The following is a 144179-nucleotide window of genomic DNA, read 5'->3' on the forward strand; positions in this document are numbered from 1 at the left end:
TTATAGGCTGCGTGTTAAATATGACAAGACTTGTCTTATTTAATTCTCACCAAATAACTCAACCAGGGTAATACTTGATTGCAGCTACTACTCTTGCATCAGTGTACACTAAGGCAGCCATGAATGGCTTCTTGAGAGCCACATCTAAGTCTTCCTTTTCCCATCAAATCACAGCCTCTGGCACATGAGCCTTGGATCTGTGATATTTCAAAGCCTGAAGCTGTTCTGTACGACCCAAAGACCAGTCTGGGGCCTGCATGCCGCTCATTTCCAAGTGAAATGAAGAATTAGAGATGCGTTTTCTTCTGCTGGGATTAATCCTTGATGGGAAGACGGAAGCATGGCTGTGTGGATACCTCTGGGTAGACAGGTCCACTACGGCCGCATGCGCCTGTATTTATGACAACATTTGCCACACTTCTAAGCGCTTAATGTGTATCAAGTTAGTTTAATCCTCCAGACACCCTTGTGAGCTACTGCTGTCACTACCCATTTCCTAGATGAGGGGACGGAAACATGAAGACACTATATGACTGTCCCGACATCACACAATTAGCAATGTAACAACTGTAACAAGAAGGCTGGATATCTTCGTGGTTACGAGGGTATTTCTCTTGCAGAGGGCCTGGGTTCTGTTCCCAGCACCCACAGCTGCCTGTAACTCCAGTTCCAAAGACCCCATGGCCCTGTTATTACCTTGGAGGCACCTCCATGCACGTGGGTACATGCAGACACACACACACATAAACAGATCAAAATAACTTTAAAAGATTTTAAAAGAAGAAAAAAAGAAAGAGTGAAGGGGACTGGGGAAAGAGTTCAGTGACGGATTATCCTTGTTTGATTGATTGATGGATTGATTTAGGGTGTAGAACCTAGTACTCACTAGGCAAGCGCTCTAACTCCGAGTTAAATCCCTAACCCCAGAGCAAGAGCACTTGCCCAGCATGTGCAAGCCCCGGTTTCTATCCTGAGTATTTAAACATAAAAGAAAGAGAGGGGAAAGAGGAAAAGAAAAGCTGACCCAAGCAGCCTGGGGCCGTATTCCTCGACAGTACTTGTGCCATTTCCCATCAGTGACTGGAAAAGAGACACGGCTCTGTGGAAACTAAGTCGAATGGACACAAGGAAACAGAAGCATTTAATATGTGAACAAAGGACTTACAGTTTGATAAGATTACGGTTAAAGAAATTTAACCAGCCAGACACCCCTGGTAACTGCTTTACCTGCTCAGTATCTTGCTGCAGCCCTCTTTGAAGGCTGTGAGACTTAGCGAATGGCTGGAGCAGCTGCCACCCATTAGCTGTCCTAACACCTACATGATGGTGGGTTTTTTTTTTTAACTGTTGTTTGTTTTGTTCTGTTTGAGACAGGCTCTCTCTATGTAGTCCTAGCTGGATTTCCCAAAGTAGACCAGGAAGGACTTGAACTCACAAAGGTCCTCTGTCTCATACAACACGTACAACAAGCGGCGGGCCCTGCTTGACCTCTTGAGTGCTGGGCTAGATGGTGAGTGTCACAGTACTGGACCTAGGATAGCGATTTTGCTTTTGTATTCCTGAGAGAAGTCAGACAAGAAGGAGGAATGCTGCTATAGACGTGTTCTTAGGACTTGCACCCCACTTTCCCCTTCAGCTCCTGAAGCCTGTTTTAGCCTCCATGAAATGGGATGTAGTCTATTTTTAAAAAAAATCTGATTTTTAAAAATGTTTTTAATGTGCATTGGTGTTTTGCCTGCATATATGTCTGTGTGAGGGAGTCAGATCCCCTGGAACTGGAGTTACAGACAGGTGTGAGCTGCCATGTGGGTGCTGGGAACTGAACCTGGATCCTCTGGCAAGAGAAACCAGTGCTCTTAACCGCTGAGCCATCTCTCCAGGATGTGGCCTATTTTAAGGAGACATTGGGAACAATAGGTTCAGCTTGGTGGTGGCAGGATTTGGAGACTCTTGAATGAAGACAACACATAACAACAAGCACCATGGCCTGAGACTGTCTTTCTCTCACCTATTTCCCAAGGCACAGTTTATGATTTGTCTGTCAAAAAAGAACTTCAGATTCTTTGGACAAATATTGGAATATTGGGGGTTTCTGTATTGAGCCTTTATGGTACCATTGCTGCCTCTGTTACACTTTTCACCTGTAACAAAGCTGTCTTATAGCTCCAGAAAAAGTCCTGTCAGGATGAATGTTTAACTAAGAGATGGCAGGTCTATAAGTCCTCAATATTTTTTTTTCCAAATTTCACTTTTATTTAAAAGATTTCGCCGGTCAGTGGTGGCACATGCCTTTAATCCCAGAACTCAGGAGTCAGAAGCAGATGGATCTTTGTGAGTTTAAGGCCAACCTGGTCTATAGAGTTAGTTTTACGACAGCCAGGGCTACACAGAGAAACCCTGTCTCAAAAAACTAAAAACAAAACAAAACAACAACAAAAAGACCAAAACAATTCTCCATGGAAAGTCTTTCAAAAATTCTGTCTCAAATTAATTTCAGAACAAGTGGTCCTTACACACCAAAGAGCGTGACACTGAGTCCAACCTCCCAGGGGAGCTGCTAGGCCACCCACAGCAGCCAGGACACCAAAGAGGGCATCAGAGAGGGCACCTTGGGATAAGCTGGTGAAGAGAGTCTGCACAGGCACCAGCAGACTCTCCCTCTTGCTTGGTGACTAGGGACAGTCACAGTTTCAAAAGCAAACCACATACTAGTGCAATCCTGAGGTTGCTTTTCAACTTGTAGAGATGTTGTCAAGTCTGCATGGGTTCATGACAGTGATTCTGTCAGTAAGGCGTGGGTGTAATGGCTGAAAAGACGCACATTCACCTTCTGCCTGCTACTATGGTGAAAGGGATGCGGGGAAACAAGATGTGCTGGGGCGGGGGTAGGCTTTGGCCCAGCGTTAGGAAAAGCATTCAAAATTTCCTGAAGATGGCCAGCTCCATCCAATGAGATGACTATCACGAATCCACGAGTCTGTTATCATAAACTATCACGACAAGTCTTCATGTTGACTGTATACTCTCAGGCGGGACCATAGGCCACTCACTCCAAATACCAATGTGCTGAATAAACAAGACAAAACAAAATAAAAACATCAGTAGGTTTAGCTGTGCTTTCAACATGTGTCGGACTTGAGAATCATCCTCTGTGTGGCACATTTATTCCGTGACTACTTAGCCCCCCCCCCCCAAGGAGACCTGGAGAGCATCTGGTGGTAGCCACACCTGTCTTGCAGCCCTTCATGTACCATAAGACTATAAATAGATCCAGAATACACCTTTTCATCGTGGATAAAGCCCCTCACAGCATCACACTCCAGATCAAGAATTTCTTTTGTCAAAAACTGATGACACCAATTATTAAAACACCATAACTGTAAATGGGCACAATAAGTGTGTTGGAGTCTACACAGTGTGATGAATTTTTCAAAAACTATCATGTGCATTAAATGCAATGTTTACATAAAGAGATGCATTTCTCTTCCATGCATAGTCTTTTTGCACAAATGAATGAAACAGAAAATGGGTTTGAATATCTCCTTTGGAAAAGCAAGGTGGTGGATGTTGGAGTGACTTAGCTAACTTTCATCACTGATGTGTGTGTGGTGTGTGTGCATGCACACACACATATGCACAAATGTGTAGGACCAGTGGATTAGAGGTCAATGTTGGCTACCCTTTTGACAAAATTTGGCAGTCTCATTGGCCTGGACCTCTCCCACTAGGCTAGGCTGGCTGCGCAGGAGGCCCAAGGATCTTCCTGTCACTGTCTCCTCAGCACTGAGGTTACAAGTGTGCACCACCACACCCAACTCTTTATATGGGTGCTGGGAATTGAACTCAGATCCTCATGCTTGCCTGGCAAGCACCTTATCAACTGAGCTATGGCCTCAGACTCAACTGCCTTTCATTTTGAAACTTTTAAAGCAAGTAGTTCCCACTGCTCACATGTCACATCACACAGAGCAATGCAGACGATAAAAACTTATAAGACATTTCATGCTCTCTACTGTGGAGGTCACTGCAAAACATGACCAACATATCACTAGCATTTACATTTCACATAAAGCACAGCACCGCTTTTCGACGCCGTGTGACAGCGTCTGGTTCTTCGCTACTTGAGGAGGTCAAGTCTGCCAGTAAGTACATCGATGATGGAATATTTGGACCGTCACTCTCATTGAGGCAAATAGAATTAGAGGCCAATTACTTTCCTTTCCCAAGTTCCTGGGGTGTGGAGTTTTACATGTGTGCTTGCAGAGAAGACTGTCCACTGTCCACTGGAGTCATTGTTTAACACTCCCCCCACAAAAAACTGCTAAGTCCTCCCCGGCAAAGATTTTAAAGGCGGCTTTGTTGGCAGCCCTATGCATCCATGGCCCTGCCAACATGGAAGTGAAAACTGTGTTTTTCTTCTTTCTTCTTCTTTTTTGCAACAGTAAATCTACCAATTTTACAGTCAGCTGAACAGCAATAGATTGATTTGTGTAAAGTCTGCGCTCACAAAGGAAACCTGGACTTCAGTCGCTTGAATGCCTGCGTCTGCCACGTGATCCTTGACGGTTAGACAGTCTTACAACTTGCTCTAGAAGGATGCAGGCAGGCCACTGTCACCTGCTTCTCGGCCCAGGTGCTGACCCCTCGGGCGACAAGGGGCCTCCATGCAGGGTGGCAGCAAGGCTGGGCCTTTGTGTGGGACAGAGAGGCCTTTTCCACTGCAGGAGCCAGTTCTCTCCGGCAGCCTCAGGAAGCACAAGAATGGAGAGGTGAAGGTCACCTTCTGGGTCGCAGTGGGTTAAATTTAGTTAACGTCGGAGGTTACAGCTTCTAACAAGGGCTTCAAGAAAACTTATTGGAAGATGCAATTTGTTCCTTCTTTGTCCATCATTTTTTTTTTCTTACTCTATTGAGAGTGACAGCTTAACAAAGTTTTGTGCTTGCTGGGGGTTTTCATCCATAGCGAATAAAGGGCTGTGTTCCTAAAAAGAGACGCAGGTGGAGGGCTGTATAAAGCGTCCATGATTTTCAAATTGCGAGCTTTAAAATAGGCTCCCTGCGTGGCTAAGTCAAAAATAATCTACGAGGGACGTTGAAGAAAATCCTCATTAGAAATGGAGGGACAGTTCAGCTGAGGCAGAAGCTCCATCTTCTAGAAGATTCTTTGTGCTTTTTTTTTTTTTCCCTCAGTCGTCTTAGGATAGAATTTCTAGCTATTTAGAAATTTCCAAGGAGCGTCCTTTACATTTCCATGGGGTTTAGTTCTCTAAACCAAGAGCTTAATCCTGGGCAGGAGGGTTTGTTTCTGTTTTTGAATTTCTATATAGGCCAACAAAGACAGCTATAGATTTGTGAACAGCTCCTCTGTCCCCTCTCTTATAATTTATTTTATTTAATTTTATTTGTATGTGTACGAGTCTTTTGCCTGCTTGTATGTATGTGCTCCGTGTGCGTATCTAATACCTGTGGAGGCCAAAAGAAGGTTTCAGATCACCTAGAACTAGAGTTATGGGTGGCTGTGAGCCACCATGAGGGTGCGGGAGAGAGAACTCATGTATGCTGGGAGAGCAGTCAGTGCCCTGAGCTGCTCAGCGTCTCTCCAGCAATGATTCCACAGTTTCTATTCAACGAAGGAGTGCCGTGGAAACTGTCTGGACATGTCACCGTTCGGTTGGAAATGTAAAATTACCTGCTAACATTGAGGTCCTTCATCATACCCAAGCCTCTGGTACTACCCACACGTTTCTCTCTCACCAGGAGGCTTTCCCGGATGAGAGTCATACACTGGTACAATATTTATGTGGATATTCATTCATATAAATAATGGATATTTTGACACACTGAACTTGGATTCCCAAGCCATGTTTTCTACTCACTGTTCAGCAAAGCGATGTGCATTTGAAAGCCGTTTGTCTCAGGTAGGGCTAGAATTTGTTTAGTTATTGTTTGGGATCTGAGATGTTTTGTGTGAGAGAACCGACTGGACACCTAAGCTTGCCTCTTGAATGAATACAAATTTTTTTATACTTAGCATTTTAAAAGGCTTGTTGTTTTTAATTCTGCATGCACATGTATGTGTATTTGTGTGTGTCTGTGTATGTCTGTATGAGTATTTGTGCATATGTATGTATGTGTCTGTATGTGTGTATATGTATTGTGTGTGTGTGTGTGTGTAGTGTGTGTGTGTGTGTGTGTGTGTGTGTGTGTGTGTGTGTGAGAGAGAGAGAGAGAGAGAGAGAGAGAGAGAGAGAGAGAGAGAATGTGTGTGAAGGTTCCCAAGGAGGACAGAGGCATCAATCCCTCTGGAGTTGGAGTTACAGGCAATTGTGAGACGCCTGCCTGTGTGCTGGGAATTGGGAATTGAACTCTGGTCCTCTGGAAGAGCAGTATGTGTTCTGAGTTACTTCTTCTGCACCTGTACTTACCGTTTTTTATACTTTCTTTTTAAAAATTTATTTGTTTTTCTTTTTTATGCATTGATGTTTTACCTGCATGTATGTCTAGGTGAGGCTGTCAGGTCCCCTGGAACTGGAGTTACAGAAAACTGTGAGCTGCCATGTGGGTGCTGGGAATTGAACCCAGGTCCTCTGGAAGGGCACTCAGTGCTCTTAACTGCTAAGTCGTCTCTCCAGCCCCTCTTGAATACTTTCTATAATATTGTTCTTATTTTCTGTAATATAACATAAAATTTCTGAAGGGCAACATCATTGCAACTATATCATTATAAAGTGGCTTTACAACACCATTACCCCTGAGTTAAATGCTGCTGTGCTAAGTGACTATAGTGTCATGGGTTTTGAACTTGTGATTCTTTTTATGCATTGTTTAACCTTTTCTGCCATTACACCATCAGCTTCCTCTTATTGCTTTTTCTTTTCAAAATTATGTGTGTGTAGAGAGGTGCTTTATGCACAATGGTGGAATGTAGGTGCCCAAGGAGGCAAAGAGTTCAGATTTACAGGTGGTGTGAGCCACCTGGCATGGGTGCTGGGGCTCGAACTTGGGTCCACTGAAAGAACACTAAACTCTCTTAACAAATGAGCTATCTATACAGCCTCCCTCTTCTCATTATTATATCTACCTCGCTAGCTTTGTTAGACACTCCCCTCCCCTGAATTTATGCTCAAAGTCAAGTTCAGTCTCCCCCATCTAAGGCAAGTTCCTGTTCTACTCCAAATCAACCCACACTTTCTGCCGGGACGAGCTCGTCATGGCAAAGCTCCATGCCTGTCATCTCCTTCAGATGACAGTGCAAACCAAAAATGCTTCGGGTGGTCATTCCGTCTAGAGAATGATCTATGGCAGTCACACTTCGGGTTCCAAGAAGTGAGATTATGAAGTACGCAGCAAGCTAGCCGGGCAGTGGTGGCGCTCGCCTTTAATCCCAGCACTCGGGAGGCAGAGGCAGGGGGATCACTGTGAGTTCGGGGCCAGCCTGGTCTACAAGAGCAAGTTCCAGGACAGGCTCCAAAGCTACTGAGAAACCCTGTCCTGGGGACAGAAAAAAAGTATATAGCAAACAAAAGCAAAAGAAGACCAGGTGGAGTCTAGATGACTTCAACTCAGGTGTTCAGGCTGTCAACGGAGCCAGCGACGCTGAGATGCCATCCTGGGTGCCCACCGACAGATTTTCAGTGACAGCCTGGCATTCTCGCCAGGGAGGAGCATCTATTTCTTGTTTCTACCACAAGCGTTTTATACCATGGAGCCAGGAATAGCAACTCCTGTTGGAAATGGTTTGCCTGCAACTGTTCTTAAGCACATAATGTGTTTGATAGCTGTAGCTCCCGGGCGTTTTTCTTTTTCTATTATAGCACCCACAGTTCAGGCTGTTCCAGGCAGGCGAGCCTAGTCTTAGAGACACTGAATGTCATGCTCATAGTTCATGAGACCCAGGAAGCAGTTGGACTTCTGAGCAGTCAATTCACAGCCTGGCAGTTTGCCAGTGTGAGGTGGGAGATCAGTTAAGTGGAGAGGGGGTATTTGTGACAGAAATCCTAGCTGGAAATCTGTCTTTCTCTTTGCCAGGCTTTGACACAGTGCATGCCTGTGTCAGAACCATCTTTCCAGGAAGACATGACCATGTTCCAGTGGAATACAGCAGAGCCTCTGAGCATGGGCGGTCTACCCGCAGCCACACCCCTGATGACAAGCGACACTCCCTCGCCGAGCAGACCTCAACTGCAATGACTCCCCAGAGAGGGGTGGTGCCTCATGAGCCCTCCCCCATCTGTGTCGGAACACCAAGTGATCTTTCGAACTTGACCTTGTGTGTAGGTCTAGTGTAGAGAACTATAGCTTTGGGAATTCCTGAATACAGTGGCCACGCCATGTCTAGAAGAGGGCATCTCATAGTGCTCCTCCTTAGTCTTCAACTCTAACACGCCTTGTGCCTGTCTTCAGTGCTGTCTCTGGAGTCTTGAGAAGGTGTGATACGAATGCCCCATTTAGAGTTGAGCACTCAGCAGTCACTTATTCTCGGCACTTGGCTAGCTATCAGTTTCAGTATCAATCATTGTCCATTGCAAAAGTACGTGTTTCTGACCAAAGCCGAGATGAGAACTAATTGATGTGTGTAGCCATGAGTATTTAGAAGACAGTTTGACAACATGTTCATTTAGCAAAACAGCAGAAGTAGGTTCCTCCCTGGACCTATGACCTCTCCAGCCACGGGTTTTTGACCAGGTTTAGCATACCAGGCATTAATTCCCTTCTGTGGTCTAGTCCTCAAACCCAATCAGAAAGCAATCAGTCACCCCTTGGCATTTATGCCACTGCTGCTCCAGTAACATATACTGTCCAGCAGGTGGGTAGTGTAGCATACCCCGTTCATTACTGGACCAAACCATTAATGGTTTCTCCCTTCCAGCAGCCTAAATAGCACCTTCTGAATGCACAAGGGAGATTTCCTTTCTGGTTTCAACTTGGTTTTCTCCATGTCTCACAGCTATGAGTCACATTCAAGTCATCATTTTGATTGTCTGATGCTTAGCTCTTACAGGAAGGGTTGGCAGGTGCAGAGCTTACCATGGAGACCCTCACACTGAACTCTAGCACAACTGCAGCGGGGGCTGGAATGGGCGAGGCTGAGATGCAGGTGAACTTTGTGTCAGACGTAAGCCTGACATCCCTACGGAGTTACTCATCCTATGCTGTATGTGTGTATATGTATTGTGTGTGTGCACACGTTGTGTGTGTCTGCATGCTCCTTCTCAGCCACGGCTGGCTCTGCTGTCTCTCTGCTCCACACTCTACATGTGGGTAGAATTTTAGGTCAGCACGAGACAGATAGCTTTTGGAGTTTTCTGATTGCATTTTCCCTAGCCGTTGGTAGATTTGCTGTAGTGTTGATGCTAACATTGGCTGCTGGGACCCACATTCCTTCAAGAAGTTCTCAAGCAGGGCTGGAGAGATGGCTCAGAGGTTAAGAGCACTGGCTGCTTTTCCAGAGGTCCTGAGTTCAATTCCCAGCACCCACATGGTGGCTCACAGCCATCTATAATGAGATCTGGTGCTTTCTTCTGGTGTGCAGATATACATGCAGACAGACCACTGTATACATAATAAATAAATAAATTAATTTAAAAAAAGTTCTTAAGTGAGTTCTGGCATGATGGGGCTTACAGGGTACCTTGTTTAATCATCCCTGAGTATCCAGACACTTTCGTTTTGTTGGGAGGCGAGAAGAAGAGAGGAAGCTGGTGGGCAGGAGACATGGATTTGGGGGTGGAGATCAGGCCAGCAGAAGAGAACCACATTCCCAGAGGCTCCTTTGATTCCCATGTGGAGGTCGCAGCCCAGCCCTTGCTGTGCCTTGCAAGGTTTATTTATACATTTTAATCTCTTTTTTAGTGTTCCTCCTCTCTTGGTGACACTCTCTGGCTTTGCTGAAGTAGCATTTAAAAAAAGAAAGCGGTAATTATTAACTGCACACCAGATGCGGGAGTCGGAATGAGCCCAGAACAAAAGTCTTCCTTCTGCATCCCACCCCGCTGCTTCATGGGGATCCGGACTCCTCTCATGCTTAGCGGGCTTCCCGGAATAGAGGGTGTATATGCCATCCAATCCCCCCTGGATTTTGCCTTTGCAGAGTCATGTTCTGACGTTTGCACTCTCTGGGTTTGTTCCTTCCTCTTCACACAGCCCTGGGACTAAGTGGCAAAGGAGGTGTAAGTTGAATGTTTGACCCGAAGACAAATATTTCTTCTCAGGCTCTGAGTTCTCCTCTTCTTTCCATTTCTGCCTGGGAGCACTTTTGTGTGGGAATGCTAAGGGCAGTATCAGAAGTCTGGAGATTCCCCCTGCCCCGCCAAGATAGGATTTCTCTGTGTTGCCCTGGTTTTTTTGGAACTCACTCTGTAGACCTGGTTGGCCTCAAACTCAGAGATCTGCCTTCCTCTGCCTCCTGAGTGCTGGGATTAAAGGTGTGCATCACCGCTGCCCAGTCAGAAGTCTGGAGATTTAACCCCAAGCTCTCAGGACATACCCAGTGGCTCTTTGTGGCAGTTGAATGAGAGACTCAGAGAGTGACTGGCGTGGAACCCATGGTGAGGACGAAGGCCTGACCAACCCTCAGAGACACGAGAATGATATAATGTTTCTTCCAATCCACAAGATAACATGGAGTTTGTTGTTGCAATAAACAAAACAGAATTCTCTTTACTACTCACAGGGAAGCATTCTTTTGGGTAGCAAACTGTGGCCCTTACCAAATTATAGACTGGTGTTTGTATTCTGTATTATCCGAAAAAGCACAAAAAGTGTACACTGTAGTTTTGTCTTTTGAATTCAGCTTCCAAGGATCCATCCATGTATGGGTCTGGGGATCTTTAACATGAGGCAGAGAGAGCCTTTCTGTATAGGACAATGGAAACCAGTGATTAAAAAAATGCATGGTTATTTTAAAAAGGGAAGAGGCCTGGTCTACATCTAGAGAAATGGCTCAGCAGTTAAGAGCCCTGACTGCTCTTGCAGAGGATCTGGGTTCAGTTCCCCGCACCTACGTGGCAGCCTCAACCACCTGTAGCTCCAGTTCCAGGGGATCCAGTTCCCTCTTCTCTGTTGGCACTGCACGCAGTGGTGTGAATGCAAATATGCAGGTTAAAGACTCATGCACATAAAGTAAAAACGAACAAATCTTACACAATAAAGGAGCAGGAGCCGGGCGGTGGTGGCACACGCCTTTAATTCCAGCACTCGGGAGGCAGAGGCAGGCGGATCTTCATGAGTTCGAGGCTAGCCTGATCTACAAGAGCTAGTTCCAGGACAGGCTCCAAAGCTACAGAGAAACCCTGTCTCAAAAAACAAAAATAAAAACAAAAACAACAACAAAAAAAGAACATCATTGGGAGGGTGAGGGGATAAGAGTCGATCTGGGAGGAGTTAAGGAGATGAGTGTATGGGGGTATGACCGAAATACATCGTAGGACTTTCTCAATTACTAAAAATATTTGAAATGCATATTTATTTAATGTTTATTTATCTTTAAAGAATGCAGTTACATTTATCTGACCCCTTCTGCTGTAGGGCCCATTTCTTTTCCTTCTGGAATTCACATTGTCTTTGCACAGTCATACCTATTCATCAGTATGTGGAAGAAATTAAAGGCATTTTTAAAGATTTATTTTTTATTACTTGTGTGTGTGTGTGTGTGTGTGTGTGTGTGTGTCTAGGTATGTGCCCGTGAGTGCAGGTGCTCACAGAGGTCAGAGGAGTTGGGTCCCCTTGGGGCTGGAGCTGGAGTCACAGGTGGTTATGAGCCACCTGATCCGGCTGGTTGGGGACCAAATGAGCCGTAGGTGCTCTTTCCTGCTGAGCCTGTCTGTGCAGCCGCTAAAGATGTGTTTGGAGCAATGAGAATGCAGTGTTCTTCATTACCCACCCCCCAGTCCTCAGTTATCTCACTACAGCTATGGCAGATCTTTATTTTCAGTGATTCATTCTTACTGAGATTGCAGGTTTTAATATTCTTTTTGCGTTCACAGTTTCGTGGTTTATGCATTAAGGTCGCGAATCACTTCACAACGGAAAGACACTCTGAGAATGCGTCCCGGGCTCTCGGTAATGGCACAAACGTTCTAGAATATGCCTATACAAATAGCCAGCTGCACACCTACGAACCACCGTGGTACCCACGGTCAGAGATGGACAAGAGGTAATTTGGCACATGGCTATGTTTAATGGGATGGTGCAATTGTCATATCAGATATGACTTGCTAGAACAGATTTTAGGAAAGTCAGCTTTGGGTCAGAGGGTAGCCCAACAGGTGAGAGCGGAAGTGAGTTCCCTATCCGATGGCGGGCAACACCGGCTGCAGACATCCTGCGTGCTCTCCACAGAGGCTATGAAGACAAGAGGATGCCATGAATGCTGGTCGGGGTAAAGACAGTAAAAAGAGTACCCCACCCATGAACACTGCAAATGGTACAGCGGCCTCTTGCTTAACATCTGGTGAAGGAATACCGAGTGCACATATGGGAAGGTTAAAGCAGTGAGAAGCATAGGCATGTGAAAATTTATCTAAACAACTCAAATCATCAGCCAAGCACGGGCTCTCACGGACGGCCGTGCAAACACACACTCATGTCCCAAGTCTCCCTTTAGTCTCTGTTGAACTCATTCTTGGTTGAGGCCACTAAAGACTAAATTTAAGCAAGTTAGACAAGAGCTTTGCTCACTAAACCTGTCAGAGACATGTTAAAATAAATCATGATGGAGGTGGGAATTACTTCCGGAGTGAGGCTGTGTTGTTGATCACGGCTGTGATGGGATTATTCTCATAACTGTCAGTACTCCGTGGAATGCTGACACTAAATGGCCTTATCTGGTTTATTATATCCGTAACCTGATAACTCTTTAGCAGCCCTTAAATAAGATTTATATCACTTTTTTCTTGTTTGGTTTTGTTTTTTTTTTTTTGTTTTTGTTTTTCAGGACAGAGTTTCTCTGCATAGCCCTGGCTGTTCTGGAACTCGCTTTGCAGACAATGCTGGCCTCAAACTCACAGATCTGCCTGCCTCTGCCTCCTGGGCGCTGGAATTAAAAGTGTGCACCATTATTCCTGGCTTGCTTGTGTACTTTCTGATAGAGAACAGAAATTAATGGGCTTAAAATGATCTGAAAATAAGAGTCAGGGTGAAACTTAAAGTGTGGCTTGGGAAGGTTTTATGTTTCAGTCGGGATTTCTTTGATGTTTGGATAAATTCAACCAATAACAGAAATCAAACAGCTCCATTCAGTTCAGAAGCACCCACAACATTCATATATGACTCTGGCAGCTAGCCATACAGCATAGAATGTCACAGGCCTTGCGCTAAGAGACTTGCCGAATCAGACAAATTTTTATCAGGCTTAGAGGAGGGAGCAGAGGCATTAAAGACGCCATCTTAGTAACATGTCACCTTGGAGGAAAGCTAGTTGGCAAGACAGCATGGAGTGGATTCCAGCTGGGTACCCGGTCTCCTATGGAAGGACTAGCAGTTATCAGTTGTTGAGTGGGGAGAGGAATAGGCAGAGAGCAGGGACACGTCTCTGTGTGATACCATGGTGGGGTCTGCACACCCTGTTGCATTGTTCAAATGCATCAACACTAAGAGGAGGCTTCATGCACACGGTGGGCTTAAGCATCCTTCCTCCTGAACCACCTTGGCCTTACCTGAAACTGCCCCAAGAAGCTGCAGCAACCTCCCTGGGCAGCCTCTATGCCAGCCCATGGGCATCACTTGGGAGCTAGCCAGACATGTGGGCTGTAGTCAGAATGTCCACCCCAGGGGCAGCGTTGCTGGCGGCCCACTCCCGCTAAGGATCCACTTTGAGAGTAAAGTCAGGCTCTGTGTGTGGCAGCTAGAGCAGCCGCCATCTTAGTAGTGCTCCCTTGGGACACCCAGTGAGCAGACTGCTGACCACCATGTGTGCCAGTAGCAACCACTGGCCCTTGGGTAGGTTACACCGTGGGTCTCAACACCAGCTTACAACAATGACTATTTTTTTTTTTTGAAGTAAGCCATATACATCTTCTTGAGTGGCCTTACCGGTGCGGAACCTAAGAGCTGAAACAATCCTGTTCCTCTATTGCTGACTGGGAAGGCACTGATCTTATCAGAGGGCTGTCTGCCCTGAGCTGGGTGGTTTTCTGTTTCTTGTGATAACAAAGGCCCTGACCTATATCTTTTCTCATCCATTTCTCAGATGAGGAAAAGAAGTTAATAGTTTACCCAACGTCACACAAGTAACCAGTGGTTGACTAGGATTTCTAACCACATCTCTGTCTGACTCCTTTCCCTTGTGACAAAAGCCTCCCCCACTTGGAGGCGGGATCAGGCCGAAATAGACAAGCAGAAAATTCATTCTGCAGACAAACGGAGGGTAGAGGGTGGGAGACCTAGAAGAGCTAAAGTTGAGGGCTGTCCAGTGCCCGTCAGTGGTGACCTCCCTGGATCTACGGGTGATACCTGACTCTGTGATTGATGGGTTTGGGGACTGGAATACAGGTGGAAAACTAATTGTGACCCACTTTGGTCACGTGACTCATCCATGGCCACAGAGCATGTGTAACTGGGTTTACCAGTTCACTTCTCTCGGAGGGGTGTGTGAGGACCATCCTGATGTGTGAGGCATAAGCACTCTGGTTCTGGGGTGCAGGGGAGACACACCACGCCTGCCTTTGGCCACTGCTTGGCCATTTGGAAACACAGAGAAGCAGACGTAACTGTCAGAATGAGGAGGGGGATGGGGCTCTGACACCAGAGTCTGTGCAGTCTGTGCTTAATCACAGGGCCTGCACAACACCCGGGCGAGCGCTTGCAGCAGCAGCTGACTGCCCCTTCACCCAATACACAATGCGGATTCCCGCGCACACACACACACACCTATGATTGGGTTTAATCTATAAATTAGACACACTAAGAGATTAGTAACAATATTAACAAAACAGAACAATTCTAATGCACGGTAATAAATGTTGTTTGAAACTTGCAAATATTTTATTTCTAAAATTTTTCATGTGACCTTTTCAGACCACGGGTAACGGAACTAGTGGCTCAGAGGGCGGGATTACCGCATGCTAAAGCCACCATTTCCTCCCCCATCACCACTACAGGTCAACCTTGGAAACATTAATGTGGCAGGCCTTCATCGTTATCCACAAAGTCCAAACCCAGGAGGACAGGACTTGATGCCTGTGGAGGGAGCTTTCTTCTTGGGATGGAGACTCAAAGTGGCCAGAGCAATGATTCTCAGCCTCTGGGTTGTGGCCCCTTCGCGGGGCAGGGGTCGAATGGACCCTTCCACAGGATTTGCCTAAGACCATCGAAAAACACAGATATTTGCCTTGTGATTTACGACAGTAGCAAAATTACAGTAATGAAGTAGAAACGATGATAATTTTGTGGTTGGGGGTCACCACAACATGAGGAACTGTATTAAAGGGTCGCGGAGTCAGCTCTTCCCCAGGTCTGTTGTGGACACTGGGCACCTGGCCAGGACTAGACCCACCACGCCATTCTTACGTTAAATAACTAAAGACTGAACCTGTTTGTGGCAAGCACTGCTCCCAGAGGCTCTGGGGACACTGCTGAGCTCATGACAACAGGAAGTTTTTCGTCCCAGCTCGGACTGGCAGGGACTCACCCCCTGTTGACAGATGACCTTCAACGTTACAAATAGCAAGTCAGTTCTGGAAGGCGGAACTTCCCCCAGGAGGTTCACACTGGAGGTGAGAGAAGGTGAATCAGGCAAGTCCTTAGAGTTCTGCCGGGGAAGGCACACTTCATGTGGCCATTTATTTGTTAATGGTTACTTGGAGTGCTTTAGGATGTCCTTTCAAATATGATCATAGACAGACAGGCACACAGATGGAGCAAGGCTCAGATCTTTACCCTGGTGGACAGCATGTTCTCCCTTTGGGGAACCGCCCCCCTGCTCTTCCTCTGCTTCTGACTGCTGCAGCCCCTGGCAATTCCCTTATCCCTCCACAGCCCAGTCTGGCTGCTCTCCTGTCTCCACCTGCCTGACTCACCACCCGCCCCTGGTCCAACCCAGATGGAACCACCCAGGTCAGGAGTGCGGGTGTCTCTCTTGGGTACCCCTTTGTGTCCATACTCATAGCTCATAGCCATCCCGACACAACTGGATACCTGTGCGACTTAGCATGGTGTTCGATCTCACAGGAATCCTGGCCTCTAAGGGAAGGCAACAGCTGCTCCACAGATTGGAGTGAGGTTAAGAATGAAGGTTGGAGGTGGTTGAGCTGATCCAGAGCCAGGCTGACTCTACATGCGGTTATATTGGTGCCCTAAGCCTGTACTCCTCTGGATGAAGGCGCCGCCGGTCCATGGTGCAGGTACAGGGACTTACAGAGTCAAGCGTCAACAGACTCTTGGCACCCAGCAGATGCTCTGTGAGGCCTCCTCTCTTCTCTCCCCCCACCCCAGATCTACCCGAAAGCTTGCTATGGCTCAGAACACATCTGCTCCCTCAAAGCACTCCAAAGTGTGCTGGCTCACAGATGAGAGAGGGTAGCGGGGACTTCCGGGTCCCTGGTGCCTTCAAAGGTTCAGATACTTCTTCACATGACACAGATGCGCCCTGTCTCTGTCAACAAAGCCAGGGAGTGACCAAGTGAGTTGTTCTCTTTGAGAGAATTTGGCAATGGAACGACTCCCACCAGAAGGAAGGCTCAGCATGACTGTCACGTCCCCAGTGACTGGGACCACTCTTTTCTGTGCAGGTGAACTTAGAGCCAGCCACTGGCCACATCCCTGGTCTCCTAGGAGCACAGGTCTGGGCAGTCACCTTCCGCACAGCAGAGAGGGGGTAAACTCACATGCTGAGTGTTCAATGAGAAACACTGGGATAGGGCCCAGCCAAGACTCCCAGAAAGACAGTTGAGCTGGGGACCCAAAACGGACAAAGGACTGTTGTTATGTAGGACAGCATCTCCCTGGGGACTTCCTCGCTAGCTGTCAGGAGAACTGGTTCCATCTATACAGACCATCCTCGGCATCGATCCCTTTTGTCGTTATATCTCTTGGGTCATCACATGACCAAGTCTCGCCAGCGCCAAACACTTACAGGAATAGCTGTCTGGTTTTGCTGAGGAGGCGGGGCTTTACCCACATCTCCCTGCATGCAGCATCCACACCAAAAGCACTTTATGGTGCCAAAAGAGAATAAACTACTTTGGCATGGTGTCTCATACCTGCAATCCCCTGTCCTTAGGAGGCTCAGGCTGGAGGTTTGGGGCCAGCCTGGGCTACATAGTAAGACCTTGTTTCTAAGAAGAGGGGTAATAATGATAATAATAATAGTAATAATAATAACAATATGATGATGATTCACAAGCTCCAGGGGCTCAGTAGCACCTATGCACACCTACAAGTGTTCTGCTTACCTGTGGCCACCAGAAGCTGGCAGCTCACAGGTATATGGCTCTCAGAAGGCACACTCACTACAGAAGATGCTCCTCCTCACAATGGGGAGCGCTGGGGGAGGCCAAAAAGAAGCCAGGTGCTGTAGATCATAAGCCAGCTCCATGCCACGGCCACAGAGCTGCTCCGATCAGCCTGTGTTCATATCTGTCTCTGGTTCCTCACACGGTCCTCTTTTGCATAAACAGGACCAAATGGGTCACATCTACGTACACTTTCATATTCTGCTTTGAAAACTGACATTGCATTTCGAGCAGTTTCAGTGTTTGTAATCTTAATAGGGCTTTAAACAACCCATCTGATTTGGTTGTCAATTGTCAGGCTTGCTTTACAATCACTGCGGTGTTAAGTCTATGGTTACACCTCTATTATTATATTCTTTCTTCACATGAATTGATAGCGCGCTCAGAACTGTGAGTCCAATATGTCTCTCTCAAAATTCCCTTGTAGCTCTTCTCCAGGTTCAAGAACTCTTGTTTCCCTCCTGGACCTCAGCCTCCAGGTGCTAGCACTGCAGTTTTTACAGAGGCCACAAGGTGTCACTGTTGAAGAATCGTCCTGAAGCCTGCAGCGACCACCCACCCTTCGACTTTAACGTCCTCGGCCATCCATGCCGCTGCAGACATCAGACAAGGCTTGAATCCTGAGGCTTTTCAAAGATGAACCACACACTGTTTGGAGGCCATTCCTCCACCAATTCTTAGGTCTTGGGATATGAGCACCCCTCCCCCCACCCCCGTTTTCCCCATGGACTTACTTCTCCGCTCCTGGATTTAAGCAACGTTTTGTGCCTGACAGATGTTTCCGCTTTTAAACCAAAGGAAACAGTGCTGCTCTATAGGCGCACCCTGGGCATCCTAGGCAGACGTCATCTCTACCCCAGGTGGCTGCTCCACAAGATGAGAGTGGGGCACACTTAGCTAAATTCACCAGATAACGTCTTTTGTACCATCCTTTCTTTGAGAAAAATGGCTGCCTTCCTGCCTTGTGCCACACTTGCTGGAAGGTTCTGTTCGAAATAAAAATTCTACCCTGCTACTATGCATGACTTAATTTTTGTCCCAGATTATAGGAATTTTGTTTGTTTGTTTGTTTGAGACAAGGTCTCACTATATAGCCCTGGCTGACCTGGAACTCACAGAGATCTTACCAGCCTCTGCCTCCTGGGAGCTGGGATTACAGGTGTGAGTCACCACAACCAGCCACTGCTGTCTTGAAAACTATAATTATGATGTTAGTCTTTGACTTCAAGCTGGCAAATTGTCATATGTTTATTATTAGAGGAACAGAACTTATGGAATACAAATACATACATACATATATATGTGCACATATATATATGTATACACACACGCGTGCCCATGAGTTCACATGTGTGCGCGTGCACACACGCACACACACACACACACACACACACACACGAATACACACACGGATGGGGGTATCAGAACGGCTTATGGGCTGTGGTCAAGCTCGTCCAGCAATGGTTATCTACCAAAGGAAGTTCCAAGAATCCAGTAGTTGCTCAGTCCGTGAGGCTGGATGTCTCAGTCGGTCTTCAGTAGGCACCAGAATCCTGAAGAAATCGCCTCTAATACCGGTGAAGGAATGGTTTGCTAGCAAGGCAACAGCAAGCAGGCAAACAGCAAAAGCTTCCTTCCTCCATGTTCTTTCTATTGACTGCTACAGAAGGTGTGGTCCAGATTACACTGAATCTTCCCACCTCAAAAGATGCGAATTAGAAAAGTGTCTTTCCACTTCAAATGATTGGTTTTGTTTTGTTTTGTTTTTTGTTTTTGTTTTTAAGACCAGGCTGGCCTCAAACTCACAAAGATCCTCCTGCCTCTGCCTCCCGAGTGCTGGGATTAAAGGTGTGAGCTACCATCACCCGGCTTTAAATGATTTAACTAAGAAAAAATTCCTGGGGCTGGGAGGATGGCTCAGAGGCTGTTCTTCCAGAGATCCTGAGTTCAATTCCCAGCAACCTCATGGTGGTTCACAACCATCGATAATGGGATCTGGTGCCTTCGTTTGGCATGCAGGCAGAGCACTGTATACATCATGAATAAATAAACCTTAAAAAGGAAAGAGAAAAAGGTTCCTCACAGCTGTGCCCAGCCATTTGTGCTTCAGTTGACTTCAGATGTAGCGAAGTTGACAACCAAGACTGTAGCCATCACAAGTCTGCCCTTTGCCAACCTGACACACAGTCATATAACCTTCCGTCGTTCACAGGAAAGACATTGAGCCAGTCAGAGTTGGTAGTTATGATATGAAGAACTTTGCGAGGCTGTGGTGGTTCGAATGGGAACTGTCCCACAGGCTTGTACTACTCACGGCCACACGGTGAGACACAGAGCCAGCTCTGCCTGTATAGGACAACTTCTCAAGAGAACTAACAAGCATCCCACGAGAGAAACCTTAATCCCTTCTGAAGAGAGCGCCATTCTTGAACTTACAGCCTTCCCACCGGCTCCATCTCAGTGACACCACCCTGGGGGCAAAGCTTCTAACCTGGGAATCCTGGGGTCGGCAAACCACAGAAAACATGGAACCAGACTGATAGAGAAGCCTCAAGACACTCGAGATTCCGCTGCTCATGACACAAGATGTGGAGGACTGTTCTAGAGCTGGCCAAAGGCTCTTTATGATGGACTATGTGCCAATCATACAGTAGTTTGTAAAATGATACAGAGGCCAACGCGAATGGACTCCCCTACTCAGAACAACAAGGACACATCAGGATCATTCATTTAACTGAAAACACGTCAGTGAATTAAAAAATAGGAAAGCCGTAAGAAACAATAAAATAAAAGCCCAGAATAAACTGAGTGTGATATCACCCTCCTGTGATTGTAACTCGGAAGTCTGAGGCAGGGGGACTGCAATGAGTCTGAGGCCAGCACAGTGACCCTGATCTCAAACAACAAATGCACAGACAAGCAAGCAGAGCCTCAGAGAAAGCATGCTAGTTTTTCAAGTGGAGAGAAAAGGGCCTTTGAAGGCCCTGCAGGGATTTTAAAGACTGTCTGTCTAGGCAGGCCTGGAGAGGTGATAGCTCAGTGGTTAGAGCTCTGGCTGCTCTGGCAGAGAACCTGGGTTCAGTCCCCAGCACCTACATGGCAGCTCACAATCCTCTGTAACTCCAGTCCCATGGGGATTCAATGCCCTCTTCTGGCCTCTGTGGGCTCGTCATATACATGATGCACAGACGTGCAGGCCAAGCACACACACACACACACACACACACACACACACACACACACACACACACAAATAAATCTAAGATAAGCCCAGGCATTTAAACAATTTCAACAAAGCTTAGCCACTCAGGTAAGGGAAAGAAAGAAAGCGGCACCCCCATGACTCTAACACTTTTTGAAGCTGGGGAAGGCGTGGGTATTGTTGAGCATTCCTAACACCAGTGCAAAATTCATTGGCAATATTTGTCAGAACAGAAGCAGAACCACAGGAAAGTTCCAAGAAATAGAATATTTTTTCTGTAATTACATAATATACAATGAGCCTGTAGAGTGTGTGTGTGTGTGTGTGTGTATTGCAGTGACGTTACTTCTTGCATAAGTTGCTGAGTGCTTGCTTCTTAAGACAGCAGGCAGAAGTCCTTTTAAGGGGTGCACTCAAAATGAACACACACTGAAAACACTGGATAAAATCATCTTTGTATTTAAACTCAGGTTCCAGCCCCAACAAATCTCTTGTATGTATCAGCCCGGGGTCGGCCCAGCAGATACCATTCCTACAGTGTTGACAGGATGGCCACCTGGGAGGAAATGGAGACTGTCATACACATAGCGTTTGCCGCGTGCGGGATGATGTCCGTGATCCCATTTTGCCCTTGTCAGTTACCCAGTGAGAATCAGGCATGTGGATGACTTTAGAGATGGAGGAAATGAGACAAGCTGGAATCAGATTGGCAGTGCTGTCTCCAGGCTCCAGTTCCTGCTGCCGCGGATGGTCAACGTTCACACCTCACAACCTATCCGGAAGGCAGGAAAGTCCAGCGGCTCTGCCACTGTCTTCTAGGTTTGCCATGCATGCTGAAGCCGGCACACAGTTCCCTTTCTAACCAATTCAGACAAGAGAGTGGGTTCACTGTGTTGCTCCGACAACAAAGGTATACAACCTGAGCCTCTGTGAGCCTCGCGCCCTTCTTTCCCACAATTCTGGCAGCCAGATGCTCAAAGTCACTTCCCTGGAGACTCTACTGGAGAAACTGCTTCCTGCCAAGGACTGAAGAGGCCCCAGTGTTTCTGTCGCTCTGTTTGCCCTTCTGACACGGGCACCTGCCAAGGCCTCTTGGATGACAGAATGCATTCCCATCTCCTATCCTCACTTCATCATATCGGCAAAGTCCTTGCTGCTATGTGGGGTAATACTTGAACCCCAGGAACTGGAATATAAATGATGGATTGGGGGTTTCATTATTTATCCCACTACCCTTAGCATCTTCCCAGGGATCCAGTATAGGGGGAAGAGGGCATCATGCCAAGTAAGTAATGTGCTTGGGAATGTGAACCTCAGGCATCCTTGTGACGTGTAAATGATAAAACATGTCTTGATCCTGCCCAACCAAACAGCATCTGTAGTTTTGATTTTTGTTGGTGGTAGGACTCGACCCAGTGCCTGGTCGAGCAAATAAAGATTATCTTTGGAACGCTAAGGACAAAGGCTAGCAGAAAGCTTTGCACAGGGCAGGCCTGTACCACAGTTGTTACCCCAGTGGAAGACTCTCTCTCCCCCACCCAACCTGTGCCTTCCTCCCGGATAGTTTCACTGATTGATAGAAATATACCTTAGCTCTTTGATCTGTGTGACCTGCTTCTTATCTGCTTGTTGATAAAGAGGTGAAAGTATCACTGAAGGATGGGAGGAGACCAAGTGTATGGCGGAACTCAGGAAAGGGGACTTGAAATCCCTCCCAGAATTGGTCTCCTGACCATCCCAGAACCTGACAGATTGCAGAGCCCGACCCATCCTTCATGCTAGAAAGATCTCTTGTTGGAGAAACAGCTGTCCATACCTCACACGGAGGGAAAGTGCTCTGAAAGTCGCCTCAGCTCCTGCGTCCAAAGGTCTCCCTCGTACCGTCAAATTTCTCTGCAAATCGCACAAAGGGCAAAGCTGGAGCAGATTTTTACTGCAAAAGGAAAGAAAGGCACAACCCACGCCGCCAGCCCCAGGCCTGCGGCTTCAGCAATTAGCTCGATGTGCTAATGAGAGTCTTCAGGGGGGACGGCATTAATTAATGGGTGAATTTCACTTTAATAAATGTATAGGCAATTTTCTAAATGCAGATGGCAGAGTCCGCCCTGATGGCTGTACCTCGAGCCACTCAATATGGTAAGTGTTGGAGGAAAGTGGTTAATTTGAAAAATGCCTCATGATACTGATTAGAAAAGAAATAATGCTCGTTTTCCCTTGCACTGTATGGGTCCCCACAGCCGGGGAACGCTACCCACTCTGCTTCCACAGCAGCCTGAGGCGTTCTGTCCTTCCCAGTGTCCTGAAACGAGAGGAACTAGGACTAGGGGGACATCACCTTTATTGTAGGCTTCCTGTCTCCGTTTTTCACCTCAAGCCAAACCTTGATGCCTGCCTCTGCCATCTCTCAAGGGCAAGCAGAAATGGCTGCCACACAGTCCCAGATCAGGGGCACTCTTTGAAAGAGAATCTGTAACACCTGAAGTCATTACTACTGTGGGATCTACTTAACTGAACCTCGGTGATGGCTAAACACGCAGGGGATGGCCAGAAGCTAGGGGACAAAGGAAGTCTCCCCTGTGGCAGGTTTTCATTCCTCCTTCTTAGGCAGATGGGCAGTGTGAGCGCCAGCTCCCAGGCCTCCCCTCAGTCTCCCTTGAGACGCAGGAAGTGCCTGTTCCAGACTCCCGTGGTGAGTCGAAATTGTTACAGAATTCAACTACTCTGGATCCAGGCCTTTCAAAATTACAGTAAGTCACAATTTGTTGCAACCATTAGCTTGACAATAAAATCCTAATTTATCAAATAAGCTGGACCCAAACCAACGGGAAAATCCCAAGTAAATAGAACGACTTGGCCTATGATGTTGTTCTGGGAGTCGGGATGGGGACAGCTCCCTGAAAGAGATGAGGACAAGCTGGCCCATGTGCACCAACTCCCGCGTCGCCGGCATGTGTGTTGTAAATTCGTGTTGGGGTTCGGAGGAATCGGGTGATTATAAATAGACCCCCCCGTTCTGTGGGCAGCATCTCTGGAGGGGAGGAAGTTCCTCTTCCATCTTATCCTACAATGATTAGAATCAATGCTAATCAGATGTTGGTTCCAATGAGAAAAGCCAGGCCCAGCAGGGTTAGGGAACTTGTTCAAAGTCAGGTGGATACCGCAGGCTGCCTTCCAGATTCGGCTCCTAACTGGCCTGGGGAAGCACCTGGCTTCAGTGTGAAGTGTCCATCTGCTGGCGTTTGGTCTTGGTGCCTGTGATGGGCTCCCCTGCAACTCCCTGGCATGGCTGCTTCAGGCCTGGGCGAACTCCGCTGACTCGGCCTGTTTTCTGTTGCGCTGGCAAAATGCCATCGCGTGACTTATAAGGAAAAGGAGATTGAATGACTCCAGCTCACGGTGCTGGAGATCAGGAAGCCCAGCGGCCTGGTGTTACCATGCTCCTAACGTGTCTGAAAAGCGGAAGGGCAAGTGCAGGCCCACAGAAGACAAAGAGCTCGTAACCCAGCCTTGATCTGTCACAACACAGCGGTAACAGAAACACAGCCCAAAGACCAAGGACCCCTTGCCACAACTCACACCCTCCCACGCTCCACTGGAGTTTTGATGAGGCCAATCTACAATAAAACCGTACTACTGGGCTTTGGAACTAATAGTTGGCTAAATATATATGATAAACCAGGCTTAGACTACCACACCGGGACCTGCAAGGCTCTCCCAGGTACCATTAACATGTCTGCTGGAGGTACTCCAACTCATGGGTCTGGGGAAGGCTGGAAAAGGGCAAGCCATGCATTCTTTAACTTTTCAGATTTATTTTTTATTTTATTATTCTATCTATGTTTTTCGTGTGTGTATGTGTGTGTGTGTGTGTGTGTGTGTGTGTGTGTGTGTGTATTCCATGCATGTGAGTGCCCACTGAGGGCATAATAGGGCATCAGATCCCCTGGAACCGGAGTTACAGATGGTTCTGAGCCTCCATGTGAGTGCTGGGACTGAACCCAGCTTCCTCTGCAAGGGCAGCCAGAGCTCTTGACCTCCGAGCTGTCTCTCCAGCCCCAAATCATACATGATTTAATAAATGAGCTAAGGGAGGAATATGTGCTTCACCCCATTCCTCGAAGTTGGTTGGGTGTCACTGCAGTTGAGAAAGGCTCTCTTAAAGCCCCGCGTAATAAAGGCTAGGGCCCAAACCCTGGAGATTTGGGGCTGGGGCTGGAACTTTTAAGAGTAGATGGTGGTCTGGTAAGTTAGGTATCTGTCTGCATGTCCATGAAGTGATACAATCACTCTCCTCAACCTCTTGAGGAGGTTGGTATACGGCTAGAACTGGAGTCACAGATGGTTGTGAACCAGCACGTGGGTGCTGGAAACTGAATCTGGGCCCTCTACAAGAACAACAAGGGCTCTTCATTACTGAATGATCTCTTCAGCCCTTCCCTCTTCCTCTCTTTTTTACTTCTTGGCTATGAGGTGAATGGTTTTTTTCCTCTGGGCCAAAATTCAAATTCTCTCCTTATATACCCTGGTCTTTGCCTCAGTAATAGAAACCCGATTCTGTTTCTGTTACAAACAAAGAGGAGGTGGACAATCTCAAAAATATATATTTAGAAAATTCTTGCTAGGGTTGGAGGATGGCTCAGAGTTAGGAGCACTGGCTGTTCTTCCAGAGAACTTGAGTTCAATTCCCAGCAACCACATGGTGGCTCACAACCATCTGTAATGAGATCTGGTGCCCTCTTATGGTGTGCAGACATACATGCAGGCAGAATATTGTATACATAATAAATAAATCTTATTAAAAAAGAAAATTCTTGTTAAGATTTACAAGTAGCCTTCGAGGGGGCAGGGCCATGGCCATTCCTCACGGTTCCAGCTGGAGCCTGTTTATGGGCTCTGACAGGAGCCAAGTGTGTCCTCTTCCACACTTTTAGGGGACAGTAAGCCTCACAGACAACTGGTCTCAAGTGTGGTGAGGACTATTCTGGAAAGTTCTGATTGCCTCAGGAGCACAGGGGGATCATTTGTGATCAACACTTAAAATTCCCAGGCAAGGGGCAGGAAAGATGGCCAGGGTTAAGGGAAATGAGCTGGCTGCTCTTGCAGAGGACCCAGGTTCAAGTCCTAGCAGCTGCGTGGCAGCTTACAACTGTTCGTAACTCCAGTTCTGGGGAGATAACTCTTCTTCTGACTGTGTACACACCAAGTGCACATCCATACATGTGGGCAAAACCTTCTTACATATAAAATAAATATTAAAAACTAGCAGGGGGCTGGAGAGATGGCTCAGGGGTTAAGAGCACTGGCTGCTCTTCTGAAGATCCTGAGTTTAATTTCCAGCACCCACATGGTGGCTCACAACCATCTGTAATGAGATCTGGCTCCCACTTCTGGCCTGAAGGCATACATGCAGTCAGGACACTGTATATATAATAAATAAATAAATCTTAAAAAAAAAAAAAAGTTCCGGGGAAGGTGCTCAAACCCTGTCCATGGTTCTAGGTGAGGCCCACCAGGGGCTTTTACCTCATTGGCAATTTATTAATTTTTAAAAATTTATTTATTTACATTGTATGTGAGTGCTCTCGCTGCACGTACACCTGCATGCCAGAAGAGGGCATTAGATCCCACTATGGATGGTTGTGAGGCCCCATGTGGTTGCTGGGAATTGAACTCAGGACCTCTGGAAGAGCAGCCAGCAGTTCAGTCCAGCAATTCATTCATTTACCATGCACGCTTTTAACTGATCACTCTTTTGTGTCAGGAACTCATGCTATGAAGAAAATAACGAGGAAAGTTGATGTTTTTTGTGTCCTGTGGAGCTTTTCCTGTCTTCATGGAGACTACAGTCCCAACTTTCCATTACTGTAACAAAACAGCTGTGAGAATCAACCTGACAGGGTTTCTCTGTTGCTTTGGAGCCTGTTATGGAACTCACTCAGTAGACCAGGCTGGCCTCAAACTCACAGAGACCTGCCTGTTTCTGCCTCCTGAGTGCTGGGGTTAAAGGTGAGCACCACCACCGCCTGGTGAAGGTCTTAATCGTTTAGTCACAGTATCGTTCTTGTCTTGCCGGCCAGCACAACAGTGCCTTCTCATGGTGTGTCCTGGCTGCTCACAGGAAGGAAGGGCAGGTCAGTGAGGCTAAAGGAAGGAAGAACCAGAATCTAGCTGAACTTGAAGTGACTTAGCTGCTGTCTTGTCCTGCCAATCAGCAATGATGTGGGTATGGCAAGTAAATGTCAAGGCCCCTCGTTTCATTACGAACAGTGTCTACCTCATAGGACTCTAGAGGTCTCCAGGGAACAGATACCTGCGCAAGGTGCTGGGCCATGCAGGGTGTTCATGGCTGACTTACCAGGTCTTGCCTAGAAAGTAGTTATTAAAAGCAAGGTTGGTTCTCAAGAATCTAAGCCACACAGGGGGCCTGGGTGGGAATGGGGTAACAATCCTCAGAGGTGTGGCCAGCTTAGGTAGGTTGCAGGCCAGAGGCTTGCAACCACCAGAGTGTGTCCCTGACCCATGACCTCTGCCCCTTGGGGAGACTCTAAGTCTGTCTTGCCCTTCTCAAGATTGCAGGGGATCAGTGTCATGGAGAGATCAATCTGTGCTTGAAGTTATAACCCATTGTGAAATAAGAAGGGTCTCCTAAGATATCCCTGTCACTCATCTTTAGGAGAAGCTCAGTGGAGGTCACCATCACCCTGCTCTTTGAAGGCAGGGGAAGGCCTGATGTTTTTCTCAGCTTTCATTTTCTCTGGAAACATAAGAAGTGAGGATGCCGCCACTGTCCATGTCTGTAGGAGGGTTTAAGTTCATGGTTTAGGTTTTAAAACAGCAATTTGAGCCCATTAGAGAGAGATCGGGTGCCGGCACACGCCGGGAAACAGCACATTAGCCCATTTCCTTCCTGTAAAGATCTGTAAAAGCCTGTGTGATTTTTGCAGAATGAGGTTGCCACAGTTCGTAATCGGCCAGCACAGCACTAGAAGCCTGGAAATCAACCAAAGGGTGTCAAAGAGGCTCCGGGAGTGGAAATATCTTGTCTTAACATCCGTTAATGACCAGATGGGGCTAGCGCTTACCCCCATTTCATGGATGGGGAAGCTGAGGCTCAGTGTTCTAGAAAACATGGCCAAGGTGAAGGGCTGGTGGCGATGGAGCCAGGATTCCGCAAACTTGAACTTGCTGGAGAAAGAGCCTCCGGGAGGAAGTGCCCTGCCCCGGGAGGGGAGGGGGGCAGAACCCAGAGCTGGTCAGGCAGGTGCCCTGAATTCCAACCCAAAATCTTGGTATCCATTAGCAGTGCCAGGGCCCAGCATGGTAGCAGTGCCAGGCACCAACACGGTTCCCGATTTGTTTAAGTTTCATTTCCTCTTGTAAGAAAGCCTGTCTCACAGAAACCATAAAACAGAAAACTCACTTAACCTGGCGCCTGCCATCTGGTCTAACTAAAAGGGAAAAGAGTCTCTGCACAGAGCAAGGCTAGGCAACCACAGGCTTGCAGGACAGCCGAGAGGCCCAGTGAGGCCTGACACTGCAGGATGCAAAGACAGCCCTGCCACTGGGGAGCATTCCTGCATAATGTGGTGGGCTGTATCTTCCAGATTGTTACCTTGGACTTTTCGCCTTCGGAGCACTTGGCTTCCTCGTCAGAAAGTTGATAGAAAACAGTGGCCACCCTCTTGGGAAGCTGAGGACAATCCATCTCATCATTTGGAGAGCTTTGAACTTGGAGTGGTGATGATGAACACCATCACTCAGCCGGTACATATAATTACTGCATTGTCTAATTTGCTCAGAAACCATGTCTTTAAAAACCACTAGTAATAAGTAAACTGACTAACTGGATGACACCCATCAGAACGGGTGGAACCTGCATCCCAAGTCCCTGAGAGCCCAAGCATCCAGGGGAGTGGGGGAAGCAGAAGCAGTGTGTCTCCTTTAGGGACCTTAGTTCTGAACACAGTGGCTGAGATCCCTTTGCAAATAGCTCCTTCTCAGAATCCCCTGCCCCCTGTTCTCTCTTCCACTCCACGGCCCCTGGCTATGTGCCATTTACTGTCCAGGTCACTGCTATCAGAAAGGCAGCACCCTGAACCAGCATGGGGCTCCCCAAGAACGCTAAAATTAGAATCACCAAATGCCCCAGACATGGCTGCTGCTCCTGGGCACATCCCTGAAGAAATCTAAGTCTGCCTCCCAGAGACACCTGAGCACCAGGTCCAGTCACATCCCAAGGTGTGGAACCAGCATCGGAGCCCATCAAGAGGTCGCCGTCTAATGAAAATGGTACACACACACACACACACACACACACACACACACACACGAGTGCAGTTTTGGTTGGTCATCAAGAAGAGCAAAATCGTTTCGTTTACAGGAAAATGGGTGAAACTGGGCATCAGTGTGTCAAGCAAATTAGACTAAACAGAAAAGATGCCTTCTCTTGTATGTAAAATATAGATCAAATACAAAAAAGGAACTCCCCTAGTTAGCTTCACTTATCAACCAGACTGGACACAGGCCAGAGTTATCCAAGGAAGTCCAACTGGGGGACTTTTTCAGACAGATTGTCCTGTGGGCATAACTGTGGGAGTGTTTTCTTTTCTTTCATTTCTTTCTTTCTTTCTTTTTCTTTCTTTCTTTTCTCTCCCTGCCCTCACCCCCAGACAGGATTTCTTAGTGTAACAGCCCCGGCTGTCCTGGAACTCGCATTGTAGACCAGGCTGGCCTTGAACTTGCAGAGCTACCCACCTGCCTCTGCTTCCCGAGTGCTGGGATTAAAGGCATGCGCCACCATGCCCAGCTGGCATTTTCTTAATTGCTAACTAATTTAGGAGGGTCCAGCCCACTGTGGATGGTGCCATCATTAGGCTAGTGTGCCCGAGCTATATAAGAAAGCGTCTGAGAAAGCCAACAAACAGCTCTCCTCCCTGGTTTCCGTTTCAGTCCCCAACTTCCCTCGATGACGGACTGAGGCCTGAAACCCGAAGAGAAATCTACCTTTTACTCCCCAAGCTGTTTTTAGTCAGGGTCACAGAAGGCAAAGTAGAACAGGCACGAAAATAGAACGGGGGATGACTCAGGAAGCAGAAAGAGGTCAGCTGGAGGGGTCAACAGTACGAGCATCGGGAGCTTGAGTCTCATCAGAGAACACGATGCTCATCTGTACAAGTGTCATAATGCAACCCATGGTTTTACCTAAGTATATGTTCCTAAAGAGTAGAAGGAGGACGAAAGCCCATATCCCTGGTCCGGGAAAGACCTTATTACCTTTCCCTGGGGCCCAGAACACAGGAAGGAGAGTAAGCATCCTGCCTCGCCTTCAGAGAGTGGGTGTGGCTATAGTCACACTGGGGCCAGTGGGTCAGTGGCAGGTCCTTTAAGGCAGGGAATGGGAGGTGGATGGTCTGGGAAAGAACCAGAGACTGTGATGCGGACTTAAGGGAACACTGACAACCACCCACCTGCGTCTGCAGCTCATCGTGGCAGCAGGGGCATACTTTTTCTTAGAGGAACCCTGGTTTCCTAGTTCCAGTTGTGAATGGGTCTACCCATGATGTTAGTTAGCGGTGTTTTAGCTGGGCACAGGCGCACGTGTGCACACACACACACACATACACATGCACACACACACCTGTGTGGAGGAGTCAGGTGAAAGAGTCCATCCCCCTACAATGTGATCCTTGGTTCTCGGCTTCTCAGTCACCTGCAGAGAGAGCCGATCTCCAAGGTCCCCTCTGCTGTTATATTTTCAAGCCCTGGCAGACATTGCATGATAAAGCTGCCACTCCAAAGTCTCATGTGATGTGGCTTCCAAGATGTCTCCTTGGTGCCTTGATGTACCGGATCCCATTTGTTATTGCTGGTTTTGCTTCCACCCCCCACCCCCGCTCCCTTATATTGGTAGTTCCTTTGCATTAATTCCTTTGTACACGGAGATCTTCGAAGTTTTTATCTGCATGTCATGCTTCCTAGTTCCTGAGAATCACAGGCTTTTTGAAGCAGGACACAACACTAGCATCGTTGATTTGGCTTACTGAGAGAGAGCAAGGGTGGGTGAGGTGGGCTGGCAGACAAGTTGCAAGATCCGGAAAGAGCCACTGCTCCCTTACACCAGCCTGGATGGTGATGTGGCCCTGGCAGCCGCACACCACCGTGAGAGGCCTTGTGAGTCCCACCCTTTCTATCAGAATGTCACCAGCAGTTCCGGGGTGGACTATGATGTGACCCACACTGGCGGTGCACGGTCGTGCCTAAGCACTGTGGTTCTGCGACCATCTTTGCTCAGCCAACCTCTCGTTGGACGGTTAGGGACAATTCCTTCCCACTGATCCCTGGTTTAGGGAAAGCCAACCTGTGTTGGGGCCGGTTCCTGAGCAATCGATTTCACAATAATTTGTCCCTAAGGCAGTGATCAGCTGACACAGCCCTGCTGCAGGCCTGGGCTCTTTCATAGCAAAACTTCAAGTGACTCAGCATCGTCCCGATTGGTAGGGCTGCCAGGTCCAGCTCTCGATAGGAATTCTTGGCACCTCTGGGTGGCTCCGTTCCAGCCCACAGTGCTGCTACTGGGTCATCCTGGTATGACAGCCTCCCGGGAGGAGGGTAGAGTAGGGGACCCCACTGTGGAGTTTGTGAACATTGGCGGATTCGGGGAATTCTGTGCAAGGCCCCCTCACCTGTCTGATGGATTATCCTGTTTGTATCTTCCTTAAATTAAGATGATCTGTGCCTTTGTCCCCCTGCTCTGTTTACTCCCAGCTCCTTTCGGAAGAAAAGGGCTAGAAACTGCATCCTAATGGCCCAATTAGTCCTAATGCTTCATGGTGTTGACTGTTTAGTTTCCACCATATTGTGTACAGAACTAATTGTGGGGAAAGCAAATGAATGGTCAGGAAACAAACAGGCTACTAGAATATAATTACTTGGAGTGTCTGTCTTTAGTACCTGTGCAGTGGGTTTCATTATAGTCAACAGCCCCTCAGTTGCTCCAGATAGTGGTATTTGTCATTTTCATAGAAACTTGATAATGACATTAATTTATCTTAATGGCCTGTTCTATTGTTATAAATAGTAAAATTAGCTTAAATTGTCTTGCTTTTGCTGGTTTTGGATGGCTGGAGAGGGCCCGCAGCAGCCGACGAGTAGATAATTTGGTGTGCTTGACAGATTTCCAATAATCTGCTACGTGGGAACACGGGTAATGCTAGTGCCATTAATGTTCATTTTCCTCTAAATTCATTACTGCCCTTTTCGCTTTTATCTTTTTTAATGTCTGGGCCATTTTTCTATATTTCAAGTGGAGCCACAGAGCTGTTCATGCTCAGCGGGCTATTAACATTCTGCACATAGCGAGCATCCTGGAGAAAAGCAAGTCTTTCTGGGGTGAGGAGCCTGCCGCTTCCATCCCCTGGGAAAGCAGGCAAAATGGGTGCCTAGCAGTATCAGGGCCTGGGTGTAATTAAGTCAAATGTAATTTTAAAGAAATTTAAATGTTTTCATTTGCAGCAAAGGTAAAACACTGGCGGGAGAGCCTAGGAAGATGCAGGCTTGTCGTTGATGGCCGCTCCGTCCCTCCCCACACACTCCTGTCCCAACGTCCACAGCACTTTGTCAGGCTATTTAGTGTTCTCTACGAATTCAGCTCTAATTAGTCACTAAAGGTATTATGGTTAATTTCATTTCTGTAAGTGGACATGTTGGCATAGCATCTCAAACCAGCAAAGGCTTAGCTCTCATTTAAAACAAACAAAAACAAACAAAACCCTTAGAATTTAGTAAATTCATTTTTGGCTCCAAATCTGTATCTCATCGTAGATCCTGTTTAGCCACAAAACCGGCTGCCTCAGCCTTCAAGCATGGTCTTAGTATATCTGCCCTGGAGAGTAAAGCCACCAAGAGGAAAAGGCATGGTAAGAGATTTTTGATCAGATAACACACATTCTTTGGCTTACAACCATGAAAAAAACACAATATAGGTCATGCATGGAACAGCCATTGCAATTCAAAGCAAGGTTTTCTTGGCAGTTAGAGCAGGGTAACATTGGGAGCTCAATGCTCAAACATGCTGGGTGCCTCTACCTGCATCATTCCTGCCACCCTCACTACCACCCTCACCACCCCCTACCACCCCCCACCACCCACTGCCCCCCACCCACTGCCACCACCCACTGCCCCCACCACCCACTGCCCCCACCACCCACTGCCCCCACCACCACTGCCACCACCACCACCCACTGCCCCCACCACCCACTGCCCCCACCACCCACTGCCCCCACCACCCACTGCCCCCACCACCACTGCCACCACCACCACCCACTGCCACCACCACCCACTGCCCCCACCACCCACTGCCCCCACCACCCACTGCCACCACCACCACTGCCACCACCACCACCCACTGCCACCACCACCCACTGCCCCCACCACCCACTGCCCCCACCACCCACTGCCCCCACCACCCACTGCCCCCACCACCACTGCCACCACCCACTGCCACCACCACCCACTGCCACCACCACCCACTGCCCCACCACCCACTGCCACCACCACCCACTGCCACCACCACCACTGCCACCACCACCCACTGCCACCACCACCCACTGCCACCACCACCCACTGCCCCACCACCCACTGCCACCACCACCCACTGCCACCACCACCACTGCCACCACCACCCACTGCCACCACCACTGCCACCACCACTGCCACCACCACCACCCACTGCTGCCACCACCCACTGCCACCACCACCCACTGCCCCCACCACCCACTGCCACCACCACCCACTACCACCACCACCCACTGCCACCACCACCCACTGCCACCACCACTGCCACCACCACTGCCACCACCACCACCCACTGCCGCCACCACCCACTGCCACCACCACCCACTGCCACCACCCACTGCTCCCACCACCCACTGCCACCACCACCCACTGCCACCACCATCCACTGTCCCCACCACCCACTGCCACCACCACCCACTGCCACCACCACTGCCACCACCACTGCCACCACCACTGCCACCACCACCAGCCACTGCCGCCACCACCCACTGCCACCCACCACCACCCACTACCACCACCCACTGCCACCACCACCACCCACTGCCGCCACCACCCACTGCCACCACCACCACTGCCCCCATCACCCACTGCCACCATCACAAGTTAAAATACCCACAGGGTGAAGGGGGGTTGAGGCACAGCACATTTAGTTTTTAAAATGTAGTAAATAATAAGGCTTGCATGGTACAATTGATATTTAAAAATGTGAACTCAGGCCGGGCAGTGGTGGTGCATGCCTTTAATCCCAGCACTCGGGAGGTAGAGGCAGGTGGATCTCTGTGAGTTCGAGGCCAGCCTGATCTAAAAGAACTAGTTCCAAGACACCAGGATGGGCTCCAAAACTACAGAGAAACCTTGTCTCAAAAAACAAAAACAAAAGAAGAAGAAGAAGAAGAAGAAGAAGAAGAAGAAGAAGAAGAAGAAGAAGAAGAAGAAGAAGAGGAAGAAGAAGAAAAGATGGAGCTAGTATGGTACATGTCATGCCTGAAATCTCAGCACTAGGGATGCTGAGGCAGGAGGATTATAAACTCAGGAGCACCCTGGGCTATATAGCAAGACTCTGTGAGGAAAAAGAGGGCCTTTTAGAAAAATAACACACAGTTCTGACAGTGAGAACGCCCCCTCCTGGTTTTGCGTGCATTTCCTTTCCTGTGTGCTCTGCCATGTGGCTGACTCCAGGAGAAACATAAAGTAATCCGATGTCTTTTTTAAAAAGTAGGACCCTCCACACTGGCCGGACAAAAAGTCCCATATTACAACTTTCCCAGTGAAATGGCCAAACAACATTTAAAGAACTTTTCCTTTCCACAAGACAAAATTATGTTTTTCCCCACAGATACAAACAGATTTTAAAAGCAGAGTATTCAATAATACCACCCAAATGTACTCCTGAGTGTATATGTCGCTCTTCTCGGCTCGGGAGGAATGAAGGATAATGTACTGATAATGGAATGTATCAGAGGGGCAATTCATAAAATATTTATCTTAAAGCAGAAAATGTGTCTGCCTTGTTCATTTATAAAATTATAGTTGAGGAGAATTAGGTGCCAGCCAAGTCCCTCTGTCTATGTGGCTGTTGTCACCCAGAGTGCATTACAGTAGGCTGTGTACCTGCTGAGGAAGACACAGCCTGTCAGGGGCACATAATGGACCACAAAAGATAAATGGAATTAGGCCATGGAATAATTAGAGTGGTGCCCACCGGCGAGTCTCTAAGTAAAGGGCTCAGGGTTTCCATTAGAAACCTCCACTTCAGTGGCCAGAGCTGGAAGTTAGAGCCAGCCAGGGAGCTAAGCGGGGGAGGATCTCCAGGAGGTACCTTAGGAAGCAAGGTGGGGAACTTATGGGTCATGATACAGAGGGACTTGGGACCACCCAAGTCCTGCCAGCATCAGTCAAGTTCTTATGAGATGGGGCTGACATTTGACTGCAGTTTGGTCCTCAGGCTTCCCGGCGCTCAGAGATGTCTTAGGAAAGGCTGTGAATTCTCCCGCCCCCCGGGAGGGGTGCAGAGCTGTTTGCAAAACAACACTCGTCACACCACCCTCAATGCCCACATGCTAGTTTTCTCTAAAAACATCTTCATAGACAAACCCACAATTAATGCTTTGTCTGAATTGAGTTGACTAGTCTGTCATGGATTTTCCTTATACCTTTGTGTTAGCCTCAAAATAAGCTTAGTTGGGGCGGGGGGGGGGGGGAGGCTGAAGAGATGGCTCAGCAGTTAAGAGCACTGGCTGCTCCAGCAGAGGATCTGAGTCAGCTCTTAGGATCCACACTGAGGCTCACAATGGCCTCAATATTGACGCCCTCTTCTGGCCTCTATGGGTACTGCAAGCATGTAGTGCACATAGATCATTATCATTGTTTACACTTAAGCACGCATGGGCAGCCTATTTATATTGGTTCTCCAGTTGTTACTATCCTGGGCAGTCCTAGATGCGTGTGTTATTGTCATACCCAAGGTTCCACCATCTTCTGGTAGCTGCCTCCTCGATGGTGTGACTGGAAATGACCAGCTGGGTCCAGGTCCTCTGGAAACCTGGGGAATTTAGTACGTGGATGGAAAAAGGTCCAGCTGGTAGGTTAAAGGCTACCGCACAAAGAGGAAGAGACCTAGTCGGTCATCCTTATCAACTCAGACCATGAAACCCAATATGGACAAGTTCCCAGAATCTGCCAGTGCCAGTGCACATACCTACGTGCCAGCAAAACACTCCTGCACATAAAATAGAAATGAATACATCCTGAGGGAAAAGCTATGCTTACAAAGACATGTGCCTCCAGGTCTGATGAGATCAATCCCCAGATCTCATATGATGGAAGAAGAGGGCTGACTTCCACAAGTTGTCCCGTAGCAACACTCCCCCAAATAATAAATGTGAAACAATATTTGTAATGATACACTCTGTTCTAATGGCTTCAAAACAATCTTTCAGCCATCCTGATTGCTGTCGCTGCCCCAGCTTTGCTTTCTCTTAACAGAACTGACTTTTCTGTAAGTGGCCAGATGTTCTGCCCACACTCCCTGGTGTAGAGGTGCCCTTTGGCTTTACTGATGCGGCCCGTTGTTACCCTGCCCCCAACCTGTCTCCAGCACCTGTTGAATTCGAAACTGTTCTTCCTTCTCCCCCTCACTTTTTCCTCAGTGTTCCCATGGCATCTCTGACCGCCTCATTTTTACCCTTCTCTCCTTTCTCCCCCGCCCTTAGAATATGAGCCCCATCCCAGGTACTTGGGCTTCATGCATAGCTTCATCCACCATAACTACAGCCTACGTAGGGACTCCCAAGCTGACAGCGTAGAGAGACACAGGGCTTCCTAGCCAGCCACAGAAGACCCTTCACATCTCTCATCGGGCATCAGCACCAACCCACGGACACCCACCTAGGCTGTGGCTAGTTTTTTTTTTGGCTAGTGTGGACAAAAATGACGTAACTGTGTCTGTTGAGAAGTATATGCACTATATATATGCCTCAGCGAAGCGTTCTGGGTCAGACCGTATCTATTGCTTTAGCTCCCCATTGTGTCTCAGTAGCCCCATGTTATCAATGTTTGGTACCATGCTCTTTTGATGTCTATCATTGTGGTGCTTGGACTCACCTTTTATTTTTTAAATAATATTCTAAATGTAGTCTTTGATAATTTCATGCATGTATACAACGTATCTTGATCACCCCAGCCCCAAATCTCGCCTACTACTTCCCCAGAACTCTCAAACCTGACCTCCTGCTTTCATGACGTCTTTGCTGATAACCCACTGTTAATGCTGCCAGCACGTACATGAGTATATGGGCTTGTTCACTGGAGTGTGAGAGACCTACCAGCAGCCACCCTCCTGAAGGAAAATGATTCTCCTGCCCCAGCAGCCATCAGATGCCAACAACTCCTCAGTGACTGCGCTCCTCTCCCATCCGTGCTATTGCGTCAGCTGGTTTGATCCGGTGTAGGTCTTGTGTAAGTAACCATAGGTGCAGTGAGCTCATGAGTGTCACGGCGTGTCATGTCCAGGAGACTTCCTTCTTTCCAGTCGTCTGACTCTTCTGCTCCTAAGCCTCTTATTCCTCAGTGTTCCCTTGGCTTTGAGAAGGTCGATAAACACGTATCATTTAGGGCTCAATGCTAAATGGTCACTTATTTTTCAGCACTTTGATCTGTTGTAAGTCTCTGCATTAACCCATTCTCTGACCAAGGCTGAGAGCAGTACTAATCTGTGAGTATAAACGTAAATCTCTAGAAGGCAGTTTGACAACATGACCATTTAGCAAAAACAACAGTGGTAGATTTCTCCCCTAGGACCTTTGACCTCCCTGACCATGGGCTTTTGGCCAGGTTTACAGTACCAGGCATGAATTCCTTCTTGTGGGGCAGGCCTCAAATCCAAACTGAAAGCAATTTGCTACCCCATTAGCAATCATGCCACTATTGCTTCCAAGCAGTAGGCAAATTCTGCCTATTAAGTCAGTACTGTAGCACACCAAGCTCACCCCTGGGTAAATCCACCGGGGTCTCTTCTCCCCCAGACATCTCCACAGCCCCTTTCAGCATTATGGAAACTAGTCAGAAGGAAGAACATTTCCAGACCAGTGCCAGCTTGATTGCTTCAAGTCCTGCAACCATAGCATGTGCGTCTTTAGCAATAGTATCTGAGCATCTATTACAGTGGCAGCCGAGGAATTCAAAGCTTTTATTATCTCTTACTTAATATCAACTTAGTCTTTGCAACAAAAAATTTAATTTTGTAATGGTATTTCAAATATCACTGGGTCAGGCTGGGTTTGGTTGTACACACTCATAGTCCTAGCCGCTCCGGAGGATGAAGCAGGAAAAATCATTGATAATGTCTCACTTTTGAAATAGACATTTAAATGCCATTTTGTTAATTTTTTTTTAGCTGATCTTTAAAATCATATGCATTTGAACAACTGGGCCACTCTGGGAAAAACAGGAAAACAGAACACAATAGTTGGGTGAGTGCTGCACAGCATCCTGGGCCTTATGCAAGTGCAGACCCGGCTCCTGCGCGAAGTAGTGCCTGAATACGGGATTGCCGCCCCGGCTCTGCCTGAATGTGGGATTGCCCTGGCTCTGGGCCACCATGAAAACCACAGTGAGGAAAAAGCTTATCTCTTTGGAGGCGGCGTTGCTATCTGTGGTCCACGGTGCCGCCACGGGCTCTGAGGAAGCCTGAGATCCACTGTGCCACTGACTGATGCCACTGGGCTTTGTTGGCTCAGAGGATCTTTTGGATGTGAGTGGAATGTGTATCGGTGTTAAGGCCCGTGCGTGGACGGGTGGTGGTGGCGCACGCCTTTAATCCAGGTGGGATCTCTGTGAGTTTGAGGCCAACCTGGTCTACAAGAGTTAGTTCCAGGACAAGCTCCAAAGGTACAAAGAAACCCTGTCTCAAAAAACAAAACAAAAAAACAAAACACACACACACACACACACACACACACACACACACACACACACAGAGAGAGAGAGAGAGAGGGAGAGAGAGAGAGAGAGAGAGAGAGACCCGTGGTTGGTGCAGCCACTGAGGGCCAGGAGTGGATCTGTGGTCCTGATAGAGTCAGAGGCCGTGTTGTCGTCTGTAGCAAGCACTACCACTGAAGGTCATACAGTCGTGTGTGCCTGGTCTGGCCCTGCCCTTCGGGAAAGCTGACTCCGTCCCTGGCCAGTAGCCGCATAGTAGGTGGGGGCCTGGATGGTAGAGCTGGCCCCACCTCCCACCAGCTTGACTTGGCAGGTTGGAGAGCGGGTCCTGCCCCTCATCAGAATTGCTGGAAAGAGCCAGCTTGGGTGAGCTGGCCCACCCTTGCCGGCAGTGGGGGTGGTGTGTGAGTGCAAGAGATCCTGCCCAATGGCGCCAGCCAAGGAGTAGATGCAGGAGAGCTGTCTGTCCCCAGCTGCCACATGACACTTCCCTTGGGGAATTGGGCCCCTAGGAGTCTGACCATGCTCCGATGAGTGTATGGACAACACAAAATGAACTTCAAATTTTTCTTTTTCCATTTTTTGGGGGGGTGGGGCTCCTGGGGGAGGGAGGGCAAACTGGGTGCTTGATGTGACAAAAACCCAAAAAACAAAACAACACAACAACAACAACAAAACCCTCTAAGTTTCTGTTACTGAAGCTAACGTCCCACATCAATTTCTAAACATCTTCCTTTCTGTCCTTGTGAACAAAAGCTTTTCCTCTTCTGTGTTCCTTTGTATTCCTTGGATCTTAGAAAGTAATGGCATTCGGGTGCGTATGCTATAGTACAGAATTTGGGGATCCCATGATTGTCTCCAATCATGTTGTGGGGTGGCTCAGTGGGTCAGTGGGCAAAAGTACTTGCCCCAAGCCCAGTGACCTGCTTTTGACCTTTGAGTCCCAAGTGGTGAAAAGGCAGAACTGAGGCATACTGTGCTCTGACTTCCACACATGCTGTCATGCATGTCCACATGCATGCTGTGCTCTGACTTCCACACATGCTGTGTCATGCATGTCCACGTGCATGCTGTGCTCTGACTTCCACACGTGCTGTGTCATGCATGTCTACTTGCATACTGTGCTCTGACTTCTATACATGCTGTGTCATGCGTGCCCACACATAAATAAAAACCTAAAAATAAAATCTTAAAAGAGAGAGAGAAAGCCAGGTTTGCTCTGGTTCACGGCTGTGATGTCTATGTTCTGGTACTTAGGGCAAAGCTGTTTGCCTCCTGTTAGAGAGAGAAGATCACCCCCCTCAGGGTGATCTGACAGTTCTCTCTGAAGATGTGTTCACAATAATCTGGAGGTCCTCTGCTAAGCATTTACGAAGGTTCCATCAGCTCCCAATAGCACCATGTTGGGAACCAAGCTACAGGGCATTTAAGGGACATTCAGTTCAAACTGGAACAATGAGACACATGGGGGCAGCCAGCTTAGCGAGGGAGAGGAAGCAGCATGGTGGTCACATTAGGAAGGGAGATGAAGACGTGGTTTTAGTAAGAACAGAGCACCTTCAGGGGAAGAACAGTGATGATGGTACAGCCTGTGACTGTGGCCAGCCCAAACCAACTGTGCCTTTTAAATGGTCAAGGAGGAAATTTAATGTTAGATTTTTTTTTAACAGACTTAAGCAGAACAGTAATTTAAAAAAAAAACAAACAAAAACAAAAATAAAACCCACAGAAGCTAGAGTTGGCATTCTGGAAACACGCCCTTAGCTGGCAGATGTTATCAGTGCAATAAAGCGAAAACTGTGTAGGAGAAATTGTCATACTTGGGGGTAGAGAGACAGTTCAAGGGTTAAGAGCACTGACTGCTCTTTCAGAGGACCCAGGTTTGAGTTCCAGCAACTACATGGGTAGCTCACAACCCTGTGTAACTCCAGTACCAGGAGAGTCTGACGCCCCCTTCTAGTCTCTCTGGTACTGCGTGCATGTGCTGCACATACATACCTGCAGGCAAACACTGATACACATAAATGGGAGTGCGCTTCATTTACACTTCCTACAAGCTAGAGCTCAGTCCAATCAGTGACCAAGCGCCAACTTACCAGTTCTGTTCAGTGACAAGACACCAGTAGTTTGAATGGGCCACCGGGTGCATGGATGCCACGGGAAGCAGCAGAAATCATCCACAAGGACGTCTAGCCCCCCAAAATCTTCATCAGAAGCAGTACGGTGTATGTCACTGGCAAGCAAGATCCATCCACAAGCCCACCATGGATGAGTAGAACAACACAGTGGTGATCCATCTACTGTGGGTACGAAGCCATACCCGGGTTGATTGTTTTACAGGGCGGGGCCGTATGCCATGCCCTGGTGTCGGCTTCAGTGGGATGACAGAGGCACACTGTCTCAGGAACAGTTTTACCAGTGGGGCTGGCACAGATTGCTCACCCAGAGCCCGAGGCTAAAGAGGAAGACAGCATTTTTGGAGAGACAGGCAGGGCAGACACAGTCAACTCCCCAGGTGTCCTGGCAGCTCTGGTATGCCTGGAGCTGTGCTTAACCAAGAGCCAAGCACCTGGCTCCCACCCCCAACCCCCACAGGAACTCTTGCTACATCTTGCAGTTGCATGGTGTCTGTCCCTTACGGAATCCACACAGCATTTCCCGTTGCCACAGTTTCCAAGGAGGGGCGTTTAGGACATGTTGAGGCCATGAGACTTCCGCCTTCCTGGATGGGACTGATGCCATTCCTGAAAGGTGAGCTGGACCCCGTTGGTTCTTTGTCCATTCTACCTCCATCCTGAAGAGGGCTGAGTGTCCCTGCCCTTTGGGAGACACAGTATCCAATGAGACACCCTGACTAGAGAATGCTTGACCTGCTGGTTCCCTGACCTTGGACTCCCCAGCTTGCAGAACTGCCAGCTGGTGTTCTGACCTCTACGTTAAGGCCCGGGACATTTTAGCACAGCACAACAGAGCAAGCTGACGCGTCCTGCTTCCTTCAGTCCTTGGTTCACTCATGGAGACTTCTCAAAAGGTCCCATCTGCGGACAGGGAAGCTAAGGCCCAGAGTGCGGGACTGGGTCTGTCCATGCATGTTTCCCTCACTCTCTCTGGTCCTTTTGGACCTCTTGCTCCCACTCCCCACCCCATCCCTGCCTCCTGAGCACCTCTGATACTCAGAGCATGGCTACCAACTGACCAGGGTAGGGCACAGGGACAAACTGTGTGGGAAGGGGGTAAAGGGGAATGGCGGCTTTCTCAGGTGAGCACACAGTGGTGTGGTAAGAACACACACATGCCTCCCTAGGAAAACGCGAGTGTCTCAAGCTCAGAGGAGCGGCTTGCCTAAGCTCAGAAAGCATGTCAGCTAGCCTTTCAGCTTTCCCACTCAGCTCTGTGCCTGCTTGAAATAAAAAGTCACTTGGGACTAGTCAAGAACATAATAATAATATCCATTCTGTACTTTACTAATTAATTTTTGAGACATGGTTTCACCGCATAGCCCTGGCTGTAGAGGAGGATGGCCTTGAACTCACAGAGATCTGCTTCTGCTTCCTGAGTGCTGGGGTTAAGTGTACAGCACCACACCCAGCTTTTTTTTTTTTTAAATATGTATGAGTGTGTGCAGTGCCCAAAGAGGCCAAAAAAAGGTCATCATATCTACTGGAATTGGAGCAATAGATGGTTGTGAGCCACCATGTTGGTGCTGGGAACTAACCCAGGTCCTCTGCAAGGACAGTCAGTGCTCTTAACCACTGAGCCATCTCTCCACCCCCAAATTAATCTTTTTTAATCCTAGAAGATGGACTTTCAGGCAATTTTAGGCCCAGCTCAGACAAGCCAGGGTGTTATTTGTGCAATATGTCTGCACTGTACTGAATGCCGCTGTGTCCATCACCACCTGCTCTGAGTTCCTCCAGTGTTCAACCTCTCTGTGTGTGCACCCCTTCCCTCTCACTATCCTGTGTGTGCACCCCTTCCCTCTCACTATTCTGTGTGTTCACCCCTTCCCTCTCACTATCCTGTGTGTGCACCCCTTCCCTCTCACTATCCTGTGTATGCACCCCTTCCCTCTCACTATCCTGTGTATGCACCCCTTCCCTCTTCCTTTAAGTTTTTCCTTTTTCCTTTTAAGATAGCGTCTTACTGTGTAGCTCAGGATGGCAATACACAGAGACGCCAGAAGAAGGCATCTGGTCCCCCTGGGATTGGAGTTACAGAGGTTGTGAGCTGCCATGTGGGTGCTGGGAACCCAATGTGGATCTTTGAAAGAGCAGCAAGTGCTCTTAAGCTCGAAGACATCGATTGAGGACCCCACTCTCCCCTGCCCAATCTTTTTATTTTTGCAAGAAAAAGAATCACTGGGATTTTGGCGTGGATTGCATTGACACCGCAGATCACTTTGGCAGCATTAGTCTCCCAATACTCTTAAGTGTCCAGTCTATGAACACAGGCTCTTTTCATTCCTGTCGTTTCACCTGCCTTTAGCATTTCTGTAGTTTTCTGCAGTACACCCTTTGCCTCCTTGGTGGCTTTGTTATTAAACAGTTGTCTTCAGCAGGTACTCACTCGCTGAGGTGTGGTCAGTCCTTCGTTAACCAGCTCCATTTCTGCTACGGAGGAACACACCCTGCACACTGACGTGTGGTGCGGGTTTGCAGCGCATGAATTATTTTCCCATTTGAAGCCCAGACTTTCACTCAGGTGGCTTTCCAGCCCACATTGCGCTGAAGTATCCTATTTGTTCCATTAACTATTCACAGAGTCAACTGGGGAGACGTTGTTATTAATTTCAATGGGAAGCTAAAATGCAGTTCTTTCTCTGTAATTGCAGGCCTGCGGTCTAAAGAGCCAGCGAAAGCTTTTAATCTGGGGCTGTTTTAGAGGAGAATGATCAGAATTACATTGGGCATCTTTTGAAGGTGCATAATTATCCAAACCTCAATGACAATGGCATTCAGAGAGCCCTATACCATAGATGCTAAACTCACCTACAGGAATCGGGTAGATTGCAGACATGGCTACTCATGGCCGGAGAAGGGCAGTGGCGTCTACACGCCTTACTTTTCAGTTTGATTATAGATCTGAGGTCCTTTGTGCCATACAAGACAGACTATGCCCACATCTTGGGGCTTGTATGGCTGTGGTAAAGATCATGACCCAAAGCAACTTGGTGAAGAAAGGGTTTATTTGGTGTAGCTGTCTCAAACACATTGCTGGGGGAAGTCAGGGCAGAAACGCAGGCAGGAACTGGAAGCAGGAACTGAAGCAGAGGCCATGAAGGAACACTGATTACTGACTAATATTTGAGAATGGGCCCATACAGAGGAATGGACAATTCTGCAAAGCTGAAACAGGACTTGATAAAATCAGCAGCCAGTATAGACCTGAGTAGGACAGCCAAGCTCAGCCAGTGGTGCACTTCTTCAGGGCAACCAGCCATCTGCCTGATCTTACCCTGTAGCGAAGACTGGCTACAGACTCCCTGTGTGGCTCAGACAGGGCTGCATCATTGTGCTTGAGCCTCACAAGTGAGGGGAGAACCAACTGTGCCCAGACTCACAAAACCAGTATGTCAACCTTTCTGTCCAGAGAGGAAGCACTCCTAATTCCTTCTGAAGAGGCAGTAGCTAGTGAGGAGCCATGCTTGGTGGGTCACATGGCTGGACCTCTGGCTGTCCCTGGGTGTCCCTGCTGCCCTGACTGTGTATCTGGTAGTAGAGAAGGCTGTGCTGGGCACCCAATAGGCCTGGTAGGACCACAGGGTCCATGGGATGTGCCTGTGTCCTGAGACCTGGATCTAGAGCCATTGTAGTAGCTGCTTCTGCCAAGGGGCTGGGACCTTTTGAGTGGCAGGCATCAGGGAGGACCAAAGTTGTTTAAACAGCAAAGCCCATTCCTATCCCATTGCAACATGGGATGGACGTGGCAATGATGGGGGCTGGTGTCAGGGTTCAGGGTCACCCAGCTTGGATGATGGGGGTTTGGGGGGCTTTGGGTCCTGGCCAAGTACCCTGGTGCAGGTTTCCCTGGGGAGAGACCATACAGCGGCACTGGAAATCAATGCCAAAGTAACTTGAAAACTCTACCAATTCCAGAGAAGCTGCAGCACAGAGACAAACCATTCTAGAAGGTGATGTTAGAAGCAATGTGCTCTCCAGACTGAAAGTGAACCACAGAAAGAATGGAAGGCAAGTGCCAAGTGAAGATAAGGAAGGGCAGAAGGCAGGCAGAGCCAGAGAGGAACCTGTGGCGGAGGGCAGGAAGGCAGCCTGGCGTTCCTTTTGTGGTCTAGTCATTGTCTGCTTCCTGCACACACACACACCTGTCTTCAGAGGTGGCATGTGTGTTTACGTGTGGCAGAGATGAGGCCTCCACAGCCAGCCAGCATATGTGTGTGTGTGTGTGTGTGTGTGTGTGTGTGTGTGTGTGTGTGTGTGTGTATGTATAGTCCTGGGGAGTCCGACCATGAACAGCTGCCTGCAGACTGAAGAATGGGCCCTTTTGTCAAGAACACCGTGTTTCTAAGAAGCCCGGTCTCACATTTAGTCTTAGAAACAGGAGCTTCGTCTATAGATCAGGTGGAGACAATGGAGCATTGAGCCCGCTAGGGACTACAGCCTGGCACAGCAGACATTCTTTCCGAGGCAGGAACTTTCCAGGGAGGGGCTGCTTCCGCCACAGTGTCATCTCTCGAGGGCACCACTGCCATCTTCCCGGTGCTGCCTAGGCAGGTCTAGTGGTGGCAAGATCTTGGCAGATAAGGGGGCTGAGGTGTAATGGGAAGATTGGGGCGACGCACTGGGACCAAGCCGCTGGCTTCAGACTCTCTCTGGTGGTGCTCACACACCGTCAAGCAAAGGGAACCCTGGAGTGGGTGTTACAGTAACTGTGGGATTGAATACAGCAAGGGTGCTGGATGTTGCTGGAGGCCAAGCTGACAGGCTAACCGCCCCCACTTGCTTTGGGAGGCTGCAGTGAGGGGCACTGACAACCCTGCATGCGAACAGCACCTGGCACGGAGTCAGTTCTCAAGTGGGACAACCGAAGCCAAAGGAATCTTGTCCAAATTGAATTTAAGCAGTTGAAGAATCCTGATGTATACTTTAGAGCTGCCAAGTGAAGGCAGAGGCAGGAGAATCTGTGAGTTCAAGGCCAGCCTGGTCTACAAATTGAGTTCCAGGACAACCAAAGAAACTCAGTCTCAAAAAAAAAATTAGATAATACAATGAAAAATTTGAAAATAAATATCCTGGACAAAAGGAATGAGAAAGGGCCAGGAGTGGTGCTACAAATCTTTAATCCCAGTACCCGAGAGGCAGATGAGTAGCTAAGAGTTTAAAAGTGACCTGGTCTACATAAGTGAGTCACAGGCCCAGGCTAGCGACAGTTAACGGTTGCTGGAGTGGAGTGGGGAGTCATACTGCTCAATTCGGCAGCCAAATGTAAGCTGCCCCTGCTCAAGTAAATGACTCTCACACCTGCAATCCTAGTTAAATGCAATAGGGCACACCCACCCCTAAAAACAAGAAAGGGGACTTTGTTGAGAAGTTTAGTGGGAGGTGGGAGAGAGATAAGACAGAATAATAGGGTTAATATAATCAAAATACATTAGGGGGTATATAAGCATACATATATATGTGCCATACACACACACACACACACACACACACACACACACACACACACACATGCAATTGTTAAAGAAGTCATTTAAAAAGTTCACTAGTCAATAAAGACTAAAAATGGTGTTGGCAGCATGTTCAGTGGTAGGACACTTGCCTAGCATGTGTGAGGCCCCCAGTTCAATCTCCAATAATGCAAGAAAAAAAGGAAAGAACCTATTAACTCTATAGGAGGAGGCCACCACCTCCAGCCTCCCAATCTTGATGTTGGACAGCTGTTACTCTCTCAGTCAGAGCCCAAGCAATCAATGGTCTTGATCAGAAAGCTCAGTCTTTGGGGTAGCTCAAGGAAATGGGTTGTGGTTGGATTCACTGACTTAAATGGAAAGTTCTTGAAGACATACAGTACTGACTCAAGCCTGCAAAACTGCCTGTGGGTAACCTCGGGGCGCTTCCGGCTGGAGGGAGCCCTGCTCTGCCAGTGCCATGAGGCGACAGGTGATTGACACTTCAGCTTCTCTTGGGAATTTGTAGTTCTTAGGCTTAGGCATACAACTTGACTTCTAAAGAGCTTCTGTGTTGCCATAGAAATTAATTGGTAGTGTAGTTAAACAAGACAGATTTATGCTACAGTGACAAAGGGCTTTTAGATATGAACTCCCAAGGGCTGAAACCATTCCTTCTGCAGGCAGAGAAGGCTCAAGAGACAAATTCAGTTACCGAATTCCTAAGTTCACCATGTTGGCGCAGTCTGTATGGCTTGATCACCAAAGCTGAACAAATGAAAGAAAAGCTGAATTATAAAATCATCCCTTGTGATGAAGTCGCGACCTCTCCGCAGTACACAGAGTAGGCGTTAGATAGGATGCTGAGACAGCAAAAGGGGTTGACTGCTTCAGTGGACACTTGAGGAACGTCATCTTGCACCTTAAATACTCCACCCCTGGTGCGGGAGAATTGTCTGTATTCTGTCAATCATGTTTTAAATAAATGCTGATTGGCCAGGCAGGAAGTATAGGCAGAAAAACCAGACAGGAAGTAGAAATGATGCAATGAGAACAGGAGAATTCTGGGAAGGAGGAAGTTGATTCCTCCCACTCCTGCCCAGATCACTGAAGAAGCAGGATGTGATCTGTCCCACTGAAAAAGGTACTGAGCCACGTAGATAAGAATAATGGGTTAATATAAGCTACAAGAGCAAATAAGTAGCATGAGCTAACGGGCCAATCAGCTTATAACTTATGGAGTCCTCTGTGTGATTTTCTTTGGGGCTAAACAGCTGTGGGAACCGGGCAGGACAGAAAGCCCAACAGCTGTGGGAACCGGGCAGGACAGAAACCCCAACAAGCAGCCCCCCCTTGCTACACACCCCCATTTTTGAGACAGGGTTTCTCTTTGTAGCCCTGGTTGTCCTCGAACTCAAAGAGATCCTCCTGCCTCTGCTTCTTGAGGACTGGCATTAAAGATGTGTGCCACCACACCTGGCCACCTCTCATTTTTTAGCGTCTACTTGAGATACTTACTGTTGGCTGGAGATACGGCTCTGTGGTTAAGGGCATTTGCTGCTTTTGCAAAGGACTGAAGTTCAATTCCCAACCCCCACATTGATCAGCTCCCAATCACTTGGAACTCCACCATTAGGGATGCCCTCTTCTGGCCTCCTTTGGGCACTAGCACAATACACATATACACACAAAGATACACAAATATCTATGTAAATAAAAACAGAAAAAAATATTTTCAAAACAAAAAGATACTCATCGCTTCAACTCTGAGCTTTTTAAACCACAACCTAGGATGTTACTGAACTGTGATGTGGGCACAGGGCTTGAGGAAAGGGGAAGCTGAAACCCAGGTGTGCAAACTTCGAACTGAATTTTAACCACTCAGTTATCCGACTAAAGCTTCAAACGTCCGAGGGATTGTGCTGCAGTCTGCTGTAAAGTGCAAAGAACTAGAAATCCAATTCTGAAGCTCCAGAATTAGAAAGAAAAGATTAACAGCTGGAGCTGAGGGAGGATTTGGCCATTTGAAAACCGAATCACATTGCATAGTTCTCTAAGAAAATTAAACCCTTTAAACCAACTGCTGTGACTCGGGTTAAGTGTCCCCAGAGGCCCACATGTCTTCAGACACTTGGTGCCTGGCATCTGGTGCTCTGGGGTGGGGTGGGGTGGTAGGGCCTTTAAGGACCAGGGCATGGGCGGGGCGTTTTATGTCAGTGGGGAGTAGTATGCCCTTGATGGCGGGATTTTGTTCCTATCCTTTTCCTGCTACCATCTTGATGCCAGGTGAACAGCATCACGCTACCACGTTCCCTGTCCATATATGCTGCCTTACACAGGCCCCAAAGCCCAACAACCATGGTCTGAAATCTGAGACTATGGGCCCAAGTCAATCATTCCTCTTCTGAAGTAGTGGCTCTGGGATGTTTTATAACAGTCAAAGAAAGCTAAGGCGTGCTGATTTCTCCGGGTGTCTAACGAGATGGAAAAGCTGGTACAGGTACTCTCTGTCACACCACCTGTTCCCCTGCTGGAGAAGAAATTCCATCAGTGACCCTCGCACAAAGAACACGTGCACCAGGCAGCCCGTGAGGCTGTGGCTACATCCTGGGCTTTCACATCATTGCCCCTTCGGGCTGGAACACACTGTCACCTCCTGGGCTGGCGCTGTCCACTCAATTCCACTCTGTGGGATGCCATGGGTGTGTTCACCTCTGTTTTTGTTGCTTTTCCAGTACTGATGTGGTTTGGAAACAATCTGACCCAGCACTAACCCAGAGATGGGACAAGCAGGAACTGCCACAATGTTTCCCCCGAGTTCTCCCTGTGCTCTGCTGCTGTGACGGAACACTGCCTGGAGAGGGGAGGGTTTATTTCACCTTAGAGGCTACAGCCCATTAGCAAGGGCAGTTAAAGCAGGAATTAAGGCAGGAACCTGGAGAAAGACCATGGAGGAAGGTTGCTTACAGGCCTGCCGAGCTGGCCTTCTTATATAGTCTTATACCTGTCCAGGGATGACACTTGAGGTCTGGGCTATTTAGTGCTGGATCCTCCTACGTCAATCAATGGATCTGCTGTGCTGGATCCTCCTACGTCAATCAATGGATCCGCTGTGCTGGATCCTCCTACGTCAACCAATCAAGAAAATGCTTCACAGACACGGTCAAAGGTTAACCTACATAGAGGTGTTTCCTCAGTTGAGGCTTCCTCTTCCCAGGGAACTCTAGTTTGTGTCAAGCTGACTGTTGGACCTGATTAGACCAATAAGCTAGACTGTGGCATGCTTGGAGTAAACCAGAAGCACACCTGAGATGGAAGAACAAAAATCCAATAATCAAAAAACCCTGTGAGGACAAGCCCTGCAGATGTGGGAGAAAGGGATCTGCTCATGTGTTTGTTACACATCTGTCAGGGTTATGATGAGGAACTCAGATGATCATCGGATTTCAAAATTAAAGAGAGTGGATGTGGAGTGGGGCACACCTTTAATCAGCCTGGCCTTCAGAGTGAGTCCTAGGGCAGCCAGGACTACACAGAGAAACCCGGTCTCAAAAACAAATAAAAATTTAAAGAGGAAAGTCACAAAGTGGGGTGAGCTATTTGCACCAAAAATAATCCACTACACAGTGTTAGGGATTTCTATAAAGCCAGAGAAACATAAATGGCTCATGAGAAAAAGTGCCCAACAGGCTGTTCCCCAGGTTTCCAGGGTGGCTGAACATCTGGAAACATGCATGTCTGCATCAGAAAGTGAGCAAGTGTAAAAGGAAGGTGCAACGTCACCTTTCAGTGTGACAGAACCAAATGTCAGACAGCACGCATCCTCAGTGCGAGGACAACGCAGCTGCCCGGCGGTCATCTCCCCCAGAGCATGTGCTTTAACCATTAGTGGAAACAGAAGCCATGCTTCCGTCAGGCCTGCCTGACACGGTGAATGCTGTGCAAGGAAAACATGAACTGGGCTCCTGATGTAACTAAAATCAATCAAAACGTTTCTAGTAAATCACATGTGAGAAAGTTAAAAAAAAGAAACTGGTGAAATCAAGCTTAATAATGCAAGTTAATCTTACTGCATTTTATATAACCCGATATAAGCCAGTGCAGCCACAATGCTGTCACTCCAGCACGCTGCATGGCCAGGCTTCAGCTCAACAGCCACACGCTGGACAGCACAGCGCCAGAGGTGCCTTGGCTGTGAGAAGTGTGAGTCGGTGCAGGCTCCACGGTGTGTGTTCTGTCTGCGGGAGCGGGAGGTGGGTGTGGGGGGCTCGGGTGCAGCGAGCAGTGAGGTCGGCAGCTGCCAACAAGAACACGGCTCTCAGATGAACGCCGTGCTGCTCTGAAAGGGGTGGCTTTTATTTCCATCCAGAATGATTATCACACCATTATTTAAACAAATCTGAAAAATTCTAGAATAATGTAAACTGATGGCACAGAACAAACCAAAATATTCACCTGCAGGCACTTAAATGAGAAAGTGCAAACATTTCAATAGTAGCAGATCGGGACAAATTTCCTTTACAGATGGAAAGCCAGTGTTTTCTGAGAAAATTTTATGAGAAAAATAATATGGAAAAGCACCTTCCCCCCCAAAAATATTCACCAGACCACCAGGTTGGACATATTTTTATGTATAACAAAGTGGCAGTTATGATACTGTTGGATGGTCCCACCCCAGAGAAATGACAAGTTTTACAAAGTCTTTCAAAAGTAGCAAGGCTGATTACAAAACTGTATTTGGGGAGCAGGAAACATTGCTTCACATCAATTGCACTTCAGTATCAAATTGTTTCACAGGCGATTGTCCCACAACAGAGCTACACCCTGGGTATCCCTCCCTGGTGGGCTGGCAGCAAGGTGACCATGGGAAGCCAAGGGGGGGAAGAAGCCAGTAGCAACTACTGTTACTTTATCACAAAGAGATTTTTTTTTAAAATATAAATTTAAGTGGACTAATCAGTGATATGGATACAAAGCCCAGCCATGGCTGTGAAGGAGGTGGGCTCACCCCAGCGCCATGCAGAAGCCCGTATTCTGATTATCAATGCCGTTTATCTCAGGTCACTTGTAGTTAGCTCTGATTTTAAACTAGGTTTCTAAATAAAACTTTTCAAGTATAAATATTAACCAGGTAAAGATATTTTTCCTCTGACTTTCTCATTATGCCTTGTAAGGGACGACTGTGTTGAATAAAGGACATAGTTTTCAAAACAAAAAAACAAAAAAGAAAGAAAGAAAGTTTAGTGACCAACAGTTGAAGATATTAACGCCTAAAATCTACCATTTCAGATTAAAAAAAAAAACAGAGCTTTTTGGTCTCTTGGGGAAACTAAGGACTTCTAAAACACACAGGAACAAAGTTAGTCTTCTCTCCAACTTGGCTGTGCTGTGTGTGTATTTAACACAGTAATGTTCTTAATCACCTGGTTCAATCGCAGAAATCACAGAAACATCCCCAGACAAGATTGCTGATAAATATAAACTCTAGAAATGACTTTTAGAAGAACATCTTCAAACATTTCCTACATAACAAAGCATTCCTGTGGAAAAGAATCTTCGCGTTCCTGGGCCACTCCAGCCAACGCCGCTCCGCCAGCCTGAGGACAGCACCTCCCAGGCTGCTCTGTCCCTGAAGAGCATTATTTTTGATTTTCTACATTATTTAAAAAGAAATCTCATTAGTGGTGTCAGACTTATGTCTTCATTTAAGTACTGAAAATTAAGGTAGAAACAACCCAAAAGTTGCTTTATAAATGGTATAAAAGTTTTGAAATGTTGGCACCAATGGAAAATGAGCAAAACCCAAAATGCAGCCACTTGTAGGGCTGTTTACAGGGCAGGAAGGCTGCTGCAAATGCTGCAGTAAGTTGCTGCTGATGCAGGAATTGCAGATGTAAATCATTTCATGACCTAGTGTCTGTAGGTCGGGAAGCCGCTTCCATCCTCCGGTCTTGGGAGGATCCAAGCACCCCAGAGGGTGGCCATTGAGTGTGTTCAAAATGTAAGCTCCCGGGTCTAGCGGGAGCTGATCTCTGAGCAGAGAGGAAGCGTGGGGTGATTGTAGAAGCGCCACACCAGAGGGACTTTCTTCAACAGACTGCAGGAAGAAGCGACTCTAGACGAGGCTACCGGGCCAGCAAATGACTGTCAGAGTGACCTTGTTCCTTTGTTCTTTCAACATGGGGACCAGAGCAGAGTGACTCATGCCCACAGTCGACAGGCCATTTACGGCTACAATCATGTCTCCACATCTGAACAAAACACAAAGAGAAGCAGAGTGTCATTATCTCAACGGCATCACAAACACGGGCCCAGTGGGTTAGATCAAAATCACAATTTTGCTCTGGTTGGCCGTCAGCAGCTAGGAATATTACCACCTCTGGGGAAACTTCTAAGCCAGTACTCTCTCCTTTACCAACCCAAACTTACTGAGCCAACTTGCCCGTAACGGGTGGGGACTTAAGGACAAGAAGAACAACTTCATTTGGTGAGGCCATCTCTCTAAAAAGTGCCAAATCAAGGCCAGGGAGATGGCTCACTGTATGAGCATTTGCCGCTCTTTCGGGACCCGGGCTTGGTTCCCAGCACTCATATGAAGCAGTTCATAACCGTCTGTAACTCCAGTTCCAGGGGGTCTGATGCTCTCATGGGCACCTGCACATGCATTAAAATAAATACACAGCTCCCAGGGGTACGCCTGACAACCCTAAGTTGGGTAGGGTACATTTACCCACTGGTTCACTGCTATGGCTGCCCATTCATGGATCTCCCATGAACACAAAGTCAGGCAGACATTGAGCCTCAGGAAAAATAAAGTGGATTTATCTGACGGCAGGAGACCTGCACGAGCTGTACGGAAAATGCCGCAACCCACTCAGATAGGTGACTCGGGTTCGGATCTGGTCTAGGTAAAGAAAACATTGCTCCTAAATAAATAAAAAAAAAGGCGGGCGGGGGGGGGGATCTGGAGAGATGGCTCAGTGGTTAAGAGCATTGCCTGCTCTTCCAAAGGTCCTGAGTTCAATTCCCAGCAACCACATGGTGGCTCACAACCATCTGTAATGAGGTCTGGTGCCCTCTTACTCTTCTGGCCTGCAAGCATAATGCAGACAGAATATTGTATACATAATAAATAAAAACAAAACAAAACAAAAAACATTGCTCTAAGGAACAAGAATGGCAACAGCTTCAGTCTCGCTCAGAGATCCCGTGACGGGCTCTGTGGCCCACTGTACAGTTTCCGTACAAGACAACTTAGCTTTGGGGTGGAAGGAGCCACTGACGGTGGGCACACAATGAGTATGCTGTGCTGAAATAACACTGTTTACAAAACCGACACAGGCATGAGTGCTGAACCCCGAGCTGGATTATCTTCTAGCATGAAGAACACAATCCACATCGTCAATGAATACCAGACTCACTTTAGTCTCCCATCGTAGTAAGCAGGGGTTCCTAAGACGATGGTTTTAATGAAGAATGGCTGGTTGGTGTGGTTCTCTTCATATCCGCCCACAATACTGAATCCCCAGCTTCCCAGGTAGCTTCTTCGTAGGACTATATCATGGTAGCTGTGAAGGGCACTGTCAAAAACACACAGAGAAAGCTGACACAGAGGCTTTTATTCTCCGCCTTTGTCACAACATGCGTAGCGAAGGGCTTAGGCTACTTCCCTTTGACGACATGGTTAGTGCTTTCGTGTTTGTTTTTTCCTGCACACTAGGGATCAAGCACAGAGCTCCACATGTGCTGGGCAAACTGTACCAGCCCTGTCTGTGTTATTATCTTGATAACCCATTTTCTAGCACGATTAGTGCTAGACGGGCTCACTTTCTCCAGCTTCTCTTCGGCTTCTCTTGCCAAGTGAAGACATGAACACACGGAGAAAGTGCACAGAGATCATGGACCGGTACTCCTCACAGCACTGCAATTCTAGTACTAACTGCACCCCCGGCACTGAGTACAGAGAGGTACAAAGGATATTTAATGACAATTCACAACAGTAGAAAAATTACAGTCATGAAGTAGTAATGAAAATAATCTTACGGTTGGGGTCACCACAACATGAGGAACTGTATTAATGTTAGGGAGGTTAAGAACCACTGCTCAGCTGGCCATGGTGGTGCACGCCTTTAGTTTCAGCACTCGGAAGGCAGAGGCAGGTGGATGTCTGTATGTTTAAGGCTAGTCTGGGTCTACAGAGCAAGTTCCAGGACAGTCTGGGCTACACAGAGAAACCTTGTCTCAAAACCTACCCAGCCCTCTCAATAAGACCATTGCTCTAGAAAGCTCTGATGGCCCGGGTATCAGCTGAACAAGGTTTAGACTGATAATAACCATTTGCATCTGTTTTTTAAAAAGGACTTACTTTTATTCTATGTGTATGGGTGTTCACCTACATTTATGTATGTGCACCACACATATGGACAGTGTCAGTGGAGACCAGGAAGAGTGTGTCGGATCCTCTGAACCTGGAGTTACAGGTGGTTGTGAGATGTTATGTAGGTGCTGGGAACTGAACCTAGGTCTTCTGCAAGAGCAGCAAATCCTCTGAACCACTGGGCCATCTCTCTAGCTCCTGATTCCTACTTTCGATGTACTGATAAACATGTACGACATCATTTTTGCTACTATCACCCTTACTCCAGAAGGTCCTGCGATGTCTACGAGACATGAAGTCTAGGCCTTACAACGAAAAACAAAACAAAATACATGGGAACAAGCTAGTCAGCTTGGCTATCAACAAGTAAAATTCAATACCTATGACATCTTGCTGCCCTTACATAACAGAACTTCCCCAGGCATACACTGTGTGTAAACTCCTCACTGTAAGTTACACCCACATGAGGCAGATGACTCAGAAACTGTGCATCTTCTGGTTTATTTTTATTTAAGAACCAGTAGTCTCATATGTGGCTAGTAGTCAAACATGATTCGCAATGCTTTTTATAGATAATGAGAATCTAAATTATTTTAATACAAATAACCATAGTTACACACACTCTTCCTATCTCAACACCAAACATCGGCCATCGAGAGAAAGGTCAGCACCCTGGGGTGCCAGTGGAGGTTCCAATGTCTCCAGGGCTCCCATCAGCCAGTCACAGAACATGTCGCTGGTCATGTGTCCTGAGTTCAAATACTGACTGAGTTCTAACTACTTTTTACAAAATAATCAAAAGTTCTTGGCTAGCCTGGGCTACAGGGTGAGATCTTGCCTTAGAAACCCAAAATTCTGCCTTTTCAAGGAAAGTTGACTCAATGGATAAATGTCTGCGGTGTAAGTATGAGGCCCGAGTCCGGACAGCCAGGACCCACACAGAAAAACCAGGTGTGGGGGTGTGTCTGCCATCCCCGCATGTGAACAAGTACACATTCTATCCCTTTCAAAAAAACAAAACAAAACCCTCTTTAGTGGGATCTGGCAAAATTGTCTTCTTTTTACAAGTAGATACAAATCTTTTTAGCTTGGATGTTATTCAATTTACCTAAAAACTTGCTTTTATAATCTGATGCACCCACTGGGTGAGCTAACTGTGGAGCATACTGATGAAGGTTAAGAAGATGATCACTGTGTAAGACAACGAGAGCGCTCTTGGTACCTTGGCAGCCCGAGCCACATGACCCAGGATGGGGACCAGCTGGCGTCGTACTCATTCTCACTGAAAGCGCCTGGCTGCTCCTCTGAGGCCTGGGCTGCCTCCTCCATGATCTGGACTTCCAGGGCTTTGAGGACGACGGCTGAAGACGCAGCGCTGGCTTTTAGCATGGCCACAGCCTCGCTGTGACTGAGGTTGGTCAGGTCAATGCCGTTGATATTCAGCAACACATCACCTGTGCCGTTGGGGAAGCCAGAGAATGGCATGAGCACCTCTCGACTCTCCCTTGCCAGCCAATCAACAGGTCATTTTCAGAACTTAGAAGGGATGGTGATGGGTTCTTACTTATTTGTGATTTTTTTGTACCACCAAGGGCACAGAGAACATTTCAAACAATTCAAAACTCAAAATAATGTCAGATTAGAGAGGGAAGGACTGTGTCTTGAAGCACCTTGTGAGGTCTGAGTCCAAATCGTTAGCCTTTGTAGCTGTATACGTGGTGAGCGCTGCTTCTCTCCTTTGAGCTCCAGAGTGCTCTATGGTTCTTTCTGATCCCCAAACCATTTGATCCTTTACTCTTAGAAATAACCTTAACAGATTCTATTCAATATTGCACAATTTTATACACAGAAAAGAGCCCCAGCGAGGGCGTGCAGGCTAGGATCTGAGGACAGTCATCCTCAGACCACTCTGTGAGATAAAACAGGACTTGAACATCTTCCCTTGCTTGAGCAGGAACAATATGGAAAAGAGCTACAGAGGCGGTGCAGTGCGGTGCGCGCCTTTAATCCCAGCACTGGGGAGGTAGACACGAGCAAACTTCTGAGTTCCAGGACAGCCAAGGCTGTTAAACTGAGAAACCCTGTCTTGTAAAACCAAAAACCAACCCCCCACCCCAGCTCTGGGCAGCACCGCTATGACTTAGGGCACTTCAGGGCAGCCTGAGGCCACTGCTCTGACAGCCATGCCGAGCAGATTTCCATGCCACTGTCTTCTTGGGAGAAATGTCGATTTCTGTCTTTAAATTAGGTAATTTACATTTTTTACTGAGTTGGAGAAGTTTTTCACAATTTCTTGATATGCCATGTACCCATACATGAATGCAGGACTTGTAAACACTTTTTCCCACTCTGTGGGTTACCTGAAACACTGCAGCTAATTACAGGTCACAGGATTTTGACTTTCATGTGGGCTTTCCCAAGTGCTAGCTTTTGTGAGGGGAGCGGGGAAAGAGGAGCCTGCCTTCGTTCCTGGGAAAATAACCTTTCAGCTCCAATTTCCTCCCCACATGAGGTCCATCAGCAGAGACAGCTATTCTACCATGGCAACAGTGCTCGGTTACATGTCCTCTCGAGGCGCTAACAGAGTCGTGAGGGGACAAAGGGCATGAGGACTCAATCTCTAAAATCAAGTTTGTCCTCCACTACTTCCTCTTGTCTTCTGCACGAGGTCAGAGAGGACTTTCCAAAGCCTTGTGTCCTTGTAGCTCGGTCTCCAGAGACAGAGCTTGGGGCATCAGGCTTCGGCAGCGGAGGCCTCTACCGCTCAGCACCACACAGGTCCCTGACGCTTGATCATAATCAGCACTGTATTTCAGTGAGAAGGCCCTTCAGTATCATCTGCCATAAGCTGGATCTTTTCCAAGATAAAAATAAGCCAAGAATCTGAGCAACTGTGGGGTCTTGAACCATCATCAGGGTTAAATTTCCTAACCTTACAGAAAAATATTGTGTTTTCTACACAAGGACACTTCAAAAGATTTTTAAAAGTCACGTTTAACATGAAACACAGTAATTACTCTTTGAAAGTGTGACCTTAACTTTGAGATGACACGCGGCAGATCTTCCAAGAGCCTGTCTCACCTCTCTTGATTCTGCCGTCCCGTGCAAGGCAGCCATGGGGCGGCACGCTGGTCACGAAGATGGGCAGTTCACCACTCTTACTCCCTCTGCCCCCGGCAACCGTCATCCCGAGGGACTCGTGTGGCTCCTTCTTTACTGTGATGTGCTTCTCCTGGCAAGTGACGCACTGTGTGAGGTCCTGCACAGGGAAAGAGGAAAACATGGGGTGAAAACAGGCTAAAAAGGTGATGGGTCGGTGGTGGGTATCAAGGGATTATATAGTTTACTCCTTAGTGAGGACTGAAAATAGTACACAGCTCTTTGGATTTTTTGTTTGTTCGTTTTTGTTTTTGAGACAGGGTTTCTCTGTGTAGCTTTGGTGCCTGTCCTGGAACTTGCTCTGAAGACCAGGCTGGCCTCGAACTCACAGAGATCTGCTTCTTTCTGACTCCTGAGTTGTGGGATTAAAGGCGTGTGCCACCACGCCTTTAAAATACCCAATAGATAGGGATTTTAAAACCATAATAGCACATGCTGTCCGTATGCCTGTCAAAGTTTATGATGCCTCGATCCAGTGTTCATATAGCTAATTCTGTCACTGCAGGCAACACGCCTAACTGCTAACCATGGATTTAATCACGTTTTCATGATGCATTTTTTTTTTAAACAGAGGAGAGCGTAAACACAGTCCCCCACCACAAATTATGCAGACGAGTTTCCCGCATTTGGGGAAATCTCTGGGGTCGGTACATCCTGAGAGAAATGGAGAAGTCTCGCCCTGGGAAAACCACCTTCACGATCATGGTGTCTCCCCTGCCAGGTAAGTCACGATGCATTTTTAACCATCAAACCAGTGATCACATTTAAACAAGCAACCTGAGAAGATCTGACTTACACGTGGAAAATCACTTCTTGTCAATCACTTCACAGAGGAAGCCTCCCTGACAGAAACTACAGAGGCTGCCCCGGGAGGCCACTCTCACACTCTAACACTAGGGCTCCAAACAGCATGGCAGCCTGCATTTCAGGCTTTAAAAACAAACAAAACTTTAACATGCCTTATGACCCATACACAAAAATCTTACCTCCCCCCCAATCTTCTCAGGGTGATGCGAACTAAAGGAGGGAGGCGTCCTCACCTTGTGTGAGCTTGGTCGGCTGTGAGCGGGCGGCTGTGCATGCTGCTGGCTGAGGCTGTGTGCTCCTGCTTCACGGGTGCCATTGTTGGGCTGGGGTTTCCCCACTCTGGCAATTGTCAAATTCACCCTCTCTCCGCTGGCCTGGAGAAGACACATTCATCACTACCCATTACAAATGATGTTTGTGGTTTAGAGATCTTAAGTGGAACTCCCTCTCCTCTTCTCTCCCCCCCTCCCCATTGAAGCAGGTTCTCATTAAGTAACACAGGCTAGAGGCTCCTGACTCAGTCCCATGAATGCTCTAAGTAGACAACGCCTGGGACACTCACTATCTATGGATGTCTTAGTCACTGCACCAACGCCTCATCTGGACAGTCACTAACCGGTAGCAGGAAAAAGGTCACAGGCTAATGTTTTTCAAACCTCTGACACTGAAACACACACACACATGTCTTTAAGAGTTAAATATTTGGAGGCTCATGTGTGTTTAATATTTGGAGGTCTGCTGTGTGTGTTTAAACACAAAGGTTCATACATATATTATATATAAGGTCATGTTGTTCTCTAAAGTACATCTGACACCCGATGCTTTTCCTCGGTCATCACCACAAACCTCCGCCTTTACCATTTCTCCTACAGAAACTGACAGCCTGCTTTAAGGAACCGTGGTAAGAACTAAAAACCTTCTCTGTGACTGAAATGAATGAGGCAAAGAAACTCCTATATGGGCTGGAAAGGTGGCTCAGAGGGTAAAGGCACTCACTGCCACGTACATAGTGGAAGAGAGCTGGCTACAGCAAGCTGTCCTCAGATCTCCACATGCACCACGGATGGCACACTCAGACACACAAACACACACACTTTAATACTATACGTTAGTCTTGCGTTAATCTGGCCGCATCTCTCGGGTACAGCAGGTAAATGCGGAGGTGACCATTAGAGTCCGGACATTTACAGCTCTGATGACTTCACCATGCTGTGGGAGGTGTCAATGGCTACTTGGGCTTTTCTTACAATACACACTCACTGTCATTGTTGTTAACACCTCAGAGCCCCAAATCCGCATTGCAACTTTCCTTGAAAGCTACTCTGACAAGCTTACTGGCTGAGGTAAACCCTTGCTCTCCTGAAACAGGTAAAGCTGTGGTGCCTACACTGTACAAACAGAAGCCCCAAAGTACTTCAGGAAAGCAAACAGTCAACAACAGCAAAAGAACCCTAACAAACACAGTTCTATTTGGGGAAGTTATACATAGCAGTGTGGATCCTGAAGACTTTCTAGAACCATGTGTGATTTTCCAAAGAAACATGGGTGACCCTGGAATTCTTATTTGCCAATGAAAACAGACACGGCTGTGTGACGGACGACCCAGGGCCAGTGCTGGGCATTGTTCACCTGAATGATCTGGGCGGCGAGCTCTGGGGTCCCATGCTTCAGGTCATGTCCGTTGATGGCCAGTACCCGGTCATTACTGTTGAGCCTGCCATCCTGAGCTGCCAGCCCCCCTTCCAGAAGGTCAAGAATAAAAACGCCCGGCTCATCTGTCCTTCGGACTAATTTAATCCCCAGCTGCTCCGCCGAGTCGCGTTTGTGCAGCAGCACTTGGAAGACCTCATCCCGAGGTGCGCTGCCGTCGGCATGGCTGTTTGCTCGGCTGCCGAAGCGCCTCTCCCGCAGAACGGTGAGATGCAGCGTGCTGCACGGCTGGGAAAGCACGGCCCGGGCATAGTTATGGGACACATTGCTGATATCATAGTTGTTGACCTGAAACAGCAAACGAACAAACAACACTCCTATGACCAATGCATGACAAAATCTTATTTTCCTAACTTGCAGAAATGTCTACATGACGTGCCTAAAGAAAACCAACATGGAGAAAATGCCAGAGGATCCCTTACCTACAAAGAAAACCACTCTAAAGGTTTCTATAGCATAGAATTTAAAAATGAACTCGCAGCACAGTGCGGAGGAGTAGTAGGAACCCGAGTGTTGACGTTAGAGTCTTTGGCTCTGCTAGATATTGGTAACCTCAGGGGAACAGGGCACTCATCCAGCACCCGCTCCTCTGGGTCTGACGCTTCCTCACAGGGCCCGGGTGGGAGGGAGCAGGCTGCATCAGGCCAGGGCAAGCCTGCAACTCGCACAGCTCCAGTGGCTTGCCGGCTCCAGTTCTGCTGGGTTTCAAAGCTGCTTTCCCTAATGAAGCACACTTACGATAGACAAAATAAATGGTTTCATTTCTTAAAAAGTTGCATATTCTAGTGACTTTTAAAGTATGTAATTACAAGTCCATTCTAATTATCAGCATACACATATAATACATATTTAATATGCTGAGTGTAATTCAATATTCATGTCTCATTAGAATGTACAGCCTTGATACAATTACAATGACTGATCTTTGAACACGCAACATCACTTAGGAAAATAGTCCAGCTTCAATTATCCACCTAGGAGCTGAGCATAATTTTCCTATTTATCACAATTAGTGCTCTTTGAATCCATCTGAGATAAAACCAATGCTCACAGAGCATCTCTAATGAGACAGCTCTGGGTTAGGAATGTGTGATCACCTGGAATCCTACGGCTCTCCAACAAGTTTACATTAACCAAGCCTTCCCCTTCTTGCAAATCTGAGACGGACAGTTCTTTCTTTCTTTCTGAATTTGGGCTGCTTTTTTTCTTTTGCCTATTTTCTGGGTTTGATAGGTTTGACCAGTACTACCTTGAATTTTGTTGGTTTTGTCTATGGACACTTTTTAAAAATCCAGTCATCAAATTTGCAGGCATCATGCACGAGCTTACTATTCTCCCATGTTTTTAGTGTTCACGCGGGCTTTGACAGATAACTGACGGTGGTCCGAGACCAGAACGCCAAGGCGTCTTCCAGAAAACCAGGCTGCCAGCACTCGCGGGCCCATCATCATTTCAGCTGTCCAGCGAGGAGCAGACTATTGCCATGTTCACATTCTGCATCTTCAGACAGTCACAAAGGACACAATGCCTGGCTGAAACACAGCTCTGTGCTGCAGCAGTATGCGAGCATGCGGCCCACTTTCTCTGTAGAGTAAGATGGGGATACTCAACCATGAACACACATTCTCCATGAATGCATGGTTGTCAGTGAACTTCAAAGAAAGCAGGCTGTAACATACTGGTTCTCGATTTTGTAAAAAAAGGGCACAAACGGCAAACTATCATGTATTTTGACTAATTATGATTTTTGTTGTTAACCAACACGATGTAAATCACTGATGTTTCTGCTCAAACTAAAAATACTTATTTTTAATGTTCTAAAATCTATATCACTTTTAATACTACTGACATAATTTATAAAGAGAAGCATTTTTTTTCCTCTAAAATTGTTCAAAAGGCTGCATATGATCCTCTGAAAAGTGCATAAAGTCATGGGAACATGGGTTCCCTTTGTAAAGATGCTACTTCACTGAATACATGATTGCATGTGTGTGTGTGTGTGTTTCAATATGAACCATTTTTTATGTGGAAAAATCTAGTTACTCCTGTTGGCTGCACGTCTACTAATACAAAAGCACAGCGTGTCTCACTAGTCTGCAAATGAACCACCTTACGGCATGGGGTTTTCAAACTGGTACACTGGGTTAAAAAGCAAAAAAGTCAGATGTATACACTTAAATGACTGTTAGAAAGGCCAGGTGAGGAACGGGAACAGCACAAGGGCTGCTGCACAGACCAAGGAGTCAGGACGCCTGGGAGGGGTGTACCTGGGGAAACAGCTGTAAGAGTCCCTCTAAGTACACGACACGGGTTAGGAATGGAGGAATACAGGCAAGTGTCCTCTAAGTGGTGCCAGCCTTGTGCAGCAAGAGCCCCCACATAAAACAACAGCAAAGATACAGCGCACAGAAACCACAGACCAGAAACTGAATTTCAAAAACAGTGGGAAGTTCAGGGTGTCTCAGCCATACCAGTGGCCCTGAAAGGGTTTGGGGCGTGGGACTTAAAAAGAAAGCAACACGTGGTCAAGTGGCTTAGACACACCAGGGCCAAGGACCTCCAGCGAAAACCCCAATCCCTGGTGCCCTGCAGCCTGGCCCGACCTGCTTTGTTCTGCTCCAGGAGGTGGCTTGTCTCAACAGGCTGTCGTAGCCAAGCTCACTCTTCTGTTGGCCCAGAACCTCTCTGACACACTGTGGCTACCTTTCTTATTGCAGTGGATTTCGTGCAACAAGTGTGAGCTGTAAACCCAGGGAGCGGGATCAGTGTGGGGAGAATGGCTGGACAATTTGTAGGTGAGAGAGGAAGACTGGAGCACAGGGTCAGAGCAGGCTGAGCACAGAGCTGGTTTCCCGCAAGAAGGCAGGAAGGCTGGCATGCCCAGCTCTTCCAGGGAAAGGGGCATTCTATGAGAGCAGGACAGACTTTTATTTTGAAATGCGTCCCCAGTAGCTAGTATGGTGCCTGGAGCACAGGGAGGTGGGAGGCCTAGGCAGATCACAGTGGAGGACTGAAGAGGGACAAGAAGGGTCCCTGTGTTTGGGCTCTGAGAAGGCCGTTCTTCCCTTGTTTGTATTTTCCTCCTAGAAACTATCCCCCCCCCCCGCCCCGCTTTTTTTTTTCTTTTTAAATCTCAGTAACTCAATGTCCAGGACAGTTTTCCTTCAGACCCCCATTCTGTGAAGGAGCATGCTACTGTCTCCATCCCTTCAGTAACGCCTTCTAATAAAAGAAAGTGCCTGGTCCTAAGCTTGTGCTTTTGGGGTCTGGAAGGGAGGACAGTGAGAGGGCTGACTGAAGCCCCGGAGATGGACACTGGCAGGACATTGGGAGCAAGAGTTCCCAACTGTACCTAACAGTCTGTGCTACAAACTTCTTTACCTCAGGCTGAGTTGTAGCTCAGTGGGACGGTGCTTGCCTAGCATGGGCACAGACTGCCCAGGATGATGAGAAAAAAGAGGACCATCAGTGACCAGGGCTGTGCGGGTCTGCCGTTCACATTCTAGCATCAATAAATGCAGGGATCAATCAGACATGTGGGGAAGAGATGGAGGAAAAACCAATAGGAGAGAAACATCTAGCCTGCTCAGTGGTGCCCCTAGAAGAGCCAGCAAGAGTCCAAGTCACAAGTGTCAGTGTCAAATAAGCCCAGAGAGACCTGTACCAAGTGCCCAGTCACACATAGGACTGATAATTCAAGGGAGAGAAGAAAATTAGCACCGGGAAGAAATAAAGCAAATGACACAATCCCTGACCTGTTCTGCACACACAAAGAACAAAGCTATTAGCTGGCTGTGATGGCCCCACCTGCAACCTCAGCACTCGAGAGGTTAAGGCCATCCTGGGTAACAAAGAATTTTAGGCTAGCCTGGGCTACATCGTAAGAGCCTGACTCAAAAAAACAAAGTATAACAAAATTAAGATAAAAATAGCTGGCTATGGTGGTGCACACCTTTAACCCTAGCACTCAGGAGGCAAAGACAGGTAAATCTCTATGAGTTTGAGGCCAGCCTGGTCTACATATCAGGGTCTAGGCCAGTCGGAGCTCCCTAGTCTCAATTCAACCAATCAATCCAGCAAAACCAACTTTTGCATAGTCCGGGCTCTACACCATCACAATCGTCTAAGTTGTAAAACCAATAGAGTGGTGAGCGCTACCTGAAGAATCTGGTCTCCGGCAAGGAGTCTTCCATCTCTGGCGATGACCCCGTCCCGGTAGACTTCCTGGATGACAATATTGATCAGTGGTGTCTCATTGCCGCCCACGATGCTGATTCCTAACTGGATGTATGGGTTAGAGCGGTGGATCTCAATGGTGGTGATCTCCCCTTCTGGTAAGCTGAGTGGCTGTTGTACAGCTGCCAAGTGAAACAAGAACAGTGTAGGTTCAGATTCTCTGCGGCTCAACACGGGGCCCTGCAGGTGAACAATGACTAACCCGAAAACCCTGTGAAAACTAGCCACACTCTCTTCTTCCACAGGTGCTCCGTAACCACCAATAAAAAATTACTAGGTACCAGGTCACCAGGGAACACACATTAACAGAAAGCCACCGTGCTCTCAGTGATGAGATGCCACGGCCAGGAACCGAACACAGATCGTGCAAGGGGGCAGAAAGACAACTCTGGTCTGGGGGAACCCGAGGGGAGCTGAGGAAGGCCACAGCTGCACTGAGCCCTAAGGGGTGAAAACACCTCAGATGTGTCAGGAACTGTATGAACATGGAGGGCGACTTACAGTTTCTAAGAAAAAATGAGGTCTACTAGCAAATGGACCGCCACCCTGGCCTTTGTGTGCTTCTGAGCATGTGTGCCCAGAGCAAGGGTGTGGATGACTCGGGTGATGCATTCCCAGCCACACTGGAGCTGTCTGAGCTGTCATCTTTCAGGGCTCGGATTTTTTTTTTTTTAAAGCGTTCTCATTGTATGTTAAGTAAAGACATTGACTTTACTTCACATACAGTGTTTGGGAACAGTGACTACTTGAGCTGTTGCTTTTGTGGATTGCTGTTGATGCAGGCACGTTTCTGCAGTGGGGAAGGAGGGAGGATGGTCTTCCTCCAGGTTAAGACTCCTTTATTAAGACTACAGCCAGCTAGAGCTGCAAAGGGCAGATGGTGTGGCAAGCAAAGCGTACTCCAGTGCAACCATTAAACAGGATGTCAGGAGTGGAGGAAAGGCAAGGGAGACAAATAAGGCAGAAGGGGTGAGCTGCACATACAGTCGGCCGTAGCACTCTCCTCGAAGGCAGGGTTGTCCAGGCCGGGCTCCTCGGGCCACACAGGAAGAGGGGCGGGTGTCAAGTTTCGCTCTGCAGGCACAGTGCCCAAGCAGTCCGTTTCTGGGGGACAGGTGCCAGGAGGATCTAGTACAGTGGATCCAGTTTCACCTTCAATCTGTGTCTGAGTTTGGCTACTTTTCCTTCTCTCTAGATCAACTCTCCGGTGCCGGGCTCCAGGACACCTACAAACAGGGGGTGGTTTTCAGATGGTTTGAAAAGGAAAAGCTGGTGGGACTGAGGGTGAGGGTGTGTTTAATTAACGGTGTACATCTTACAAACTGCACGGCAACTGCTCATGCGCCAAAAGAGCCCAAAGCAGCCACAAATCTCTGTCCAGACTAAGTCCTCACTACTTTACCTGGCAGGCAGATTCAGGAAAGACATGAAGACAATTTCAGTCAAAACCCAATACTTGTAGACACTAGTCACCTGGAAACACCCCAAGAGTCATGGCTGTCTGTATGAAAGAATGAGTGTGAAATCTGCATCAACAGCACTTTTTACAGGCCAGATGTCTCAGCTAGGGGTGGCAATCTGCAGGCTTCCTCACGTGACTGTGCCACTGGGTCTCTCCACACTCGGCCGACAAGTAGACACAGGAAGCTTTACAACTTGCAGCAAGGCCCAGTCAAGGCCCAGCCAATCTGCCTTTTGTTAAACACAGGAGACGAAATGGATTGCCTCGTCTGTAAAATGAGAACCTTAAGATATGCTATGTGAGCTGAAAGAACAGCTATCCTGCTTTATTTAAGCGGATTCTGGGTAGAGGTGCATTTAAACTCAAGACCAACAACTCTTAAACAAAGCTCCCCTTGCTGGCCTCCTGGGAAGCAGCTCAGAGCACACGCACACGCCTCTCACCTGATGCTCTGACTGGACACGGCAACAAGTGGCATGCAGAAGGGAAGGGCCACAGACACACTGGACCATACACTCGAGGTCACAGTCTGGCATTCAATGACAATACTTAAAAACTCCAACATTTGCACCACCACAAAGAACAGGACAGATTCCATTAAAACGGAAAGCTATCCAAGCCATAAAGCAGGATATTTCCCCCAGAAATCAACACTTTTTTTTTTTTTTTAAAAAACCTCCAACTCTGCTTTCAAGATTTGAAGAAGATAAGCCCGGAAGCTCCCTTTCTTTTTCTCTTAGTTCTTGTTTCCTACACCCTGTGATGGGGCACACAGCTGAGTCTCCGTTCTGCACGGTTGTGCAATACTCCAGGGACTACTGAAAACACCCGGCAAATATTTTTGAAAACGAGATCAAGGAACACAAGACCTTTGTCAAAGATGTGGATTCCCTAGAGACACATTTGAAAGCTACCTTCAAGTGGAGGCGATAAGGTGTCGTGACTGAAAAGCTGGGCTCAGACTTGAGTTCCTTAAACTCAGGAGCTGACGGACGTGATGGCACTGGATCAGAAAGCTTCTCCCCACAGAGGAGACAGAGTGGGGAGGAGCCTACAGAATGGGGAAAACATCTTCACCAAGAACATGTAAGATAGGTGATTCATATTTAGAATACATGAGTAACTGCAAAAATTAAAGACCAAACTCTTAAATCATCGAAGAATAAGTGGGCTGACGAAAATAATAGGTAGTTCCCACAGATGTTAGTTCCCACAAACACAAATGGCCATTATTACTCAAAAACAGTGTTGAGCACCCTCATGGAACATGGGATTCCTTCTCACCTAACTGGAAATGGCTTCCATCAAGAAAACAAGGGGTGACACTGGGAAGGGGGTGGAAAAAGAGGGACTTTTGATTTGCTGCTTCTGAGAATGCAAATTTGTGCAGTCACAGTGGGGGTCGGTATTGAGGTGCCTCAAAAAAACAAAACAAACACACACACACAAACCAACAAAAACAACAAGTGAAAAACAGAACCCACATACACCCTTTTTTCTTTTTCTTTCTTTTTTTTGGTTTTTTTGAGACAGGGTTTCTCTGTAGCTTTGGAGCCTGTCCTGGAACTAGCTCTTGTAGACCAGGCTGGCCTTGAACTCACAGAGATCCGTCTGCCTCTGCCTCCTGAGTGCTGGGATTAAAGGCATGTGCCACCACCGTCTGACCAGATACAACCCTCGATACACACCCACAAGACACATCCATGTTTATTGCTGTATTATTCACAATAGCTATGACAGAACCAGCCTAGACATCTATCAATGATGAATAAAGGAAATGGTATGTACAAATAATGAAATTTTATTCAGACATAAAACATTAAAATCATGACATCTGCAGGAAAATAGATGGAACTAAGATCATAATGTGAAATAAGCTGTATGCAGAAAGACAAACCCTGCCCATTTTTTCTTCCATGTAGAATCCCGTGTATATATAGGTCATGGCAGTAAAAAGAGGCCATGAAAAGGTAGCCAGAGATCTTAGGGGAGGGGAAGGAAGGAAGGAAGGGCACATAATGGAATACATGTGGCATGAGAGCAGGACTACTTGGCAGGAAGGGGTACAATAGGAGAAGGAAGCCAGGAAGGACAGTCCTAGAGGAATATGATTAAGAACAAAACATAATAACATACCATTATATTTTCTTTTATTTATGACTACTCAAGTATGAAAATGCCATGAGAAACCCATTACTCTATATGATAACTTAAAACATCTTTTTAAGGCCAGTAATGATGGATGCCTTTAATCCAGGTACACAGGAGACAGAGGAAGGGAGATCTCTGAATTCAAAGCCAGCCTGGTCTACATAGTGAGACTCTAATCTCAAAGAAAAAAATTAAAAAGATTTAATTTCCAAAATACATGTCACACACAAGCACCCACATGGGTAACAGCTAGTCTTCAATGGCACTGCAAGCCTTTAGTCCCACACTCAGGAGGCCAACCTGGTCTACATGCACAGAGTTAGCCAAGCTAAGAGTCGTACAAGGAAAACACCTGTCCCTACAGCTATTAAATACAGTAAAAATGGGTTTTAAAATGGAAAAGTTAAGCTTGCTAGAGGGAAGAAGCAAGCATGCTCACATTTCTGATGGGACAGCAAACGCTTAACAACAGGAAGCCACCCACAGAACAGGAAAGACTAAAATGGTATCACGTAGAAACATGGGAAAACGACTTCGTTTGGCCAGCGTCAGGGGAGGAAGTCTATAGATAGAAGCTTTGGGAACACCCATACTAACAGGATGGGCCACAGCTCAGGAGACACGACAGAGCCACCACGCAGGAGACTGTGAGCGGAAGACAGCAAAGTAATCAAGGCAGAAAAGAGGGCCCACAAAGAAAAAGTCATGAGACAAGTGCTCCGGAGGGACAAACAAATAGACCCAGTGGCTTGGGGTGTGACACAGAGGCAGAGCTTTTGTTAGGCATGGCTGAGGTCCTAGTTTCAATCCCAGGGACACAATCTTGCAAAACACAAGGATCAAAAAGTGTCAGTCTGAATGGACAATCGGAAGGCACCTGGTGGTGCCTGTTTGTGCCCCAGCACTCACAAGAGGCAGCAAGGTGGGGAGTTCCACAGAAAGAGGGGGCAGCAGCTCAGAACTGCTTGGCTAACACAAGCGTTTCTGTCACAGCCAAAAGCAACTCGGGGAGGAGAAGGCTTATTTCCCCTTTCAGCTCAGAGTCCATCACCGAGGGAAGTCAGGGCAGGACACTGGAGGCAGGAACTGAAGCAGAGGCCATGGAGAAACACTTGCTCTCCATGGCTTGCTCAACTTGCCTTTTATACAATCCAGGGCCCACCTGCCCAGGGGTGGCACTGCCCACATCAATCCTTAATCAAGAAAATGCTGCACAGACTTGCCTACAGGGCAGCCTGACCGAGGCAGTTCCTCAGGAGAGGTCCCTCTTCCCATGTACCATGTATGAAGCTGGTATAGCACTAGCCAGCACAATAACTAGCACAACCAACCACATCCTCCAAAAACTAAACACTGGACATTACAGACACAAGTGGAGAACTTAAGTTAGGGCAGCTTGATCAAAACCTGGGTGTGTGAGGAGGAGGAGAGGCTGTTAATGGGTTTCAGACTCCTTTCCAGCTGTTGTAATGTTCTAGAATCTGGATGACACGCAGTACTGGGAATACACAAAAGAGGCGCTGAAGCATACACTTTACAGAGGTGAATTTCCATGCGAAGTGCGCAGCAAAGCTGTTAAAAGCCCAAGGGGCGAGCAGCGTAGAGCAGGCTCAGACAGAGAAAAGCTCACAGCCACAGCCTGGTCAGAGCCATCCTCCCTTGCTACATAGAAGCACAAGGAGGCCACACGCTGGTAGTCCCTGTGTAACTCCGTGATGGCCACCAACTCCCCCATCCTCACAACTGTTCTATTAGTACACGGGACACTGAAAACTCAGCTAAGCCAACATCACAAAAGCAACTGAATTGCAGAGATACAGTCCAAGCACACTCACATCAGATTTCAAAAGCTTTCGGCATTTTTTCTCAACATCAATACTAAGTTTATTTGTGTGGAATTCTTTTTAAGTCCTTTATAAACAAACTGAGTTTGTTCTACCAACAAGTACTTCAAAACGCCACCATGGAATATTAGCAGGCAGGGGGATCAAGAGTCCAAGGCTATCCTTGCTGTATTTAGCTCAAGGCTGGTAGGTTATGGGAGACCTCCTCTCAACACACACACACCCTAAATCACACAACAAGAAAAACAAAAAGCAAGCTGAGGAAGCAAGCAAGCACTGAGTTCAAGGCCAGCCTGGTCTAGAAAGGGAATTCCAGGTTAGTCAGATCCTGTTTCCAAAGAGACAAAGAGGAAAACCAAGCCAGTGCTGGAATGAGATAGCTTTGGTAAGTACCTGCCTTATGAGAGGGAAGATGTGAGTTAGATCCCAGAACCCCCTGTCTGCACCTCTTAATGCTGTGATTATAACAAAATGGGTGTGGTAGTGCACTTTCATAACCCCAGTGCTGGGATTAGCAAGCCAGGCAGCTTTCTGGAGTTTGCTGGCCAGTGAGAAACTCTGCCACAAAAACGAGCAAACAAAATAAAACAAAGAAAAAAACAAGTGGCCAGTGCCCTGGGTCAGGTGAGTCAAGGCTGTCCTCTGGCTCCATACACACACATATGTACACAAACAAAACAAGAGCACCCCAAACCTTCATGACACAGGTGTGGGAGGGGGTCATCCGCGCAGAGCCAGTGTGGGAGAGGGTCATCCGAACAGAGTCAGTGTGGGAGAGGGTCATCCGCGCAGAGCCAGTGTGGGAGAGGGTCATCCGCTCAGGGTCAGGTGTGGGAGAGGGTCATCTGCGCAGGGTCAGGTGTGGAAGAGGGTCATCCAAGCAGAGTCAGGTGTGGGAGAGGGTCATCTGCGCAGGGTCAGGTGTGGAAGAGGGTCATCCGCGCAGGGTCAGGTGTGGGAGAGGGTCATCCACGCAGAGTCAGGTGTGGGAGAGGGTCATCCGAACAGAGCCAGTGTGGGAGAGGGTCATCCGAACAGAACCAGTGTGGGAGAGGGTCATCCCACCTAATTAGTAGCCGAGGCAAGAAGATGTGTAAGTCCCGGTCTAAAGCTGGCTTTGGTAACACAACAAAACCTCTATGTATCATTGGAGATGGAACACTCAACAATAAAGCAGACACCAACTAGCATTAGAGGGGGCAACCTAGTGAATGCAGGAAACTAGTATAGAGGGCTTAAAACAGTAAGTAAAACTAATCGGCTAGAAATGCATGCGGCATTGAATCAGATCTGGAGATATATGGGCTGAGACACACTTGTCCAAGCAGAACTCTGAGGCAGTAGGTGGTAGGAGCAGTGCAGTCAGCCACAAGCTGCGGGGACTTCAAATGTGCAGGTCTACCCTAACCCCTGATTAAAATAAAACCAAAGGGCTCATTTAGCAGCAAAGAGCCAAAACAGAGGGATTTTCCTTTCCTATAGGTTATGCATCTGTTTCATTATTCTAGCTCTCTGAAGAAATCACATGTAAAGAACTTGTTTTATGCTACAGAGACATCACTCCCTGCTATGAGGTGCACAGGAGCATTAGGAGACATAGTGTGGCAGAAGGCCCTATGAAGTATCAGTAGTGATGGTGGTCAGACGGTAAAGGAATACTTGTTAAGGTCCATGCTATTCCAGGTCCTTCATGAATATGAAATAGTGTGAGTGGCTTAGAATATAATAAAGGCAGACAACACAAACAAAATCAATGTGACAGATAGCAAAAATGGCCCAGCAAGGGTGTCTGTCATAGCGGCCTAGAAAGCATTTATTTAAGAAAGGTGGCTGGTGGGCTGGGGAGATGGCTCGGCCGGTAAAGTGCTTGAGTCAGGCAAACCTGAAGATCTGAGTTCAGATCCCCAGAGCCTAATAAAAGCCCAGCACTGGGAGAGTGTCTGTAATCCCGCGTGTGTATGTGTGCGTGTGTGTGTGTGTGTGTGTGTGTGTGCGCGCGCGTGCGTGTCATCAGAAACGTGCAAGCTTGGCCTTCACCAGAGTGGACAAAGAGAGGACCCTGTCTGAAAGAAGATCAGGGCTGAGTACTACGGCCTGAGTATCCTCTGAGCTCCGTGTGTGCGTGTGCGCTCTTTCTTTCAAGGTCGCTGGCTCCCAGGAAGAAGGAGAGGCTCTGGACACAACTAGCCTTGCTACTACTAGCCCTAGCTCCAGTTGTATGGGAAGCCGTAGGCCTTCAGTAGCAATCAAGAGCAATGACCAGCAGGTCACAGCACCTTCAGTAGCCCTATGCTCAGAGAAGTGTCATTCATGGGCCTGTCTGTGGTTTCCTAGAAGACTCCAGGGTACCGCTGCCCACCAGACCAGCTCAGCACCGGCCCAGTATAAACAGCCCAGGCACCTCACAGTAGCTTTTTGTTTTGTTTTTGTTTTTTGAGACAGGGTTTTTATGTAACTTTGGAGCCTGTCCTAGACCAGGCTGGCCTCAAACTCACAGAGATCCTCCTGCCTCTGAGGGCTGGGATTAAAGGCATGTGCCATTACTGCCCAGCTGCTTTTGTTAAAAAATAAAACCCCGAGCTGGTGGTGGTGGTGCACACCTTTAATCTCAGCACTCAGAGGCAGAGGCAGAGGCAGGCAAATCTCTGAGTTCAAGGCCAGCCTGGTCTACAGAGTGAGTTCCAGAATAGCCAGGGTTACACAGAGAAACCTTGTCTTGAAAAATAAAACAACCCCCCCAAAGTCCAAAACTTCTGTCTCGATTGCAGGGGTGGGAGACAGCTTGGTGGCATAGACCTCTAATATTTAGGAGGTTGAGATCACAAGTTCAAGGCTGGTTAGGGCTACAGAGTAAGTTCAATGCCAGCACGGGCAAATAATTACTCTTGTTCTCAAAAAGAAAAACAAAACAAGCCAGAGATAAACAACTCACTGGCAGAGTGTCACCTAGCCTATAAGGCCCTAGGTTTAATTCACAGTACTTATATAAAATAAATCTAGGCATGGTGGCCCATGCCTATAATTCCAGCACTTGGAGATTTGAGTCAGGTCTGGGGATTGATTCCACACCAGCCTGCGGTACACAGTAGGAGCCTTCCACAAAAAGCCTGAAACTCAATGAGTTGACACACTACAATATGTAAGTGCTCAATACAAAATGAAGAGTCAGAGAAACAAGTGTGGCCCACACACAGGAAAAGGCAGAATGAAGAGAAACTGACAGAAGAGAGCTCCCATACTGGACAAGGAGGCAACCATCCAAGAACTAAAGGAAACCGTATCTGAGTGACTGAAGGCGAATAGGAGGATACATCTCACCAGCAACAATCAATAGAGAAACATGCAGTGTAACAGAGAAACCCCAGAGTCAAAAAGCGCAATGAATGAAATGCGAAATTCAGTGAGCTCGAGAGCCCAGACAGCAGGCGGCATGCTCAAGAGACAGGCTGCTCGACGTTATCCAGGCTGAGGCCTTCTCAGCTTTTCAGTCGGTTTTTCTTTTCTTCCTAAAAGACTGGAGCAAAGAAAAAAACAGTTCTGAACCTTGTCTTAAACCAGTGCCCAAGTGCACAACTTATTTGCCCCCAAATAAGCATGACCACTTGTGTTGGATGTTAGGTGTGGGAGATGGTAGGAGGGAGTAGGAAGGGAAGTGCTTTACAGATGATGCTGACGGCGAAATTTCACAACTGCTTGATCATACATATGTAATTTGGTATAACACAAAAGAATCCAACACTAGTTCTGAGACAAGAAGCCGACTAAAGGTCACATGCGAGTACTTTGTATGCTAACTTAAGAAGAAAATAAAACATGTATTACAGAGAAGGAGGAGGAGCAGGAGGAGGAGGAGGAGGAGAAACATTCATGCAGTTAGGCTTGACCAAGATTAGCACATTCAAAAGTCTCTGGTGGGTAGCTCAGATGCCTGCTGGTGGTGGAGGCACAGAATATACAGCCATGTTGGGTGCTTTTCCAAGTCTCTATTAATCCTGCCTTCTCTTGGCTCCCTGTGTTAGACAACATAGCTTGGGTTCAAGCAATTTCTCTGTAAATCTCCACACTTCAAGTTTTAAATACTTTCCCCCTTCAGTGCAGGAAATGAAACCATGGCCTTGTACAGGCTGAGCAAGTCTGCTACTATTGGGTCTCACCCTCAGCTCTAAGCCAACAAGATATGATGTTCTCAATCCCCATGCCTCAGTTTCTCACGATTCAGTTATTTCTAATGAATGAGATTCCTTTACAACACTGTTATCTTAGAACAGAAAATATACACCCAGTCATGTGCCCATGTGCTCCCTACAGCAGAGCAGTGAGCAGACTCCAAGGTAGAGTAATGTGGTATACATACACAAGATAACAAAGTTTAAGCCTAACCATATATTAACTAGCTCTAAATCGTCATGCACTGGGAGATGGAAGGACTGGATTAATCTTTAGTTCCATGATTTGGTGTGTCATTCTACATGAGACCTATGATTCATCAGAATCCAGTACGATGTGCAATGCACATGACTAATGCTGGTTAGAGTCAGTACGACACAAGCCATTTGAACTAATGTTTGAAAAAGATCCATGTATTTCTGACGCTTCAAGTGAGCCTGCAGACATGCGCTGTTATTTGCGTACTCATGTGTGTGAGTGAGTGTATTATGTGTGGGTGTCTATGAGGAGGTCAGAGAACAGCCTGCAGGAGTCGGTTCTCTCTTTCTACCCTGTGGGTTTCAGGGGTCAAACTCAAATCGTCAGGCTGGGTGGTAAGTGCCTTTATTCAATGAGCTATGGCACCAACTCAGGTTTATATAATTTGTTTTGGAGGTCATTTCTTACTAAAATTAAATTGTAGGACTCACCAACTAGTTATACAAATAAATTACTTAACACTTTAAACAAACGTTTATTAGAGCAAAAAATCACCCCTAAATACTTACTTTTCTAATTGCTAGTTCTTATTCAGTCAAACCTCTCAACACAGAATCTTCGCGAGCTCAGCAAACTGAAACAGTCAACACATTTCTATACTCTCCCCGCCCCCGAAAATTGCCATTTTCACTGACCGTGAGTTGATGTTCTATGGTGTATTTAACCCTTCACCACTCTTTTTGCTGTTTGTTTTGTTTGAAACAGGCATATTTACTATCTAGACCAGGCTGGCCTTGAACTTAGAGGTCTGCCTGCCAAAGGCATGTGTAAACTCAAATGCCTTTCACCACTCTTAGACTGACTCCCATGCACCAACCATGCACAATGTTGCTATACAAATCTTCATGTACAATTTTTCCTTAGGAAAATAAACCAGACGAAAGAATGTTTCATTTAGTTTCTTTTTTAATGCCAAACTCCCTTACTCCCTTGTAAAAGGAATCTAGTATTATCATCTGTCACCCATTTGAGCTTAAATTGCATGGTATGATGAAGAAAATATTACTAAGTGGTACTTGTACACTGTGGCTTTCACACTCATGCTTGAGATGTATTATTAAGTACAGACCAATGCAACTTATTTATCGCATCTCTTACTTGATTTGGTTCATGTATTCACGGGTGCTTTATTTTTTACTGTTGTGTAATTTTTGGAGACAGGGTCTCACCATGTTGCCCAGGCAGAACTCAAACTCTCAATCCCCCTGCCTCTGCATCTCATGCTGGGGTTATAGGCACGGGGCACCTTTTCTGAGCTGTGTGCTTGACTATCTGTTGTAGCCACCCTTCTATAACACTTCTTTAGTGCCCTTTCTGCTCCTTTGTGCTTACCTGTTCTTAAGATGTGCCTCCAGGTCACAGCGCTGCATCACATCTTGGCACACAGAAGCAAACGGACACAGAACCAGTAACTTATCTAGAAGTTTATGGACCAGGATGCTAGATTTCTTACACAACTTGAAATGAAGTCTCTTGCGGTCCAGTGGGCAGAAATCTTTCTCTTGTAGGAAGTTTCTGAGGCACTTGTGGCAGAACGTGTGTCCACAGGGTGTGTCGAGCGGCTGCAGCAGGGGCTGAAGGCAAATGTGGCAGACAAGGTCGTCGTCCACTTCACCCTGGTAGTTGTATAAGTGGTTTTCTCTTGCCCAGTGCTGCTGGCCACACTCAAAGCACAGGGGGTCTAGGGAGGAGGACGAGGAGGCCTGCTCCACGGGCACCATCTCATCACTGGTTGTTCCCATCTTGGGTCAGCAGAGTCAGCAGGCTCATGGGTCCAAACGTAGGGAGTTCGCGTGTGACTAAAGTCAAGTACAAACAAACAAAAGTAATCAGTATTGATTAAGACAGGTAAAAGGCTCAATAAAATATTAGACAAGTTTTCAGCAAAAAAGTTTGTTGGATACGAAACAGTGATAAAAAAAATAAAGAAAATTAATTTTCCAGTTGGGTGAGAATGATTCACTCTGCCAAGATGTGGGCAAGGAGAGAACTTGTGAGCCAAAGTGAAGGCAGCGTGTGTCACCCAGAACAACATGAGAACAGCCGACTTCTTCCTCTGACTGGAGTCCCTCTACACCTACCTACACCCCACTGTCCACTGGGAAGGCTAATTAATCAATTATGCTGCCTTGCCCTACTGATTAGGTCCCTCCCAAACCCTCACACCTCACTGTCCACTGGGAATCTCAAAGCTAATTAATCAATTATGCTGCTTTGCTCCACTGAATGGAGCCCCCCTGCACCCACTGTCCACTGGGAATCTCAATTCCCCAGCGCACAACAGTGTGGCTTTGTCATCTCACTTACACCACCTTATTCTGAGCTGATCCCTCTACTCTTAAATGTTTCTTAAATGTAATCAGGGCTAATTCTGTTCGTCAACTAAAAAAAATAAAATAAAATAAAATTTGCTCCACATTCTGGAAAAAATACATTTCATTCAATTAAACAGCGGAAAGGTTATAAATTACATCTGCTTCGGTCATGTTTAACAGAGCAGCTGTGTGTGCATGCCTTTACTAACAACACCCTCCATCTGTAGGTGAGGCTCCAAGAGGATGCTGCCCTTCTGAAGCCTCCATTTTTATTGCTAAGGCACCAGGGGTTAAAAACGCAACTCCAAAGGCAAAGTTCCTCTGCCTCTCTTCTGCAAATACTGGCTGAGCCTCCAATGTGTGCTGAGCGGTGAACGCAGGCAGGGAGGATAGTTATGAAAACCCATCATTAAAATTGCAAGTGATGAACACTCTAAGACTTAAAGTCAAGCACAGGATAGGCTAAGAATGCAAGAGAGAAGGAGAAATCGGCATTTATTTCTGTTTGGCTTTGTGGAAATATTTCAAAAGGGTAAAACAAAACCCCCTATACTTCTGTGTTGTGACAGGATGCATCAGTCAGAGCAGGGATGTGGGTGTGGGATAAGTTCATCTCAGGAGAGAAGCACACCACACAAGGCAGAGACGCCAGGGGGCACATGGCACAGCCAGGAAACAGAAGCAGGAAAACATCTCTTGGAAATCTAAGCCTGAGAGCCCCTCACCAAGAACAGAAAGAGGAGAGCCACATGGACTATGGGATGTGTGCTACTGTTTGCTATTTTAAGAAACACTTATCTATTTAGTGTGAACATAAATGTGTGTGTATGTGTGTATACATGTAAATCACACAAATGTGTACATGTAGAGATCAAAGAACAATTTGTTGGAGTTAGTTTTTTGTTGTTGTTGTTGTTGTTGTTTTTCAAGACAGGGTTTCTCTGTGTAGCTCTGGGGGACCTGGAACTCACTCTGTAGACTAGGTGGGCCTTGAACTCACAGAGATCCACCTGCCTCTGCCTCCCAAGTGCTGGGATTAAAGGTGTGCACCACCACCACCCAGCTGGGAGTCAGTTTTCAACCATGTGGAACCTGGGGATTGAACTCAGGTTTCCAAGCTTGGAGACAGATCCCTTTACCCGCTGAGCCATCTTGCTAGCCCAGAAACTGATATTTTATGCACAGTACTCATTTTAAAACAACATAAAGTTGGGCAGAGTAGCACACACTCCTAATCCCACCACTTGGGAGACTGAGCAAAGCCAGCTTGGGCGACATCAGACGACTGTATGTCAAATACACCTACATTAACCAACAAAAGCAAACATCAGCATTCTAAGAGATTGAACAAGAATGGCCATGGATTGGGAGGGGGATTCAGGTAGGTCAGCTTGCCAACCTCAGATAAATCGTTCCTCCTCAAAACCTGTAAAATGATAGTACTCGTGGCCCCCCCACTTCTTCTGTACTGACATCGAGACAGCGAATACTTCCTGAGGGAGCTCCCGAGTCTTGTTCTTCATCCTCTGAACATGGCAGCTATTCTTTCAGTGTAGGACGCATGATAAGAAGAAAAGCAATACCACTAACTCAGAATTCCTACAGCCTCTTGTTTCCACCAACTTTGCAAGAAAATTCACATATCTTTTGCTCTTCTTTCATGTGATAGTACTTATTCTAATTTTTCTTTTCCTCAAGAAAATATATGGTACTGCTAGCCTCCCACATAATGACTAAGAAAATACTTATCTTAAGACTATTATGTTTAGCTGTTCCCTATGTCTCTAAATATCTTCAGTTCCTTATTTTCATCTTATCACAAAATCTTTTCATGAGGAAAATTAGCATAATAACAACTACGTTACCTCCACCCACGAAACAAGTCTTTGCTGCCACGGAATAAACACTCACTCAAAACTGAACTTGGCACAAGCAGTTAGGAGCACAGAGCCTGAATGGGCCTGGGGGGAGGGGTCAAGCTCTTGCTGGTCATTGACCAGACTCAAGACCTTACCGACTCCCTACCTGTCAGTGGTGGCAATGGTCCGGTATAAAGAACAGTGAACACTGGACGCACTCCTTATGCATTAGCTATGAATACAATAGATCTGCAGAACCAGGCTGTTGTTTGCTCTAACAACTAACAATTGGCAATTACTAAGACAAGAAACCCCAATTCTTTTTCATTTCCAACTGGTGGATGGTGATCGAAGTGATCTCAGCAAGAAAAGTGTGACATGAGGTGAGTTTTGAGCAAAGGAAGGTGGCCTGGCCCCACTTTCCAATCCCTATTGCTCTCCAGTCTGCCGACCTAGCAGGTTCATTCCCTTCCTTTTGTGTGGAGTCCACGATGAGCCTAACACACTCAAGAGCCCAGTCACTGTCTGAGTGTCCGTCCCTTAAAGGCCCCTACACCCGGGAGCTTGGTCCCAGCATGATGGTGTTGGAGAGGGGCTTGGTGAAAGGCATTCTGGTCACTGAGGACACACTCTGGAGAGAATTGAACACAACCCTCACAGAACCCTGGCTAGTTCCCACAAAAGTGAGTGGGTCCAAGAACAAGACTGGTCCAGAATTTCTCTGGCTTCCCATGTCACCAACTTCCCGTCCTTTCTCTGCTGTTCTGTAACCAGGGCCAATAGATGAGGATGCTGCTCTTGAACCTTTCCTGCCTTATAAAGTAGTCAGCTTCAGGTATTGTTATAATGACAGAAAACAGACTTAAGATAGTTTTTTATCTGTTATGTCTGCTACAGAGAACACAGCTCAGCTCACGTGGACTGAAGGACTGGGGATGCTGCAACGGTTAAGTTTTTCAGCCCTTGCAGAGTACCTGGATTCTGACCTCACCACCCACGTGGTGGCTCACAGCCATCTGAACTCCGGAGGCTCTGATCCCCTCTTCTGACCTCTGCAGGCACTGCACACACATGGTGCACATACATAAGTTCTGGCAAACATCAGTTGCTACCAATTATGTCACATGGGAAACATCTGTACTCCCTTTGACTCGCCAAGGCCCAGCAACGGAGAAAATCCTCTCCTCTCATCCTCCTGGGGAATTGCTTCTCACCATGCCCTCTCTGTGGAGGCTCCTCTCCGGGACCCCACCAGCTCTTGGTGTGACTCCTTCCCCAACAGCTCTTCACACACCTTCATCTTAACAACTTCTGTGTGGGGCATCTGCTTATGTATCTCATCCCTTACTGCAAGGGAAGGGAAAGGCGGTGTCTTTCTTTTCAGTAAATTTCACTAAATTTGGGGACAATTTCAAACATTCTGGTTACTCTCTGTCCCACCCTTTTTATCTCCTTCCTGCTTTTGTAACTCCCCCTCCACCGCACTAGTCCTTTTCCCACATCCACGTCTTTTTGCTTCACTTTGTGACCCACTGAGTTTAACCAGAGTCATTTGTGTTTAGAACTGTCCATTGGAGCCTGGGTGGCTCATCTGTGAGCACACAAAGGCATAGCACCTCCTGCAGACTCTGTGTAGCCAATAGCTCTGTGGGGAGGGGTGGAGCCCCAGGAACCCCTCCCCAATCTGTGACTGAATGCAGGCAGGCCCCATCTTGTGCAGCCCACTGCAGGAAGCCACAGTGCTGGGAAATCCTGACCACACTGGATGTGCCATGCAGCAGAGCATTTCACAGCCCTTCTCCCTTTCCCTCTCCTCCTCTGCAATGTCCCCTGAGGCTTTAAGAGGGGGTGGTATAAATGTCACTTGTAGGGAAGAGCATTCAACTGTCCCATATTCTGGGCACCTCAAGCAGACCTGTGTTTCTGCATTGACTGGCTTTCAGTGCCAAGCACTAGTCTGTGGCTGTAAACACAAACATTTAGTATCGGTTCTGCTAAACAACAGCAGTTCCGCTCCCCCATTTCCACTTCTTGGCACATACTAAGCACTAAAAGGACTTAGGTGAGCCTGGAGTATGCGACTCTACAGGAGGAAACTGTGGCTCCACAGAGCAATGACCATGCTGGAACTGAGCCTGCAATTTACAGGTAAAGAACAAATAATGTTGCTCCTTCATCTCAAAGGCTAAGAAAAATGCTCTCCACGATGCCAGCACCGAGCTCTCCTTATAGCCCGCACCCAGGTCAGCTTTGACAGCTGCCTTTCATGAAGCAGTGCTTGTGAAATTGTCCTCAAAATCCCTTTAGCCACTCTGGAAGTTGTGGAATGAAAACAGTGTATGAAAACAAAGTGGATCCAAACAAAACCTCACAACTACCATAGGACACAACACCTACATCCCTGTGAATCATCATGGAGAAGCTACAACACTCGCTTCCCACAGAAACCTGCACAGGAATGTCAAAGAGCAGATGACAGGAATAACACAGACCCTTCAACAACTGACCAGCTGAGCAAACCGCGACACACTTGGACCATAAACTACTACTCAGCAAAAAAAAAAAAAAAAAAAAAAAAAAAAGGCACGGATGCAACCCACCAAATCTCCAGATTTAGAGCGTGAGTGGGGCTGATATTAAAAAGTTACATTCAGCTGGGTAGGTGTGGCACACATCTTTAATTCCAGCACTTAGGAGGTGGAGCCACGTGGATCTCTGTGAGTTCGAGGCCAGCCTGGTCTACAGAGCAAGTTCCAGGAAAGCTAGGTCTACACAGGGAAATCCCATTTTAAAAGAAAAAACAAAACAAAACACATCAAAACAAAACAAACGAGAAATTGCATTAAGAACATTTGTTCTCGCAGAAGTCAGGTCCCAGCACCTACATGGCAGCTCACAATTGTCTCCAACTCCAGTTCCAGGGGATCCAATACCATCTCTCACCTCCCTGGGTTCCTGCACATAAACTCATACAGGTTCATTGTAAACACAGATTTTTTTTAAAAGTTGTATTTTAAATAAATAAGACAAAAACCTTTCAGTCTATATGAGTCTATAACATTCCTGAGATGACAAAATTCAAATCAAACTATCTCAATGGCTGCTGAGGTTTGAAGGTGGGGAGAAGGCCTCATGAAGGGTCTTGTGGGGGTGGACATGGTCTGTATTTATTAACACCCATCCTGGATGGACTCCTGAACTGTTGGTCTGTAAACAGCAATCACAGGGAAGTGAGCTCTGTGTCATCTCTTCTTACAACAGAGACACCATGACCATGGGAACTTAGAGAAGAAAGGGTTTAATGGGGCGACAGTTTAGAGGGTGAGTCCATGGTTATTATGACAAGGAGCACAACAGCTGGCTGGCAGGCATGGTACTGGAGCAGTAGCTTAGAGTTTACATTCTTATCAACAATTAGAAGGAAGGGAGGGAGGGAGGGAGGGAGGGAGGGAAAGAGGGAGAGAGGGGTGGGGGAAGAAACTAACTGGGACTAGGACAGGCCTGGGCCAGTCTCATTCAAACCATTAAATTCTCCTCTCTGGTCCCCATAGGCTTGCAGTCATATCATAATGCAAAAATGCACTTAATCCAACTTCAAAAATCCTCATAATCTTTCAGTTTAAAATTCCAAAGTTCAAAGTCTCTTCTGAGGTTCAAGGCAATCTCTCTTAAGTGCAATTCCCTATAAAATTACATACTTTCATTCAACATACAATAGAGCAGAATACACATTCCAAAAGGGAGGAATGGAAGCATAGTAAGGAAATATTGGAACAAAGCAGGACTGAAACCCAGCAGGGCAAACTCCAAATCCCGCTCTGTGTCTGAAGAGGAAGGGCTTACTTAGCTGGCCCTGCCTGCAGCCTTGCTGACCCTCACACTCCCCTTTCTGGGTTCCACTTCCTTTGCAGCCTTGCATTTCTGCAGCTCTGTTTCTCCAGTTTCCAGCCTGTTATGAGATCACACATGCTGGACACTTGAAAGAAATAAGCAAGGTGTTAGGAAAGTGGTTCGACCTTGCCTGGGAGAGGAAGGGCGGGTGATGGGTGCAGATACTGCGGCTCTTCTTTCAGAAGGGCCTGTCTCTTTTCACAAGAATAAAAACTGTTGGGATGAGCCCTGCCTGCTATAGGTCAGATCTTAAAATGTCCCCGAAAGGCCCATGTAGTGGGCCTCAGCGTGGTACTAGAGGAAGATGCAGGTCCTTTACAAGGTAGGGTCTAGTTGTGTCCTCTGTTACGGAACTCCCACCCCCTTGCCCAGAGTGACACGGGGACAGAAGTCTAACTTTGAAATTGTGTCAAACGAATGGGGCAACTGCCGCAGGCATTTGCCTGGTAACAGTGAACTCAACGCGCTGATGATGGAGGCCTTCCTGGAACACCAGGGCCTCTTTCTATCTGAAGAAGCCTTTGGATCATTGGCTGCATAGAAATTCTAGCACGTTATATGGGAGTTTCAGATAACTTCTATACTCTTAGTCAACCTTTATCCTAACACACAGGACTAAGAACTAGGAAGTCATCAACAGTGAGTTCCGACAAGCCCACATTTACAGTTTTCTCATGGACACAAAACTCATCTCCTGTCCCCTTTCAGTAAGTATCTGAAAAATCATTTAGACCTATTAAGTTGCTGCTTGCCATTAGCTGTATCCCTATTTACTAATCTACAAAGTTAGTTAAGCTAAACAAAGGTGCTAGACACGCTGAAATTGAAGACAGCTCTAGGCCAGCTGGGTCACCAGGCCAGTGCACAGCGTATTCTTTCATAAATTACGTTTATCAAGTGTCCACTGTGTGGTACCCTAGAGTGCTGCTACCCCTGAGCCCTGGCTTCCTGTCTCTAAACACCAGTTGTGCCCAGTTACTGATCATACTCACAGGCACACTCCACAGCAATTTAAACTGTTTTTATTTTACTTATCACCATCATTTCTCTCTCTCTCTCTCTCTCTCTCTCTCTCTCTCTCTCTCTCTCTCTCTCTCTGTGTGTGTGTGTGTGCGCGCGCGCGCACGCAGATGCACTTGTGTCACAACGAATATATGGAGGCCAGAGGAACTTTGAGAATCAGTCTTTCCTTCCACCTTTGGATCTGGGTTTTATACACTTAAGGTTTTCATTCAAGAGCCACTGAGCCATCTCACCAGCCCATTCCATAGCAATTTAATCCAGAAACTCCTATCATTTTATCTATTTTTAAAGGATTGTATTTATTATTTTGTGTGTCTCAGGTTTTTGTCTGCATGTCATTTTTTTATGTATGCCACATGCGTGCCTGGTGCCCAGAGGTCAGGAGAGGGCTTTTGCTCCCTTTGAACTGGAGTTACAGGTGACTCTTAATCACCACATTGGTGTTGGGAAGTGGATCTGTCTGGGCCCTCTGCAAAAGTACCAAGTGCTCTTAACCACTGAACTACCTCTCCAGCTTCATTTGTGTATCTTTTTAAAAAGATTTACTTGGAGCCGAAGTTCAAACTCAGTTATATATCGAGTTTGAAGACAGTCTTCTACTTATCTTTAAAACACAAAAAAGATCTCTGTGGAAAGAACTCCACTGCAGAACAGCCTACAGCACATGGCTCCTTCCCAGGGCACGCCTTGTCAGCCTGCTGAACAGTGGCATTCCTAACATCTCGGGGAATGCCACAGACTTACCAGCATCACATGATAGACAAGCAGTGGGGATGGGGGAGGGAGTTATGGCGTCCGGTACCTTGGTTTCATTACTATTATCAGCCGAGGTGATACACAGGTATTTAAATGTTGCTTCAAATACACTCAAAGGCAAGGGCTTAAATTTTAATCAAATGGTTGCCTATTTTCTTTTAACAGATGAAAGCTTTCAAATGTTTTATTCGTAGAAGAAATCCTTTTAAAATTATCTTCAAGGGACTGAAACATTTCTTTCAAAGCTTTTCTTAATTTCTACCTTCTATAATTTTGGGTCAAAATTACCCAAGTCAAGAAAGGTCATCAACAAAGCACGGATAGAATTTGAGTCCTAGTTCAGAACCCAGCCCTGTCACTCACCAGTCACTGATGCCACTAAAATACCTGGAAACCTCGGCCTCTCCCAGGGAAGCAGAGATAGCATCCTACCAGATCAGGGTGGAGTAACTTCTCACTGTCACAGAGTATCTTAAGATGAGGTTGACTCCAAGTTCCTGAAGGGAGAGGGTGATGGAGTGCTAGGCAGATGTGCTATCCCACGAGACTGGTGACCGGGAGGCTCACCTGGGCCTCCCCACCTCCTTCCCGAACCTTTACCTGTATAGGAGCCACTGATCTAGAGGACTGTCACTTCCAAATCCGAAAGATGCTAGAAATGTGCTGGGCACATGCATTCCTTTCATTCCGGCCCCAGAGGAGCACAGCTGTCTTTACTGCTGTCCCTGTCGTGCTCTAAGTCCAGTCTGTATGGGGCTTTTGTTTCTTTCTTGTGCTTGCTCTGTTGTCACTAAACATCTGACCTATCTTCCCAGGTAAGAGTCACATACTAAAGGAATGGTGGGGTACAGTATTACTTTCACAGCAGTGAGAAACTACAACCTGTAAACAAAAAGAATTTTCTCAGCTAGGTGTAGTGGTGCACACCTTTAATACCTGCACTTGGGAGGTGGAGCAGGTGGATCTCCAAGAGTTCAAGGCTTATCTGGTCTACATAATGATTTCCAGCCAAAGCTACACACATAGTGAGAACCTGTCTTGAAAATAACCAGTAATAGTAATTAATAATAATAATAATAAATGAAAGAAATGATTTTCTCTCCTGCTTCCAGTTAAGGTGCTTTGTAGGATATGCAGCTGCAATGGTCTCAAAACACAATCTCAACACAAGTGATTGTAACAGAATAAACAGATGGGTTTCCATGGCAGAATTTACCAGACAACCTCACATTTTCCATAGAGCTACAGAGGAACAAACTTGCCCCAACACACGCAAAGGAATCAGCAGGAAGGTACTGCAATCAGAACCACACAAGGAAACACATGAGGTGGAACTAAACCTGTCAAGATGGGCTCATGGTGGCAATGTCAGTAATAATTAAAGTTACATCAAGACTTCATTACCCTAACTCTGGGCAAGATCTAAACTGAAATGGCACAGCTTTCCAGGCGAATCAAAGGCACTGATAATTAAAAAGAACGGACCTACACCATTCAGTTTTTCCAGTTATAGCTTAATGTAGATGGAAATTATTAGATCAAACTGGCTTTGGGCCAGACTTCAAAGGCATCACTGTGATTTCCCACAGTAAACAGTCAGGGGGCTCAGACCAGGGACCCAAGGCCTAGTACTTACTCTGAATAATTCGCATACACCACCAGAGGACCTTTGGATGAGGACAACCAGCAGTGGGAGTGGCAGCTCTATCGCTGGGGCAGAAAATCCTCACTGTGTCACAGTTCAGCATCCATGCAGACACGCCACAGGTACAACATCCTTTCAACACACACACGACTAATGTGCATTGATGGGAAATGGAGCATTTTGCTGTCAGGCCAGGAACACAAAGAGGCTGTATGCACCCCTAATTATATTAATCTCTCAATTTTTAGAACCCAATCAGAACTCTTGGTTTTATGTTATTATTTCACAAATGACTACACCAATTTACTTTTCTGACGATCTAGGTAACTTTCACAGTCAAAATATATTCAAAAGCAAAATATTTGTCTGTCTCAAAAGCAAAATATTTGTCTGTCGTTCTTGCTTTCCGCCTTCCCTCCCTCCTCCCTTCCACTCCCTCAGGATTTACACAGACACCCTAGTCGCCCTAGTCTGTTGTGGTGGTGGACACCAGCAGTGCCAGCTTTGGAAGGCTCCAGGAAGGACTGATAAGTTCAAGGCTAGTTTAAGCTGGAAAGCAAGACCTTCTTCAAAAGCCCCCTCCCCCACCAAACCAACCCAGACTCTCCTGGGGCTTCTGGTCCAGTACTGACAAAGATTTAAAAAACAAAACAAAACAAAAAACAAACAACAACAATAACAACAAAAAAACCCTCTGGCCTTTGTGTTGTTTACATTTGGGTGGAGATAAATAAAATATACGTTTTGTCATTTCTTTCAATGCTGGATATAGATAGAGCCAGGGCCTCAGGCACACATGTTCTTCCCATTGAACTGCATCCCTAGCTGCAAAGTAAAGCAATCCAGAACACAAAGAAGCAAGGAAAACAGAATCCTAGAAAGGCAGAGAGTTTTGAACAAGTAGTGAGGAAGGCACTTAGTTAAAATTCTTTGGAATTGAAAAACAATAAACAAAACAAGCTGCTAGATAGTTACATGGGATCTGCCACTATTAACGTGTATGGGTGTTTTACCTGCACATATGTTTGTGCACTGCGTGTATTGGTGAGGGCAGAAGAGGGTACTGGATTCCCTGGAACTGGAGTTACAAACTTGTGAGCTGCCGTGTTGAACCTAGGTCCTTTGCAATGGTACCCAGTACTCTTTAAGCCATCTCTCTAGACCCAGAAAAACACAAATATCAACATAAAAGCAACCAGGATTGAAATATTTTGGAAAAGAACACATGGCTCATAGAAATCAGAATTATGCATACTCTCCAGAGCAGTGTTGTCAACCTTTCTAACACTGTGACCTTTACTACACTTCCTCATGCTGAGCTGACCCCCAGCCATACATCTGTTTTCCTTGCTACTTCATCACCTCAGTCTGAAACTTTGGTACTGTTATGAATTAGTAAATATCTGACTTGGAGGATATCTGACACGTGACCCCTGTGCAAAGGTGGTCCCACGTCTCAAAAGGGTCGCAACCCACAGGTTGAGAACCACTGATCTACAGGGTAGTTTGTATGATGTTAACCCTTTTTACTCTGGCCTGGTTATTTGAGGTTTTGTTTGTTTGTTTTGTTTTTGCATGTTTTGTTTTTAGTTTATCCACAGAAAGTAATTGGTTAGCACTCAAAAAACCCAGAAAGTAACTCAAGAATCAAAATAGTGGGGTCTAATAAAGTCAACAGAATTGAGGAGAGAAGGGGGCGGAGGGCATTCATCTTCTGTCCATGTTATGACATTCGTGATCAAAATCATGTGGTGGCTGGTAGGGAAGAACCTTTTGGGTAGAATGGAGGCTCTCATATGCAGCTCTAACATTCCAGAAATATTCAGGGTGAAATGAAGATGGCAGAAGGGTAACCTCGAGGAAGAACACTTTCATTTTTGAAGTTGTTAATACATGAACTTTCTTTAGTTGACCAGAAAAAAGCAGCCGAAGAAAGCTGAGATAAATGACAGCTAGCTAGAGAGATGGGATAGGAAACAAGGGTGCTAGGAGGCCCCTAAGAATATACAGAGATGGAAGTAACAAAAGCTTTATTTGCGGGGGAGAAGTATGGTTTGCTGTGGTGGGCGAGAGGTCATCATGTCTTACGGTCTCATTTCTTCCCACAGTACGTGCTTTCTACTACACACGCAGTCTCTCAGAGACTGCTCTCTGCCCTGGTCCCTCTCTGCTGAGTCTCTTGAACTGACTCCAGGCGCTGCGGCTTTCACCACACCATTAAAACTCTGTGTCAAGGTCAGTGAATTCCATGTTGCTAAATCCACTGCTTAATTCTCAGTCCTAATCTTATTTAACTAGCCTTGTCTGCAAGATTTGACACAACTGATTATGTCCTCCTGCAAGAAGCGCCTGTGTCTGATCTCTCCTAATTCCTCTCGGCCACAGTGGCTGCTCCTCCTTGGCTTGCTCTTCCCCTCCAAGGCCTTCTAACTGGGAAATCCCAACACGGGACACTGGACCACAACTCACGTTCTCTCCTGTCAGGAACTTTTCTAGGCTAATCATCACGCGTGCAGCTGGTGCAGCCCCCTCTAGATTCCAGTCCTTCTCCGTTGGCCTCTCCTCTGAACTGGACCTGCAGACTTAACTGTCTAGCCAGAGTCTCCCAGAGGTTGTATGGGAACTTCAATTCCTGCATCTAAACTCGAGTTTCCCCTTAAATATGCTCTATCAAACTTCTGTCTGTGTCTCAATTTCTACCTTCCCAGCTGTGTAGGCCAAAAATCTTGGCGTCATCCTTGACCTTTCTCCTGCCATCGGCAGATCATATCACCGTCAGCAGCAAACCAAACTGAATTTGCCTTCAGGATAGGTTTGAAATCGAGTCATTTCTCATTGTTTCGGCTCTGTCCATTATGGCTCAGTCTACCTCGTCTCATGCTTGGAATACTTCAGGAAGCTTCTTATTGCTTCACTTTTACCTTTCATTTATTCTCAACGTAGACTGATCTGTTAAAAAAAAAAGCCAATGTTGTCAATCCCTTCAAGGTCACCTTGAGGCCTTTCTAATTCCTGTTTCATGGTATATGACAAAGACACGGTTTTCCAACTAAGAGAATCAGCAAGCAAAGGGAGGCAACCAGCATAAAAGAACCTGTATGCCCTCAAGAGACTGACAGGAACAAAGGAAAATGAGAAAACTGAGTTATAAAACTGTGACTCTGCCAACAGCTTCGCTCACCACGGTAGCTGTGGGACAGCCCCTGGAAAGCCGCGGTGGATGGGGACCCGTGGAGATGCACTGTAGTGATCTCTGTCTTACTGTCCCAAGGCAGAGGTGCGATGAGAGGTGTGATACAGGAAGGAGCTGACCAGGGACTAGCCCCACCCACCTGGGGAGGCTCTCAAAGGAGCGGAGTTGAGGAGGTAATGGGTACAGACGGACACCTGTGTGACAGGCCTGGTGAGACAGACAAGGTTACAGATTCAGCCTTCATGACAACCCAAGCTGGGATCACTGTGGCCTTCTTCCTTATTGTTCAGATGAGGAAACTGTAAAAAGCAGTAGGTAGTTTGCTAAGATCCCAAAGCTGTAACCATGAAAATGGGACTCAGATCAGGGAGTCTACTTTCAGAGATTACACACAAATGCGCATGCACAGACACACTCGCACACGCACATTATACAAACAACAGTAAATACAGAGGTTGCACACGATATATTTTACACACACGCACACACACACACACACCTGCATATAGACATATAAGTATGTATTTTACATAAACAAATGGATGGCAGTCCACAGGTAAGTTATTTCTTTCCTATAGTTAGCATCTGGGAAATGAGTTTTCAGAAGAAACCACACCATCCTATTTATACAGAGGCCACACGCTGGAAAGGCCCTCATTTTTCAGTTTCACAGGCATTCCCCACAATTTTGTCATTCTATTGTTTGATTTTTTGCTGTGACTGACACATTACTAAGCCAGGCAGTAGTGGCGCACAACTTTAAACCCAGCACTCTAGAGGCAGAGATAGGCGGTTATCTGTGAGTTCAAGGTCAGCCTGGTCGACAGAGCGAGTTCCAGAACAACCAGGGCAGTTACAAAGAAAAACCTTGTCTCAAGAAAAAAAAATAACATTACTTAATTTTAAATAATGCACTTTTAAAATGTGTATGTTTTCCCTACATGTATCTCTGTGTACCACGTACATGCCTGGCACCCATGAAGACTAGAAGAGATCATAGACTGGAATTTCAGATGGTTGTGAGCCACCATGCGGGTGCTGAGAATTAAATCAGGTTCTCTGCAAGAGGAGAGTGCTCTTAACCGCTGAGCTATCACTCCAGCCCCCTGAAATTGACATTTATTTTATAATCATAAAATTCAAATAGCCACTTATGCATTCAGATAGCAAAATAAATCTGAATAAACATAAAACTTAGTGACAGCTCAGATTTGGAAATTTGCTCAATCTCTCCAAAATCATTTTAAAAGCATTCACTTGTATTTGTCTCAAGGTACACAATTTCTATAAGGATCGGAACACAACCTCCATATATAAAAGGGTCTGCTGCAAAGAAAGGTTTTAACCAGGCTTAAGATTTCTTCCTACGTTTTACACATACAGACATCAATCAAAAGAGACTGCCGTGCTTTCTCATTTAGAACAAAACCACCATCTTGGCCACCTAGTTTAATCACTCAACATCTGGAGTCTCATCTGGTCTTCTCTGGCTAGTGCTCCAGGTTATACACAGAAACGGTTCTCACCACCTCAACCTCTCCCAGCACACTCAATGCAATCTGAATTTCTGTTCCTAACAAACGTTCAGTGTGTCTCAGCTACACGAGAATCAAGTGGATGTATTAAGTATTCATTAGGAAAGAGTGAAGAGAGGAAAAATGGAAGCCATAAAGGCATCTAATAGAAGCAGCCGGTGTGTCTTTGGCAGTCCTTTACTTTTCCAGCCAGCTACTTCGTGGGTGCTCGGCCTCCTGGTCGGCTGTGACGTCAACAGCCTCAGCCACACTCTGGGGCAGCCATGATCTGAATGGCTGTGCCTCCTGACCATGAAGACTGAAGCCTCTGAAATCATAAGCTAAATGGTTCCTCCCTTAAATCCCTTCTATCTGAAGCCCCAGAATTGGGCTGCAGCAGGGCTGAGAGACTGGGAATGACTGAGACCGTCCAGCACAGAGCAGGAAGGGCCTGAGGGAGGGTGAGCGATGCGGAGCACCACCTTCCAGGCACGCAAGTGCTGCTGGATCTCACAGCAGTTGTGAGTACCTGTCCAAGCCCACACAGTTGGGTCCCTAGATACTCCATCCTCCTGCAGGACCTACAGGCAGTTAATGGTTGATGGAGGAGGTAAGACTTTTTTCAGGGCCTCGGATGGCAGTGAGGTGCTCATCCTCCCTTCAGTAAACCCGAGCTTATGTAAGCCACCTTCCTGAGCTCACTGGTCACCAAATGAGCAGAAGTCAGCAAATACACAGAGAAGGGAGGAGAACCAGTGTGGTTGGGAGAGGTCCAGGGGAAGGACATGAAGAGTACCAAAATATATTAATAAATACACGCATGAAAACATCAAAACAAAACCAATTATCATGTATAATTAACATAAACTGATAAAAATCAAAATTATTTTAGTAGAATTTCACAAATATAGGGGGAAAGTGAGTAACAGCTTTTATTTTTTTTCAAATTAAAATTTTAGACTTTGGACTTCAAACTCAAGAAACATCTCTCCAAATATTTAAACTTTCATGCTTTGGTTAACAATAAAAGAAAATACTATCTGAAGACTACTACAGAAATCCTGGCAATCTTTGGGTTACTGTTTCCATGGAAACTTCGGAATGAAGAAAACATAACATGGAATGTGTTCTTAAAACCACCTTATCTTGTTTTATCCTATCAGTTAACTAGCACGGTACATGGCAGGGACAGAAATCAAGCACCAGAGCAGTCACAGCTCATTCGACAAATATTTGTTGATTATATGCTGCAGGCCAAGCACCGCGCTTAGAGATAGGGTTACTCTGGCTAAACAAATAGTCCCTGCCCTCATAGAGACTAGTCTGGTACTGAGACTTTAATTAGTCAGTGACACAACAGGAAGACAATGTAAGGCACATACAATTTAAATTTTTCAGTAGCCACGTTAAGAAGCAGCAGATGGTATCCATTACAATATGTAACAAAGCTTTAATCCAGTAAAATCAAAAGTATCGGTTACCATGTAATCAACATGTAAAAAGAATATTGAACTGGCTTAATATTCTCTTCATGCTAGGATTCTGGAATTCAACGTTTATTTAAATTTTTACAGATTTATTTAATGTGTATCAGTGCTTTGCCTGCCTGCATGTATGGGCACCATGTGAGTGCCTGTTGGATACCCTGAAACTGGGGTTATGGATGGTTGTGAGCCGCCATATGGGTACCCGGAATTGAACCTAGTCCTCTGCAAGAGCAACACAAGCTCTTAAGAGCTGAGCCACCTCTCTGGCACCACACTGTTCATTTCCATGCTTACGTCACATTCCAACTTGAACTAGCAACAGTTCAAACACGGATGATCCTCTACGGCTCTGCTACTGTCCTGGACAGAAGAACACACAGAGGGAGAGACACCGTGCGCAGGAGAGAAAAGTCCCTTCTTTCAATAAACTCAAAACTGACCACCAGATTAACCACTTAAGTGAAACACGTGGGCATAGAAACAGATGCATATATAGCATTAGTAAGTAAAAGGAGGCCTTGAGCGCTGCTACGAAGAGATGGCAGGCTGCCTGGTGATGAAGTATGTATAGGGCTCTCGTTCAGTCTCATATTCCTGAAGACCAGAGTAAAACTCGACATAAGACAGGCATGGCTGCCTGGGGCAACTCTGCTTCCTCTGAGTTGGGTGCGTGCACAGTGAGCGGAGTGTGGTGGCTGCTTTGGTAGCTTTGGGAATGCAGAGCCATAGCCCTTGCACAGCTTCCATGATGTTGTCAACACCTCAGAATCATAGTTTCCTGACTCTACGGTTTGGCTTGGGTCATGGAGACAACTTCAAGCAACCTCTGCAGCCAGGAACACGAGAAGCATTAAGGGGCCAGATGCAAGGTTACTTCCAAAGCAGGGCACCATGTCGACCTTCCCAGAAGCACAAATAGCAAAGGACAGACTACAGAGATGGAAATCAGGGGCTGGTGCTGGGGGTTCTACTTCAATCTCTTCTCCTTCCCAAGCGTCACTCTAAACACCAGGCACACTATGCTGGACCACGCTGGGCTTTCCTGTAGCAAGCAGCCCAGCACTCAAAATCCTCAGAGAAGAATACAGAGTTCCCAGGAGCTGTTCCAGGGACACAGAGACAGACAAGATACAGACAGGCAGGCAGGCAGGCAGGCAGGCACGCACACATACTTTTATTTAAGCATTGATTGTCTTCCTTCCTTCTCCCAGGACTTAAGCATTCCGTCACTATTCCCACCCGCTCGACACCACACCAGCTACTTTACAAGCACCACCTCATGCAATCGCTACTGTGAACAAGCCCTTGACACAGCACCATCATTTTACACATGAAGATGAGGGTGAGAGGTTAAAGATCAGGCTGAAAGTGACTAGATGAGACTCAAACCCTGGCTGATCTGGTCCCTAAGTTTATGCTCATGGTAGCAGAAATTGGGCAACTTCCCATTGTTCTCTTCCTTTTCCCTGTCACTAGAGAAAAGTCATGCCACACAGCAAGGAACGCAACTGCAGAGACGCCACACGGATGTAGCACACAGCTGAAGACCTTGTGAGGGGACATGACATTCGCAAAGAAAAGCCATGTCCTGATAAGCCGGAGCGACACTGCTCTGTAGTGCCCCTTCTCAGGGAGGGGTATAATTTTATGTAATTAGCAGTAGAGAGAATTCTCAAAAATTCTCAGACAGGCATAAACATCACCAAAGCGAAAAGAAACAAAACTTATAAAAATAACAAACCCTTCATGATTCCAAACAGCTTATGAGAAATTTCAGCACACAACAAGGTTTCTGATTGGGGCCCTCAGAGAGGATGCCAGTTTACCCAGGTGTGGGCTGGGGAGTCCTGAGACAAGGCTGCCCAGGTCTCCCGTGAGTCTGTCCGTCCAGGCGGTCAGTCACACCTGTGGTTTACCATCATTTAAGACTCCGTGTCACTTTCCTGCTTTGCCACCTTATCCAGCAACCTAGAAGTCTCTGCTATCCTCCTTCGTAGTTGAGTTGTGGGCATTCTAAGGCACTGTCTAATCATGAGCACAGCATACACACTCTCTTGAAGAAGGCTTCTTTTACTCATCAAGGGTTTTTGTTGTTGTTGTTGTTTGTTTCCTGAGGTTTTTCTTTGAGTCGAGGTCTCACGGTGTAACCCTGGCCGACCTGGAACTCACTGTGTAGACCAGGCTGAACTTAAACTCAGAGAATGGTGGATGGGATGAACAGCACACCATAATCCCCCGCACAGCAAATGTGTGAGAGCTGCTATTTCTGACATACATCAGTATGTCTTCCCTCTAGCTGCTCGGGAGTGCCCCATGACAATATGCTCCCTACAGATACACAACTGGACTGTTTCCATTTTTGGTGATTATGAACAAGAGCTTCCATGAACCTACATTTTCCTTCCCTTGGGTGAGTACTTAAAAGTGGAAGGGTGGAGTCACAGGATATACGCTTAGTTTCCTAAGCAACAGCAAGACCTGTCTTCAGAGTCTTTGTAATGTTTTTATATTTCCAAAAAGGACTAAGCTTTGGTTGCTTCATATTCTTGGCCAATATTTGATGTTGTCAGTCTTTTAAAGTTTAGCCCCTGTATCACAGGTAGGCAATAGATATTTTGATTACTTTTGAATGTTTGTTAAGACCATATGACATAAGCATAAATTATATAAAATATAAAGCAAAAAGAAATTATGTTATAACTTAAAAAATTCTTTAAAACCTTTAAAAATTGTGCTTATTTATTTTATGTATATGGGTGTTTGTGTACATGTGTGTCTATCCCCCTGGTGAGTGCCTGTTGCCTGACTGCAGAGGCCATGCAGAGGGCGTCAGATTCCCCGCAACTGGAGTGACAGATGGCTGTGAGCTGCCAAGTGGGTGCTGGGAAACAAACCTGGGTCCTCTGGAAGAACAGCCAGTGCTTTTAACCACGGAGGCATCGCTCCAGCTCTGCTATAACTTTTTTTCCAATTCTTTTTTTTTATTCATTTTACAGACCAACCACAATCCCCCCTCTTCCCCCAACCTTAATAATTTTTAAGTCATGTGACTGAAACTATACTTCCAGTAGGACCTCATTAAAAAGCTATGTTGTTGAATATTATCATAGTTACTTGGGGAACTGACATTAGAATAACTTATTTCTCTCTCTACTACTTAAACCACCAACAATTTTTGGCTTGCTTCATCCATAACTTAGACCTGTGACATGAACTGAGAGCTGGACATTGAGCAGGACACTGTGAATCTTTTTTTCTACACTGAAAGAACTGACACCTCCGCACAACTCTCTTAGAATTGAAGCTAATAATTTTAATCAAGTTCTGGGAAAATGAGGCTAATAACACCTGATGTCAACCTGAAAATTAAAAAGCACTTTGGAACAACCACATATTCTGAACAAAGCAGCAGAGTGTCCTAAAAGTAAGAGAGAATCACGGCTGAACACATTATGACCATGCTCAATAGGGCCTTACATAACCAGTGTCATTACAGAACCCAGTAGGTGACTGTCCAAATTAATAAAGTGCCATCTGTCCAATAACAAAGAAATAGTAGCAACAGCAGGTTACTCAAACCCAGACCTCTCTTTTCACACAGCTACTAACATTACATGCCAAGGGGCAGCTCGCCCCTCAGTAGATAGATTTAGCTTTTCTTCTATACAAACGCCAATGATTGAACGCACAGTTTTAAGAAATGATTGCTGACTAGCCTAATGGCATTATACCACAGAACAATAAAGTTTAATTCAGTTAAAAAAGAAAACTATTGCACTCCCTCCACTTGAAAGCAGAAACCCAACTTTAACACAAACATTTTATTAGTACCACTTTGCAAATAGCCAATTTATCTTTTCCACGTTTTCTGAAATGTTTTTCTTTTCCTAAAAACAAACAAACAAAACCTCAGACACAATTACCACCTATTTTCCGAGCTACTTCCAACACATCTCGCCGCCTGGTGCAAATGCTTCTAGTTTAGGAGCACACAGGCCAGTCCTACACACTATACGATCAGCAGGACCAACTGTTTCCTCATGTGGGGTCTCCCTTTTCCCACATTCCAGCTGGGCAACAGCTTGACCCACAAGCCGCAGCCAAGGCTACGCAGAAAAGCCAGAAAAGCCGCAGAACACAAGCTTTGGCAGCTTCTGGGAAGCGGGACACACCAGGGGAGTGGGACACACCAGGGGAGTGGGACACACCAGGGGAGCGGGACACACCAGGGGAGTGGGCTGGCAAGGGCTTGGTGCGGGTCTCACCCCATAAAAAGCACACGAACCTCAGTCATATAATGTCACTGAACACAGAAAGAATGTTCAAGAACTAAGAATGGGAACAAGAACACAGTGCGAGCAGACAGGTTCTTCCTCTCCACTGCCTGTCTATAATGCATCTGCAACACAAGCCTGCTGAGTTTCCTTTGAAAAATCACCTATGAGGATCCGTTGCCCAATGTTCTATTGTTGGATTACTTCATGAAGAGAGAAAGAGAGAGAGAGAGAGAGAGAGAGAGAGAGAGAGAGAGAGAGAGAGAGAAATTTTTATTGCTCCACAAACTAACTGGGAAGGGAGGGAGGGAGGGAGGGAGGGAGGGAGGAAGGGAGAGAGGGAAGGAGGAGGGAGGACGGGCGTCCACAGAGCCTCTGGGCTAAGATGCTGGTGGGCCTGTCGCTCTTCCCTGTGCTTGCTCCTGTGCTGTCATTTCTACTGGATTGGTGAAGGAGTCTTTTCTGAAAATTCCACAAAAACCACAGTACTACGCAGGTGCACCATCTCATCGAAGTGTTGCAAGCCAGGCTCGATGAAACGAAAACAGCTCTTGCCGACAGCCTCAGACACAAACAAACAACTGCTGTCCTTCCCCACTCACCCTCCCAAGCCCCATTTCAAAATCAGGCAATAAGCTAACATAGAACATAAAGAAGGCAACAGGAGACAAGAGAGAACTCACATTCACTTGCCATTTTCATAAAACTTTTATTTTTTCATCCCTCTCTTTTTAAAAATATTGTTTTGAAAGCTGGGCAGTGGTGGCGTATGCCTTTCATCTCAGTGCTCTGGAGGGAGAGGCAGGCAGATCTCTGTGAATTCCAGACCAACTTGGTCTACAAAGCAAATTCCCAGACATCTGAGCCAGGTGGTGGGACATACAAACATCTTTAATCCCAGAAATCCCAGGCAGAGCTCTGTGAGATGGAGGGCAGCCTGGCCTACAAAGTGAGTTCTAGTATAGCCAGGGCTACACTGAGAAAGCCTACCTAGAAAAATAAAACAAACCAAGGGAGGGAAGGAAGGAGGGAAGAAGAGAGGGAGGGGGAAGAGGGAGAGGGAGAGAGAAGAAAAGTTAGCTGGGCAGTGGTGGCACATGCCTTTGATCCCAGCACTCAAGGGGCAGAGGCAGGCATATTTGAGTTCAAGGCCAACCTGATTTACAGAGTGAGTTCTAGGACAGCCAGGGCTGCTACAAAGAAAAACCCTGTCTCAAGGCGAAAAAAAAAATTAAGGTAGGGTTTCATGTAGCCCTGGTTGACCTTAAAGTCACTGGTAGCAAAGACTGGCCTTGAACTCCTGACCCCCCCGGCTCCACCTCTCCAATGCTGGGACTACAGGATGTGCCATCATATCCAGTCAGGCTGATGACTAACAGTAATTTTAGAGAAATCATGGAAATGGTAATTACTAGTATGATTAATACCAGCAATCAGATAACTCCATCTATAGATATGTCTATAGAACACTGAAAGTGCCCAAACCTTCTACAGTGATACTTGCACATATCTGAAAATAATTTACCCCCTCCAGATCTGACATAATCTGATTGAATTTGGCAGAAAGACTACCTTCTATTAGTTACAAAATGGTTGCAGTCAACAATGCTACAACCGAAAGACATTCTGAGTGTCCATGACAGCATTAATGCTGAAGAGGTACACTGTGCAGGCTCAGTGAGCTCTGTATAACTGTATACTGTACAACAGTACCAAAAAAGCAAATTTTTAGGTAGGCACAATTTCTACTATAATATTCTCTAATAATCTGGCATTTTCTCCCATGATTGCACTATATATAAAGCTCCATTTTCTTCTGAGTTATCATACAGATAATTAAAATCAATTTTTATGTATTGTGTTCAGTATTCCTTAGCCTTTTCTGAGAGTTTCACTACACAGTTCAAGCTGGCCTGAGCTTTGGTGATCCTCTGACCACCGCCTCGCCGAGTGCTGAGATTACAGGTGTGTGCAATGGCCTTTGCCTTGAGCATTCCCTTTAAAAAGAAGGAAGTATCTCTGTGTAGTGGCATGCACTTATAGTCGCAGCACCTGGGAAGGTAAGACAGATGGATCCCAAGTGTGAAGCTAGCTTGAGCTACACGGAGTCAAGGCAGTATGGGTTATATATGGCAAGACCTTGCCTCAAAATATCAAAAAAGAGTTGTGGACATAGCCCTGCAGTGCCTAGGGTGCCCAAGACCGCTGGGTTTAATTCTCAGTACTAGTCTCCCCACACACCCAAAAAAGTTCAAATAGTCACCCTTGTCTGTATCCAACAAAGAAATATCTCTACATGGTAACACCCGCATGCTATAAAGAGATAAACGCTGTTTTTAAAGGCTATGTAATTTAGTTGTGATCAAGAACCTAAAAGGTTTCCAAGTGAAATTTCAAAAGGACACGTAATTTTTAAAAAATGTTGAGCTAATTTAAATTGAGGTATGAGATAATACTTTTTAAAACATTTACACATATAGAGATGTACACATAAGATACCATACACCAAACAAGCCTGCTAGACCCCCTAACAGTGGTCACCTGTGGGAAGTAAGTGGCTGGGGCCCAGGAGGGAGAATGAACTCTTAAATACCTGTTTGTGCACATCAACTTCTCATGTAATATAATGCCCAGGGGCAAAGGAGTATGCACAAAAAAGAAATAAAATGTAAACCGGCTGAACTTGGCCCTTACATACATGATTAAAAGACAAACCAGACAGAGATGTCCATATCAAAAGAAAAGAAAATGTTGATAATGTGGTGAGCCCCAGCCCAGGTTACTTTATCAGTGATTCAGCCCTTTGGCTCAACAATGAATACAGAAAACAAACTAAATCGCAAGTGTTACAGTCACTGGCAAAGTTACTTCACTTCATACGTAAAACTGGGAGGCATACGGCCAGTTTGCTGCTAATACGAACCTTTTTATAGGAGAAAATTTTTTACTGGGTCTATTCAGAACGGTGGAGGCATCTAGAACCAACGTGTTTCTAAGAATCATTCAATGCACAGCTCTAACCACCAGCATGGGTACAAAGTCATCTTTTTCTTGTATTTACTTCTGCCCCTGCTGCTTGGGGAAATCTACTGTCACCTCCTTTGTTTCTAAAACTGTACCAGGACGTCAGTCATGGGGTGAGTCATGGATCACACTCTAATTCCTCCTTCCCAAAGTCAGCAGCGCACAAAAGTTTTACACACCAATTTTGAGACAATCTAAGCTACATATGGCAGTTTTCAAGGCAGCGACAGAGATGAGCTGTAAAAAGCGAGAAACTTCAAAACAAACTGCAAGTTCAAGGACTGACAACATCGTTTCCTTGTTCTCCTAATAACTGGTGGGGTTTTGTTTTTCTTCATTCATAAGAGAAGAAGGTAAATACAGCTGAGATGCTGACAAACACAAACTCCCACCTTCACGAGAAAGCTAAATTCTTCAAGACTGACTTCCCCAAATGCCTGGCTGCTTTTCCTGTCTTCCCACTCTTGTTCTTGTGTGGGGAAAAACCTGTAGGAGGGGGTGTGCAAGGGGAAGAGGATATGGCCAGGGCTGGGGGTTGGCTCAGTGGTAGAACACTTGCCTAGGATGCACAAGGGCCTATGCTGGCTTCCACACACTATTTTCTGTGGCAGAACTGATTAGAAGGTTCCCTGGTGAAAAAGACAAAACAGTCAACAGGAAATGTGGAGACCACTAGACTTCAGCCAGCAGGAACAGATGGCCCAGATCTAACACATGACCTTTTAATCCATGTGACATTTATCATTAACCCTCCATAAATGTACTTATCTGTTTATGTGTCTAATAAACAGCACATGGCTGCCCCCACCTCACCCCCAGTGTGTACGCTTATATAAAGGGAACCTTGATCTCACTCTGCCACATTCTCACCACAGACTGGAACATACTACATATTTAATAAATATCCAGTAACAGAATGGGGGAAAATGCCATTATTTTTTAAAAATATTTTTTATTTAATGTTTTTTTTTAACGTGCATTTGGTATGAAGGTGTCAGATTCCCTGGAACTGGATTACAGACAGTTGTGAACTGCCAGGTGGGTTCTTTAGGGAGAGTAGCCAGTGCTCTTAACCATGGAGCCATCTCTCCAGCCCGGGAAAATGCCATTATAGTAGCAGGGAAAATATAATCAGATAAGTAGCTGCCTTAGGACTTGCGTAATCATGAAATTGATTTCCACATAAGATTGCTCTTTACTCACAGTTCCTAACCTTTATCTCAGCCCCACAAGGCTATCTGCATTTAGGGTCATTGTGCTACATCCACAGTAAGAACTGAACTACCCGACAGTCTGTTTTGCTTCCTCCGGCATAAGTTTCACTCGGGATCAAACCACAGAAAAGCAACTTGAAGCACGCTGAGAAATTGGAAGCTAAAGTCATACTGAGGAACTTGATCACAGGTACATATTTTATAATGGGAGCAGTTAACCTATAAACTCACTAGACTGTTGGCCGAATGTTTAGGAGTCCTCTGGTTTTGGAATTGAAGGGCTTTCTTGATTGTGTAGCTCCCGCCCGTCAACAAAGAGACATCTTTTTGCTGCAAATGGAGGACACCACAAAGTATTATAACTGGTCAAAAAGCAGAGACTAGGTGGCTGTGGAGTGCTCATCTCCAAATGGGACATATGTGACACAACCCGTACATCCAAGGCTCAGGGAACATGGCGGAAGAGGGGCAGAAAGCGTCTAGGAACCAGAGAACCAGGAGGGCTACAGTGAATGTCTTCTGGACACAGTGAGGATGCTGTACCCATGAACTCTCTCAACAGCCACGGCTACCTACTCAAGACCTGCACTGATTTCACCAGTCAGCTTGCAGCTTGGATGAGGAAAGGAGTCACAAGGCCCCACCTCAACTGGAACAGTTTCAGGCAGTCACAGCTGCTAGGGGAGGGAGAGGCAGTTTTCTTGAGGGTTGAGCCCCCTGGTAGGCTGTGCATGCTTCAGGGGTCAACCTTGTACACAGGTGCACGTGGGCAACACTGACTGGACTCACACAGGTTACATCACTGTCGTCGTCATCATCATGATAGAAAAGGACATGAATTTGAGAAGGCGATGTAGGGAAGGGGGTTCAGGAGGAGTCATGAGCAGGAAAGGGTTTATCTAATGAAATTCTCAACAAATTTTTCTCCTGAGCTCAATGTCTAGACCCCACAAAACAGAGGGGGAATAACTCAACTCCTACAGGATGTCCTGTAACTTCCACGTGCCCCACATGCACATACATTTAAAAACAGAGTGCTCTGACTTGACCATCTGTATTTATACCATCCCTTTATAGCTAGAGCAAAATGCTTCAAGTAGGCTACCTTCAAAAAAAATGAATAAAAGAGGTTTGCCTATTTCAGAGTCACAGTTAGTTCTGGAGAGTCAAGGTCATGACTCTAACAAGGGTCTCTCTCTCTCTCTCTCTCTCTCTCTCTCTCTCACACACACACACACACACACACACACAAATACACAAAATGGCAGGAACAACCGAGAGAGGGCAAGACCAGCTCACAAGAAGGCAGAAATGCTGCTCAAGGACCAGGCTCGAGTTTTTATGACAATGTGATGTCGTAGAAAACCCAATCCAAAGCTGAGGAGACAACACAGTCTATAAAGTGTATGCCTTGCCAAGGACCTGAGTTTGATCCCCAGAACCTACAAAATAATGCTTGGTATGATGGCATGCACTATAGTAATCCCAGCACTTTGGAAACTGAGACAGGGGGATTCCTGGGGCTAGGTGGTCAGCTAGTCTGACCTAGTGAGCCACAAGGCAATGAAATACCTTGACTCAGAGGTCGATGGTGTTCCTGAGAATGACAGCCGAGGTTGTCCTCTGGCCTTCAAGCATGGGTTCCCAAACACATAAGTACTCACGGATGTGTAAGTATACAGGTGTACACACACCCCCACACACCCACCAACACACACACACAGAGAGAGAGAGATTGAGAGAGAGGCTGACAACTGGCCCTAGTTTGAACTTCTGAAACTTCAAAGCCCATCCTAGTGACACACCTCCTCCATCAAAGCCTCACCTACTCTATCAAGGCCACTTCTCCACCAACAAGGCCACACCTCCTCCATCAAGGCCACACTTTCTCCATCAAGGCAACTCCTCCCAATCTGCCCCAAACAATTCCACCAACTAGGGACCAAGCATTTGAACATACGAGCCTCTAGGCTCAGTCAGACCACCAGGTCTAGTCTAGGTTTTTCCATTACACATGTCTGGGAGACATCTCTAAACGAGGTGTGTGAAGGTGAGAAGACACACCCTGAGAACGGGAGCAGTGCATTGTGGGCCTAAACTGAACAACAGAAGAGGAAGGGGCTGAGCATGAGCATTCAGCTCACTCTGCCTCCTGACTATGGAGGCAACAGAACCACCCACCTCACGCTCCTGCCGCCATGACTGAATACACCCTAGGATTATGGGCCAAAACACATACGCCTGCTGCTCTCATGCCGTTGCTTTTGTCAGTGTACCTTATCGCAACAGTACAAGTAACTAAGGCACCTATCATTATTTTTTTAAAAAAATATGTTTGCAAGATAAGCCTTGGAAGGTCTCTCATGCTATTTCCTCAAAGATATAAAAACTCATTCAATCATGATGATAACTGGAAAAAGACTAAGCAATGTTTCAGAAAAAAACATTGTACCCATTTTTAATAAAACCTGAAATCAGTCTATCTAAGCATATTAAATACCCCATCTATAATGAAAGCACCAGGTCTAAAATTAGAGAAATGAATGGAGTCAACACATGCTTCATATGAGACCCGCTCAGGATACTTTAAAATCGACTAAACAGTGCTCAGAAACGTAAATGCTACCAATGACATTAAATGCCCAGCAACAGGGACACAGGGCACAGCACTGGCTCCCCCATAACTAGCTGGTCCTTACTGATTTTGTTTTAGTTTAAATCTAGATATTTGTTTCCATATAAAAAACAAAGAGGACAGAGAAATTTATAATACAGTATACTGTGATGTGTGGTTTTGGAGCTATGTCCTAGCCCAATCCCTGCCATCAACCACCCCCATTCCAAGTTAAAACCAATCTATGTATTTTAGAATTTACCTTATTTCTATGGCCAAGGTCTAAGAGACATGAGTAAAATAGTTTGTTTAGACCCTATTCTTACATCATATACAAAAATTGACTCCAAATTCATTAAAGACTTCAGTGTAAGGACCTGACCCCATACAACCCTCAGAAGAAAAACACAGGGTAAAAGCTTCATGAAAAATATGACCTCATATATAGACACACACACACACACACACACACACACACACACACACACACACACACACACGACCTCAAAAGTACAACTAAAGACTGACCAATGGGATAACATCAAGCTTAAAAATCTTCTGCAGCCCCAAGGACACAGCCAGGAGTGTGAAAAGGCAATCTACGGAATGGGTGACAGTATTTGTAAACCAGACCTGGCAAGGAGATAATATCCAAAATGAGTAAGGAGCTCCAATTACTCAAAAGTGGAAAGAACTAGGAAGCACTTTTCTACAGTGATATACACGAGGCCATCAAAAGTAGTAAGATGTACAACCTCACTGTCACGGGAATGAGATCAAGACAGCAAGCTGCTACCTTACACCCATTTAGACGGCCATCACCGACAGACAGAAAGCAGCAAATGCAGCTGCTGCGGATGCAGAGGAATGGGGATCTACAGCAACAGTGGGTTGTAAACTGGCACAACTGTTTGGGATCTCTGTGTTCTGTCTCCTGCCTTCCTGGGGGGCTCTGCTTTGCATTGTCGTTTATTAAATCTGGATTTATTAATTCAGTTTGATTTGACTTATTGCATTGGCGGTGGAAGAACCCAGCAATGGGGGATCTAATACTTATCTACTGTAGAAAATAGGAGGTTCTTCAAAATATTAAAAATAGAACTGACACTTGATCTATCAATTCCATTTCCGGGTATATGATATTTGTGATTTATGCTCATAGGAGTGTCATGCAAAACACCTAAGAGGTGAAAGAAGCCCAAATTCCACTGCACATAAATGGCTCAACAAAATGTCATATATTCTATATTGGAAGATTTTCTGTCATTAAAAAAAGGAAGGAAATTCTGTCACATGCTATAACACAAATGAACCCTGAGGTCATCATGCTAGGCAAAACAATCTCTTTGGAAACATTCCCCATCTCCCAAATGAAATACCTAAAGCTGTCAAATGCATTGAAACAGAAAGTAGATAATGTGTCTAGGAGCCGGGAGAGGGGGTGGAAAGTTGTGCATGGAAACAGTTTCTATCGGCAACAACAAAAAACTTTCAGAGATCTGGTTCATAATACATTTAAGCACAATAAATACACTTACAAATGATTGGGGAAAAAATGAAGTAACGTGGAGGCTTTTGCTAAATTTGCACTATTTTGCCAGGATTCCTTTCAATAGATCACTGAAGATTTGTTTGTTGTTTGTGTGTGTGTGTGTGTCTTGTGTAGCCTTGGCTGTCCTGGAACTTGCTCTGTTGGACCAGGTTAGCCTTGAACTCACAGAGATCTGCCTGCCTCTGTCTCTTCAACTTAGCACTTACAATTACTAAATTATTCAAATATTAATTAAATTATTCAAATAGCAAAGGACAAAAATGTAAAATCTCTGTAGTAGTTTGTGATGGCAAATTAATGCATTTGGTGAGACACCATACAAACTTCAATGTACTAAAGACTTTAAGAACATGTGCTACTGGGAGCAGTAATGGGGAGACATTGGGTCAGTGGAGCTGACTGCTTTATGATCAGTATTAGAGCATTTTTATAGACTGGTGTGGAAAAGGAACGAGGAAAAAGAGCAGAATTAAACCATGAAGCCCTCCCAAAAGAGATTTAAAAGGATGGGACTGAGGACCAGCTCAGAGCCAGCCTTCAGCAGACCTGAGACTTCAGCAGGGAAGCTGGGAAAGATCATAGCAGGCCACTTCAAATAGTGCCCAGCTTGCTGTGGAATACAGCAGACCTAGGGAGTGGGTTAGAGTGTGGACTAATTCATGAGTAACAAAGAGAAAACTCTCACTACCATCAACATAAGAGCAGGCCCCACCCACTCCCCTGCCCACCTTCCTAACCCCATGCCCTGTCACTCCTGTACCTTTTCCCTCATACTGACACCTACCTCCAACTGCTTCCTCTAGGAAGAGTTACCTTTCTAAGCCCAACCATCCACATATCCCTTCCAGTAAACTTACAGAGGGAAGGCTTCAGTGATACCCTATTCTGCAGAAAACAAGGCTAGTGTCCCTCATCACATCACCAGAAGATCACACCTTACACAGCACTGTCCCCCCGGGAAATACATGAGCCTATTTTGTCAGCTCAAGTGCTCCAAAACACACACTTTGGAAAAACAACAGGCAACGGCATTTAATAGTTTATCTCATTCAGTATATCCAAAACGTTGCCATTCCAAGATGTAATTATTGAGATTTTTATGGGGTTTGGATTTTACCCCACTGTATTTCTCAGCACAGAGCAGCCACGTTTCAAAGCTCCAGGGCCAAATATGGCTAGTTACTCCAGTTCTGAGAGCACAACCCTGCATTGCTTCTTCAGAGCACATCCTGGCTTGGAATTGTGTGATGATGTCTCTATTCTTTGATGGATTCTGTCTTGGGTCTGTCAGAACACTCTGCAGATACAGAACGAACTACGGGCAATGAGGGGCAAGGGCAGCTGAGAGAATTCCCAGAACTGAGAATAGGCAGCACAGGGCTGAAGACAAGCTGGAGAGGGGCAAAGGGGCCAGTGACAGGCGTGCCAGATGCTTAAGCCAGGGCCAAGGATCAGACCACGAAGACAGCAAGCCTAGCAGATATGACTGCCACAGGGAGGGGTAGCTGGGAGAGGAGCAGACAGACAGGCAAACTGTCTCTTTGAAGAGGGAGGGAGCTGCGGGGCAGGCCTGAGAAAGGACAGGTGGGTGACTGTGCACACGATAAGACACAGGTTTAATGGGATACGAGTTTCTAACAGGGAAAACACCAAGGTACCAAATGACGGTTAAACCACAGTGGAGTTGAAGGGCCAAGGAACCAGAAGCCAAGGGCATCTCCTCACCAGCTTTCAATGATTTCTTCTCCTCCACTGAATATCTAGGATTCTAATTGCTCCAAAGGTAGAAAGGATTTTTTGTGTTTTGCAGCTCAGCACCAACCACACAGCATAAGCTTAGAGATCTGGCAGACAGAATTAAATTAAAAACTGAAGTTTAAATATTGAAATCATGCAGAGGAAAAATGGCAGTGCTCAGAGCACTTAAAGATGATTTAAGTGACATGTCCACATGATTTGTTCCATGGTTACTTAAATGGTTTAACTGATAAGGATTCTGATGAAGAATTAAATTAAAATTTAATTGAAATTAAATCCAAAATCCTGATGGGAGAGGCAAATATTTCTCAGTTTTACTAACAGCCAACACAAAATCTTTATTATTGTGAAATGCAACATTGTTTTTTCTTTTTTTTAACCCAAGATTATGGCCCTCAATAACCGATTATAAACTTTCCACCGCTACTTTAGGGAACCTTGTTATTTAAAAGAATGCCCCCTCCATTTCTCCTCAGATATTGTCTCTCTATTTAGTTCTAGCTGTCCTGGAACTCAACATTTGTGTCTACTTCTCACTTCTCCTACCCAGATTAACACTAAAAAGAATTTCCACTAACAAATTTTCTCCTCTGAAGGCAATAGCCTGCTGAGGTAACCCTTTAAAGTGTCCAGGCTGGGGGCCTAGAAGCATGTGATACTTTACTTTCTCTGGACACATTTCTCTCTACACCCCAGTTATCCCAAGCACGATGTCAGAAGCTCTGCCCTGGAGCTCTCCTCGGTCAGTAACCTATGGACAGAGTTATACCCTGTGTGTCATGCAGTCAGGACTGAACTATGACACACGGATCATCTCCACTGCTGGGGAACTCCCCACACCCCAGAGCTACGGCAGTGAACCGTGAAAGTGAGTAATTACAGCGTCCCGCACAGACACAGCTGGCTCAGGACAGCATCCACTCTCGCTTCTGCATCTTCTCAGAGGTCTGCAAGGACACTGGCTCCCTTGTCACACAGAAGCATTCGCTTCTGGTCTCCCTCTGACCAGACGGGGAGAAACAGACCGAAGCTGGTGGACCTTTCACCCATGTGCGCATGCATTAACATTCTGGGGGAATTACAGCGGACAAAACAGAGGAGACCTTTGCTCTAGACACATACACTCTCACAGATAGAAACTATAATACTTAGCCTTTTTCAAGTCACACAAACTGGGTTGCGGGAGTCACTCTGCAGTGGGGCACTAGAAGAGTAACTTCTCATTCGGCTCACAGCTCTCATCTTTTGGACCAAACCACCCAAAAGTTTACTCAACCTCAGATATTCCTGTTGTTTCTGCCTCCTAAGGAAAAGAAACCTGACGGGAAAACTAAAGGAGATTTGTTTTGTAAAACTTCTGGGTCCCTTAACAGGCAAGTTTAGACCTCGAGAACTCCACAATTACAATCCAGTGTGTGAGATGTGTGTGTGTGTGTGTGTGAGTGATTTTTTTTCAGTCAGCACCACCTTTAACGCAAACTTATGCAATAAGATCTCAGGCTTGTCTTCCATCCATCTTTGCCTATAGGAAGGTAGATCTGGAAGGAACTGTAGCTCAGGAAGCAGGGGTGAAATGTTACACAGGTCTGCACGGTAAGAAGGATTTGGGTTGGCAGATGGAAAATGGGAGAGAGATGACCAGAAGGCAGAGAAAGAGAAGGAATCAGAGCCCACAGGCTGTGAGAACCTGGAATTCTCCTTTGATGATGACCAAAATTAATTTGGCAGGGTAGGCGTGGCAGCACAGGGTCTCACTACATAGCTCTCGACTGGACTGGAACTTGATATGCAAACCAGGATGGTCTTAAACTCTCAGAGATCAGTCTGCCCCTGCCTCCAAGTACTTGAGTTTTATAATTTTTAAAGACAGGATTTCACTTTGCACTACAGGTTGGCCTCAAACTCATGGTAATTTCCTTGAGTCAGAGTCTCTGGCATATGGATGTGTGTCCCCATGCCCAGCTCCAAAATGCACTTCAGACCCCTGCCACTCCGTGTTAACGTCTCCGCCATCACTGCTCTATAAAGCCTGCCTCCCCTTCTCCTAAACTAGAGCTCACACAGTGCTTACCGCATACCCAAAAAGACTCTCTGCCTTTCTCTCAGCATCTATCCAACATGCACAGTTGACATGTCAATCATCCAAGCGGAACCCCACAAGCTGGATCTTCCTTCCACTTCCCTTTCTCTCACTCTACCATCAGGCATTTTAAACTGTTCCTTCTCAAGCCTCTAACATTCCACTATCTCACTAATACTGTCGTCATGAAAGGAACAACTAATATTTATTCAGCACTTGGACTGCACCACAGACTGTGTCAAGGGCATTACCTGCGTAATTTCTCTTGATCCTCAAACCTTACTAAACAGATACTGTGACTACTTCCTTCGTGTTAGGGAGTCAAAACTCAGATGGAATAGTAATTCTAACTTCAACTGAAAGAACCCGACCCCTCTTCTGCCTTAGTCTACACTCATGTCCTAAATCAAAAGAAAGAAAAAAAAAAAGACAAAAATCACAGGGTGTAGTGGCACACAGCTTTAATCCCAGCACTGGGGAGGCAGAGGCAGGCGCACAGATCTCTTTGAGTTCGAGACCAATCTGGTCTACATAGTGAGTTCTGGGGCAGTTGGAGCTACACAGTAAACCCTGTTTCAAGAACAAAAACCAAAAACAAACAAAAAAGAACACCAAAACAATGATCTTCTTCATTAATTCTACTAGTCACTCGCCTAGCAGCCCAGACCTCCAGAACACCACATCTGCTTACGGCACGGACTGACAACCAGCCCTGGCTAAGTTCTTCCTGAGCACCAAGTTCTAGTCTAAGCCATAGCCATGTTTGCTTTGATTCTTTCAAGCTTCCAAATCCTACCAGACAAAAATGCTAAAGAGCAAAGAGGCTGCCCGGGGTGTGTGTGTGTGTGTGTGTGTGTGTGTGTGTGTGTGTGTGTGTGTGGTTGGTCTTCCCAAACCAGATTATCTGCACAGGGACTACACAGTAGAGCCCCTCCCCCCAAATTCTGTCTCTCACCTCTCATCTGGACCTCACCACCCTCCAGCCCACTGCAGTTACCTTTATGGAATGCAAATCTTACCACAGCATTTCCCTGCTTGAAATTAACACCTCGCTATCGCTGACTGGATGAGGTCCAAATGTCTTAATGTGTTCTACACAATCCCTTCTTTTTCTCATTTCATCAAATATCTAAGTGTCCACTGTAGAAAGTGCCATGAACCCTAAGAAGAACAACAAACCAGCCCTGACCATTACTTCAACCCCGGACATTAGGTCCTTTAGATCAGCCATGCACACGGCAGTTGATGTCACATTCTATAGACATAAGCACTTAGGATGGTCCTAGAGAAAGCCCATACCAATTCGAAGATTGCCTAGGATTTCTCTGACACTTTCTAGGCAGAAATACTTTCAAGTTCCCAAATCACTTTGTTCAAAATTCTCTGAGGTAGCTGGGTGGTGGTGGTGGCGCACGCCTTTAATCCCAGCACTCAGGAAGCAGAGGCAAGTGATACCTTACGAGTTCGAGGCCAGCCTGGTCTACAAGGGCTAGTTCCAGGACAGGCTCTAAAGCAAAAGAGAAATCCTGTCTCAAAAACAAAACCAAAAAAAATCCAACTAATTCCTGGCTGTAAGACACTGGGTGGCTAAATGCATATTCAACGAAAGGGTTCAAACTTGAAGATTAGAGAAACAAAATACAGAATTAGAATTGAACAGTGGACTGAATTAAAAGCAATGTGATTCTAGTGTTGCTCTGACTTGGCCTACATTTGACCCCTATGGGAAAACTCACGTGGAATTTGGACAGGCTGGAATGGCAAAACCTTGTTAGTTCTGGCTCAACAGTGATCGGACAGCCAAATAGGACACTAGATTCCTCCACCTTCCTTCTTTACCTGCCAAAGTCCTTTTGTCCAAAGGTGTGGGGGAGGGTGTTCAAATCTATCAAAGCAAACAGAATTGACCTACTGAGATCCAACATCATCTGTGCTGTGTCACTGTACAGGCTAGAGAAAAAGCAAAATGTGTCCTGGGAAGGAGGCCAATTGCTAAGTACTGTGACTACAAGAATGTGACATTCTTAAAGTGAAGGCAGTTTGGATAAACTGGAGCTCGCAGATTCCTCCAACTGTCCTTGCCATTGGTTTCTGTGGTTTTTTTTTTTTCTTTAAAGAAAAATTGGCGGGGTGTGGGGACGCCCGTCTTTCTAATCCTACAGCCCTCAGGAGGCAGAGGGAGGCGGATCTCTGTGAGTTCCAGGCCAACCAGGGCTACACTGTGAGAAAAGAAAAAATGATTCGTTAGAGCCACGCGGAAGTGCCCTTAGGCTTCTGACAAACACACAATCTTAAATGTAAACGGGAATACTATACCACTCCATTTAAAAGTCCTTGTGTGAAACGTGGCGGAAAGCTTTGAAAAGACAGCAATGTTTCCCAAACGGTGCTTCGTGCGCAAATGCTTTCAAACCGAGATGCATATTTTGGAAATGATCCTCCCCTTCCTCCCAAACATGTCAAATCTGTCTCTAGCTTGAAGGAAAAGGTGAGAATTATCCCGCAACAGGCTGGGGCGGGGAGAAGGATCTCCGTTCATCCCTTCCAGGGAACAAAACCAGAGGGCAGCTAGCTAGCGCCGCTCTGGCTCCCGACAACGTGCAGACGCGAAGTGCAAGAACTCGTCCCCGAAGCTCCCGATCTTAAACAGCGAGCGCCGCGCAGACCCGCACCGCGGCGCCCGGAGCTGGCACCCGCACCGGGCCCGGCTGGACTCCACGCGGCCCCTGGCCCGTTCCCCACAGGGCTCCCCCTAACCCGACGCCACACCCCATCCCCGCCCGCACCTGAGGCGAAGTAACTCACTCCGGGAAAGCGGCGAGCTCCCCGGGGGAGCGCTGACGAGGACGCCGCCCGGCTCCGCTCTGCCGGGACACGCAGCCGCCGATTTCCTGGCGAGAAGCAAAGTCCGGCCAAGACTTCACTTCTCAACCGCCCCTGCTGCCTTTCCCCCGGGGCGAGCGCAGGGGCCAACCCGACACGCACCTGAGCCAATCAATGGCGTGGAAAGGCGGGACTAAGGGCGGGCTCTGAGCATCTTGGCCAATCAAGGAGCTCGACGAGCCGGGCCGGTTCTGCCCATCACTCCCGAGTTAGAGTGAGCGCGCTCCGCCCTCCGTCATCGCTCCCGGCCGGATTCTCCCTTTAGACACAGAGAAGACGCTCGGGAAGTGTCTGCGTGCACCCCGGAGCGCCGCACCGGGCGTGGGACAGCTGAAGGGAGGGAAGGGCTGCGGGAGCGGGCTGAGGGAGAACAGGTGGCGCGGGGCGGCTGACGTGTAGGTGTGCGCGAGAGGACGGCTGGGGTGGGGCGGGGAGACAGCCCGGCAGGAGTCAGGTGGGAGCTGGGAGGACACACCTGAGGGAAAGACAAGGGCGGTTCCTTGGGATCAAAGGAAAAAGGAACCGCGGGTCAGCACGAGCTCCTGAGGAAGGAGAGCGGTGCTCCAAACTCACACTTCTCTCCCAAAAGCAGAGAAACGCTGCCCTTGCACCTAATGGAGATGTGCATTTGCACCCCAGGGAGAAAACTGCGCCCGGTCAACCACAGTGTGGTCAGGAAAGTCAGTTCTGCACACAAATTTCGTTTGCTTTCTTAAGGTTGCAAGGTGCCCTATGAAAGGCTCCCGAGGACTCCAGTCCGGGGAAAAGCCAACCCCGGGTCAGTCCCGTCCCTGGAGCGTCTAGCAGATCAGAGGTCTAACTCCGACCCTAAATAGCAGGTGTCTTGGGGCGACAGGCGAGGGACAGTGCTCTTCGCCAGCACACGGGGACAGCTGGTGCTCCGCAGCCGCCCAGCTTCCGCAGTTCCAGGTGAGCAGTCCGGCCCGCGCAGGGGCGTGGCCGGAGGCGTGTTCTGTTTTCGCTCCGCCCCCCAATCGGGCACTGCCGCGCCGCTGCGGCTCCGCCCCTCTCCTTCCGTCACCCGCTCCTTCCGTCGGTGGTGTCTTCCTTCCTGCTTCGCCGGCGTCTGTCGCGACATGGGGAAGAGCGTCCTTTTCTCCTGCACCACCTGAGGGTTTCCTGGAGCCACCCCCCCGTCCCGCGATGGAAGAGGATCAGGAGCTGGAGAGGTAAAGTTGGAGGGGAAGAGTGGAGCGGGGGCGGCGGGGCGGGCCAGCGAAGCGGGTAGCGAAAGGGCACGCGGCCGACTGCGGCCCGGCGGGGCGGCTAGGCCTGACCCGAGGCGCAGAGGAAGAAGGGAGGATAGAGAGTAGAGCCGGGCCGGATTGGGAAGAGGGAAGAGAAGCTGTGGGTTTATTTATCCAGAAAAGCTCAGAGGGATATTAGCCATCCGGGAGGGGAGAGAAGTTGGGAATCCAGCTCTAAGTGCCAAACTGCCACCCCCGTTAGAACTTCCTCGTGTAAGGTCACGCACCGGGCGGTGCTGGCGTGTTAAGTCGCCTAAAGTTCCTGCAACTCCGCTTGTTCACACTGCTCGTAAATTCTTTCTGTTCGCCAGATTCCTCCTATTAAACTTTTCACTTCCTTTCACTTACTAGTTTCCTTACCTCTTTCAAATGGAAGCCGTAACTGAGCCTGTCACCTTGATAACTTGTGGTTGCCATTTTTATGCTAAAATAATCGTGTTTTTTATGCCTGTCAACTCCTTTTTCATCTTCCAGCAGGGCCTATCCTATTATTGTAAATCTGCCTCTTTCTTTTGCTCTATTCAAAGGAAGATTTTGCAAACATTTAAGTTTGTGGGGGTTTTTTGCCCCTTGTGGGCAATCAATATACATGGTCAAATCGAGTAGAGAGAAAATGGAGTTAAATATTTATGGATAGATGCTGTGGAGATAGGAAGATGAGGTAGTGAATCTTTAAAAGCTAATCACAAAATCCATATGATCTCATTCTTACAAAAAAAAATATGTGTGTAGAAAAATATCAGGATTGAAGACCTCAATGGCTGAAGGCGAGAGGAAGACAGCCTTGGAAATGGTCCAGGCAGCTGGAACAGATAGACAGTGTGTGACATTTGTATTGCACGAGGAGGACCATACTCTAGGAAATTCTCTGCGGTACATGATTATGAAGAACCCGGAAGTGGAATTTTGTGGTTACACTACGACCCATCCTTCAGAGAGCAAAATTAATTTGCGGATTCAGACACGGGGTACACTTCCAGCTGTCGAGCCGTTTCAGAAAGGCCTGAATGAGCTCATGAATGTCTGCCAGCATGTGCTTGACAAGTTTGAGGCCAGCATAAAGGATTATAAAGAACACAAGGCAAGCAGAAGTGAACCCACAGTCTAGTCCCTCGTACGAGGTTAAAGGAGGACCACCCTCATGATGGTGCAGAACTAGAGTTTGTGATTGCAGCTTGTTCTGTCCTGTAGAAAGGTGTGCTTCCTGCTGTTGACCCATTACAGCTGTTGGAATCTCTGCAAATATATTTACCTAATAAATTCTCTCTTTTGTTTAAACTAGTTTGAGTGGTTTCTTGCACATAGGTGATCCCCCCCCCCCCAGAATGGTGCTACCCCTTAACTGAACCAACACTGCAAGTGAACAAACAGATGATTGGGTCAAGTTGAGGGTTTTGATCATGGATATTAAAGGGTTATTCATTTCTAAATGATTGAAGTGCTGAGGAAAGTGAAGATGGAACAAAACATAAACTGTAGCTTAAAATGCAGGAAAGAGATTGGCAGAGGGAACTTGTGTTTTGTTTTTTTAACGTTTTACTTTGTGTGTGCACAAGCATGCCATGGCACGCATAATGGAAGTCAGAGGACAACTTGTGGGAGTCAAGTCTCTCTTTCTACCATATGGGATCCACTTATAGATTGTCAGGCTTGGCAGCAAGCATCTTAACAGACAGCCATCTTGCCAGCCCTGGATTTTTATTAATGTAAATGCATCATTTCATGTGATTGGTATACTGAGTAAGGATGAGGATGACTTGAAGAACACTTTAATAATTACAGTTTTTCATGAGAATTTGAATTGGTCTCAAGCTCCATCTTTGTAACGTTTGTAGGATGGTTACCTGTCTACTGCTTGAGCACCAATGAAATATAGAGTTATGACAAGTAAACCAAACAGTTTTTATTGTATTTTGTGTGGGCATGTTTGTGTGGATACACGTGCGCATATGGAGGCTAGAGATCAGCCGTAAGGATGGTTCATCAGGAACCACCTACCTATTTATGCTTGTTTTGTTTTGACACAGTCTCACTAAATAGCTCTGACTGGCTTGAATTTGTAAACTCATAGATTCCCCCTTTCCTCTGCCTTATTCTCCCCACATGCTGGTATTAAGGGCATTTACCATTATTCCCCACCCTGCCTTAGATTTTGAGACAGAATCTCACTGGACTGGATTTTGTCAGTTAGGCTAGGCCACCCTACTAGAAAGTCCCAGGGACCCACTCATGTGTCTCCTGAGCTTTGGGATTACAGACCTACACAGCACCCTACTCAACTTAGGTCTATGGGTTCTAGGGAGGTTTTCACAGCAAATCTTTTGCCAACTGAGGTGTCTACTCTGCCCCAATTTTAATTATTGGAAAAACGGATTACCAGGTAACATTACCAGTCCTTAGGTGGTTGTGCAAATAGAGCCCAGGGTTACATAGAAGAGATACTATTGATAGAAAGTCAGAACTTGGAGGAGGAGATCTGTATGGAAGAAATGACATTTTGGAAACTTAAAATATTAGCAAAGTATCTCACATCCAAGAATCATTCTATTTTTCTCTTCACTCCTGTCTTGTAAGTATCCTACCCAAATATGACTTCACCCTAAATATCTGGAGCCCTTGAGCCCAGTCACCCCATTCTCTAGAGCATTGTGCTTTGGGGTCTTCAGTCAAAACTTCATTGTCTGCTGGGGTGCACACTTAATCTCAACATTGAAGAAATTGAATTGGGAGAACTACAAATTGAAGACCAGACTAAATAAATATGCATAGCAAAAACTTGCCTCAGAAAAACATCACCGATACACTTAAGATAGGGAAACTTTTAGTTAAATTTGACCTCTTCTACCCTGCCAAGAGCCTATATTTCCCACACTTGGCCCGTTTTTTTAAAAGATAGTTTTGTACTCACTGAGTGTCTGCATTGTGCCAGGCCTTGAGAACAGATAACAGTAAAAAAACTTCGTTTTTGAAGGCAAGATTTCTCTATATATCCCTGATTGTCTTAGAACTCACTCTCTAGACCAGGCTGGCCTCAAACCCAGAGATCCACCTGCTTCTGCCTCTTAAGTGTTGGGATTAAAGGCCTGTCCTACCACACCCAGTTTGACAGTAGGAACTTTTAAGTCTAAATTCTCTGAAAGAAGCAAATTCAGGGTCAAGTAGGAAACTGCTTTGGGCAGAAAGGAAAGTTTGTCGTTGTCGAGAGCTCTAGAGAAAGAAGAAAGTAGCTCTGTAGTGGGGAGAGCAAATGCATGCTTGGGGGACAATGTGAAGTGGTCCTAAAGGTTGGAGAACTGAAAGATTTGCGTGTTTTAGTGTTTGTAGCTGGCCAGAAGGAGAAGACTTTGCTCTCTGGATTTGCGTGGCGGGGAGCTGAAGCGGTGTGTTACTTTGGTTACAATATGGGATGATGGAGTAGATATAGCAAAATCAAACTAGAAGCAGAGATAATCTTTAAGAGTCAAGGTGGCCCAGAACAGTGATAAGCTAACAGTGCAGAGAAGGGTGAAATCCTCAGGAACAGGATGTGGAAGTCAGAAAAACATGACTCCATCTTCCATCTAGGACTGGGACCAATTACTACCAGGAGCTTAAAAGAAGTCAGACATTTTGTTGTGAATATTGTGGGCATGTGTTGAGGGCCATGGAAGAGATCTAAGCTAAAAAATAAACTTTGTGAGTCCTAGTCATAAAGCTGTAAGTCAACAAAGGCTGCAGAGTGACAAAGACGGAGCCCAAGAACCAAACCTTGAACAACCTCAGTGGTAAAGTGTGGCGAAAGGAGTAACTGATGAGATGGCAAATTCTGCAGAAAGTGGAGCCATGGAAGCCAGGGAAAGTGATTGAGTAAGTCAGCCAAGGGTGGGGGGAGGGGGGCAGTGTCTGCTGGAGTTAGCACCGAGGTTACTGAGCTGTGGGTAGCAGCATTCTTTTGGGATCTAAGGAGAGGACTTTGCTGAGGAATGACTTGGTTTGAGTTTTCTAAAGATAAAATGCACACAACCATTAGAAGGGGGTGTTTAGGTGGCCGCAGAGATGATGAAAGTTTGGAGTCAGGGTATAAAGATAATATTCGGGTGGCAAAGATTCTAGAAAATCAATCTCAAAAAGTAAGGAATCTTGGAAGATGTAAGAAAGCCCAATAAGCTTGGTGATGGTGGCTCACGCCTTTAATCCCAGCGCTCGGGAGACAGAGATGGGTGGATCTCTGAGTTTGAGGCCAGCCTGGTCTACAGTGTGAGTTCTGGGATAGCCAGGGCTGTTGAGAAGCCCTGTCTCGAAAAACCAAAAAGAATAAGAAGAAAAAGCCCAATTAGTACACAGAAAGTTTTCTACTAGTGAGCACCACATCTCACAGTACCGTTGCAGTAAAGGATTAATTACCACCTGGGGCATGCAGTTGGAATCTGTTTAGGGTGGCCATAATCAGGTTCACATGAAACGTCTTTTGAAGGCAGATGGGTGAAGGGAGAAAAGAGGGAGTCTTCCCCATCCTGTCCATGCCTCCCTCCCCCCATGGAAGTAATTGTTGCCTGGAGTCAGTAGGAATTGAAGGAGGGTTGAGCCGGGGGTGGGTGTGGAACTACTGAGTTTGAGGTCTACTTAATGAGTTCAAGGCCAAGGCCATGAAAGAAAGGACAGGAAAAAAGAATGTGAGAGACAGACTTGAACTTGAATCATTTATTTATATAAATGGGGGGGTATAAAAACCTCACTATCTTACTTACTCTCTAATAACATTGCACTCAAACCACTGCAGTGTTAATGGTTCAAGATCAGAAGTTGTGTTCGGCTGTAAAATCCTGTGTCCTCTAAAGAGCCAATCATTAAATAATATGCCTACATGCCAAAGGCTTTTAATATCTAATAATTCTGAGTATTTGGCTTAGCGCTTGCCATTTTCAAAGCACTTTACAAACTAGTTCTAAATTACATATAGCAGTAACATCTAAGTGCCTAATTGACGTAGTACAGGTTTGTGCAGTATCTCTGTAGAGAAGAAAAAGTGTCTACATAAAAAGTGATCCATTTAGTTGTGACCCAGAGCATCCTGCACTTCAAGAGATAGGAAAGTACATCCGATTCTTTGACCCATGATTGATCACCCTTTTCAGTTCATTTATTAAGATTGTAGTCTCCAGAAGAAGGAAAAGAGCATAATCAAGATGGATTTGAAAAAAAAAATTAGTTAAAAATATTTGGTGGTGGGGGTTGAGACAGCCTGTCTATGTAGCCCTGGCTGTCTTGGAACTCACTATATAGACTAGTCCTCAGATTCACAGAGATCCTCCTGCCTCAGCCTCCTGAGTGCTGGGATTAAAGGTTGTAATGCTTAGCTAATACAAATACATTTTTAAAAAAAGATTTTAGTCTTCCATGTCTTAGACAAAAGTCATGTTTTGGTTATAAATTCAGGTGATCTTTGGATCATTCTTCAATCAGATCCCCTAAGAGATGCCTCCAGATCCATCAGTTTGTTTTCAAAGATTCCAGATCTTTCCCTTTTCAAGCCAAATTCTTAATACTGTATTTTCTTTAGATTTTATAAGATATTGTGGTACACTTGCTGTGTAGGTCCTTTTTACTTCAAAGAATGCTTATCACACCCAGCCCACACGGAACCTCACACCGTCTACCAGCGAGTATGCACCTATTAGCACCACCCTGAAAAATGATGGACGCGAGAGTATAATGAGTCATTCTAACAAAGCTTCTGTGATTTGGAGCAGTGTAGATTAGTTGTACATATGAAGAAGAAGACTTTGTGCTAATGTGTGATGTTGCATAGGTAAGTTTGGAACATAGAATGGAACAGATAAGGCAGGCTTGAGGCAACCGCTGTTTCCAGGGCACCATCCTGCTGACAGCTGCACTCTATCCTAGGTGCTGAGGACAGCAAGAAGGTAGGCATAGTCTGCTTTCCAGGAACTCGTGCAATCCTGAAGCTAGTGGACTGTGAAAGAAATACCAACGTTCAAAGATGTATGGCTTTCCTCTTTGCAGTATAAAGGAGCTATTAGCTGGGCGCACTCTCTCATGCCTATAATCGCAGCTGCATGGGTGTAGTACTGAAGGAGGAGGGCCTCAAGTTCATTGACAGCCTGAACTACAGAGTAAGTTCAAAGTTCAGCCTGAACAGTTTGTTGAGACCATGCTCAAAACAAATGAGATGCATCACTTGCAGCTTTGTGGTTGAATTCCTGCCCTAGCCTATATAGGTTCAGAGTTTGATCACCCCCACCAAAGGGGAGCGTGCAGTAATGAGTCTTGAGTCAATATATGCCATAAATGATGGGTTTTCATCCCATATCTGTGTGCAAAATGGGTGAGTATCAGAACAGTCGAGCCAGCAGTGAATTCAGACCATATAATAATGCAGGTGTGATGGACTACCAACATAGATGTAGGACTGGAGACTTGATAACAATGGATACAAGAAATTTCTAGAAAAGAAACTTAGAGAGATCCTATATCATGGTAAAGATACAGAGAGAAAGGTTGGAAGTGAACCCAAACTTCTGGGGCCTATGTCCATGTTCACTTACTCTGAGGTTTTCCAGCCACTCCCTTACAACCAAAAACCAGTAAGGCAAGATTAACCTCTCCCCTGGTGTATCCTACTAATAGGAGAGTCAACTGCACTAAATCCATCTCCCTTGCAACCATGTCAGGACAATTGGCATCTTTTAAAGAAGATGCGAATCCAGGACTTCTGGGTGTAACTCTTGCGGGTAGGAAGAGAGAGGGTCAGGGAACCGAGCAGCCTTGCTGTTGCCTGTTGACACCATGTGGTTGTCTTCAAAGGAAACAGTCCAGCTGGGCATGGTGGTACACAAAGTTAGTCCCATCCCTTAAGAAGCTTGAGGCAGGAGGGTGGAGGGTTTGAGGCCAGCCTGGCTTCCATAGCAAGACCTTGTCTTCAAAATATAAAATCGTTTGATTCATTTGTTAAATAACTATTGAGCACAGGGATACAGCAGGAAACAAGTTGACAGGCATGCAGCTTAGTTTCTAATGGCCCAGAGAGGCAGTAAATGCATGCTGTCAGTCAATATTAGTGGTTAATGTGATTATTATAATATTGTTAGGCATGTTGAACAAATTGATTGGTTTATGTGTCTTCTTGAGTGAAGATTTTGGAACAAACGAAAACTCAGTAGTTTCTGTGAATCTTTTAGCCCCAGGGAGCACTGGAAAGAAGTATGATAGGTTCCCAGTTTGTTAAAACTTTTCTAAATAAGCCATTCTGAATTAGCATCCCTATTAATAGAATATACATAACAATCAAAATAGGTGTGTTGGGTTTTTCCTTTTCAAAAAGAAATTAAGACTCTACTGGAGCACGCAAAGTCTTCCCCACACTTAAAGATGAAGAAGCAAAGCAATAAAAGATCTGTAGCAGATTGGTACCTGGTACAGTGCCAGGTATCTGGAATGCTGGTTGGAAGCCAGGCCTCAATCTAGGCCAGTGATCATAAACTGCATAACCATATGTATGCCTTAGTCAATAACTCCTGTTTCTAGTAAGTAACCTTTTCTACCTGCATCAAAGGAAAGCTCCAGCTGGGCATTCTGTATACACTTTAACCCCAGCTCTCTCTTGGGAGGCAGAGGCAGGCAGGAATCTTTGAATTTGAGGCCAGCCTGGTCTACAGAGCAAGTTCTAGACCAACTAATTCTACATAGAAAGACCCTGTCTCAAAAGAAAGAAGGAAGATAGTTGGTTGTTTTTGTGTGTGTTCGTTTTTACTCTTACTCTTTGGGGGCCTTGCCACCCATCTCCCAAATAATCAAACACACAGAGACTTATTCTTACTTATGAATGTCTGGCCTTCGCTTGGCTGGTTTTTAGTCAGCTTTTCTCAAATTATCCCATCTATCTTTTCACTTTGGGCTTTTATCTTTCTCTATTCTATATACCTTTCTTGACTTCTTACTCTGTGGCTTGCTTAGTAGCTGGGTGACTGGCCCCTGCTGTCTTCTCTCCTTTTTCTCACTTTTTCCTTCCCACTTTTCTTTTCTCCTTTCCACTCTTCTCTTCCTATTTATTCTCTCTGCCTGCCAGCCCTGCCTATCCTTGCTCCTGCCTTGCTATTGGCCATTCAACGCTTTTTTAGACCATCAGGTGTTTTAGGCAGGCAGAGTTAACACAGCTTCACAGAGTTAACCAAATGCTCTATAAAAGAACTCAACACATCTTTGCATCATTGAACAAATGAAATGTTCCACAGTATAAATAAATATATCACATCTTCAACTAATATTCCACAACAAAGAGAGAGAAAGAAAGGAAGAATGGAAGGAAGGATGGAAGAAAGAAAAGAGGAAGGAAGGAAGGAAAAAAGAAAGAAAGAAGGCCTACAATCTATATAAAGAGCTCATATATAAAATCAAACTGCCTAGAATATCTAAGGAGGAAGAGATAAACCTGTTTGCTTAGCGATGTGGACTTGAGTTTCTTTCCCTTCTCAAGGGCAGCAGAGACTGCTCTGAAAAGCCCTCTTTTTAGGGCAGTATTATATAAGGGCCAAGAGTGAGAACTCTGAGGTAAGAAGGCCTGGTGGTTCTCTTCCTAGCTTGTGGATATGGGTTAGTGACTAGGCTTTCCTGAACCTCTGGTTCCCTTATCTGTAAACTGGGTGAATAATAACACTCACTTGGTAGGATTATTATAAAGAATAAATTAATTAAAATACTTAGCATAATTCCTAGTGGATACACACTCTCAGATGTCATCTGTTGTTGTATTGGTTGGTCAAGTCAGTTAATGGTGGTTAAATAATGATGTCCACAGGCTATGTCTTGTTATCTATAGGTGTATCAACTGTCATTGTAACTGTACCATTGGTCATTGTCCTGGCTAATTTTCTATGAACTTGACACAAGCTATAGTCATCTAAGAGGAGGGAATCTCAATTGAGAACTGCCTTCATAAGATCAGACTGTGAAGTATTTTTTTATTTAGAGGGCCCAGCCAATAGTGGGTGGTGCCACTCCTGGCCTGGTGGTTCTGGGTACTATAAGCAAGCTGGCTAGCTGGATGGTGGTGATGTACATCTTTAATCCCAGCACTCAAGAGGTGGGAGCAGGCAGATTTCTATGAGTTCAAGGCCAACCTGGTCTACATAGTGAGTTCCAAGACAGCCAGAGCTACATAGTGAGACTCTGTTTCAAAACAAAACCAAAAAAAAAAAAAGAAGAAAAGAAAAGAAAAAAAGAAAATGAAAGGAAGAAAGAAAGAAAAGAAAGCAGGCCAAGTCATGAGGAGCAAATCAGTAAGCAGCATTCCTCCATGGTCTCTCCATCAGCTCTGGCCTGCAGGTTCCTACCCCATTTTCCATGATGAACTGTGATATAACACTGAGTGACATGAAATAACCCTTTCCTTCCCAAGGTGCTTTTGGTCATGGGTATTTCATCACAGCAATAGAAATCTTTGAATACCCTAATCTCAGAAGTGATATCTCACCAGTTCTGATGTTAAATGTGAATCAATGTGGTCATACTCCAGAAGTAGTTATTCCAGGATTACTCGGAACGTTGGGTAGTGGAAGCCTCAGGACCAACCACCTTGTAGGCAGCCTGTTATAGTCCCCTCTGAAACAATCTTAAATATCCTCAAATCCATGCCTTGCTTTGGCCACCTTTCCTTAGAAGTGTTCCTTCATAGCACTTGTCGTTCACTAAGCTGAGACGGCCTTGTTTACTGACTAACTCTAACTATGAACTCTATGGAGGCTAAGAGTATCCTTGTTTGCAGGGAATGAAGGAAGGTGTTCATAGTGCTTGTCAGTTCTACACAGGGAGGAAAAGAATGAAGCCCAAAGAGGGCTGAGAGCTCATAATGACCTTGTTTTGCATACGCATCAGCTGACACTTGTGAACTCAGGAAGACAAAGCATGAGTTTGTCAATGAATCATACCTATGTTCAGGAAGTGCTAGAGTAATATGCAGGTGAACGATAGCTATCGTTTCTTCTAACTCTTGACTGCAAGCTCTTTGCCCAAACCTTTCCCTGCAGGTTTTTCCTTCTATAATCTTATTGCTTTAAATATATGTGTGTGTGCGTATATACAGACATATATAACAATATATATAATTTACATATTTTATTGTCTGCTTCCTCTCTACCCCCCCCACACACACACACACACACACACACACACACACACACACACACACACAATCTGGTGCAGACTATAGCATAAATTCTGTGAGGGCAGAGACTTTTGTCTGAATGATACTTATCCACAGCCCCTGGAATTGTGCCTGGCCCATAGTGGATGCTTGATAAGATGAATTTTTTTTCTTTATTAAATATCTTAAGAGCTGAACTTAAATTTCAAATGTTAGACTAACTGTTGTGTTAGTTTATGGCCACATGTCTGCAGCTCAATAGTCTGCCACCTGCAGCTAGGTGAGATAAGCCTGAGCTGAGGAGAATTAGATGTATTTATCATCTCTAAGAAGTCCAGTCTCGGGAGGCAGAGGCGGGCAGATCTCTGTGAGTTCGAGGCCAGCCTGGTCTACAAGGACTAGTTCCAGGACAGCTAGGGCTGTTACACAGAGAACCCTGTCTTAAAACAAACAAACAAACAAATAAATAAATAGAACACCAAGAGGTCCAGTCTCTAGATTTGCAGCGCCAAGGCAAATGAGTTCCTCTCATGTTAATGAGAGCTGATGTGGAAGCACACTTGGATTTGTGAGTGCCTTTTCTACTTCATATATGCACAATCTGGTTTCAGAGTTGTGGGTCTCACAGACGGTAATATTGCAAAAAGTAATAAATAAAACTAGATAACAAACTTATGTAGGATTTCTCAAGTATTAGTTTGTCCTTGCTTTGTAGTATGGAATTTTAGAAATTCTATCTTTTAGATATTTCTTGAACCTTACGAAAGACAAACAAGAATACAGTGGGGTACTCTGTGATGGGTGTCTGTTGTGCCATCTTGGCACATTTGCTTCACAATAACAACAGGCGCTTGTAGTCCTCACTAGCATCTGCATGGACATTTAGTCAATAGATACTAATTAATTTATTTAATTATAATTTTCTTTATTCTTGAGAATTTCATACATGTATGTCATGGAATATATATATGCCCTCACCCTTCCCATATTTCCCCTAACATGTTCCCCTTCCAACTTCATGTTTTGTTTTTTAAATAACCCACTAAGTTTATCTATTTGCATGAGTGTGGGTCCACCCATTGGAGCATGAGCAGCAGCCTACCACTGGGGACACCCTCACAAAAGAATGCCTCTCCCTCTCCCAGTGGCTATTAAATGCCAATTGTTCCACACTGAGGCGAGGCCTGGAGAGCACCCACTCCCAGCTATGCCAAAATCTTGACTGGCTTGATTTTGCATGATTAAGCACAACTGTTATGCATTCATGAAAGGAATAGCCATGGCATGCCCAGAAGCTCTGGCTCTCACATCCTTTCTGCCTCCCTTTTCAAGATAGTCCCTGAGCCTGGGCAGGAAACCGGGGGTGGTGAAGATAAAGATTTCCCATTTAGGGCTGAGCGCTCAGTCTGTTAGTGCATTGATCAGTTAATGTGTCTACTTTGATTGCTGCCCACTGCACATGAGAAGCCTCTCCTACAAGTATGAGAGCAGCCCAGGTCTATAGCTAGAAACATAAATATTAAGAAGCAATGTGACAACATTTAGTGAAGTAACAATACTAGTAGGTTCTCCCCAGCTGTAGGCTTTTGACCAGGATGATAGTACCAGGCATGAAATTTCCTCCTGTGGAATAGACGTCAAATCCAATCAGAAAATGATAGTGACCCTCTCACAGTGCTGCAGCTACTGCACCAGTAGGCACATCTTGCCTAGGCAGGATGGTGTTGTTGCATGCAGGGTCCAGTGCTGGGTAAGGAAGGTCTCTGACGTCTTCTTCCCCAGCAGCCTGCATAGCACCTTCCAACACTTCCAACTAGCAGGAAGGTTTCTTGGTTGGTTTGAGGTTGATTTTTCTAGCCCTGCAGTCAAATAGGGTCTTACCACATAGTTATTATGGAGGGTAGCCAAGGGCAATGGTAATAGTCTGTGTTGTTTTGGAGACTTCTGGGGCCTGCCTCACCAATAACTCATAGGGAGGTATTTCATGCCTTGCACTGCAATCTTCATTTAATAACCCGTGTCTTCTGGGAGCAGCATTGCATAAGTGTTAGTTTCTAACCAACTGGGATCCCAGAATAAGTTGTAATTGGAACTCAGAGTTCAAGGATCATGCATCACTGAGATTCCTCATTTAAAGTGGTTTCAGATCCTGGCTTGCTTACTGTTCTGCATACTTAAGTGTAAATCTTGTTGCTAAAAATACCTAGTAGAATTTTTCTTAAAAAAATTATCTATGAAATCGGAGACAGAAGTTTGAATTAGCACTGCATTTCAAAGATGAGGTGTCGAGTGTGGCCATCATTTTCTTTGTCAGAGTGAATGACTTGGATCTATGTTCTGTATCAGATTCTATGATCTAAGCTTTCAGGCTTGGTGTTTCAATTTTGCTCCTGTCTGCATGTGAAGGTTATACTTTGTCCTTAAATGGATGGTGAAAATGGGGGCTTTAGAGGCTTATGATTAGGAACTGTCAGCCTGTGGGTGTGTCACTGTCTGCTGCCCAGACTTGAGGCAGGCAAAAGCAGGTTTCTTTCCTGTTGGCTGGTTCTAATGGGTTGACTTTATCTGAGCTGTGTGCTTCCCAGCAAGCTAAGACTTGAGAATGCCAACGAGGCTTATTTCTAGCCAAAAGCAGATGGCCTACCTCCACACAGCTCTGACTGTAAAGTGAGACCGTCTCAAGTGGGGGAACCAACTTCACCCTCCTTTCAGAGTTGGTAACTTCCACCTGTAGGAGAGGAAACTGAGGCCTGTAAAAGTTAAGGAGGCTTACTTAAGTTATACAACTAGCAAGTGTTAACCATGCAAAGGTCAGTGGCTTAGAGTCTGCTTCAGAACCTACAAAAGGCTTTACTAGTAAGACTTGGTTTGTGAAAATAGAATTTTTCAGCTTATTAAACTTCATGGACATTGTCTTTAAATAAATTTATTTTAACTTTTTCACTTACATTTTTCCAAAACATTTCTTGAACAGCTTCAAAAATATGGAAATTATCTTCATGGATGAGTAAAACTAAGAAATTTTTGTATGTACAAGGTCAGAGACTTGAACTTAGAGTCATCTTTGCCCCTATGTTGACTTAGAACATATCAGTACCACCACCCCAAGCCTTAGTTGACTCATCACTAAAAGGGGGCGACGACAAGGTCAAGGGTTGTTCTGGGAATCCGTGAAGTGACATGCTATAATCACTGTGTATGTGATGGGTACTAGGTAATATTTGTGTGCTTTTCTTTACAAATGTACAACCATATACTTTGAAAAATCTTAAAATAGCACCTTATATTTATTCAATGCCTTATTGTTGCAAAACTATATATGATTATATTTAGTCCTCATAGAAGTTCTAAGAGGCTTATGAGAATGTCCCCATTTAACAGACCCCATAGCTCTGTGCTCTCGAATGCCACAAAAGCTATCAAATCTCCAAACTGGACTCATTGTCTCACCAGTGTTGTGGCTACTGTCTCCTTTTCTTGGCAATTCCAGTATGTCCTCAGTTCAAGACTAATAGAAACCTCGTCTCAAATTATTAAGAGTGTGTTAGGGTCAGTTACTGGGTAATTCTATTCAGTATGGATTTTTCATACAAGAAATTTGGCTGTGCAGGTTGTGCTTCATAGTGTCCCATAATGGCCATGGCAGAACAGTGGGGCAACTAATGCCAGTCCTTGTGCATTAATTGTGCAAGAAAGGTTAACCTCTCTTGTCTTCCCCCGAGAGTGACTGGCAGGCCATCCTTGCTTGGTGGTGGGAGGTACTATTGATAATTTTGGATTAAATACTGTTGTAGAAGAGGCCTCTTGTTTGTTCCCAGATGCTCAACCCTGAAATAATCACATAGAAACCATGTTATTTGCAGTACTGTTTGACCAATAGCTTAAGCGTATTTCTGGCTAACTCATATCTTAAATTAACCCATCTTCATTAATCTGTGTATCACCACAAGGCTGTGGCTTACCAAGTAAAGTTCTGGTGTCTGTCTCCGGTAGGGCTACATGGTTTCTCTTCACTCTGCCTTTTTTCTTCCAGAATTCAGTTTAATTTTCCCCACCTAATTCTACTCTGCCCTATCAACAGGCCAAGGCAATTTCTTTATTCACCAATGGTATTCACAGCATACAGAGGGGAATCCACATCAAAATACCACCCCAAGTCAGATAATTATTTAGTCTTTAGGAAGGTTAATGTCTCTACACCATAATGTCCTTGGCTTTGTATGAGAAGTTAAACTAGCTGACTTCTAATGCTGATATGTGAGTAATTTTACCTTGCATTTTTAAAAACACATAAGATTTTACTTAATAGGTCTTTACTAGAGTGTTTTAGTTCATCTGGGGCTTTTTCATTATCAATTATATTAAACAGAATTGTAAATACTTAGATTTGAAGCCTTGAAATACAATATGTTTAGGGACAAACAGAAGTTTGATACATGGCCCAGCATCTGCAGTGAAAATGGTCAGCTAGTGTAAAGTCCATGGCTGGATGAAGCCCCAGTGCACCGTCGGAATGGACAGTATGCTCTTCCACTTAGAAATTCCCCTGTGGTCTCAGTTGTACACCTGTTCTATTTTTAATTCCATCCTAGACTTTTGCTAGCATGGCTCCATCCAGTTCAACTACAGCTGCTGTAAAAAAAAAAAAAAGAAAGAAAGAAAGAAAAAAAGAAAACATCCTACTTAATACACATATCAGGGCTTGGAGAGAGTACTCCATTCCTATAATTTAGTAGGTTAATAGAATCCAGAAAGTAAACAAACACACACACACACACACTTTTATCACAGGTTCTGTACCTTTCTCCTGTTTGCATTTTGAGCTGCTGTTTGGTAAGAGCTGGCATTTTATTTTGTGTCTGTGCTTTTCAGTCATTAGTCACATTTCCTATCTTCCTCTTGGTTCAGGCAGCTGCCATATTAGTTTTAGCTTTGCGGGAGGAGAGCCAGGATATTGGCTCCCTTCCACATTCATTTTTCTTTTTTTAAAATTAATTTATTAAGCATACAATGTACTGCTGACAAGGAAGACACCAGGTCTCATTACATTACAGATGGTTGTGAGTCACCATGTGGTTGCTGGGAATTGAACTCGGGACCTCTGGAAGAGCAGCCAGTGCTCTTACCCTCTGAGCCATCTCTCCAGCCCCCCACATTCATTTTTCAAGACTATAAATCCTTTCTTCCATCTGCACTATTTTTTTCATCTGTCTTCTCAAAGAGCAAACACATGCTTTTATTGAATAAATAAGTCCAATAATTATTTTGACCTCTTTCTCTTTTTGGGTTTATTTCTTTGAACTAGTATTTTAACAGGGCATATACATACATTTTTCAACCTAACAGTTGGCCTATCAAACAGATGTGCTGCCCTTGGAATTACATAATCCATGGGCTTTTCAACTTTGAGTTTATTGTTTCCTAAGCAGCCCCACACACCACTCACAGTTATTTTCAGTAAGAGACATTTTTCTTCATATATACCATGGCATGTTTGCTCAGGTCTTGTAATATGGGGTGAAAATTAATGATATTTTCTATATCAAGGTTTAGGAATAAATATTTGTAAGAATGCTTCTACTTTGAAAATGAGGTCAGCGTACTGTGGTGAAGCAGGTGGCCTATAAACTGAGGGATGTCTCTTTTAAGAGCTGAGGTAGTGAGAGAACCAGCCCACGTAAGCTATTAGCTGTAGAAGTCATCTGTGTGGTACCAGCCCACTCTGAACAGTCACCTGCAAATGAGGAGCTGTGGTGAGCTGAGAATACAGAGTCCGGGCGAAGGGCACAGTGCTCTGTCTTCACTACATAGTTCTTGACATAAATACAGTCCCTGCCATGTTTCACTTTAGGTGGTTAAGTTATACACTCATGCTTGTACCTACACACACACTCACACACACATACACACTCACACACACATACACACACACACATACACACTCACACACACATACAAGAGCATCCCTTTATGTAGCTCACTAGGCTAAGTTCTAGTCGTTTTCCATACCTAGCAGAAGAGCTGTGATAAAAGCATTAATTCCCTGGGTCCTAGAGTCGGCCCACAGTACCATCGCTTACTGGCTATTGTGACATTAGGTAAGTTTTGCAACCTCCTCTGTTTCTTACTTCCTCCTCTATTGATTAGCACAGAGGAACTGAGGGTTAAGCAGAGGCATTTAGTAGATAGTACATAGATACTGTTGCCATTATTTTTGTATCACATCCCCAATAGTGTGTATTAGGTCAATAGCCAAAGAAAAATTGACTAAGACAAAGTGGGTACCTTCATATGTCAAGTGTAATATTACTGTCACTGGGGTCCTGTGCTCATGCAGTTCGTAACATAGGAAACACCATCATGGTGTTTTGATGTTGGGACTGGCTGACTTGTCTATACATTCCTGAGAAGAGGAGTGTGAATTAAGGGAAGAAATAGACAAGAGACAGAAGATATCAGGGGACTTCCAGTGAATACTGTGACAAAAGTCCCAAGCTTTTTACTCACCATCCTTGTGTACCCCATTCAAAAGGGGAGGGCACGAGACTTCCATGGTACAAAAAACAAGCTAGCGTAGTTACCACCTAACATCTCAAAACACCTGGTAACCACACCCTAAGTCAAATATCCTGTTGTCCGGCCTTTGAGGAGCAAGACATCCAGTAGCCACACCTTTGGACAAACATCCTGTTATTTGTTCTTGAGGAGCAAGAATAGATTTAAACTTTCTAACCTTTAATCAAGATAGAATGGATCCAAAACTCTGCCCCCCCCCCCTTTTTGATCTGTATCCTTGAATGAAAAGAGTCTTTTATCTTAAGAAAACATTACTAGCCAGGCATAGTGGTACACACCTTTAACCCAGCTCTAGGGGGGCAGAAGCAGGCAGATCTCTGTAAGTTCAATGCCAGCCTGGTCTACATAGTGAGTTCTGGGACAGCTGGAGCTACATAATGAGACCTTGTATTGGGGGTAGGGTGAAGTGGGGAGACAGAAAGGAAAGAAATTCTCAGTAGTGCCAGCCTTTCTTCTCTTGCCATTGTAGTAGATGGCCCCCAAAGGTCCATCTATTGAAGGGTTGATTCCCAGCTTAGTGCTGCGGGAGGTGGAGAAACCTTTAAGAGATGGAGCTTAGTGGAAACTAGGGTGTGGTACTTCCGTGGGAGTGTGCTGGGACCTGAATCCCTTCCTTTTTCTCTTTCTGCTTCACTGACTGGCTGTGCCTTACTCCCTGCTGTCACCATCTGAGCCACTTCCCATGGCCCTAAGAGCAGCAGGACCTGTGCTGCAGGCAGCCAAGGCCGCATAGCTGTGTTGCACTCCTGGACTGTCAAAAGTTAGCCGATGTTTTATGCTTGCATTTCATTAGCAGCTTCTCTAGGAAATGGAATTTGGGGAGTGTCTGCATGTATAAATGAGGCTTCCATTTCTGTATAGTGAAGCTAAACCAAAGCAAAGACCCGTTCTTTGTGGTGGGTCTCTCACTTGCCAGAAAAAGTGTGGTTTCTACCTCTGTATTCTTGCTGAGACTTTTGGACAGCCTTAGAAGATCAAAGTACTTTACCATGTCCTCATTCTGCATCTGTAGTCACCAGAATCAGTGATGCGGTTGTGTTTCTGCCATACATAGCCACTGTAGTCAATTGCTCGGCTGGGAGCCATGGTTGTTCATCTCTGGCCCGTGTTTTCACCATCTGCTTAGCTGCTACTTCCATGTCGCCTATTGCCCACTGTTCTACTACAGATACAATATTTCTGTTTATTTTAAAATAATAAATAAATGAAACACATTTATTTTATTTAAATAAGTAAGATATAAAATAATTTATTAAGATAAAAAAATCATAAAACATTTTGTATGCCCTGCTTTAAAGAGGTAGTTCTCAAGCTGTGGGCCACGACTCTTTCACAGGGGTCACCTAAGACCATTGGGAAACACAGATATTTACATTACAGTTCACAACAGTAGAAAAATTACAGTTATAAAGTAGCAATGAAAATAATTTTATGGTTTGGGGTCACCACAGTGTGAAGAACTGTATTAAAGGGTCGCAGCGTTAGGAAAGTTGTGGAATGGTGCGGTCAAGCTAATTAGCTGCACATTACTTCATGTGATTTTTCCTTTCTATGATGAGAACTCTTGAGATCAAGGATTCAGTTGAACTCTTCCTCTGTGCCATCTCCCAGACTCCTCTCCCTCCCTCCCTCCCCCAGCCCTGGTTAGCACCACTTTGCTGTCTGCTTCTGAATTTAATTTTTTTTTTTAGCTTCCAGTGTAAGTAAGATGACAGAACATTTGCTCCTGGCTGCCCTGCCCATTTTCCTGGTCAGCGTCTTCCCTGCGTTGTCACAAATAGCAGTATGCCTTCTTCTTTTAAGACTGAGAATTCTTGTGTACGTGTGTCACACACGCATAGTTTTCCTTGTCCCTTTTTGCACTGGATGGGCACAAATTGCATTCAAAATTTAGCTATTGTGAAAAATTCTGTACTGAACATGCGGGTAGAGCTACCTTCTCAGCATGAATGTATTGGTTACTTTTCTGGTCCTGTGATAAACCACCATGACCAAAAGCAGCTTAGCAAGAATTTATTTTGGCTCCTATTCAAGGTTAAATGTCTATAATGGTGGAAAAGGTATGGTGGCAGACCCAGGTGTGGGCGGAGGCTACTCATTTGTTCCTGGACGCCCAGACCAGAAATATATATTCACTCCGAAACTATATTAATTAAAACACTGCTTGGCCAATAGCTTAAGTGTATTTCTAGCTTGCTCTTATATCCTAAACTAACCCATTTCCATTAATTTGTATATCACTAAGAGGTCGTGGCCTACCAGCAAAGTTTGAGCGGGCTCCAGCAGAGGTGTCTGTCCCTGGTGGCAGCTACATGGCTTCTCACTGACTCCTCCTGCTCTCTCTATGTATCTCTTTCAGCCTGGATTTACTCTGTTAAGCCTTTGGCTGAAAGCAGCTTCTTTATTAACCAATGGCAATAAAACATATTCACAGTATACATCACTTCCCACATCACTCAGAAACATCACATAAAGCGGAGAGAGAGAGAGAAGGGGAGAGAGAGGGAGAGAATAAGAAGTGAAGCCTTCAGTGGTAAACTTCCTCCAGCAAGGCTGCAACCCCTAAAGGTTGCATAACCTCTCCCAAACAGCACAAACAGCCTGGCTGTTCACATAGGTGCTGGGATCCAAACTCCAGTCCTCACATTTGCCTGGCAAACACTCTCCCAACTGAACTGTCTTCCTGGCTCTCATGTTTTCTCAGGGAAGTGTCTCTTTGGGTCCTGCCCCCATTGTTCAGTCAGGTTTTTCCTGAGGTATTTTAGTTCTTGTGAATTTTGTATTTTACCATGTCCCAATTCAAATTGCTCATATCAAACTGAGAATCTGCTGTATATATACCAGGCTTAGGGAGAGCTCGGCTGTAAGAGGTGAGTCCCCTGACCTGAGGAAGGTAAAAAAAAAAAAAAAAAAATGGCCTTCATATTTCCTGTGAAATCCTGAACAGTTTGATCCAAACGAAATGCCCACCTCTTAACCACCTTGTGAGGCAGCTGAGACAATCATCATCATTACAAAAAGCAGCCCCCTCTCTATATCTCTGTTTGGTTTTTATGCATTGATTAAATGGTACTTTTCTTCTTTCTCTTTGGGCCACATGGACATGAAATAAAAGGGTTTCAATAGTGAGCCATTCAAATTCATGACACAAGTATTTTCAAAACTAAATCTGACACATTGGCATACATAGCTATTATCCCAGCACTCAGGAGTCAGAGGCAGGGAGATCTCAGTGAGTTTGAGGACAGCCTGCTTTACATAAGGAGCTCAGGCCAGCCAGGGCTACAAGGAGAGCCTACAAAGTGAGCTCCTGGTCCCCTTGCCTCCTTTTCCTAAGTGCACACTACATTCAGCTTTAGAGTTCATGTGTCGGTCTTCCTTTGCAGTACCCGCTGATAGCCTTCATAGGGAAAGGCCTGGCTTACCTTGGATTCTGTAGTATTTACCAACTAATAATTAAATTTAATACAACTTACAGAAATTATCTTGTGCCTCCATTTTTTGGTCATTTTAGGGGATTATGAGTTGGGGTCTCATATATGTCCTCATAGCTGAGGATGGCCTTGAAGTCCTAATCCTTCTGCCTCCACCTCTCAAATTCTGAGATTACAGGTGTGTGCTTTATTCATTTGTTCCTGTGGGGTTTTTTGTTTGTTTGGTTAGTTTGGTTTTGGTTTCTTGAGACAAGGTTTCTCTATGTAGCCCAGCCTGTCCTGGAACTTGCTCTGTTGACCAGGCTGGCCTCAAATTCAAAGAGATTCGCCTGCCTCTGCCTACCTAATACTGGAATTAAAGGTCTTTTAAGGCATAGTTTTATTATTTTTCCCAAGCTGGCCTCACACTCATGGAATGGAACTTCCTTTCTCAGTCTCCTGAATGCTGGGGCCTCGGACACATATCACCACGCCCAGACCGTCATCTTGTATCTCTGAATAATTCTTTTCACTTTGCAAATTACCTCACTGTTCCCCCCCATCTTCCAAACCTCGTCAATGTAAACTTTCCTCCTTGGCTACTAACAGGGAACCCCCAGATAATCAAATAGTTTTCTGAAATTAAGTTCAAATATGCTGAATTTCTTCATCTGTTTTTAGACAGTAAATCATGAAGAACCCATACTCTGTCTTGTTTCTACAGATCCACACAACACTAAACAACCTGTCGCTGCTGGCTTGTCAGGAGCTCTGGGCAGCTGTTTGCAGTGTCCTCTGGAAATCCAATCATCTGCTCATGGTTTTGTGTTTGTTCAAGACAGAACCTCTCTCTGTAGTCCAGGCAGTCTAGTATTCGCCTTAGAATTGTGGGGATCCTTCTGTCTCAGACCCTGGTGCTGGGATTCCAGGCATGAGCCACGGCACCCAGTTCCCCTCCACTGTCCAGCCCTTTTGGGAGATGTAGCGATTGTCTACTTCCTCTCCACCTGGGAAGAAAGACAGACGGCTCCAGCGAAACTCCTCTCGCAGCGCACTCCTCACAGTGTGCGTGAGTGATGCAGTTTCTGCCACTTCCCTAAGACGCCTGTGTTTTGTCACCAAGCCTTGCTTGTTTGAACACATCCATTCTCTGAACCTGTTTTTCCATCCACCCTGTGACATATCCTTTACTTTCTAGTTAGTTGATCAAAGGTACAAGCAGGGAAAGTGCTGTGTGTATAGCCTGTGTTCTTGCCGTCCCTCAGCTCTAGATGTCTGCAAGTCACCTAACTTAGTTCTGAGCCATTGTTTGCGATACAGCTGCTCCAATTTGAGTTCTTGTAAATTCTCTTTTTCCTTTGTTCTTTATTTTCTCGTTCTTCGTGTTAGTTGCCTTAAATACTTACTACTGCATAGACTGATGTCATTCTAACTCAAGGAATAGGGGAGGGGCCGATGAGATGGCTCAGTGAGGAAGGCCTACCAAACCTGCTCTGAGTTGGATCCCCAGAACCCACATGGTGGGAGGAGAGAACCAACTCCCACAAGTTGTCCTCTGATCATTACTGGGGTACTAGCGCACATGTGTGCACACGCACACATACAAATCAATGTTCAAATTTTTTAAAAGAAAAACAGACCAAGTTATCTCAAAATTGACTTGAATTGAATCAATCAAATTGAATTGATTTGACTTTGGGTGTTAGGTGATTCTGACACAGCAGTCCCCTCTTCAGTGAAGAGGCCAGGCTGCCATCATAGCAGACGTAGTAGTATTGCGCCTGAGGTTAAAATAAGTGCAGGCCAATGTAGAACTCCGCATGTATACCAGCTGGTGCTGAGATTAAAGATGTATACCACCATGCCTAGCCCCCCCTCAATTTTTTTCTTCACGTGTGGAGAAAAGAGTACACCCTCGCTAATGATGGGCAGAAATAGTTGCCATTGTTGGCTCAACTGACATTACAGCCTCGTTTAGTTTCGTGGTCTCTGTTGTTGTTTTAGTTTTCTGAGACACAGTCTCATTGTAGCTGGGCTGGCCCCAAACTCACAGCAACCTTCCACCACACCTGGCTTGACAGTTGTGGGGTGTGTGTGTGTGCGTGTGTGTGTGCGTGTGTGTGTGTGCACTTTATGCAAGTGCACTTGGCACTTTATGCATGTTAGGCAGGTGCTCTGGCTCTGAACTATAGCCTCAGATTGTCGTTTTTTTACTAGTATGAAAATTTTGAATGCACACACACATTCATCTGGCAATTCACATCTTTTGATTATTTTTCAAATTGAGACAAGACAGATTTCTTGATTAAGGATATATGATTTAATAATTTTTATTGCAGTTTCCAGTTTGTCCTCATCACCATTCCCCATAAAAGCACTTTTTTTTTCAGGGCTAGAGATGTAGCTCTAGGGTAGAGTGCTTGCCTAGCATGTGAGGCCCTAGGTTTGATCTACAGCAATACACACATACGCGCGCACACTTGCATGCATGCACACACACACAGGGAGAGAGAGAGAGGAGTTTCTGTCTCCGTTTTGTATTGAAGACTATTAGTCATTTTTAAGATCGTTGTCCCAGCAAGGTTCTGTTCATGCAATAATGATTTCCAGAAATGCGTTGGTGACTGCTTTTCAGAAATCTTCCCTTTTCCCAACAGAAAAGCCATAGAAGAATTGCTAAAGGAGGCTAAGCGTGGGAAAACCAGAGCAGAGACAATGGGACCAATGGGCTGGTAAGTTCTTGAGAAAGCATTCTTAAAACTTAAAAAACAAAACAAAACAGGAAGCTGAGGCAGGAGGATTGCCACAAGGATGAGACCTGCCTGTAAGTCTTGACTGGAGATGCCAGAATGTGAATAGAGGTTGCAAAGTCTTAGGTGCTGTGGAAATCCCAGTATCAGATAAGAGCACTTGGAAGATAAGCACAGTGGGCGGTGGGGATGTTTAGAGGACATGTGGCTTATAGCATCCATCTGGTTCACAAGGCGCCCCGAGATCTGGAGATACCTCTGAGCCCAAATAGCAGTGTTAAACCTGTGACCATCATCGGTTTAGTCAGCAGAACCAGCATCTACCCTTGGAGTCCCTATGCAGACTAGAGTTTGTCCAGGTGTAATAATAAGGGAGTGGGTGCGACGGTTCAGTGGGTAACGGACTTCCTGCCTGCCAACCTTAGTTTGATCTCAGGGACCCACATCGTGGAAGGAGAGAAGTCATTTCCTCAAGTGGTCCTTTAACCTCTACATGCGCACAAAATAAATAAAATGTAAAATAATATGAGCAGCAGAAGAACTGAACCTAAGACCCGATTCTAGTCGGTTAGGCATGCCTTCAGTATGGTGTTCAGTAGCGGCTCTGTAAATGTGTGCTGCTGGGTCCTCTCTCTACAATAACAGCTCACCACAGTGGAACACGGGTAAGAACACAAGTATGAGTTTCCTTTACATCTTGTTTCGTGTTTTCTTTCCCACTTTGTATAATTTCTTCTTTTTGAGATTTTCATACATGTATACAATAAAATATGATAATATCTGTCTCTAATTTTCCCTTTCCAACTCCCCCATAACCCACCTCATGTTTCCCCTCTCAACTTCTTCTTCTTCTTCTCTCTCTCTCTCTCTCTCTCTCTCTCTCTCTCTCTCTCTCAATAACTCACTAAGTCTAGTTAGTGCTACCATATGTTTCTGGGCTGGGGCCATCCCCTGGGGCATGAGAAGCCTGACACCTTCCCCCTTCTCCAGTAGCTGTCAGCTTCCTGTAGCTCCCCAGTGAGGTGTGGTACCTAGATTACCTACCCACCTATGCTAGGATTTGGGCTGGCCTGCCCTGTGCTGGTGGCCACAGCTGCTTGGAGTTCATGACTGGGATGCCAGGTCATGTCACAGCATTTCACAGTACCCCTCTCCATTTTTTAATTTTTACTTTTAAATATGCCTGTTTTTCTTATTTTGTATGTGTGAGTGTTTTGCCTTCATGTATATCTGTGTACCACATATAAATGCCTGATGCCTAGGGAGGCCAGAAGAGGGTGTCAGATCCCCTGGAACTGGAGTTGTGTGAGAGTTGGAATAGAACTCCAGTTCTCTGCAAAAGTACACAGTGCTCTTAACCACTATTGAGCCATCTCTCCAGTGCTTTGTTTTGTTTCTGAGACAGGGTCTTTTGTATCTTAGGCTGCCCTCAAGCTCCCTGTATGACCAAGAATGCCTTTGAAATTTTTTTAAGGTTTATTTTTTAGTGTGTGTGTGTGTGTGCACACGCACATTCATATGTGTGTTCAGGTGCCCTTTGGCCAGCCCTGTGGTAAGCTGCCTTGTGGGTGCTGGGAATTAAACTTTGGTCTTCTCCACAAGAACAGTGTGTGCTTATAACTCCTGAGCTTTCTCTCCACCACCTTGACTTTAACATTCTGATTCTACTGACTCTACCCACCTATGTCCTAACATTACAGGCATGTGTCTCTGGGGCTCCAACCCAGGGTTTTATATAAGCCAACTAGACAAGTACTATGCCAACTGAGCTACATCCCGGCCCATTGTTTTATAAATTTGACTTTTAGAACCATGCAGATAATTTTCATAAAATATAGAGCTAAATTAAATCAAAATAAAGAAAAAATACTTAACTCCTAAAAAATCAAGCAAAACAAAACACATAGACCGGAATAAACCATTAAGTGGGTGTCTTAGGCCAGGGGTGCACGAAAACAAAGTATTTCAAGTGATCTAAAATTTGACTGTATTTCTAGAAAACAAAAGAACTTGTTTTCCTTCATTGTGGTGTTGATGATAATGCTGATATCCTGAACACCATAGACATCAGTGCCTTCTGAGTCTGTCAGTTGAGAGTGAAGAGGCATTGCTGTATTCTCCTGTAAACATTGTATAGTAGGATAAGATTAAAGGTCAAAGCCAGAGATGTAAAAACTGAATCTCAGCCTAAATGTGAATTAGAAATATCATAGGAAGTTGTACTGCATTACTTTTCAGATAACACTTTTTTTTTTTTAAGTTCTTGGAACACAGAAAAGCCCTAGAAATACAGACTGCCCAGCCTTTAGCAGTGGGGTCTGGTCCAGCCTGTTACAAAAGTCCTGTTTCTCACGAAAGGACACAGGGGTCCCTAGAGGGACCATTGCTTGCACATTTGAAGCTGTGCTCAGAATAAGCCGGAGTGCAGGATTGAAGGTCACAGTCCTGTAAAATAGCCTTCATTTCTCATACCAAAATTACCAAAATGCCCTCAGGCTTTAGTGGTTCACTAACACAAAGTGCTAGACTCTGTTACACTTGTGGTTCCAGGTTGTTACAGGAAAGGGATACAGACGACAGTAAAGCAGGATAAGAGACCTGAAGCAGGGATCTGGGAGGGTTCAACACTGGAAGCCACTCAGCCGCTCCCCTTTGGAACCAGAACCTGCTGCCTTTCCCTCATCAGAGGGTTGAGTGATGTCAGCCAAGGAAGGGCCGTGAATGTTGGTGTTCAAAGTTTTTATTGTGGCTCATTGTGTAGGTGTGGTTGGTTGGTTGATTGATTGATTGATTACATGTTTGACTGATTGTTTTCATGGTTGACTGGTTGATTATGTAGTTAATTTTTAGTTTCCAGGTTGACCCATATCACATGACCTAAAGCTCTCACCTTACGTCAACATAGTTGATCTTTCTTGTATGGCCAGCCCTCTCCTAAGACTGAAAGGTGTGGCCAGCTCCACCCTCAACAAAGACATTTCTATCACGTATGATGTAGAATACTTTCCAGAAGCTAAAGGCAAAGGCCGCCCTCGCTTTAGGTCAGGCCAAACTCTTACTCCTTAGGAACAAACACTGTAAGGTCTGGAAAATCTTGTCATGCCAGAAAGCAACTATCAAAGACTAATATCAGGTTGGGAAGTCTCTGGAACCAGTTTGAAGTCAAAGATGGAATAATTTGATCAAAAAATATGAAAGTATAATGATTGAATCACCTAAAACATGTTGAAACCCTTAAGGTTGTGTGCTGGCTGGTTTTATGTCAAGTTGACACAAGCTAAAATCATCAAAGAGGAGGGAGGGAGCCTCAGCTGGGAAATTCCTCTAAAGCAACAGGCTGTAGGCAAACCTGCAAGGCATTTTCTTAATTAATGATCAATAGAGGGCCCAGTCCACTGTGGATGGTACGATCCCTGGGCTATTGGCCCTGGGTTCTATAAGAAAGCAGCCAGAGCGAGTCATGAAGAACATGAAGAACAAGCTAGTAAGCAGCACCCTTCCATGATCTCTGCATCTGCTTGAGTTCCTGTCCTGACTTCCTTTGATGATGAATTGTTATGTGGAAGTGTAAGCCAAATAAACCCTTTCCTACCCAACTTACTTTTGCTTATGGTGTTTTATCTTAGCAATAGTAACACTAAGACAGTGTGTAAGAAATATCACAGGTTCAGTTCATTATCATCATGGTGGGGAGCATGCAGCGTGCAGGCATGCGTGGTGCTGGTGGAGGATAGCCGAGACAGGAAGTCAATTGACTGTCACACTGAGAGAAGCTTGACCTAAGACCTCAAAGCCCACCCCCACAGTGACACACTTCCTCCAACAAAACCACTCCTTTGGGGCGCCATTTTATTTCAGACTGTCAAACGCCCCAAGCTGGAAACCATCAAAATGGCTTTCACTTTACATATGAATAAGCAAATTGTGGTTGTACCTCTAAACCCACACTGCCCAACAGTTTGGAGAAACAGAATGGTTGAGATAAATAAACTGCCTGGATGAATCTCAGAAGACACACAGCGTAACAATGTATGATTCTATATCTTTGGCTTTATAGAGACCCAAACTAGGAACACAGTATAGATCACCAGTTGTTGGGACATAGAGGGCTAGAAGAAGACCTACATAATGCTCTGTGTTTTGACTGTGATAGAATCTAATTCCTTGCATTTGTCAAAGCCCAGAAAACTTGTCACTTGAGTAGATAAATTTGAGGACTGGAGAGGAAGAGTAGTGGGTAGGAGCACTGTTCTTCCAGGCCTAGGTTCCCAGCACCCACACGGTGGCTCACAACCACCCTGAATGCCATTTATGGGGAGGGGGTAACTTGGTACCCTCTTCTGGTCTAATAGGCACCACACTTGTCCTTGGTGCACATACACATGTGCAGGCAAATACTCATACACATACATCTTCTAAAAAGGCTGCCCCTAAGTCAGGGGCAGCCAGCACTTCTGCATTGAGGTAGCCTGGCTGGGTGTGCAGACACCAGGTCTTGCCTGGAGAGCGGAGAACGGCTCTCTGCACAGATTGTAAAGGAACAGAGAGTCAGTTACTACTCACTTATAAACCATGGTTTGTTTTCCAGAGTGCGTAGAAAGGCTGTATTTACTCAGAATGGTTTTAAATTTTTAAAATAGAACTTGGGTGGGATTGCTTAATTTGGGATTGTTCCTTAAGAATGATCCTAGGAACTTGAGCAGGCACCAGAGTCTGCTGAACTAGAGAAGTGGGGGTGGGACGCCATTTTTATTTTCTACAGAAAGGGACCTTTTGGTGCTGTGCATGACCTTCGATGTGTTTCAGCAAACACACACTTGTGCTCTCCTAGCTTTCTTGTCTGCAAAGCCATCTTTGTTCTGGCCCCATTCACTTTAGCTTTTCAACAGCCCAGGGTCCTTCCCAAGTTTGATGCCCGAGGGGAAGAGCCAACAGTTCAAGGGTCCATGGAGCAGCAGCTCCACGTAGTTTCTTAACTTGGTTTTGTTACAGTAAATGCTGGGCGCTTTCCTGAAGGGGTTGGGGTCAGTCTGGAGACAGAGAGGGAAGCATCTACATTATGATGCTGCCTTTTATGCCGTCAGCTTTCTACTTGCAAGTGCTGGGAGTTGACCCAGGACCTCTCACACACAGCTTAGTGACATTCCCAGCACTGCTGGGAATGGTTGATTACTGGAAAGCAAATCACTTCCCCAGTTTCTATGCAGACATACAGTTTTCCAGATCCGTTTGGATTTGCTGCTTGCCATAGGTAGTCCAGGCGGCTCGGCACACACTGGTGGTGGATAGACAACAGAGGTAATCCCAGTTCAGTGAGGAGGCTGGTAGGGTGTGCCTTTGTCACAGAAATACCACCCTTTGCAGTATTTATTTTAGGACTGCAGAGATCCAAACCTTTATACTTTCTTTATACTTCAAGATCATGGGGCCCAGAGAAGTTTGCTGAGACCTTACTCCCACCCCCCCCCCCCGACTTTTCTGGTGAGAGGCTGGAGCCTCACTGCCTGCTCCTGTGCCAGGCCCCCACTCTTCTTTCTGCCTGATGATGCTCTGTGGGGCAGCGCTTATTGGCTCTGCGTGGACTCCTGTGGATCACAGCCTGGACAAAGGGTGTGCTGGGTGCTGGAAACCTTCCGTCAACGGGTCTCAGCAGACCTGTGTGCCTACCTGCTTCTGATCAGTATTCTCTCACATAGTGGAGATGCACCAAGTGGCAGCCTGGTTTGTCTTTGCCACACAGGCCAAGTGTAATGTCCTGCAGACGGAAGGGACTTGGATTTTGAAAATAAATAAATAAACACACACACACACACACACACACACACACACACACATATATTTGCACACATGCACTCACTATTTCACATCGCTTTTAGGTACAGTGTTGGGCACAGTAAGCTTCAGGAGTGTCGTATGAACGGTAATTAAGGAGTGTCATTTCTCAGATGGCCACATGCTGAGGCGTTTGATTACCAGACTGTAAACTGCACTCCCGTGGGTGATCACGGTAGCTGTAGTGGCATTCACATGAGTTGTAATCAACTATAGCATCAAGATAACTATCACCTCTGCACCGAGGGCTTGCAGTCTGTCTTTCCAGAGACGTCATTCTAGTCTTGTAGCCTCTGTAGTGTGAAGGGTTTTTGTAGAGCAGATGGACTGCCAGTCAGTCACGGATGCGGGGATGGATTTGTCTACGCCAGGGGGCAGTGAACTGCACCACACACAGCCTTGTCTTCACGACCAAGGCATTTGTCTGCCATAAAAACAATTGTGACTCACCAGTTTCTGGTGCTTGTCATACTGTACGCACCTCAGAGCCAGCCGATGCTTCTGCCCCACCACTGTCCCTGCTGTGACTGGCCTGTGTCCGAGTGGCCAGCCATCCTTAGCTATGTGTGCCTCTGTTCATTTCTGCCAGACAGAGGAACCTCAGCTCCGAGCACAATGATGTACTTCCAGTTGCGGTTGCTTCCCTGGTTGCTGGTCACTAGCTGCTTAGAATTCAGCCAGTTTTCCCCGATTCTGCAGTGCCCAGGCTGTGGTGTGAGGGCTGACTCTGCCGTGTGGTGTCTGAAGTCTCCTGAGGTGACACGGCAGTGCTCAGGCACAGGGCCACCGCATCGTCTTCCCAGGGTCCTGCCGTGTGCAGCACCCTGACAGTTCAACCTGCTACTTGATTGTCGTGTGCCTCAGACTGACCTCAGATTCATGGCGGTCCTCCTGCCCCAGCACTGTGTGGCAAGGAGAGCTGAACCAACACAGAAACTTGGTTCTTTGGGAGCTGAATTCTTTTGTACTGATCTGGATAGTGGGTCACCTTGGGAGGGAATGTGATGCTCCTGTTTATGATGGTTTGTTCCTCCTTCTTGTCCTCCACAGGATGAAGTGTCCTCTCGCTGGTACAAATAAAAGATTCCTAATTAACACAATTAAGAACACATTGCCCTCCCATAAAGAGCAAGACCATGAACAAAAAGAGGGCAGCAAGGAACCTGGCCAAAGCCAAGACCAGAAAGAAACAAACTCAAAGAAGCACAGAAGCCATTCCTCTAAGCGCAGCCTGCACTCAGCTCGCAGCTCACCCCCAAGGAAGCGGGCCTCCCGGGACAAACGCGACTCCCGAGCCAGCAGGCGATGAGCAGAGGTGCAGGGCCAGCCCAGGACTGCGCCTTTCTTCCACTGGATGAGTGAGGACAGGGAGGTGGCAGGCCTCTGACACCTGAGAATGACTCTCCAGTGCGTCCTCTGCTCTAAGGTGGCTGTCATTACTGTGTTGTTGTTGTTGTTAACAGGCAAAAAAAAAAAAAAAGAAAAAAGAAAAGAAAAGAAAAAAAAACCCTTTACTAAAACAAACCTTACCTACCTTGTCCTGCAGGTGGCGTGGCAAGAGTGAGCTGACTTAGCGTTGCCATGCACATCCATGTTGTTTTTATCTTAGCTTGTTTGCAAGTTAGTTTCAAAACAGGCAATTCTGGAATTCGAAATTTTCAGATTGTTAAAAACTAGTCCCAGTATTTTGATGTACTGCACTTTTTTTGGTCATTTCCCAGAATTTCTCAAAATAAACTACTTAGGAACGCTATGCTTTCCTGTTTAGCTGCCAAAGGCTAAGTTTGGTGTGACTAGTGCCATCATGGTGAAACTCAGCCGTGCTGTGTGCTTTCTAAGTGATGAGGGAGAGGTGTGTTCACGTGACTTTGGACTTGATGCTCTGTATCACTTTGCAAAGGTTAAGAGAATGGCTGTTCCATTCTCAAACTCATCCCTTAGATAAGGTGGTTTTCTATACGGACTTTTAAATACGCGTGGTTTGGACAGTTATTTTCAAAGAACCCTCAATAATTAAGAATAGTTGATAGCAAGCCTGGCTGTGCTCTCTATGCAGCAGGCACAGCCGAGCTGAAGATGATGGCTGCTGGGCCTGGGAAATAGGGCTAAACAGACCAATTACAGGGGAAACCAGCGAGACTCTTGCAGTCCTGTAGCGTGTGAAGTCCTGCCCATTTATCTTCTCATCCATTCAGCCAGCAGGTAGTGCTCACTTGGAGAAGCAGGCACGAAAGAAGCACACACCGGTGCTGCATGCACTATTTCACCACCGCCCAGATCTTCTAGGCCGTGTGTGCATGCCATTTTTAAAGGTGTGTGGGACTTGTTCAGCACAGCATTTGCTTCCTCCTGAACCCCCCTCCACTCCGGGGTTCCCACCTTCCATATTAGTGAGTTGTCTAGTAAATGGGTATAGATTTTCTCATTTTCATTTTGGAAAAGAAATGGAAAACTAAACAAACAAGCACACATCTTTTGGTCTAGCGAGATGACAGTGGGCAAAGGTGCTTGCCACAAACCCTGATGACCTGAGTTCAATCCCTAGAACCTACACAATAGGAGAGAGCCAACTCCTGCAAATTTGGCGTCTGACCTCTACACACACGCACACGCGCGAACGCGCGCGTACACACACATACACATTGACCTCTATGTACA

The 144179-nt window shown here is 46.0% G+C and overlaps 3 protein-coding genes and 1 non-coding gene across 8 annotated transcripts; 2 read left to right on the top strand and 2 right to left on the bottom strand.

Moving 5' to 3' along the window:
• Nucleotides 1-50902: 50902 nt before the first annotated feature.
• Lnx2 (ligand of numb-protein X 2) lies at nt 50903-111623 on the bottom strand. Of its 5 annotated transcripts, XM_048418586.3 has the most exons (11): nt 111467-111595; nt 100889-100987; nt 75795-76261; nt 65565-65806; nt 64503-64702; nt 60264-60632; nt 58868-59008; nt 57750-57927; nt 55891-56122; nt 53713-53871; nt 50903-52542 (listed from the first exon to the last, which is right to left on the bottom strand). In XM_048418586.3, the coding sequence occupies exons 3-11, from the start codon at nt 76202-76204 to the stop codon at nt 52407-52409; spliced, it is 2067 nt and encodes a 688-aa protein (XP_048274543.2). In that variant the 5' UTR covers nt 76205-76261; nt 100889-100987; nt 111467-111595; the 3' UTR covers nt 50903-52406. The 5 variants fall into 5 exon arrangements, with proteins under 5 accessions (XP_048274543.2, XP_048274537.2, XP_048274531.2 ...); XM_048418580.3 differs by lacking the exon at nt 100889-100987 and having other exon boundaries at nt 111467-111623; XM_048418574.3 differs by lacking the exon at nt 100889-100987 and having other exon boundaries at nt 111448-111601.
• On the bottom strand, nt 58396-58556 carry LOC125390547 (U1 spliceosomal RNA). Its single transcript, XR_007228780.3, has one exon. It is a non-coding gene; the product is annotated as a U1 spliceosomal RNA (small nuclear RNA).
• Nucleotides 111624-112018: 395 nt separating the features above from the next.
• On the top strand, nt 112019-114090 carry LOC125389883 (DNA-directed RNA polymerases I and III subunit RPAC2). Its single transcript, XM_048418598.3, has 2 exons — nt 112019-112734; nt 113545-114090. The coding sequence occupies exons 1-2, from the start codon at nt 112709-112711 to the stop codon at nt 113918-113920; spliced, it is 402 nt and encodes a 133-aa protein (XP_048274555.1). The 5' UTR covers nt 112019-112708; the 3' UTR covers nt 113921-114090.
• A 21507-nt stretch (nt 114091-135597) lies between these two features.
• LOC125389890 (protein POLR1D-like) lies at nt 135598-143274 on the top strand. Its single transcript, XM_048418611.3, has 2 exons — nt 135598-135671; nt 142572-143274. Exons 1-2 carry the CDS (start codon nt 135655-135657, stop codon nt 142828-142830), a joined length of 276 nt encoding a protein of 91 aa, XP_048274568.2. The 5' UTR covers nt 135598-135654; the 3' UTR covers nt 142831-143274.
• The last annotated feature ends 905 nt before the right edge of the window (nt 143275-144179 follow it).

Source organism: Myodes glareolus, chromosome 2, assembly GCF_982192425.1.
Source record: "Myodes glareolus chromosome 2, mMyoGla1.1, whole genome shotgun sequence".
Taxonomy (NCBI): Eukaryota; Metazoa; Chordata; class Mammalia; order Rodentia; family Cricetidae; genus Myodes; species Myodes glareolus.

Excerpts from the sequence above, each read along its gene's own strand:
- Lnx2 (XM_048418580.3), bottom strand. The coding sequence starts at position 76,204 with ATGGGAACAACCAGTGATGAGATGGTGCCCGTGGAGCAGGCCTCCTCG. Across the intron at positions 65,807-75,794 it reads GAGGCACATCTTAAGAACAG|GTGTCCTGGAGCCCGGCACC; the intron begins GTAAGCACAAAG and ends CCCTGTTTGTAG. Across the intron at positions 64,703-65,564 it reads GGAGAGTGCTACGGCCGACT|CTGTACAACAGCCACTCAGC; the intron begins GTATGTGCAGCT and ends TTCACTTGGCAG.
- LOC125389883 (XM_048418598.3), top strand. The coding sequence starts at position 112,709 with ATGGAAGAGGATCAGGAGCTGGAGAG. Across the intron at positions 112,735-113,544 it reads GAGGATCAGGAGCTGGAGAG|AAAAATATCAGGATTGAAGA; the intron begins GTAAAGTTGGAG and ends ATATGTGTGTAG.